Source organism: Myiozetetes cayanensis, unplaced genomic scaffold (genome assembly GCF_022539395.1).
Source record: "Myiozetetes cayanensis isolate MyiCay16 unplaced genomic scaffold, myiCay2020 scf35, whole genome shotgun sequence".
NCBI lineage: Eukaryota > Metazoa > Chordata > Aves > Passeriformes > Tyrannidae > Myiozetetes > Myiozetetes cayanensis.
This window is the reverse complement of record NW_026087577.1, coordinates 523,996-645,826: the sequence shown is the minus strand read 5'-3', so window position 1 is coordinate 645,826 and position 121,831 is coordinate 523,996. Positions and strand designations below refer to the sequence as shown.

At 58.2% G+C, this 121,831-nt stretch overlaps 9 protein-coding genes across 10 annotated transcripts; 4 read left to right on the top strand and 5 right to left on the bottom strand.

The window, feature by feature from the left end:
- The first annotated feature begins 21,681 nt into the window (after window positions 1-21,681).
- Window positions 21,682-34,312, top strand: MEX3A (mex-3 RNA binding family member A). Its single transcript, XM_050328025.1, has 2 exons — window positions 21,682-22,150; window positions 33,100-34,312. The coding sequence occupies exons 1-2, from the start codon at window positions 21,682-21,684 to the stop codon at window positions 34,203-34,205; spliced, it is 1,575 nt and encodes a 524-aa protein (XP_050183982.1). The 3' UTR covers window positions 34,206-34,312.
- Window positions 34,313-47,090: 12,778 nt separating this feature from the next.
- On the bottom strand, window positions 47,091-52,169 carry LOC126646461 (ras-related protein Rab-11A-like). Its single transcript, XM_050327826.1, has 5 exons — window positions 52,083-52,169; window positions 48,214-48,409; window positions 47,942-48,135; window positions 47,705-47,785; window positions 47,091-47,485 (listed from the first exon to the last, which is right to left on the bottom strand). Exons 1-5 carry the CDS (start codon window positions 52,120-52,122, stop codon window positions 47,346-47,348), a joined length of 651 nt encoding a protein of 216 aa, XP_050183783.1. The 5' UTR covers window positions 52,123-52,169; the 3' UTR covers window positions 47,091-47,345.
- Window positions 52,170-52,818: 649 nt separating this feature from the next.
- On the bottom strand, window positions 52,819-56,742 carry RAB25 (RAB25, member RAS oncogene family). The gene is made up of 5 exons (XM_050328018.1): window positions 56,057-56,742; window positions 54,897-55,092; window positions 54,603-54,796; window positions 54,360-54,440; window positions 52,819-53,595 (listed from the first exon to the last, which is right to left on the bottom strand). The coding sequence occupies exons 1-5, from the start codon at window positions 56,094-56,096 to the stop codon at window positions 53,465-53,467; spliced, it is 642 nt and encodes a 213-aa protein (XP_050183975.1). The 5' UTR covers window positions 56,097-56,742; the 3' UTR covers window positions 52,819-53,464.
- Window positions 56,743-56,872: 130 nt separating this feature from the next.
- Window positions 56,873-58,983, bottom strand: LAMTOR2 (late endosomal/lysosomal adaptor, MAPK and MTOR activator 2). Its single transcript, XM_050328019.1, has 4 exons — window positions 58,822-58,983; window positions 57,572-57,734; window positions 57,367-57,456; window positions 56,873-57,076 (listed from the first exon to the last, which is right to left on the bottom strand). The coding sequence occupies exons 1-4, from the start codon at window positions 58,887-58,889 to the stop codon at window positions 57,020-57,022; spliced, it is 378 nt and encodes a 125-aa protein (XP_050183976.1). The 5' UTR covers window positions 58,890-58,983; the 3' UTR covers window positions 56,873-57,019.
- Window positions 58,984-59,376: 393 nt separating this feature from the next.
- On the top strand, window positions 59,377-70,736 carry UBQLN4 (ubiquilin 4). 2 transcript variants are annotated; one of them, XM_050327892.1, is made up of 11 exons: window positions 59,377-59,561; window positions 61,499-61,650; window positions 63,638-63,843; window positions 64,168-64,430; window positions 65,649-65,807; window positions 66,477-66,702; window positions 67,043-67,182; window positions 67,627-67,710; window positions 68,280-68,395; window positions 68,948-69,125; window positions 69,525-70,736. In XM_050327892.1, exons 1-11 carry the CDS (start codon window positions 59,400-59,402, stop codon window positions 69,675-69,677), a joined length of 1,839 nt encoding a protein of 612 aa, XP_050183849.1. In that variant the 5' UTR covers window positions 59,377-59,399; the 3' UTR covers window positions 69,678-70,736. The 2 variants fall into 2 exon arrangements, with proteins under 2 accessions (XP_050183849.1, XP_050183851.1); XM_050327894.1 differs by lacking the exon at window positions 67,627-67,710.
- Window positions 70,737-75,404: 4,668 nt separating this feature from the next.
- On the top strand, window positions 75,405-78,217 carry GPATCH4 (G-patch domain containing 4). The gene is made up of 7 exons (XM_050328021.1): window positions 75,405-75,525; window positions 76,006-76,079; window positions 76,163-76,255; window positions 76,459-76,566; window positions 76,712-76,815; window positions 76,909-76,959; window positions 77,054-78,217. Exons 1-7 carry the CDS (start codon window positions 75,450-75,452, stop codon window positions 77,652-77,654), a joined length of 1,107 nt encoding a protein of 368 aa, XP_050183978.1. The 5' UTR covers window positions 75,405-75,449; the 3' UTR covers window positions 77,655-78,217.
- Window positions 77,963-80,234, bottom strand: NAXE (NAD(P)HX epimerase). Its single transcript, XM_050328023.1, has 6 exons — window positions 80,059-80,234; window positions 79,612-79,720; window positions 79,026-79,136; window positions 78,779-78,892; window positions 78,551-78,698; window positions 77,963-78,468 (listed from the first exon to the last, which is right to left on the bottom strand). Exons 1-6 carry the CDS (start codon window positions 80,232-80,234, stop codon window positions 78,266-78,268), a joined length of 861 nt encoding a protein of 286 aa, XP_050183980.1. The 3' UTR covers window positions 77,963-78,265.
- Window positions 80,235-80,850: 616 nt separating this feature from the next.
- On the bottom strand, window positions 80,851-86,487 carry TTC24 (tetratricopeptide repeat domain 24). Its single transcript, XM_050327798.1, has 10 exons — window positions 86,298-86,487; window positions 83,722-84,552; window positions 83,431-83,637; window positions 83,222-83,350; window positions 82,958-83,079; window positions 82,725-82,844; window positions 82,525-82,595; window positions 82,366-82,433; window positions 82,118-82,250; window positions 80,851-81,041 (listed from the first exon to the last, which is right to left on the bottom strand). Exons 1-10 carry the CDS (start codon window positions 86,485-86,487, stop codon window positions 80,942-80,944), a joined length of 1,971 nt encoding a protein of 656 aa, XP_050183755.1. The 3' UTR covers window positions 80,851-80,941.
- Window positions 86,488-87,580: 1,093 nt separating this feature from the next.
- IQGAP3 (IQ motif containing GTPase activating protein 3) lies at window positions 87,581-100,842 on the top strand. The gene is made up of 36 exons (XM_050327827.1): window positions 87,581-87,645; window positions 88,010-88,166; window positions 88,443-88,520; window positions 88,685-88,761; window positions 88,910-88,977; window positions 89,218-89,331; window positions 89,633-89,811; window positions 90,119-90,206; window positions 90,462-90,625; window positions 90,823-90,910; window positions 91,057-91,220; window positions 91,336-91,496; window positions 91,719-91,843; window positions 92,032-92,195; window positions 92,493-92,583; window positions 92,696-92,863; window positions 92,960-93,102; window positions 93,619-93,662; window positions 94,221-94,242; window positions 94,795-94,864; window positions 95,223-95,431; window positions 95,691-95,843; window positions 95,957-96,120; window positions 96,357-96,581; window positions 96,662-96,802; window positions 97,268-97,352; window positions 97,649-97,881; window positions 97,970-98,102; window positions 98,400-98,502; window positions 98,660-98,804; window positions 98,949-99,036; window positions 99,307-99,519; window positions 99,622-99,788; window positions 99,945-100,046; window positions 100,395-100,503; window positions 100,729-100,842. Exons 1-36 carry the CDS (start codon window positions 87,581-87,583, stop codon window positions 100,840-100,842), a joined length of 4,614 nt encoding a protein of 1,537 aa, XP_050183784.1.
- The last annotated feature ends 20,989 nt before the right edge of the window (window positions 100,843-121,831 follow it).

Sequence of the window (121,831 nt, the reverse complement as noted above, 5' to 3'; positions counted from 1 at the left end):
GCCGAAGGCGGGTCTGGCCTGCGCTGGGCTCGGCGGTGGCTGCCAAGCCGCGGGGCGCTGTGGGACACGCGCGGGCCGCCTGCCACTGCGCAGCTCTGTTTGGTTTTGAAAAGTAACCCCCGGCTGGGAGGGAAAGCGCTCGTGCCCTTTGCCCGACGGTGCTCCCTGAGCGGGAGGTGCCCGCCAGGGTCCAGAGCGTCTGCGGGGACGCGGATCAGAGCACCCCCAGGGACAGGGACAGCCAAAGCTTCCTTGCTTAGTGTGGGAAACAGCATCCAGGGCAAAGGCAGGGAGGGTCCAGCTTGGGCAATAGCTGAAAATCACAGCTAAGGGTCACTGGCACAGCCGGGCCCTGCTCTGGCACCCCCAGCACCTCCCGGCTCCCCGTGAAGCTCCTGCCGTGCACGGGACCCTGGCTCGCAGTCCCACTCCTCACTGCCCGGGGGGCTGAGCCTGAGGGCTCCTCCGGGCTGGGGGAGGACAAGACAGGGGACCTGAGGGAACGTGCTGGCTCCAGAGCCTGCCAGTGGTCGTTGGCAGCCTGGAGTGAAGAGCCCCTGGGGAGGGTCAGACTTTGGCTCCTTTGCCACATGCAGAGCTCCCCAGGATGGATGGCTGTTGATGCCCCCACACCACACCTCTGCAAACCCTCTTCTTCTGGGTACAGACTGCCCCACACTGCTCTGTTCCCCCCCACCACCAGGGAGCTGCAGGGCGATGTCCTCAGCCCCGCTGCAGAGCAAGGCAGGCAAGAGCATCCTGAGCCAGCACGGGCACAGGGGGATGGGGAACCCACCACCAGCACAGCCCCCAGCCAGTCACTGGCTCTGGCAAAGAGGCACTTGGCACTTGTGCGAGGCAGGAGGGTTTAACTCAAACCAGATGAGCCAGGAGGACAGTCTGTGCTCCACAGCTCCAGCACGGGCACGGCGCCACGCTCCAACCCACAAACATGGAGCTCTCCAGGTTCCATGGGCTCTGAAGGAACTCGGGGTGCAGGACCCTGCAGCAGAGCAACAGAAGGGTGAGGGGTGGATGGGAGCCTGGGGCTTGAGGAGAGGCTCTCAGCTCAGGCTGTGTCTTCCTCATGTGACTCACAAGGCAGAAAGCAGCCACATCCCTGGAGTTTCAACCCCATTCCAGCTCTTTAGCCTCCAAAATATTCCAGGAATATTGGGAGCCTGAAAATGTCGTGCTGCAAACACTTGTGCACGTGTGGGCAGTGATGGAGCTGGGGGTGGGGGCAGCAAGGGGAGCTGCAGCTCCAGGGACCCCCACACCAATGCAGCTGCTCTGGCACAGAGGGGCGAGGAAGGGGACGTGCCATGGGGCCAGGCAGTGCCCCTCGGGGGAGCCCTGTGGGCTGCTTTTCCAATGGCTTTTCAGCTCTTTTAGGCTCTTAGCAAGGATCCTGGGTTCACTGCACAGACTGCACAGCTTTGGCATCAGAGCAACCCAGGGCTGAGCCACCCTGGTTCCCCAGACACCTCCCAGGTGCTCTCCCCAGCCCATGCACTGCCCTCACTCTTGACCCCAACACAGGGCCATTTCTCCAGCTATTTCCTTTCCAGGGCAGATACACCCCATCTCCAAGTGGGGATTTTCCCTTTCCAACCCTCTCTTCTGGCCAAAAAGACGTAGCATCCTTAGCCCTTCACCCCCACCCACCCTACTACCAGAAGGAGGAGATCCCAGCCTCCAGGTTTTTTCCCATCTGACCCAAGAGAGCTGAAAATTGCTGGGTTGGGTGCATGCAGCAGTCCAGTAACCCTATAGCCCTGGCTAAGTGCCATGCCCGAGGATGAGGGGAGAAGTGGCGGCAGAGACAAGAGTGGGAGACCTGGAGAAAGGGGAATGACTTTAAACTGAAAAAGAGTAGGTTTAGATGAGCTGTTGGGAGGACATTCTTCCTACGAGGACAGTGAGGCCCTGACACAGGTTGCCCAGAGAAGCTGTGGCTGCCCCATCCCTGGGAACATCCAGGACCAGGCTGGACAGGGCTTGGAGCAACCTGGGCTAGTGGAAGGTGTCCCTGCCCCTGGCAGGAGGGTGGGACTGGGTGATCTTTAAGGTTCTTTCCAACCCAAATCAGTCTGTGATTCCATGATCTCCCCATCCAGCACCCTGACCCATCACATCACACCACGCTGACCTCAAAGCCCTGGCTGCAATGGGTTTCCAGTTCCACCCCCCCCAACAATCTGTGCACATAAGGAGTTTGGGGTGTGTGTATAAAGGAGTTTTAATTAGCTAATAATCTTTAATAGGGTTTAATTGCCTTGTTATAAAAGGTAATTACAGCAATAAATCAATTAGAGCTGTAAAATTAATAGATTTACCAGTTGTATTTATTGAGGAGCTGCGACTGGCAGCACACAGCAGCCAGGACAGCGCCACTGGTTCTGCTCTGATATCCAACAGTGGGAAGTAGAGCAGCCCCCAGGCTGCCCTGGCACAGATCCTGTCCAAGCCCCTCCACCCAGGACAGTCTGGGAACCACCAGCACCAGCAAACTGCCCCATGAGCAGCAGCCAGGCAGAGCAGATGGACAGACAAGAGGCCAAATGGGCTCTGTAGGTGCAGGCTCAGGCTCATGGGGCACCTTCCATGTCCCTTGGGGACACTGGAACAAGTCAAGTCTGCTCTGCTGGAGCTCCTGAGATGGGAACAGTTCTGTCTGCCTCTGCTGGGGCAGATGTCTGCCCACACCAACCACAAGGATGCCCATGTGCCCCCACATTCCCATGCTTCACTCTCAAGAAAAAAACATCCCTAAAATCCAGTGTCTGAACTCCTCTTTAGAAGAGAGCAGGGACCCGTTCGTGCAGGGACCCACGGGTTCAGCAGCAGAGACAGAAGCCAACCCACAGTGCCAGGTGTGCTCTGGGGTGTGCAGCTCCCCCAGACCCTCCCAAACCCTCAGCACGGGTACTATGGCTGGGCTGCCAAGTGGCAAGAGATGACCCAATGGAAAATGCGTCTCATGGCTTCCTGAGAGGGGAGAGCTTTAAAGGAAAAGCTGGTCTGGTGCTGGGTTGCTTTGTGGCTCTGTTACCCAGCCCCTGAGTGAAGTACTGAAGTGGGGAATCAGAGGTGGGATGCTGAGCCCTCCTGCCCCTTTTCCAGCTTTGCTGAGGGTTGCTTCTCTCGAGCAGGGTCAGCCTATTTTCCATAAAGTCATTAGACCATGCAAATATCTGCTCAAAATACTCCATTTCACTGAAAGGAAGGAGTGCAAGGTCCCAAACCAGCCAGTTTTCTGCTCCCCACAGCCTCCAGTGCTGTGGGGTTGGGGTCATGCTCACATCCTCGTGACCAGTTTTCCCAAAGCAGCAAGCTTGGCACGCACAGGAGAAGCCAAAAGACGATGGGCTGGCACCAGCCCAGGCTGGCGTGGGGCAGAGGATGGGGGCTCACACACACACCCCTACCACCCAGGGATGTGTTCCATTAAATGCCACCTTGGAACAGCCCCCACAGCCACAGTGAGCAGCAGGACTCTGGCTCACCCACATCGATTCTGAGGGGGGACCTGAAGGAGTTAAACGTCCTTTTACGCTTTGCCCGGACATCTGGGGCAAATCAGGGGAACCTCAGCACTGGTGGAAATCAATCCCTGCTTCCCACAGTGCAGCAGCATAGTCATCTCAGCTGTGAGAGAGCTGAGGCCCTCTGGCAGTGGGTGCTCTCAGTGGGCACTTGAGGCAGAGCAGGGACCAGGGACTTCACAAATAAACCAGCAGAGCTGCCTGTGGTGATTCCTGCCCACTCTCACTGTGCTATGAAAGGATCCAAAGCGGGGATGTCCCCTGCCAGGCAGGGATGGGATGCCCCTTAGGATACCCCAGGCAGGGATGGGCTGCCCTCTGGATAGGCTGGAAAGGGAAAATCCCCACTTGGAGGTGGGGTGTGTCTGCCCAAGGCTCACTGCCCTCTGGCCCAAATGCAGCGCTCTGGAGCTCCCTGGCCAGTCCCGTGGCACTGCCTCTGCCGCCTGTGGCACAGCCAGGGATGCCGGGGCAGGGATGTGGCTGGCAGGGCAGTGCAGGTTTTCCTCTCACACGATCTGTGCCAGCTCCCCGTGGCACGCAGAACGCCCCAGTCAGCAGCGTGGGCGGGATGGGGAAGTGCCGGCCCTCATCCCACCCAGAGGAATCCCCGGTGTGTCAGAGGGCAGCAGCTCTCCAGTTTCCTCACAGGGCAGTGGAGGTGCCGAAGGGATGTTTGTGCAGGATGGAGCTGTAGAGGATCCAAGGCTGTTGGCAGGGCTCAGCCCTCCCCAGTGCCACGCTGAAGGTGGATAAAAGGCATTCTGCCTCCAGGGCTCACCACAGCCCTGCTAAGCTTCCCCAGCATCCTCCACGACGCCAGCCCAGCCCCACACTTGCTCCTCAGGGCCCAAGTCCCGGGGTGGGCAGGGCTCCTGGCACCTTCCCTCTGTCCTGGGGAATCCCCAGGATGGGCATTTGCCAGTGCAAGAAACTGCAGCCCAGGGCTGCTGCAGCTCCTGCGGTAAAATGTGCTCAAGGGTCTTCATTGCTTGGGACTTGAAGGATCCCACCAGACAAATATCTCCAGGAATGGCTTCAGGATGAACTATTCCAACCTGTCGAGTGGCATCTCCCCCTTCTGCACTTTGCTCATGGACACAACGTCCAGCCCTGCCCCTCTGCCCCAGCTGCAGGGATTAAACCCCACCTTTGGCTGGGGGCTGTGGCAGAGAGCAGCCCCCAGACATCACTCCTGCAGTCCTGTAGCCCTGGGAAAGGGATGGGGACAGGGACAAGGCACATGAGCAGGGACAGTGTCAGGACAAACACCCTAGGAGCCCCACACTGGCTATACAGATATTCACATCCCTTTTCACTGCCTTTAGAAGGGAGAAGCAGGGAGAGGACAGGGATGGCCTGGGAATGGCATGGCCTCAGCACAGAGGGGACAGAGTGGATGCACCCCATGTTTCCAGACAGCATCCCACCTCCTTGGCAGTCCTCATGCTTTTCCAGTTCCTCGGGTGGTGCCACCATCTCACAGCTGGGGATGGCTCTGTCCCCACGATCTCACAGCTGGGGATGGCTCTGTCCCTCCTTGGCAGCTCCCCAGGGAAGGAGTCATGTCTCCAGATATCTGTGGCCACCTGGGAGCAGAGCAGATGGCCCATCCCACACTGGCAGAAGGAAATCAGGCCCCAGCACATCCAGCTGCTGGTAAGCAGCTTGAGGCCTTCTTATGCCGGAGATGTTTTATAAACTCACTGCTCCTCCAAACCCTCCATCTCATCCCTGTCTTGAACCTGTTTGTCCTTTTTGCCACCCTGGTTCTGACAGCAACAACCCCCTCAGTGACAGCACATCCTGCCAGAAACATCCCAGACATTTTCTCATATAAAATATCATGTTGGCTGCTTTCCACTCAGAATTGCAGGGACATGGAAATCTCCATTCTTCCATTCTTTCCTCCCAAATCTACAACCTTTTGCTGCTGCAGAGGCAACTCTGAGCAATGCTCACAATCTCAGAGAGCAGGATCTGACAGGAAAAACCATACAATCATAGAATCTCCTGAGTTGGAAGGAATCATGGAGTCCAACTCCTGGCCCTGCACAGGACACCCCAAAATCCCACCAAGTGCCTCACAGCGTTGTCCAAACACTCCTTGAGCTCTGTCAGCCTCGGTGCTGTGCCCACTGCCCTGGGGAGCCTGTTCAGTGCCCAACCACCCTCTGGGGGGAAGAACCTTTCTTCGAATATTCAGCCTAAATCCCCACTGCCACAGCTCCACACTGTTCCTACAGGGACTTCTCGCCCACTCCCGAGGCCTGACTCATGCTCCCCGTGCACTCGGCATGCTGAGCCTCCGCAGGCTCCTCCTGCCGTGGGGAGCTGCTGGGAGCAGCCAGCTCTGAGCGCCGGGGCTGCAACTCCAGGGAGGGAACCTGCACTGCTGGGTGCCAGCCCAGGGCCTGAGCCGTGGGGCTGCCGAGCACCTTCCCCGCTCCGTATTTCCCGGAGATCACCAGCGCTCCCCGTATCCGTCAGCAGGGGAAGCTGCCCCGGCCAAATCCCGCCAGCCCCGACGGGCGTGTCCGCAGCCGCTTCCATTCATTTCCCTCCACGGAGCTTTCTGCAGCGGGGCTGTTTTCCTGCTGTTTGCTACACCTCTCCCTCCCCGTCCCCTCAGCTTTCCCTCCAGGGCGCATGGGGAGCAGGATGGGTGAAGCCGGTTGGATTCACCACATTCAGTGCTGGGGGAAAAAAAAATTAAACAAACAAACAAACAAATAAAAACTTGCACTCAAAATAGTGCAAAACGGAAGCGCTGGGAAAGTCCCGCGGGTTAAAGGAGAAAACGAAACGGGTTCAGCTGCAGAAATGAGAGCGGGACGTCGCACGAAGCAGCGCTGACGGCACGGCACTGGCGGGGGGATGGGGGACTCACCCTCCGCCTGCTCCTGCCCCTGCACAGCTCGAACAGCCCCGAGGCCGCTCTCACCTGCCCTGGGGGGAAAAGTCTTTCCCCGAGGGAGGGTGGACAAATCTGCCCCGTGGGGGGAAGTTTGGATATTGGCTCTGGGGAAGCGCCCCAAAACGGCCGCGGGAAGACCCCGGGCTGTGGTTTGCAGGGGGAACCAGGGCCTGGCAAGGGTGAAACTGGAGCAGCCCCACAGCCCAGGCTCACCCACGCTGCTCACCGGAGCTGCTCCTGCAGCATCCCCAGGCGCGTGGGTGGAGGAGCAAGTGGGAGTTTTCTTAATGGAGTTTGGACGTAAAAGGAAAGGGAGGCTGGAGATGAACAGATTGACATCAAAGGAAAAATGTGAAGGAAAAACGCCTCACGCCGGCTTGTCCCAGGCAGGAGAGGCTGAACGGGCCCTCCCGGCCCCGACATGAATCACGCCAGTGACGAGGCAGTGACGGGCTGTTTGTTTGCCGGTTGCCAAGGGCCCCGCGGCTGCGGGCTGGGATCTGTGAGCGCTGTGGTTCAGCCACTGTTTCGAGGGGGTTTGGGATGGGGAAGCCAGGGAGATCCCCGCTGGGATCTGAGGGTAGAGCTGAAACCAGAGGGTTGGATGGGGCAGGATGGAGCCTGAAAGGGGGCTGTGCTGGCTGGAGACCCCAACTGCAGCAGAGAGCAGGAAAATGGAAGATGTGGGGGCCAACGGCAGCTGGAGCACAGGGTGCTGTACCACAAGCCCCAAGAGCCACTGCACAAGAGGAGCTGGAGAACAGACCCCACTGGGAATGACAGCCAGGAAACACCCTTGGCTCTGCTGACAGAGAGCACCAAACTGCCCTCCTGTTCCATGCTGGAGGTGAGTTCCTCCTTCCACTGCCTCTGCTTCTACCTTTGCGCTTCTCAGTGCAAAGCCTGGTCCCCCTCACTGGCCACTGAGATCTGCCTGGTCTGTAGTGCTCAGCCCACCCCCTAAAACATCCCCTCTACCCTCCAGTGGGGCATGGGGTGCTCGAAGCTCATCTGTCCATGATGCACAGGTCTGTGCCTCAGCTTCCCCATTTGCCAGGTTGGGTTCAGCACATTCTTCCAGCCTTTTTCCACCTTCACACCTGCGGGTTTCTCTGTATAGAGATGGTCTCTTTAAACACAGTCTCAGAATCACAGACTGCTTTGGGGTAGAAGGGACTTCAAAGCTCATCTCATTCCACCCTCCTGCCATGGGCAGGGACACCTCCCACTATCCCAGGTTGCTCCAAGCCCCATCCAACCTGGTCTTGGACACTTCCAGGGATGGGGCAGCCACAGCTTCTCTGGGCAACCTGTGCCAGGGCCTCACCATTATCCCAGGGAAGACTTTCTTCCTAATATCTAATCTAAACCTACTTCAGTTTAATCTAAACCTACTTCAGTTAAAAATCATTGCCCCTCCTCCTCTTTCCATGATCCCTGCTCCCACTTGCCTGTCCATTTCCTTCATGCCCTTTGATTTGACCAGCAGGTCTTGTCTCACCATGCCAGTCTATTGTCTTCTTTCCTGATTCCTTACTCACGTGGGTTGAGAGCTCTTTCACTCTGTGGAAAGTGCCCTTAAAGACCTGCCAATCCTATTCTTGCGCCCTTATCCCCAAGGGCAGTTTCCCAGTGGATCCCACTGACCAACTTACTGAGCAGCTCACAGTTTGCTTTCCTAAAATTCAGGGCCCTAACCTGACTCTGCCTGTCCCACATCCCTTGGGGCTGCAAACTCTACTGGTGTGTGGCCACTGCAGCCCAGGCTGCCTCCAATCTTGATGTCACCACTGAGTTCACTTGTTTTGGTGACCAGCAGGTCCAGTGACACATCCCCTCTGGTAAGACATCCACACATGGCCCCCCCCTGCAAATCCAAGCCCTGCTCTCCTACGAGGATGATGGAAACCACCCATAATGCAAATAAACCCACATATTATTTATGATTATACAGCATCATCCACAGTGCTACAGGCTCTGCACAGACCTTTGCTCTGTCAGGCATGAGGGTGGTGAGGCACAGGGTGCCCAGAGAAGGTGTGGTTGCCCCATCCCTGGGAGTGTCCAAGGCCAGGTTGGATGGGGCTTGGAGCAACCTGGGCTAGTGGAAGATGTCCCTGCCCATGGCAGAGGGGTGGAACAAGATGGGCTTTAAAATCCCTTCCAACCCAAATTCGTTGTGATTTTGTAACCCCATGGTTTTGCTGACACGTGGCCAGGTCCATCCTTGTTGCCTTCCCTGGGCAGTGAGGGACCAGCAGAGTGGTCCCCGTGGGGCTCTGCATCAGCAAAGACACGGCACCAAACCCCTCTCACCGCGCGGACCCGCACCCCCAGACTCTGCCCGCACCCTCAGACGCGTGGCCAGGGCGGGCCAGCAGCCCCCGGAGGCGATGGCCGAGCCCCGGGAGGGTCGCTCCGCCTGTGCTCAGCAGCGGGGTCGTCCGGCCGGGCAGAGGCCAAAGCTCAGCTCGGCACAGCCCGGCTCCCGGCAGGGCACAGGAGGGATCGGCAGCTCCATCTCGTGTCTGACGCCCGCAGTACAGAGCGGGAAGCCCAGACCCGGGACAAGGCTGTCCACGGCGGTTCCTCTCCCCACGTCCCGGCGCGGGGTCTCGGGTGGGCCAGCGCCACGGTCAGCCTCACCCCGTGGCTCCTACAGGAGGCTGGGACTCAGAGATGTCGGTCGTCTCTGAGAATTCCCACTCTGGAGACCCAGGATGGCGTGGGGATCGCCCGGCTGCCACCCAGAGCCCTCGGGCTCCCACCAGCCCGGCCGTGCTCGCCCCCGGGGCTGCCACCCTCTCGCTGCCCCGTGCCCACGGCTCCACGGAGCCCTGCTCTGGCCGCAGAGCACGTGGCACCGAAAGCACAGGCACGGCTTCGTTTTCACAGGCACGGGGCCAGAGCTGAGAGACTGCTTCTCATTAGGGCAGCAGAGCTGGGAATAAATGGTCCCGAGCTCCCATACCGGGCTGGCGTCTTCCCAAGGGGATGAGGAGGGAAAACATCCCTCTCTGGAGTCTGCACTGCCGGCAGCGCTTGTCCCCGAGCACCCAGTGCAGGGCTGGGTTGTGGGGAGCACCCTCTTGACTCCGGTGTGGGAAGGAACAACCACGTCCTGATCCCAGTGGTGGAAGAGCAGCGGCAGCACAGCGCTCGCCTCCCTCAATCACCCCACGCAGACCCGCATCTCCGTCCAGGCCGTTTGCCAGCAGCAAAGAGAGGGGAAAAAGGCTCCCGGACAGCAGATAGTCCCGGTGAGCCCGCCAGGAGACGGGACATGCTGCCAACAGCGCTGCTGGGTGGAAGCAGGAATCGGAAACCAGCCCGCAGCCCCCGCACGGAGCAAGAAAATGTGGTGCCACCGGGGAGCGGGTGGGACGGGGATGGAGATGAACACGGTGCCCTGAGCAGGAGACCACTGGAGCGGGATACACAGCCCCTTGGAGACATGGGGATGCATGTGATAGCTCCTGCACCCCGGCTTCTCCGCACGGAATGTGCCGGATCCCTGCTTCTGGGACGGACCTTCCTGCCTCCCGCTGTCCTTCCAGCCCAGCTGCACGGCACCAGCACCCTCCCCCGAGCACAAAACACTCCTCTGCTCTTGCTGGCACATCACTGGCGCCGGGATCTCGTTGCTCCCACGGCAGAGCGCCAAGCGATCCGGACGGGAACAGTCGCCGACAGCCGGGCTGAGCTGCAGGTGTCGGGCTGACGGCAGCACCTCCTGCTGCTCGGGGAGCTGCCGGGGCAGCGCCAAGGCTGCTCCGGTTTCCAGAAACAAGATCTCCAGGGAGGCTGCCTGGCCCAGGCACCAACTGGCAGGCGTGGCAAACAGGGCTGTGGGGATGGCCTGGCAGTGAGGTGCCGCTCTGCTGCTCCGTGAGCCTGCCTGACACAGGACCATCGCTTTTTCGGTACCACCAAGGACCATGTGGGACAGGGATGGAATGGGGATGGCAGCCTTTTTGGTGTTGCCTCAGCCAGCCTGGTCCCCAGTGTCGTCCCAAGCATCTGCTGCTGACACCGACTCTGTGTCTGCTTTAAGGGAACAGGTTGGGCATGGCTAAAAGGCACCTATTGCACCTCCTGACACTGGGACTGGGCCAGGGCCCCCTGTGTCCTGGGAGGGCAGGAAGGGGCTCAGCCAGCTGGAGGGCTCTTTGCTCAAATGCCAAATTTCTGCCATGTGCAAGAACACCACCCCTTTCACCCACCTACGCTCTCCAAAGCAAATGCAGGGTGGGATTTGAGGCAGGAGCAGGGTAAAACCTGAGATCAGCATCACTGCCCTAGGTGCTACCCCCTCTCCTGGGCACTGCCTCCTCCTTTGGCATGATGCAGGGGCCAGGGATGGGATGACACTGTCCTGAGTCACCTCCTTGCCTCCAAGACACTGAAACCAGGCAGTGGGAGGCTTCATCCACTGTGGGGTGCAGGGGGAGGGGTTTCCTGGGCTTTGCAAAGGCAGGGCCAAGGGCCATCCCATGCTCCACTCATCAGACACCCCATAAAGGGGTCTGAGCCCACTGAGCTGAGCTGTACTGAAGGTGACACAGTACAGCTGGGGCTGTGAGACCCCTCAGGCATTGCCTACCACTCCCTTTCCCCTTCTCCCTCCTGGGCACGTCCACATGATATACCCACAGCCCCTTTGGTTCAGCATGGCTCTGTGCCCCGTGGGTGGCCAGGACGGTCGGGACCCAGAGAGCTCCCGAGGAGCAGGAGATGTTCCCACAGCTGAGGCAATCCTGGCAGTCTGGGAAGCATGTGAGCAGTCTGCAGCTCATGCTTGGATTTACACCGGATGGCCCCTTGCTGCTTGCTGAGGATCTGGCCCCTTGGCAGGCTCCGAAATGATCCCAAGCCCCCCTGCTTTGTTATTAAATCAAATCCATCTGGCCTCGACCACGGATGGTTGTTATTCGAGATCCCTCTCTGAGTGGAGCTGGGATTAGCTCTGGGCATGGGGGATTCTCCCTCCCTCCCTCTCTCCCACCGCTCCCAACCCTCCTGCCTCTCTCTTTTGTGTTTCTCCACTTCTGGAGGAGCAGGGGGAGGAGCGGGTGCATTCAGCAGCTTTTGTGCAGCGCGGAGCTGGGCGGGTGTCCCTCTGGGACCGCGGTGCCTCCCTGCCCCCTCGGAGTCCTGTCTAGACATACCTGCCTGCACCCCACGTCCCCACGGCAGGGCAGCCAGAGCCCCCTGAACCCCGGGGACACCACGGCTGGCACGGGGGGTGACAGTGCCGCGGGGCTTTTGTCCCAGCCACCTGCCATCCCCATTTCTGATCCTGAAACACTGCCAGGATCTGGTCTCCCCAGGGACATGGAAGGCTGAGCAGGGTTATCCCCTCTCCCAGTCCAAGGCAACTCACCGTCCCAGGAGAGTGGAGGCCAGCACGGGGTGAACTGGAGAGATGTGGGATGTGCTGCTGTGGAACAAGCGCTTTTACCTCTATAGCAAGTGCCTTGAGCACTGCTGCTTGCCTGGGCATCACTGCTGGTGTGCCTTAAGGCTGCAGCTTCCAGACCCCCACTGAGGAGCTGCTGGATCGAGCCTCTGGCTGGAACCTTTAGGAAGGTGATGGATTTCCACTGCTCTCATAACACAGAAAGCGGTGGGGGAATGGAACTGATGATGACCTGCCAGCATGAGGCAGTGGCTGGGGACCCAGCCAGTGTGGGGACACGTGTCTGCTCCCAGTGCCACCCTTGGGGACACCTGGACCAGCAGGGATGAGGCGACAGCATGTCTGGCTCCAGCCCCACAGGGATCCCTCGAGCTTGGGCAGATGGAGCTGTGGTCCCCATGGGGTGCCCAGCGCTGGGCCCTGTGTTCAGGCTGCCAGCAATTAGTGCTCCAGCTTGTTTCAGAGTGATTGCTGGACTCTCACTGAGCAGTGCAGGACACACCCCCGCCCACTACTCCTGGCTGAGCTTTGCTTTGGCCCCTTGCATCTCCTCTGCTGCAAACTTTTCTCCCAAGGTCACAGCGCACAGCCTGATGTGCTGGTACTTGCACTACTGTTGGGGTACATGGTCCCCAACAAACTACATCCCCTCTCACTACATGGGTACCTGCACCAGAGCCTGCACACTGCCTGAGACTGGGGAGGTGACACCCGAGCATCCTGGATGGTCCTTTTACCCTGGAACCATTGTGGCACCTGCCAAGGCTCAGAGCAGCTCCCAGCTCACCTCAGACCTCTCCGGGATTTGGCATCCCACAGCCAGGGCATGCAAGATCTGCCAGACTTCAGCCTAACTTCCAAGTCCTGGTCCTTCTGCAGCTGACTGGAAAACATAAAAGGAGACAAAGCACCTTCTGAGGGAGCGCTGGGGGGCCAGGGAATCAGCAAAGCAGGAATTAACACTGGCACCTTCACTCCTGGGTCACACACAGGGTACAAACATTACTGCACCTGATCTACTCTCTTGGGGGTTCTGCAGCATTTAGGCCCAAAGTCTGCATCCCACAGGAACTTTTTAATGCACGAGGGACCCTCTAGTGACACAGACAGTGCTGACATCCTTCCCTGGATGGCCCTGCTGTTACAATCCCCACAGGCACTGAAGAACAGCCCCCTCCATCACCCGGCCCTGCAGTAGGCTGCCAGCCTGTTGGGGAGGAGGCAGGAACATGTCCACTTGATGTGCCTGAAAAGCAGCACACATCTCCCCGTTGCTATGGAAACACTGCTTTTAAAGCAAATTAATAATAATAATTAACATGATCTATTAAATAATAGTAATAAAGGCATTAGTAATGACTTGTAATTGGTAAAGCACTCGGAATAATACATGCTCGCTCCACGACCTGCTCCCAGCGCAGGAACTGGGGCCGGGGCAGCATCTCCCACCCGCAGGGGAGTCCCGGGTGAGGACGAGTGCCCTCTGCCTTCAGCACCGTACAGGCAGGAGCTTAGTGGGATTCAGCGAGGGATCAGACTTTTATCTGGATAATGAGGATGTCTAGACTGATAAGAAGAAGGGTTAAATTGGCTCAGGGCCTGATTCTGCCTCGCCATGCGCTTGGTGCGGTGGTGCCTGGGCAAAACCGAGGAGGGGCGAGGCCAGGTGTCCACTCCAGGCTGGGCACAGACCTTGTTCTTCCCTGGTTTTAAACCTAGGAATCGGAGGGTTGGCAGGATCCTTAATGCCTGGGAGGGAGAGGCAAAGAGAACTCTGAGAAACCTTCAACGAGCTCAAATTCAGCCTGGAGAAGAGAAGGTTCTGGGGAGACCTTAGAACCCCTTGCAGTGACTAAAGAAGCTCGAAGAGAGCTGGAGAGGGACTTTGGACCAGGGTCTGGTGTGATGGGACAAAGGGGAATGTCTTAACCCTGACAGAGGGCAGGGTTAGATGGGATATGGGATGAAATTCCTCCCTATGAGGGTGGGGAGGCCCTGGCACAGGTTGCCCAGAGAAGCTGTGGCTGCCCCATCCCTGGAAGTGTCCAAGGCCAGGTTGGACGGGGCTTGGAGCAACCTGGGCTAGTGGAAGATGCCCCTGCCCATGGCAAGTGGATGGCACAAGATGAGCTTAGACCTTGGTTGCTCCAAGCCTTGTCCAACCTGGCCTTGAACATTTCCAGGGACGGAGCAGCCACAGCTCCTCTAGGTCCCTTTGCTGTGCCAGGCCCTCATGTCCCACTCCTCAACCTTCACCACCAAAAGCAGCATCCAGAGTGGAACAGTGCAGGGCTGAGCCCAGAGCCATGATAAAACACCCTCTCTTCAAGATGTGAGATTCTTCCAAAAGGATATGGAATTGCAGAGAAAGGATAAAAGGATAAAAGCAAAGACCTGACAGTGTCACCTGCTTGTTTGTGCCCAGAGTCCCTTTGCTGACAAGGCCTTCTCTGCACAGCAGAGTGAGGACCTGCTGGCTCAGAATCACTCAGTATTCCCGCAGGAGCCTGCCCAGACAGGCAGATCCGGGAGGTGAATGCCCTGGGAAAACCTGGCCCTGGTTTAGGTGCCTGCATGAGAATGAACTGTTTGCAAAAGCAGGTCCCCACTGTCAATGCCGAGCCTCTGGAGAGGCATCTGTCACCCTTGGGCTGGCAGAAGCAACTGCAAATCCGCTAAAAAAGCCCCAAGATGTGTTCTTTGGACTTTTCCCATCCAGGTCTGACATGCAGACTGCTGGGCCGTGCAGGATACTGGAGCAGCATTAGGACTGCAACACACCTGCGTGGCTCAGCCTCCATCCCATCCAGAGCACCCGGCAGCAACTTCCACCACGAGACTAAAATTAGCAGTGACAGGAAGAGCTCTGGAGCACGATGGGATGATTAGAGCCTCCCTGGAAAGGAGGCACCACCTGCAACGTAATGACTTTCCTCGTCTCTGGAAGAACGTGCAATAACTGCTGTGGAATACGATGGGGAAAAGCGAGGGAGGGAGACAGGGAAAGGGGCTCCCACGCAAAACTGGAGTGATAGTGTTTGTGCAGAGGAGAAAAACCAAGATCCTGGCTCTGCTAGACTGTGCCACGGACCTGCTGCATGACTTTGGTAAAATTGCTTAGAAAGACACAAAAAACTTAAGGATTATGCACACCAACTCCACCTGGGATTTATGAACTGCAAGTGAACACCCAGATTAAAGGTAAAAAAATCTCTTTTATATGTGTTTAACTGTGTGTGTTGAGAGTGTTTTGTTTGTGAATAATCACTGTCACCATTCTCCACCACAGGCAGTGGGGACAAGGCATGAATCCTTCAATTCACATCCAAATCCACACTTCAGAGCTCTTTGTTGGTCTTCTTTGGCTAAAAATGTGGCTGCAGTCAGCCCACACCACCCACATCCATGCTCCTGAAAGAATACCATTTCTTTGGGCTTCACCCCTCCTATAAACCTGCCCTGTTTTCATGTAAAATGACCGATAACTGGATACAGCTAAAAGTGGGTGCAAAGAACCACCGAGTGGGAAGATGTGACTGTGCCAAGGGAGCTCCTCTGCAGCTCAGGGGAGTACAACTGGTCGCACCTAATGCAAGTTGGTTTGACTCCATGACTCACATCCTTGTTTCAAGACTGGAAATCCTAGAATCACAGAATCATGGAACAGTTTGGGTTGAACAGGACCCTAAAGCTCATCCAGCTCCACGTGCCTGCCATGGGTAGGGTCTCCTTCTACTAGACCAGATTGCTCCAAGCCCTGTCCAACCTGGACATGGACACCTCCAGGGATGAGGCAGCCACAGCTTCTCTGAGCATCATGTGCCAAGGCCTCATCACCCTCACAGGGAACGATTTCCTCCTAACACCTAATGCAAATCTCCCCTCTTTTTGTTTTATCCGGCACATCTCCCTCTCTCAGGTGGACCCACACAGACAGGGCTCTTTTGTCAGGCAACAGGAGACAGGTAAGTCCCTGGGATGGAGCTGCCACGTTTCCCTACAAGATTTCCTGGACAGAAATACGTGCACAGGCACTGCACAGCTTGACAACGAACGTGCAGCGAATCCAACACACCCTGGACGTGTTGGGTTTGCCGGGCACACGCAGACCATCTGACCCACACATGGGGCCTCGGGGCCAGACACGTCCAGGAAGCGTCTGAGTGACGGCGGATGCACCACGAGCACACGCAGGACACCAACCCCACTGGCACCGCAGCGGAGCTGGGTGCGATGCCCACGGAGCTGATCCGTGGCTGCACCAGGATTTGGGGGCTGATGGAAGTTCAGAGATACCAGACAAGTGGCCAAAACCCCGACGTGCCCCTGGACAAAATTTAGAAGAGGGCGTTACTCGAGGAAACATCACGATAAACCTGACCTTCTCGAAAGTGAAATTGGGAATTACCTGCTTGCAGGAGGTGGGATTCTAATGGGAGGAAAACATCCTCCTTGGAAAATGAACTGCATGTCTAAGCAGCAGAAATAAGGCAAGAGTGTGACCTTGAAACTCAACTCCTCTTTCGATTCCAGACCTAAAATCATCCAGATTTCAGGATGAAGGAATTTCTTCAGCAACCTTAGTCCAGTTTTCCCAGAAAACCCTCATGAAGTCCAAACCTCCACAGCTGTGATCACAACCAACACCGGTGAAGCACCCGTGGTCCCAGCACCAGATTGACCCCATAGCTTAGCACCCATCTGCAGCCAATATGCTGAGCTCTTAACAAAATTGAGGGGTTTGAAAATCTGGTCTCCTGGGCCTGATCCCATGGACCTGGGCTCACCAAAACCAATGGACTTCAAGGAGCTTTGGATCAGGCTTTGCGCTAATTTACTTATCTCATAGAAGAGCTTAATTAACAAATGTTTGCAAAGCACTTTAGGATGCCTGCACGGACAGCGAGACTCCTCTTGCTGCCGGTCCTGTCGACAGAGCAAAGAGGTTTAACATCAAGGGGCAGCAGATGAATTGTCCGGACAGTGGCAGCCACAGATGAGGGGACAGCCACATCCTGGGCAGATCGACCACCACGGAGGGCAGAGTCACCTTTGAACCACGTGCTTGCTACAGGGAATGACCAGCACGTGGGGCTGTGGGCTCAGAGCTCCATGGCCCCACAGGGTGGGAGGGAACTGTTCCAGCTTTCCAGCATTTGGGATACTCCTATTTTGCATGTAGCTGAGTGGTTCTCGAAATGAGCTGTCCAGGGATGGGGAGATGCGGCCTCGGAGTGCTCATGGTGATAGTACCCCAACTCCAGCCTTATAACTCAGAATACTCTGTGATTCTATGTGAGCTGAAAATGAAGAAAAGCCTAAAAATGGTGTCCTGGTTCCAAGCAGGTGTTTGCTCCCTCTACCCTCCCCACCACTGGCTCGTCACCTCAGTCTACGGGATATGGGATGCTTTACACCTTTCCTAGCAGCTGCCACCTTTACCCCAGACTTGGGCTGTGTCAGGGGGCAGAGGGATGCAGCACTGGGAAGTGCCAAATTTGGCTTCACACTGATGACACAAATTCATCCAGAAAGTTTCTCTCTGCGTTGGCTCTTGATGGTGACTGTAAGTTGCTGTTTTGCCTAAGGACAGGCTGCTGGCACCTCCTCAGTCAATGTCAGCTTTATTCCTGCCTCCCACAGGGCTTTCTGTCACCAGCCGTGGTGCCCGGCCACCCCTCCCCGGCTCTGGCACCGGCAGCAGCTGCAGTTTGCAGTTTCTCCCTTTTCTTTGATCATTCTGCAGCCTCCTGCCTCGGGAAGGGACGAGGAGCACGTGACGCTGCTGCACGATCCCGACCTCTCTGCTCAGAGGACTCTGCCGCCGTTCCTGGCTTTAATTAATACGTTTTTTTCTTCCCTGACAGTAATTCAGGGATGTGGATTTTAAATCATTTGGAAATGCCCACTTTTTAACTAGAAGCACTGCGTTTCTGCCAAAAACCTTGGCAGGGACGTTCACAGAGTGGATGTAGCTGCGCGGAGATTACACCCCGCAGCAAACTCCTCACTTGCAACCCAGCACTACCTGCACCCAAAAAATAACCTTTTACCCCAATATCTGTGGAGCTGTGAACAATGCAGCCTCCCACAGCCCCACGACACGAGCCCCCGTGACCTACTCCAGCTCATCGAGCCGGTTCAAGCCACCTGGCAGCGCTAACTTTAACCTGAATTACTCCTGAAATCCAGCTTCCCCAGAGGCAGCGGTGCCAGACGGGAGGTAAGATCATTCCCAAGCAGCTGCTATCACTGGGAAGAGGATCAAAGTCTTGGCTGGAGCCCAGCTACGCCCCCAAAATATTGTATGAACTGAGAGACGCTGCTATCGGGGACCCATCAGGGTTAGTCACTGCCCGAGTTGCCAATTCCTGCAATTTTTCTATGAGCATTCCCGGTTGCCTGAAATTCCCAGCTCTGTGAGTCATGTGAATCTGCACGAGTAGGAATTTTAATTTTTTAAAGTAAGTTGCTAGACCTTGTGGCTGTGCAGGAAAGCAAGGTGATGTAACCAGAGTGAAATCCGACAGCCCCGGGAGAAGGCGAATAAAAAGAAACCCCATTTTCGCTATTTTTTTGGAGTTATACAAACTTTTTAGTCAGTTTGGTGATTTCTGGGCCTGGCTCGTGCTGTTGGAACGCTCAGAGCTGGAGCTCGGCAGTTTGGGGCTTTTTGTTTTTCCCTTTTTTTTCCTTTCACTTTCTGATTTCCAGGGGCACTTTCTTCTCTTGAGAGCTCCGGGACAGAACATAAAATGGAGATGGGAAGCAAAACCGTGCCCCTGAAATAACAGGCTGCCTCCAGAGCAGGCACTGCTATTGGCCTCGTGTGTGAGATCCAACTTGGACAGGCGAAAACTCCACAATTTACAGGGCAGAACACGATGGGTCCCGACGGCACCACAACATGCTGTTGGCACATGTGCTCCTGCACATGGGTGCACACACAATACACACCCACACTGGGAACAGCCCTGCATGTGGACGTGTGTGCACACAAACACCTCGTATAGAAACACGTGTGCTTCACATCCGTATTTCAGTGTACACGACCATGTACCTGTGCTCGCTCGCACATGCATCCTGTGACACACGTGCTCACAGACACACACAGCGTGTTCACCTGGTTGTAAGCGTGGCCAGCAGGTGTATGTGAACATCCACGTGTGCTAAATGCACATTTTTGTCTGTAACCTCCATGTGGCACACAGGGCTGAGTGCCCGTGTTAAAATACGCCGTGTGACGTGTATGTGCCTGCGGAGCCATCATCCATCATATCCCAACACAAACAGAGGAAGGAAAATCCTGAACTGCCACTTTCATGACTCCCATCATCACATAAAGGTGAAAAAAAGAAATAAAAGAGTAATTCCAAGACACTATTCTACAACCACGACCAAAACGAGTTGAGTGAAATGCAGCAGTGGGGCGGGTTCTCCTGCCCTTAGCTTTACTTTTTTCCCCCCTTTCTTGTGCACATCCACAGTACAACCACCACAAGCTCTAACCCATAAGCTGCTCCACACCAGATCCTGCTGCAGGAGGGACCAGCCACCGCCAGTCCCTCTGACCGGCGTCCCAGCGTCTCCCCGAGTTTCTGCAACGCATCAGGAAACCTGGATGCCAAAACCAAACCGAAAGTAAAAATTCCCCTTCCCAAAGTGCCTGGGCAAACTCTCAGGGAGAGCTCCAGCAGCACCTTACCGGCTGAGTCAGTGGATGAGCCATCTCCTTGTGCTGGGTGCCCCATCTGCCGAGTTTAGCCGCAGCTGAGATCTTCTGCTGGTAGACCCAGAGAGGGGAGGGAGAGGGGGAAGAATAAACCTCCCTGCAAGCATCCCAGAGCCAGAGAGAGGAAATCATACAGGATACAATGGGGGGTAGAAAATTCCAGCCTCGGTGACAAGGCACCAGTGCCACCACCCCCCAGCCCTCGCCGCAGCCGTCGCCTCTGCCAGAGCTGCGGCGCGATGTGGCTCGGCGGGAGCCTCGCATCCCTCCGCATTGTCTCTCTCCAGTGTGAGCTCCGGCAATCTCATTTCATGGGAGACATCTGGTTTGATTCAAAGGGAAGAAAGGGGAGAGGGGAGAACCGCGCGCTCACACACACACCGCCCAGCCCGACTGGCTGGGAGCTGGGGAGCGATTGTCACTGCTTCCCTCCGCGCTGAACCCTCCTCATTTCAATGAGAAAGGCCAGCCCAGGGAGCAGGGCTGTCCCACGGCCCTCCCAGCATCCCCAGTCTGCAGAGGGGGCTTTGCTGGGGCACGGAGCCAAGGGCGGGGAGCTGAGCCCCAGCAGCCCCGCCAAGCCTCGCTGCGCCTGGAGCCATCACAAGGCCTTGGGGGGATGGGGGGCTACCCCTTCTCCTTGTTTTCCGTGATTCCCAGTCCTGGTGGATATGCAGTGTCGGCCTTCAAATGCTTGTGATTCTGGTTGGGGGTCTTACCCCCCTTCAGGAAGACAAAACAGTGTCCATGGTGGGGGGTCCACCCATTCAGGACCTGCCCCATCACGGCCAGACCCCTCAGCTCACCCTTCACCCCACCCTTCACCCCACCACCCCTTGCATCATTGCCAGCCTGTGCCCAAGCAGTACCACCCTGAGGTGTCCCTACTGAGCCACCACACCTCCCAGGGGTCCCTGCTATCCCAGTGGGTCTCTGGATGGATCCCAGCCCTGGGCAGCTCCACAGCAGGCTCCTGGGTGGGCAGTGGCACATCCCCACACAAAACCTCCTCAATGGGGTGCAGGTCCCCACGCAGCCCCCTCCTTTACCCATTACCCCTCTGTGCTGAGGAGCACATGGTGGGTTCTCACACAGATCCCTTCCTCCTGTGACCCCTCCATGCCTGGGGTGTGCACAGTGTGTATCCACACAGTCACTCACGGAACCCACAGTGGGTCCCCACGCAGCCCCTCCACCCATTTGCTGCACGGTGGGCCCCCAAGGAGCCCCCTACACCCGTGTTGCAATGGGTCCCACACATCTGGCCAGCAGGTCCCCCACACAGCCCCCTGCACCCGTTCATTGCATGGCTTGTCCCCCCGCACCCCCTTCAGCCATGTCATGGCATGTCCCTCCACTGGTGACACGGTGGGTCCCCCTGCAGCTCCTACACGCGGGACACGGCGTGTGCCCCTGCAACCCCTCCACCCACTGCACAGTGTGTCTCTCTGCAGTCCCCCACCCGCGTCCCAGCCGGTCCCCCCACATCCCACTCCACTCGTGTCACTGTGGGTTCCAAACATCCCCCCACCATGCCGGTCGCCCCGCCGCCCCCCCTCCCCGTGTCACCGTGGGTCCCCACATCCCCTCCCCATGTCACGGCGGGTGTCCCATCCCCCACATCCACTCCCCCGCCCGGTCCCCGCCGCCCCGTCCCAGCGCCCGGTCCCCGGCGCTGCCGCCGCGGGCGGGGGTGTGCCACGGCCGGACTACATCCCCCATCAGCCCGCGGGCCGGGCCGCTCCCGCAGCGCCCAGCCGCCTTCAAACAAAGAGTTTCCCTCGCGGGCCGCGCTCTGCTCCGCGCCTCGCACCCCCGCACCCCGGCGGCGGCGGCCGGGGGCGGGGCGGCGGCAGGGGACCCCGCGGTGGAGGCGGCGGGCGCGGGCTCAGGTTACACGGGAAAGGGGCTTGGCCAGGCGGGGGGCGGGGGGCGGAGGGTCCTTTTCTCTCTCTCGTTCTCTCCCTCTGCCTTTTTTTTTCCCTTCTCCTCCCGAGCTCTTTGTGTCCCCCTCCTCCTCCTCTGCCCCCCCAGCCCCCAGCCCCCTCCCAAGCCTTTGTTAGCCATGCCTAGCCTGGTAGTCCCAGGGATAATGGAAAGGAACGGGGGTTTCGGCGATTTAGGCTGTTTCGGTGGGAGCGGCAAAGACAGAGCGCTGCTGGAGGATGACCGGGCGCTGCAGCTCGCCCTGGACCAGCTCTGCCTGCTGGGGCTAGGCGAGCCTTCCTCCTCCTCCTCCTCCTCGGCCGTGGTGCTGGTGGAGGACAGCAACAACAACAACAATAACCCGCCGCCGCCGCCGCCGCAGCAGCCCCCGCCGCCGCCGCCGCCGCCGCAGCAGCCGCCGCCGCCGCCGCCGCCGCCGCCCCCGGCGGCCCCGAAGGGCTCGGCGGCGCCCAGCGCCGGGGCGGCGGAGCCCAAGTTGTGCGCGCTCTACAAGGAGGCCGAGCTGCGGCTCAAGAGCAGCTCCAACACCACCGAGTGCGTCCCGGTGCCCAGCTCCGAGCACGTGGCCGAGATCGTGGGACGGCAAGGTGAGCGCCGGGCCCCCGGTACCCCCGATCCCCACCGCGGTCCTGCCGCTCGCCGGTCCCGGGACACTCCCCCCCGCGGCCGGGGGGCCCCGCCGCCGCCCCCGCCGCTCCCTCCCGCCCATTGTTCGGGGCCGGGGCCGCTCGGCCCCGCCGGGGACAAAGCCCGGGAGCTCCTGAGCTGCGGGCGGGTGGCCGCGCTCCCGGCACGGGGGTTTTCGGGAAGGGTGGGACGGGAGGTCTGTGGGAATGCTGCGGGGGCTTGTCCGGCTGCCGGCACCGGAGCCCCGCGCGCCGCTCCCCCGTTCTGCCAAAGAGCCGATCCCGACTGCGCTCTCCTTAAAAAAAAAAAACAACAAACCAACAACTAAAAAAAAAAACAACCTGGGAATAAGGCGGGGGGAGGGCGGGGGGAGCGGGTTGAGCCCGGCCCCGCGCCCCGGAGCCCCCCTTTGTTGGCCGGGCGGAGGGGGTGTGGTGGTGCCGGGCTCGGTCCGAGCGGCCGGTAAGCGGGTGGGAGCCGAGCTCCTCCCGCCGCTCGTGGGAGCGGGAGGACCCTGGAGCGGGACTCGCCGTCCCGCGTGGGACCCCGCAGCCGCTGCCCGCGCGCCGCCACAGTGATGCTTTTGTTCTCCTCACGGCTCCGTTCGGAGCGAGGTGGAATGGAGGAGGGCTTTAAAAAAAAAAAAAATTATATATATATATATCTCCATACCACACCCACTCTTAAGTCACCCCTCGCCCACCCCCACCGCTCCCGGGTGTGCGGTGCGGGGCCCCGCGCTGCCCGTGGGCACTGCGGGAGCGGGGGCACGGCGCTGCCGAGAGAAGTTTTGTGTCGCTACAGAGGAAAAAAAATAATAATAGTGCGGCTAAGTGTTGGGGTTTTTTTTCTTTCTTTCTCTGCACAAGTAACTTGGCGCTCTTGAAGTGCGAAGGGCAGAGCCTGCGGCTCCATGGGCAGATGCTCCTCCGTGGGCTGGGATAGCAGGCATCCGAGCAGGGGGTTCGTGGTGGGACCCGGCGTGTGATGACCTCCCGCCGTGCCCCCAGAAGGGCAGAGGTGGGCGAGGGGAAGCCACATGGAGAGGGACACAAATGGCTCCGGGCTGGGCATCATGATGCTGGGGCGTGTGGTGGGAACAATGGGCCCTGCGGAGGCTCCGCTCGCTCTGACCCGCAGAGCAAGGGTCCGGTCCCCGTGCCGGGATGGAGAGTGGGCAGGAGTCCGGGGGGTGCTGACCTCCCCGAAACTCGGGGCGCCTGCAGCCGCGGGAACAGCTCTTGCTCTGGCATCCACCACGCTGGGATGGGGGCCCCTCGCCGGGGAGTTGGGGAGACGGCTGGAGCGGGGTGAAGGTCTGGCCAAGGAGATCCCGCTGGCCCTGATCCTGATCCTCCCCGTGATGCCTTTACACCACCAGGAGCGGAGCACGGGCAGACACAGCGGGCTCAGCACCGACTCCGCTCTGGCGGGTGTGAGGCCGTGGAGAATCAGGCCCCCTTTGTTTAATAAAGTTGGGAAAGAGAGAGGATTCAGCAGGCGGAACCGAGGGGAAACGTGCGGGGGCTGTTTTCTTGCAGGATCTCACTGCTGCCCCAGACTCCTGAGAAGGGGGTGTGTTCCGATGTGTTCAGAGCGCAGCGTGTGCCTGCTGTGGCCAGAGTGATGGAGAGGAACGTGCAGATCTGGATTTTTTCCACCATTTTTAGCATGTGTGAGGGTTTTCCCACATCTGGGAAACCGTGAAATGTCAGTGTGCTGGAGCCCTGGGGACGCGGCCGCGGCTGCGCTCCATGCGCCAGTGGGGCAGACGGTGCAGGCTGTGCCCCGTCATGGAAGCAGGTGGGATGGATCCTGTGCTGGGAGAAGCCAGGATTCCTTCGACACAGACCCTGAAGCCATGGCTCTTTACTCCATCAGAGATTGTGGCCCACACTTGTTTCTAAAGGCCTGTAGGAATGTCTCCAGTGTCTCCTGTGCCTTGTTTTTATGTGGAAGGCCAGATTACGAGGGTCTGGAGTTGGGTGCTGGGCTCCCAGGGGACTGAATCCTGCACTCTCATGGGTGCCTGACCGGGAATCCCAGAAACTGCAGATTGTCACCCTTTGGTAGTACTGCTCATGTGGTGGATGGTTTTCTAGGAAAATAAGTGGTTTATGAGTATCTGTGAACATCTTGCAAAAACTAATAATGAAATCAAAATGATTTCAGGGCTTTACTTGGTGACAGGGTTTTCTCTAACTTACTATTTTCTGATCTGAAGAAACACACTGTTCCTTTTGATTATTTTAAAATAATATTTGCCATATATGAAGGCGTTCCTCACGGGCAGGTGTGGATGTGAGAGGCTTGGATATGAGAGGCCTGGATCTGGCCGTGGGGGCCCAGGTGCCCACGTCTGACCATGGGAATTCCACCTGCCATCAGGCCACCCTTCGCTTCGCCGAAAGCGTGTAAAGGCACTTGAGCATAAATAAGGCTCAAGCCCCATATATTTTTATTGGACTGTCTGTAAGGGTGGTTTGTGAAGAGATTTAATTGTGGCAGAGGGGGTGGCTCCACCTGGAGTGAGAGATGCTGCAGGAGAGCTCAACCTGAGCTTGGCAGCTCCTGCTTTCCCCGGGAACTGCGAACGTGCCCTTGCGGAGCCAATCGCCTGCTGGAAGCCTCGCTCGGCTTTGCGCCGGGGCTGGTTTGTGCGCTGAATTTGAGCAGCACATCTCCAGCGGCACGGCCGCGAGCTGCCTGGCATGGGGTCTCACTGGCACGAGATGGTGGGCCCTGCAAAGGGGGGACTTGGTGGGAACTGGACGGGCAGGCAACAGGAGCTGCTCCTTCACCTGATGCCCCAGGGTCCGTGGCAGAGAGCTGGGTGGCTGGTGGGGTGTGCTACTGAACTGAAGGAGCAGAAACTGGGAAAGGAAGGATGAGGGGATGAAGTCATAAGAATCCTTTTGACTGGTGCCGATGACGACTTTGTCCCTGGCCATGGTTTCCAGTGACACCCCTTCCCTGGCTAGAGGTGGAGCCATGCCTGCCCTCCTGTTGCTCCAAGGGTGAGGGGTAGGGGTGTCTCTGCCTGGGTCGCGGCTCCTGCAGGTCATCCCTCCTTCCCTTGGTGTGTGAGAACTCCAGCTGTGCTGAGTTGGGTGACTGAACCTCCTGGCATATGCCATGGCAGGTACAGTGCTCCCTGGTTCTGGAGCCACTCAGGGCCTGTGTGGCACATTGGGAGTGCTTGGTGGCTCTTGCATTTCTCCTGCTGACCCTTGTTGTGGATGTCTTGTCTGCAAAAACCTGTCTGGGACTGCGTGGGTTCTCACGTGTGGATGAATTTGCCAGTGTGTAAAGACAAAGCACTGGAAGGGTTTACAGGTAGTTTTTGAGAAGATGATGGGATACTAAGGGAGTTGTGGAGGAGAAGTTTCTTGCAACCCAAGGGTGTGGGTTGAGATGGGAGAGACACTAAGGGAGCAGATAGTGTCTTAAGGGCATCGTGTCTTGGTCTTGTGTGCTGTGAACTTAGAAAGGGGCAGAAATCCTCAACCACTGTGATGATCTGGGTTCTTCCCTAGAAGTCACCTGAGATGGGTGTAGATCAGCCAGATCAGGATTCATATTCAACTTTTCTGCCCACTCCCACAGACAAACTGGGCTGCTCTTGGTGGAGTCAGGGAAGAGGCTGTGGGGCACATCCAAGGCCAGATGTTGTGGTTAGGGAGCCATGGTGCTGGTTCTTTGTGTGTCTGGTGTGTGCAGGTGTCGGGAGAAGGTGTGGGGTAGGTTTGGCTTCCTGCTGCGCCTGCTCCCAGCAAGGACCTTCCCTCTAAGGGTTTTTGGTCCCTCTAAGGATTTTTGGTCTCATCACAGTGGTAGCAGCCATTGTCACCTGTACCCAGAGACACCCTTGGATGCAGCATCTCCCAGCCTGCTTCAACCAGCCTGTTGTCACCAGGAATGGGATTATGTGAGAGAGGAGCTGAACATAAATTGCTCTTTCTTGGCAAGGTGAAGTCAAATAACAAGAGGCCCCACTAACCCCAGGTGATTGGGCTCTTTGTGTAGCTCCAAACATGCTTCAACGCTTTCAGCATTTAAAAATAGTCCAAGGAAGCCTTTTCCATTGAGGAAGTCTGATGATTGCAGCTCCCCCACCCACCCTGTGGAGGTGGATGGATGTACAGCATCCGAGGAGCAGCGAGTGGGGCAGATCCTCTTGTTCCTTGCTTCAAGGAAATCCTGGAGCTAAAGCCACCCGATCTGGTGGGGCCTGAAGCCAACCTGCACACGCTGCTCCGGCAGCTCGGGATGAGCCTTAAAGGGAGAGAGAGATTGCAGTCGGTGCTGGGTTGTTATAAAGTGTTAATGAGAATCGGTCTGAATTTACACCAGGGAAAAGTGCGGAACGGGATCGACTTTGTGCGGTTTGAACTGGAGGTGGGAGGAGAAAATGGGTCTAGGAGAGAGACAAAGGGAATTTTCTAGGGAGACACACACACACACGCACACACACACGCTCCTCCGCGCATCGGATCGGGCGGCTTGGATGCCGCGCTGACCGAGTGAACCGCGCTGCAGCGCAGCCGCCCGGAATCTAGGGCAGTGGGAAAAGCGTGCTGGCGTTGGGTGGGGGCCCCCGCCTTTGTCTGGCAACCCCCTCCCCGCATCCCCCCCATCCCCCGGCGCTCGCCTTGCCCCGCTTCCCCCCACACCGGCCGGCTCGGGCTCGGGCTCCGGCCCCGAGTGTGCCACGGGGCCGCGGTGGGATCGTGCCACGCGGGGGGCCACGGGCACACCCACTCCGTGCGATGCATCGCATCGCTGTCGGGGCCGAGGGCTTCCCGTTCCCAACTTTCCGCTGCCGCACAACAAGGCGGTGATTGTCTGTGGCATCAGGGCTGTTGCTTTGGGGTGTTGAGGAGAGGGGGGGGGGGATGATGTTTTTCCTTTTTTTTCTTTTTTTTGTGTGTGTGGTTTTGGGTTTTTTGTGTGTGTGTGTGTGGTTTTTTTTTCATAAACAACTTTCATCGCGACGTGAAAAAGCGTAAAATCTCCACACTGAGACGAGGCGGTCGCTGGTTTTCCTGGCATGGTGTATTGGGTGGGTTGGTTTTTTTTTTCCTTTCTTGTAAACACAACTTGCATCATCAGGACAATAAACCCTCGATGCAAAGGGATTTTAGCTGGTTGGTTGTGGTCCTTTTGTGTGCGTTTGTGTTTTTTGACACCACTTTCATCAGGTTTTCAATGCAGCAAAACCTTACCCCACAGGCCGTCAGGAGGGTTTATTTGTGAGGTTCTTTGTGTGCTTGTCTTTTAACATGGCTTTCATCTTAACGGGGAAAAGAATGCCCCACCTTACCCGAGGTAGCTGAGGGTTGTTTATTTTATGGTCCTCTTTAATTTTATGACTACGACAGAAAAAAAGACCCAAGTTCTAATTTACCCTTTTAGATTCTCTTACACCCCACTAGCACTGCCAGAATGACCTGAGTGGGGTATTTACAGGTGTAATTTGTACCCATGCAGTGTAACAGTGCCTTGGGATAAATAAGAAGAGGGCTTACAACCTTTTGTCTGTAGAGATTATTTTCTATCTGATGAAAACAAGAAATAACAGGGCCTGGAGTGATTAGGGGAGGGGGTGTTTTTCAAAATAAAACCACAAAAAAAAATCAATGAAACAAAAAGACCCCCCCTTCGGGGCTGGCTCCAGAGCTGTTTGCTGTAGCTGGTACAGCTTCTCTGATGCTTCCAGGTGGAGCTCGTGCTCCTGGGAGTCAACTGGCCTGTGCTGGAGGCACCAGTTGGTGCCAGGTGAGAGCCTCTAGGCTGCATCAGTAGCAGGCTGTACCTGCTCAGGATCTAGCCTTCTGGCAGCACCGAGGAGAAGGTTGTCAGCAGGTTTAACTCTGAATTTGCACCAAAGTGAAATACCCGGTGGATCTGCGCCGTGGGCACGGCTGCACGTGGCACTGCGCTGTCCTGCTGGTGCTGTCACTGCGTGTGGTGTGGTGTGGTGTGGTGTGTGGTATGGTGGGCACGTCCACCCCATACACTGTCCCGGTGTTCTCCTGCCACTGGGAGCATTGCTGTGAACCCCAGTGAGGTCCCGTTGGTTTTTGGGCTGCTCAGAGTGAGAACATTTGGGATGGGCTCGTGCCAGGGAAGCAGATCTGGTGCGTCCGGCGCCTTTGCTGCCCTCGAGAGCGGCTATCTTAGCTTGGAGAGGTGCACCAAGCTCCTGGAGCCTTCTCCAGTAGTTTTGATGGATTTGTTACCCTGATGCAGGGCTAAGCGGAGAGGAGGAGGTGGCTGTGCATCCAAATCTCCCCCTGATCCCCGCCCCCCATCTTGGCAATGTCTAGACTCAATTTATTTATATGTTTTCAGCCAGAGCTGGCCGCTCTGCGGATTAATTCCAGTTAGCTGACTGGTCTGGAAACCAGAGGCTCGCCAGTCCTCCAGGGTTTGGTCCTGTGTGGGAATGTTTGTGGTGTGCTCAGGTAATTTGCAAACACATTTACTTTGAGTCAATTGGCACTCAGTGAAATTAAAGAGAAAAAGGGGTGTGGGGAGGAACTGAGCTTACAACCTCCCTCGTAGAGCGCTTTGGAATCCTCATTATTGGCAAAAACCAGGATAATAGAAGGTAGGTCGTGGAAACACAATGAGAAAGGGCTTAATTCCCTGTTTAATATAAAAATCTAAGTGGCAGGAGTGTGCCAGGGATCGACGCGCTGGTGTCTGCGCACTGCTGTAATGAGGAGAGCATACACAAAGTTATGTATCAGTACAGCTTCGAGGGGTCCTTTACTCCCCTGAGTTTCCCATTTTGACATCACCTGCTAAACAATTCCCTCCCCTCAGCCTCTCCCTCTCCTTTGAATTACCCACCAAGTAAAGTGCTTTGTTGCGTGGTGTTTTCAAATTTCAGTTACACACAAAGAAAGTGTGAAAAACCACCCCCATAAAGGACAAATTTCGTTTGGAATGAGCACATTGGGCTGTGCTGCCCATCCAGCTGGGGTGTCAGGGGCCACATCCTGATCTGACTCCGTCAGAAACAGGGTGATCTCAAAGGAGCCTCAACCCCTGTTTAGTGTGCAAAGCAGGGTCAGAGGGTTGGGGCCGAGGTGGGCCGGGAGCCTTGGCACAAAGGGGGTAAATCAGGTTTAAGCACAGCCTGGTTTTAGCTGATGTAAACCAGCACAGCACTCCTGGAAGTTGTGGAGTTCTTTGGATTTGGGCTGCTGATGGCTTGGCCATTGTCTGCAGCAGTTTGGAGCTGCTGGAGGTCAGGGCTGCTGAACCCAGTGGGCTGCTGGGCTTGCCAGAGTTGGTCTAATTTCCTGCGGGGTGATTTTCTCCCGTTTTTAAGCACAGGATCCCCATCTGTCTGTCTCCACAAAGCTGGCTTTCCTGTCTGCAGGCCTGCACGGAGACCCTCCCTCCTCCCCCCCTTCTCACACCGCCGACTGCACCACGCGTCCTTTTGTCCGTTCCAGATCCTCCCTCCCCTCCCTCTTGCCGTGCTCTCTCCTTGCCCATCTCCCTTCTGCTGTTTTGGGGTGTCTCTGCTTTGCTTCCACAGCCCTCGTTCTCCTCCTCCCTTGGAGGGATCAGGGTGTGCCTCTCCCTCAATTTTCATCACCTTTCCTCCATCCCTAACTCCCTCCCACCCCTCCGGCTCATGTACCACGCTTACGTTTGCCCTCATTCATGTGTATTCCTCGCCACCGTTCCCTTCCATCTGTCCCCAGCATGAAGCCCCCGTCCTTTGTCACCGCTCTGCCTGCCTGACCCTCCGTGTCGCCTCTGTGATTGTTTCCTGTCGTGCCGGGCTCAGATCCCTCTCCCCCACACGCCGTCATTGTCCCGCAGCTCAGAACAACGCGGAGCCCGAGCCCAGCCCTGCCACACGCCTGCCTGAGGTCCTTCTGCTCAGGAGAGCCAGCCTTGCGTTCCAGAGGCAGGGCACGGGTCACCGCGGAATTCGGCAGAGCTGCTGCACCCCGGGGTGATGCATGGGAGGCATTTGCAGCTCGATGCTTGCTATGAACACCCCCCTGTCTTTCCATGTGACGCTTCGGTGATATCCCTGGGGAAATGGTGGCATCTCGGTTAATCTTCCTAAGATGGAATCTCCATCTTTGGAGTGAGCGGCATAGTAGTGGGGCAGGGAAATGTCTGGCAGGGGTGGGTCCGGGAGAGCCCACCCTGCCCAGGACCTGCTAGAGGGCATAGGTGACCCCTCAGGGTTTTATCCCACCCTCCTTGGGATGAACCTTTGTTCTGGATTTTGTCTGCATGGGTTTGTCCTACAGTCGAGTCGTGCCTGGCTCCATGAGGTCCTGTCCTTTGGCTTTCCTGGGGACTAATAACACACCATGGGGTGACCATCAGTCCACATGGACCATTTGGAAACTTTACTCAACAAAGCACCACAAACCTACCTCAGGGTGCAAACTGTGGGGAGTAACCCGTGAGCTGCGCTTGATTTGGCAGGGGGTGGATTTGGCTCGGATTTGGGGATTTGCCCAGCTCCTTCTCTGTGTCAGACCTGGCGTTTCCATTCCCCAGGAACGTGGAGCTCGTGGCTCAGAGCTGGGTTTAGCGCAGCAGCACTGCGATGTGGAGCGTTAGAGGAAGTTTTGCAGGAGCCCAGGGCAGGAGGCAGCTGTTCTCCCTGCCCCACAGACGGGGGGAGTGAGGCTGCGGGAGCTGAAACTGCTCCGAGGAGTTGAAAGTCGTGCCGGGAGTCGACAGCGGAGTCCGGATTCACCGGCACGTGCCCCGCGGCGCTGCCAAGACCCCCGGGTGGGCGATGGGGTGGCAGCTGCACGCGGGGAGGGCTCTGTGCACACCCGTGCCCGTGGTTTGCCGGGGCTGTGCCCGATGCCTGCGCGGTGCCGGCGTGGGCACAGCCAGCCGGGCTGAGCGCGCTCCGTGCCGGGGCACCGCTGGCTGCAGCGTCTGCCAGCGCGGGGAGTTCCCGTCAGCTGTGGTGGCACGAGGCTGTTTCCATCGCCGCAGGTGCCGAGCTCGATCCCTGCCAACCGCGCGGAGTGGTGGGATTGCTGCGTTCCGGTGAACGCCCCGGTGTCACCAGCCCGCGTCTCACGAGACGAGCCGGGGATAAGTGGCAGCGCTGAGTGGCAGCCCTGAACTCCCAGCCGGGGAGGTGCTGTTATTTATTAGGATCTGTATAAATAACGATGTTCCAGCCCGAGAGCTGAGAAATCTGCATCTGGTGGTTGCAGAGGCGTCATTTGCAGGTCATTGTGTGTTAAAGTGTGATGTCAGTGGAGTGAAGTTGGGGAAAACCTGCTGATGTCAGATGGTCAGAGAGGACAAGAGATGGGCTCTTCAGGGGAGAGAAGGTGGAGTGGGAGTAACTGGGGGATCTCACAGAGGTCCCAGTGCTGTATCCTCATCCTCTGGTTCCATGAGCCTCAGTCAGACACCCAAATCCTTGGGAAACCAGGACCAAGTGCTCACCCTGCTCCATCTGCACTGGTGAAGCTTCAGTGCCCTGGAGAATCACGGATTTTAATTTTTCTTGGAGATCTGAGCTTAGAGCAAACCTCCTGCAGAGGAACCCCAAATTTGCATGGGAATTTGGAGCCAAGCTTTGGAAATGCCTTGGGACACTGAGTGAGATTTTGCAGAGAGGGGTTGCAGGGGCAGGACAGCAGCAAGGAGAGATCCATGAGTAGTTTAGAGAACTGTGCCACATCTGTAAAAATATTTAGTTGCTTGATGGCATCCTGGTGTCATCTCGAAACCTGGAGTCACACAGCTGGTTTGAGACCCTCCAAAATACCATTTGGAAGCCAAAATACACTGGAAAGTCTTTTGCCCTTTTTGGGAAAGCAGAAGACTGTTTTCTGAACTGTGAGGAGCTGGAGAATGGGCTTGGTGAGCTCTTGGAGCTGGGAGAAGGGGCTCAGTGGGCCCTGGCAGCAAGGGAATGGACTCAGTGGGCTCTGGGAGATGGGGAATGAGCTTGCTGGTGTCCAGGAGGTGGATACTGGTACACGAAAACACAGGCTTGGCCAGTGATGTCAGGAGGGGGCCTGAGTGCCTAGAGCAGGGGTCTGTGCACAGCCTGCTATGGGGCTCATCGGAGGGCAGCCCTGCCCCATTTCCTGCTGTTTTCACCCCAAAGCAAATCCTGGTGTCCTGCTACTTGCAGCCATCCAGTACTGCCAGTGTTTGGGGTCCCGCCATATTTGGGGTGGGGAGGCCAAATTGCTGCATCTCTTGCAACTCCCCTCCAAACTTGGCCCCCTGAAATTCACTGGATTCACCACAAAACCTCAGTAGTACAGAAGTCCCCATGGTGGGCTCTGCTCTCTGGAGTCATGGCTGGTGACTCCCCTCATGAGCTGGCACAGGGTGGCCCAGGGGCACCACATCCACTGCCCAGGCTGTGGGATTGGTGTCCCCCTGCTCTCTCCTGTCACCTCTGGCTACCCTACATTCATCCCTGTCCCCAGAGCCCCAGGTGGCCATCTTCTCTGAGGGGACAGGCCTCTTCATGGGGACTGCTGGCCCTGGGGGTGACTTAGATCCCCCCGTGACTCACAGGTGTTGGGGTGTGTGGAAGGGGGATCTCAGGGGATGATCTCTGAGGAGAGGCAGTTGGGGTGGGATCGTGTGGTGTGGGGCAGCCCACAAAATGGTGACCCCCATTTCGGGGGATGAGGGAGCGTGGTGCTCCTGAGGGAAGGACTCTCTGGGAATGGTGAGGGTGGACCTCCCTCTGGCATTTCCCTATGGAAATGGGGTTAAGGGGAAAGGGCCTTTCCCTCGTTCCAGGTCCTGGGCAGTGGCTGCCACGTGGCACAGGAGATTGTGGCTGCTCAGCCCAGCGTCCTGCAGGGCGGGGAAGACGGTGGGATGACCTTGCTAACCACCGTGCCTTCTTCTCTCTCTTCCCAAGGCTGCAAGATCAAAGCCCTGCGGGCGAAGACCAACACCTACATCAAGACCCCGGTGCGGGGCGAGGAGCCGGTCTTCATGGTGACGGGGCGGCGGGAGGACGTGGCCATGGCCCGGCGGGAGATCATCTCCGCGGCCGAGCACTTCTCCATGATCAGGGCCTCCCGCAACAAGGCGGGCACCACCTTCGGCAGCGCGCCCACCCTGCCGGGGCAGGTCACCATCCGGGTGCGCGTGCCCTACCGCGTGGTGGGGCTGGTGGTGGGCCCCAAGGGAGCCACCATCAAGCGGATCCAGCAGCAGACCAACACCTACATCATCACGCCCAGCCGGGACCGGGATCCCGTCTTCGAGATCACCGGCGCGCCGGGCAATGTGGAGCGCGCCCGGGAGGAGATCGAGACCCACATCGCGGTGAGGACGGGCAAGATCCTGGAGTACAACAACGAGAACGACTTCCTCTCCAGCAGCCCAGACTCCGGCATGGAGAACCGCTACTCGGAGGCCTGGCGGGTCCACACGCCAGCGCCGGGCTGCAAGCCCCTCTCCACCTTCCGCCAGAACAGCCTGGGCTGCATCGGCGACTGCTCCGTCGACCCCGTCTACGAGACCCCCCGGCTGAACGACCAAAACGACTTCAATTACGGTTACCTCTTCCCCAACTATGGCGTGAACAAGCAGGATCTGTACTACGGGGTGCCGGAGTCGGGGGCCCCGATGTGGGCCGGCCAGGAGAACACCAACCCCGTCTCGGTGCTCTTCTCGAAGCAGCAGCGCTCCAGCAGCACCGGCACCATCCACCCCAACTCCCACCGCTCCCCGTCCTCCTCCATCCCCGAGCCCAGCCTCTCTGGGCTGCCCAGGCGGTCGCAGGGGGAGCCGCTCCAGGGGTTTTCCAAGCTGGGAACGCCGGCGGCTGCCCGGACGTCCGTCGCCAGCAGCCGCGAGTGCATGGTGTGCTTCGAGAGCGAGGTGACGGCTGCGCTGGTGCCCTGCGGCCACAACCTCTTCTGCATGGAGTGTGCCGTGAGGATCTGCGAGAGGACTGATCCGGAGTGCCCGGTTTGCCACGCAGCAGCCACTCAGGCCATTAGAATATTTTCCTAAAGAGACAGAGCAGGGCACTGGGGGGGTGGGGGGTAGGAAGGGAGCGTGGGAGGGGGTCCACGACAGAAAGATGCTGATGATAATAATAATAATAATAATGATAATAATAATAATAATGACATCTGAAGAACAAACAAATGAATGAAAGAATAAATTAATTTAAAGAAGAAGAAGAAGAAAAAGAAAGAAATTATTTTACAAGCAATGTATGTTATTTTTTAAAAAAGAATAAGTGAATAATAAAATTAAAATGAATAGCAAAGCCAGAAATTTTGAAGGGCGAACAACGCTCCAGCCTGCAATGTCTTTTGTAAACCAAGTACTCTGAACGCACACTCGGATCTCGCAAGCAAAGCGGTTTAGTTCAGTTTTTTTTTGGTGGTGAGATTGGGACTTCTCGGCGATGACCAAGCCAGGCCACCTGGATCGGCCGGGAAGGGAGCAGGGATGCGGGGAGGGCCCTGCCAGCCTTTCTCCAGCCGTGTTCAACCTTTGTCTTGGCCTGAAGCCCCCACTCTCCTCCCCCCCAGGGATGTCAGCCCAGCTGGGAACTCGGAAAGAAACAAACAGAAAGAAAGGAAAACGGATGACGAGAAGTTAGAAGAACAAGAAAGAAACCATCAACCTCTGGGAACCTGTTAGAATGAGGGCACAACTGTATTACCTCAAAGATTTAAACAAAAAAAAAAAATCCACAGCTAAAGAACTTTTATTGTTTTCCTTTTTTTCTAAAAAAAACCAAACAAAAAACCACAAAAAAAAAAATCAAAAAAAGAAGGGGAAGAAATAAAAATGACGCCGGTGAAACTGAAGAAGGTTTGGAAGAACCTACTGGGATCACACCGGGCGACGAGCGTTTATTTTGTTATTCTGAGCCACCGTGGAGTCTGGAACTTTGTTCTTTTTTCCTTATCCGAGCAGGGATTTGTTCATCAGCCGAATCAGGAGTCACTAACAGGGTATTTCCAAAGCAGTCCCGAGTTCCCAGCCATGGGGGGAGTGCATCGACTTCCATGTTTCCGTAGGTCACTCTTCATCCTTTTCTCCAAGTGATGCCAGCTGCAGCTACACACACCACGCACACACACAACACATTGTGCTTTTCTTTTCTTAAAAAAATGTACCTATTGCACCAAAACCTAAGAGAGACGATCATGCAATACAGGCAATGAGCCCACACGAAACCAACATGCATCCCAACAGAGAGCAAAAAAAACCCCGAGTTTATAGAGATAATTTTGTTGTCGTTGTTTTTAAACTGGACCAAAACTTTTGTTACCCAAAACCAAGTGGGGGAAAAAACACAAAAAAAAAAAAAAAAAAAAAAAAAGAAGAAAAAGTATTTCTTTATGGACCAAAACCTCTTCAGCTGTCCTTTTCCTGGATCTTCCTGAGGTTGGCCACTTTTATATATTATATTTTTTTCAGAACGAAACAAAACAGAAAAAAAATTGCCTTGCTGAACATCCTTTAATCATTTCAAGACTCCTGGTTTTGTTAAATGAGATACTTTAAACCATTGGGAAGTGGGAGAGGATGGGCTTCAGATCTGGCTCCTGTGCCAATGCATGCAAAGTGTTGGCCAGCACCTTCACTCCATCAGGTTTGTTCAGCCAGTCTGTGGATGCCAAAATGCTGTGATGGTAAAAGATGTGTTGGATTGACCTATCGAGTACCAGTACACCCAGCTATAAATATATGTGTATATATATATATAGGCACTTAACTAATCAAGCACCTATATATATATATATGTGTATATAAACCCATATATATATAATTTTTCTCCCACCACCACTTCTTCCCTGTTTCCTACCCCTCGACTTCTGCCCACAGATCCTGGACCTTGATTTAGAACTGAACCAACAAGTTTCACAACTTGGCAGAGACAGTTCTAACAGCAAAAAAAAAAAAAACAAAAAAAAAAAGGAAAAAAACCACAAAAAAATAATCATGAGATTTTTTTGTTTTTTTTTTTAAATCCCTTCAGTTACAGGAGACTTTATTTTCATCGTAATAACGTTCCTGGGAACATCCCCTTCTTCTACTTGGTTTGCTACTGCTTGCCCCCAGTTGCTGCCTGAGCCCCGGTAGGGTGGGCTCGGGCCGGCCTCGGTCACCGGCCGCGGTCACCGCAGGGGCTGAGCTCACCGCACTGGGGCAGGCGGCACCGGTGCTCTGCACTGATAAAAGATCCATTTTCGATCTTCAGATAACCAATTGGAGGGTGTGAAATGATGACAGGATGATGGGAAGCCTCCACCGTTTTGCGTCAGCGGTGAAATATTCCGTAGAGGCAAGAGGTGGATGGAGGTGTTGGACAATGTTCCCAGGCTATAGTGGATGCTGATGTTGTGGAAAAAGTAAAGGCAAAAGTAAAAATGCCGTGCGCTAACGGGACACCGTCGGGCAGAATCGGTACCCCTCTCCTCCCCCAAGCTTTAAGAAATCCCCAGCCGCGCGTTTGTCCCGGCCCTGTGGTGTGTACAGCTGTTTGCACCAGGACCGGGGTCGGGGTGCGAGCGCTTCCCGGGCGAAGGCGCCTTTTTTTGGACCCGCCAGTGTGGGGGCTGTGGGGCGACAGAGGGCTGGGGTGCTCCAGACGAACTCCCAGAGCCCCCGTGGCCTGGCACGGTCCCGGGGCGTGGCCGTGGCCGCCATCCATTCCCATGGCAAAGGCTTCGGAGCCCCGGCCAGCACTGGCCACGTCCTTCCTAAAACTGGCCCAGTTCTTGTTCAAAATCTGGCTTCGGTTTGGTCCCAATAAGAGAGAAGGGAAGGGAGAGGGGGACATTCCTGTTCTCCTGGTAACCTCTCCCCTCCCCGGTGCCGCCGCCTCCATCGTGTCCCATCCCCCCCACCCCAGGGTTGTATTTTATCTGTTCATTGCGCAAAATTCTCCCCCTGATGTCAAGAGAGTGGTTGGGGCATGAGCCTGGGGGGCAGGGGAGGACCAACCACCCTCCGGAGGGGCGTTCAGAAATGTTCGTGTTGGTGCTGGAGGGGGCTGAGCTGGCGGCGGCGGCGGCCGCTGTGTTAGTGAGTGAGTAGTCGTTCTTGGCTGAGTGGAGTCTGTTCGTGGTAATGTGAGCAAGTTCTTGATCAATGTCTTTATTTGATGCCAGGTTGTGAAGAGGTGGGTGGGAACGGGAGGGGGAAGGAGACCCCGCGTCGGGGACCTGGGGTGGGGGGAACCTGTTCTAGCACTGACCCTTGGGAGTGGGGAGGGGGGAAGGTATGGGGGGCTGTCTTGCTGCTCCTTGTACCTCCTCCCTCACCTTAACAAGCGAAAAACGATGTAAAAGCCTCCTGCATGCTGAAAAATGTTAGAGAAAAAAACTAAAAACCTTTCTTTTTTTTTAAAAAAAAAGAAAAGAAGGAAAAAAAAAAAGGAATCATGACCCAAACAAATGTCCAATGCTTGCTGATGGGAACCGGAGCGGGGCTGTCCGGGGGGCTACCCCTCTCTGCAGATGAGGTTCCTACTCAAGTCTCCAAGTTGGCCTTTAATAAAATCTTCAGTTCCAATAACCTTTATATATATATATATATATACACACATATATATATACATATACATATATATTAAAAGAAAGCTTGATGTAGCAGTTCTAGTTTAAAATTAATAGAAGTATTTCGGCCCCTGTTATATTTTGATTTCTCCCTGTCCCCTGCTTCCCCCCCGTGCCCCCCCACCAACTCCATATTTTGATGTAGCAACTTTGGAAGAAAGAAAAAACAGGCGCTGTAAACGCACCGAGAGCTACCTCTGCCCTGAGCAGGGGCTGTGGGGGGCTCGGGGGGCTCAGGCCACTCCCTGGCCCCACGGGACACCCAGAGAGGGGCAGCCCGGGCCCTGCCTGTTGGCATCCATGGGGAGCCCGGTTGCGGGGCCTAAACAACAAATTTGCGTAATTTTTTTTTTTTCTCTCTTTTTAAATATATGTATATATATAAAAATCTTAAAAAAAAAAAAATAAAAACAAAAAACAAGAAAAATGCCCATGACCTTAACTATTTGCTCTGACTTGTATCTTCCTTGATAGGTGACTAAAAAATGGCTTGTTGGTCTAATTCACCAGCAATAACCATAACTAAAGACAACCCCCTCCTCCTGCACCTGTCCCATCTCTGTGGTGCCCACCAAGCAGGGTCCCTGCGCTTCCCCCCTTCCCTCCCACCACTAGGATGCCTTTGGTGACCCCCTCAACATCCCTCTTAGGCCTCTGGGGTAACCCCCTTGGGGTGCTGAGGTGATGCAGAACACCCCACGTGCGCCTGGGGTGGAGGGAGGCAGATGGGGCTGGGGCCCAACACCCCGAGCTGCCCAGCTCTCCCTCCCCTCTGGTTTAGGAGCAGCAAGACCCTTGTGGGAAGCCTGGTCCTTGAGACCCGCCCCCATCCTGCAAAATCCCCTGAGGGGGGATTTTACGTCCCACCAAAGCAAGGCCAGCTCCTGGGAGCAGTGAAGTGAAGCACCCTTACCAGCAGGATGGTTCTCCCTCGGCCAGGCTGGGATGGGGGGTGTTCCCTGGGTTTTTCATAAACCTGTGGGGCCTGTGGAGCCAGGGAGAGGACCCGGGTGACCCCACTGTGCCCTGCTGTGCCGGGTGAATGCCGGTGGGGGTGTTTGGCAAGGCAGCAACACGGCCTCGAGGGCACAGGCGGTGGGACCGAGGGCAAGCCCCCGAAAGCCGGAGGGGCTGGGAGCAGAGCTGGGCTGGAAGGTGCTGAGCTGCTGGCAGGAGGTGTCCAGGTCCAGGCAGGATCAGCCCTGCAGGGGGGATGGAGTGACTCTGGCAGGGTTCCCCAGCTGAGCACTGCTGGGATTTACACACGTGCTTTGCCAAACTGCCAATGACTTTCGGCACTTGCTGGAACCAGGGGTGGGGGCTGGGGCTGTGCTGGATTTGGGGCTCATCGTGCGGCCTTTCCTTGTGGACGGGATTTCCTGGGCAGGGCAGAGCCGGTGCCAGGGCTGGGGGAGCGGGGGCTCCCCAGTCCCGGCGTGGTGGGGAGATGTGACCCAGGCCCGTGGGGTGCTCGGAGCGTCAGGGTGGTGCCACGGCCCCCAAAACTGCGTCCTCGGGCGGTGTTCGTGATCTGCCGCAGTGGGAACGGGGACTCCTGGAGAAGGGACGGTGCGGGGGAGTGGGTGACAAAACATGACAAAGGGAAACGGAGGGATAAAGTAATACCATGCTGTGATGTCATCCTCATCGACATAAATTATATAGAGAATAGTGTGTATTATAATACATAACAAAAGGAAAAAAAAAGAACCAAAATTGGATTTATATTTAATGAGGAGATACTATAAAAATATCTTGTCCTAGCTCCCATTTGCAAAAGTATTTTTCAGCTGGAGGGATATCTATTATTTTTTTCTCTTTTCTTTCTTTCTTAAAAAAATAATAATCTCCATACATACAAAGGCTCAGACTGTTAATATTGTGAACCTCTGAAATCAAAATGCTCCAACCTGTTTTGTTTGGTGTTTGAAGGGTTTATTTTGATGCATTTCCTGGTGTTTTTTAAAGAGAGAGAGAGGAGGGAAAAAAAGACTAAGATTTTAAAATTAGAACATTTCTTTATAATTTAATATTCTATTTTAATAAATGCATTTATTACATGTAAATGTAGCAAGGAACTGGGCTAATAAAAATACTTTTTATTAGGTAATTTATTATAAGAAAAAAGGATATTTTATTTTATGATAAAGTGATCCTTAAAAGTTTAGAAGGTTTAGAATATATGTAGGTTAAAAAATACATTTGTATCCAGAGTATTGCTTAAAAAGTGTTTTTAATATATGTTTCCTTTTTCGTGTGTGCGTGTGTGTATGTAAAGGTGATAGTTATGGTGCAGATAGCCCTTTCCAGAAATAAGAAATTAACACAGTTGGATGTATTTAAACAAAAAAAAAAAAAAAAAAAAGGAGAAAAAAAAAGTAATTAAAAACCAGAGAAGTAGAAGAGAAAAACCACTATGAACCCAAGCCTGTGCCCCCGTCCTGTGGCTGCTCCGTCTGGGAATCCCTTTGGAATGGGTCAAGGTCTGGGTGGGCTTTGGCTCCGGGCTGGGTCTGGGGGGTGTCTGGGCAGCGTTGCCCTGTGCTGGCCCAGGTCCTGCAGTGACCCAGCACTTCAAGGGCACCCATGGGTGTCCCAGGGTCCAACCCCACCCAACCACCCGCCTGGGCAGGCGCTGGGGGATGGAGTTTGCTCCCACTGTGGTTCCCCGGGACAGGGGCTCGGACAATGCCAAGTCCTCAGAAGGCAAAGCTGGTGTTACCCACCTCTCCACCCTCCTCCTACTCGTTCCCAGCGTTACCATCCCGATCCCATCCCAGGGAGCCAGGCGAGTTTTGCCCTGGGTCTGGTTCCAGAGAGCCCAGTGTAGTGAGAGGGTTTAAGGTCCTTTCCACAGCCTTGCTGGGAGGGACTGATGGCCAGTTCCAGCACGGCCCCCTGGCCAGAGGGCTTTCACAGGGGGCTCTGCAGACCAGGGCAGTGGATGCTTTGTGTTGCCTCCCTTTAGGCTTTGGCTCCGTCTCTTCCTGCCCTGGGCAGGATGCAGGGACGGGAGGATTTGGTCCCAGCATTCAGGCCAGGTGTGATCTTGGGAACATCCATGGTCTTCCCTTTGGAGCTTGAGGCAGATGGGAGCTGTGGGCTTGTCCTGGCGCTCTGAGCAGCCAGGGGCTGAGCTGACACAGAGCTCCCAGCCAGCTCCATCCCATCCCAGGTGGGGACATGTCACCCTGTCTGCTGCCTCGAGCCAGTGTGGGCACAGCTCCTGCAGGACACGGATCGTAGGCACGGCCAGAGCGAGGGGAGTGCCCCTGGCTGGGCTCCGGGATTGCTTTAATCCAGGATAGCACTTCAGCATGTGCTTGGCTCCAGCACATCCCAGAGCATTTCCTGGGATCTTGGCCCCGGGAGCTGCTTTAGAGATGGACGGAGCAGCCGTGACCTCCCATGGGCTGGGTCACTCAACCCCCCCAAATCCAGCCCATGCCCCTCTCCCCGTCCCAAAGCAGCAGGAAGACGGGGCGATGCTTCTGCTCTGTTGCCTTTCAAAGAAGCATTTTAAAATAAGAATTTTTTTTTTCTGTTTGTTTGTTTGTTTTTAACCAAAAAGGAGAAGAAGAAAAAAAGTTTGCGTTGATGGGTATTAAAAAAAGTTAATAATAATAAACACTCAAATTTATTTCATATAATCCTAGAGTAAAGATTAAAAAAAAAATTAACTAGTTCAAATAGTAGATGCTATCCATATTGTTTAATCTATAGTAGATCCAAGTGATCCCAGACAGAGCAGAATGTAAAATAAACTTGTGAACACGATCATTGTTAACTTCCCCAGGAATTCCATCTTTTTTTGGTCCTATTTTTCTGTAGCAAACAAATAAACGACCAAAAGCCTAACAAAATAACGGCCACCGACTGGTACCTTCTGTCAATCAAAGTCCTGAAGTTATTTTTATAGAGGGGAAAAAAAAAAAAAAAAAGGGATCTAATAATATGTATTTTTTTAAAAAGATACGTTTGGGGTTTTATGTTGCTTTTTTAATAAAAATAGACAGATTTGGCTAGTCATGGAACAAAATAAGGAAGTTTTAGGCCATTAATTTTTTGCCTTATTCTGACTTCCAGCCTTGGGCTTGAAGTGGGAAATTGCAGAAAAATGTTAAAGTTGCTGTTACTTTCCTTGGACTGTTCTTGGTTTTTGAACTTCTCCAAGCACCAAAGGTGTGGGAGGGTCCCGGGACGGGCAGGTGGGCCTGTCCCGGGTGGGAAGGCGAAGGAAAGGAAGATTGGGTGATCTCCCCTCTGTAAGGTGATGGACAGAGCTCGAGGGCAGCGAGGTGCCGTGTGGAGGCTCTGCCCTTGCGCCGGGCAGGGACAGGGCACTAGGGTTGGTTTGTTCCCTCTTTGTTTTCTTTGTTTTTCTGGTTCTCTCTCACCCTGGTTGCCTCGCACCAGGAGATGCCGTGAGCCTCGGGACGAGCTCCTGCTTGGCACCTGGCACCTCCCAGGAGGCCAGGTTTGGTTTGTCGGGCGTTTCCTTACTCAGCCTCAAACCATCAGGCTCTAGCATTGGAGCTGCGGGTGAGGTGTTTGCAAAACTCCTGCTGGCCCCAGAGGTCCTTTCCGCAGCTGTGCCAAGCCATGGCATCCCTGATCTCACAGCTTTGCTTCCTGACGGCCGCCCCGACACTGTCCTGCTCGTGGCCGGGGGACACTCGTGGCACACAACTGGTTTTTGGCTGCGAAAACAAGGAGGAGGCTGAAGGTCACTCTTGGCCGGCACGGCGTGTTGGGCTGTGGCTGTATCCTGAGTCCCTGCAGTGCCAAGAGTGGGAGTGACGGCTCCCTGAGCTGGTGGGGTGCTGGGCTGGCCGGCGGGACCGTGCACGCCGGTGAAGTGTTCCGGCGATGGCAGATCCACTCTGGGCACTGCAGGGCAAGGTAGTGTAGCCCTGGCACTGGCGGTGGGGCAGGATGTGCCCCACACCCCTGCCAGCTGCTCCATGTGTCAGAGAGCCAGGCCAGCACTTCTCTCTGGAGCAATGGTGATGCTTTTCACAGCACCTCTTTACAGGATAGAACTCAGAGAGAAGTGACCAAGCGCCAGTGCCGTTGTTGGCAAAGCTGAGCGCCGCAAAGAAAACACGCGTGGAAGGTCGTTCCCTCTGGGTTTAGCCTTTGCTCCTGTCCTCTGTGTCGTGGCTCAGCCACAGCAAATTAAGGGATGCCCTGCAGCTCGGGAGCATTCACACAGATCCCAAAGCCTTCAAGGAGCGTGGTGGCCACCCTTCGCTCCCTGACGGCACCTGCTTCGGGCGGCCGGGGCAGCCGTAACCAGCATTCATCACTCAGCAAAGCCATGCAATAGGTCAGGACAGGAATGAAGACAGTTCTCATTCGGTTTCTGCATAGAAATAGCACTGTGAATCCAGGATCCCTGCCTGGGACCCTCCCGGCACATGGAGGCATTTTGTGAAGCAGGGCATGATGTCTCCTGCGCTTCCAGAGGGGTTCGTGCTTGGTGGAATCAAGCGCCTGGTCCTTCCCTGCCGGGGTGGCGAGGTGGCCTGTTTGCTCTTTCAGTTTTGTTTTACCTCATTTTTTTGTTTTATACTTGAAGAAGCGTCAGTGATGGACATTGTGCAGTGGTGCCCTGGACTGGAAAGCGGATGCACTTTATCGTCGCTTGTGTGGGTCCCATCCTGCCTCTGCCCCAGCAAGGTTTCCTTGGTGGCAGCAGAGCCAGGGTGGGCTGGTTCTTCCAAAACCCTTTTGAGGATGTTAGGGAGCAATCTCTGTGTTTTAGTGTGGATTTTCACATACTGTAGAAACTCGAAGTCACGTTCTGTTGTCAGTTGACCCGGTGAAAAATTCAGCTGGAATTGTGCTGGGCAGACTTGCCTGTGCCATGCCAGCGGGAGATGGCGGAGGTTGGGCAGCTTCTGCTTCTCTCCCGTGTGACTCCCCTGTTCCAGTGGGATTACTCTGCTGGAATCTGGAGTTGCCTCAGCCCTGGCAGGCTGCACCGTTCCCGCTGGATCTGCTCCAGCGTCACTTCAGGGCTGCTAATGGAGCAAATTGAAAGTCACCCCCAGTAAAATGACACTAATGTAAAATCTGGAGTTGGTCCACTGGTGTCTTTGCAGGGATATGAAAATGAAGCTCCCCTCTGACAGTGGCACTGGGTTGCTGATGGCAGGATGTGCTTTTTTGGGTTTGTGATGATGCTTTGGAAACAACTTACAGAGAAACGGAGTGAGGAGACGGAGCAGTGTGGTGAGGCCACGGAGATCTGCTCTTGGCTCCCAAAAGCTGGGTTGAAAGGTGCAGTCTCAGGCTGCTTTGCTCATCTGTGAAACCATTGGCATTCTTTTTTCCTTTTTCTTTATGCCTTTTGTCCAAGATAATCATAAAAAAAGAGGAAAAATAAAAAGACCAGGGGCTGGATCCTGTTTTGCAGTATGGGAATCAGTGTTAAGCAAACATGAAAGGTCATGGGCATGAGGGCTGGTGGATCCCAGACTGGCAGGTCTGATCGAGCTCCAGTCACTGCAGAGCCAGCTCTGATCCCAGCCCCAGGCAAGCCAGGGAAATCCCCAGGGATGCCCAGAGCAGCCTCAGGGCACCTGGCTGCACAGTCGGGAGCCTGTGGGGCTGCAGAGGATTTCCTCTGGCTCTGCCCTGGTATCAAAGAGATCTGGACTCCAGCTTGCTGCCCTCAGGACTCTGTCAGAGCAGCTCCAGCGGGATTTCCCCTGTGAGACACGAGCCAAGCCACAGGGTCCCGCCGCAGCTGCTCTCGCAGATACCCAGCCCTTCATGGCTTTGCTTGCCCAGCACTGCTCCCCCTCATCCTCACTCCAGGTCGCTGCACGAGTCGGTGCATCCGCTTTCCCTGGGATCCGGGCACTGTCGCTCCACGGTACTCCCGCCTCGCGCTGAGCCAGCGGCCACGGGGGTGGCCCGGAGATTCCCGGCCGTCCCGACCGCGTGGCCCTTCCATTTAAACTCCGCTCCCTGTTACGTTTGTGTTCGCTATTTTTTTTTTTATCAACCCCCCCCTCTTTTCTTTGAACGTCATAGGAAACCTGTAGTCGGGATTGTTACTATTGGAAACCGATCACATGTTCCATCCAGGTATTTTCATCTCTCCGGCGTTACGCAAAAATAAAGGCCTGAGAGAGAGATATAACCGAACATAGAAGTAGAGTTAGGCTCGTTGTCTGAGTTTTGAGGCATATAGTATAATGGGAGAAGGAAAAAAATTAAAATAAAATAAAATTAAAATGATGATGTTGCACAACTTGTAGAAAACAAAGAAGGGAAAGGGTTAATGTATTAAATGTGCTAAATTACATTAAGAACTTAATTTTATTAAAGTATTATTACTTAAGAAACTTGGTATCCGCTCTCGGTTTCTGTGTGTCCGTGCTTTGGGAGGGGGCAGGAGCAGTGGTTGGGAACAGGGCCCTGGGGGGCCGAGTTCTGGGGTGGTGGGGCCAGGCCTCCCTCTGCTACCCCTCCTGGGTCTCTCATCAGTCCTGTGCCTTTGGCAGCACTTCTCAGGGTTTGTTGGAGCATTTTGAGAGGGTGAGCCCCCTGCACCAGCTGCTGCTCCCAGTCCTGGTGCCAGCAGGTCCATGAGCCACCCTGTGCCACGTTTCACCCTTCCCACTTCTTCATCCCTGCAGAAACCACCTGAAAGCTGGAAAGCCTGGAACAAAACTGAGGTGCTGAGCCCAAAAATATGTCCACGAGCCTAAATGAACTCATCATCCCACACATCCACGCCCGTGCCTGGTTGATGGCACGTCCGAGGGCAGGAAGCCCCAAGGGATGTTTGGCTCAGCCCTGTCCCTCTGAGGAGCCCTTTGGAGCAGCATCCACCTCTCCTGCTGGCAGGGCTGACATCACCTCTTGGCACCACATTTTGGTGTGGGCAGATGGTGTGGGAGGGGGTGGCGCTTGGCAGCTCCAGCTGGTCTGTGTGTTGCCGTAACTGCCAGCTGGGGTGGGCACGGGGCAGAGCCCGGCCCATGGGGCGATGGCCACTGCTCACTTGGGGACAGTCCCCAGGTGTGGTCAGACCCAGGATGCAGCCAAGGATGGGGACAGTCCCCAGCTGTGATCAGACCCAGGATGGGTGCAGCTGCTCCCATGCCCGGTTTGTGCCCCACCACACTGCCCCTGTGCTGGCAGCATGATCCAACCTGCCCTTCTAAGCCTGAATTTCAAGCTCTCCTCTCCAGCCTCCCTGGAGGGCACCCCCTTGCCCAGGTTACAATCACAGCTTCCTCCCTGCCCTCCTCCTCCTCACCCTTCATCGCCTGGGGATGCTGCCCAGCTGCCCTGTGTGGTGCTGGCACCGCTCCTGCCTCAAGGAACTGCCCTGGCAGACAGAGAAAGAGCCTCAACAGCAGCTTTATTTGGGGATTTTGCCTCAATTCCTGTTTCATCAACAAATTGCACCCCAAGGTGAGAGGCTGGCCCAGATCCTGCCAACACAGTCAAGTGAGATGGGGTGATGGGGGGCAGCCACGGAGAGACAGAGACCCCCAGCACTGGTTCAGTGAGGACAGACTCTCCCACTTGCACCAGTCCTGATTGACACCTGCCAATGACGCCTGACAGGTTGGGCTCTGCCCAGTCTGTCCCAGCACCTTGGGAGGTGCCAGCTTGGGGGGTGGCTGCTGCCCTCCAGAGTGGTGACAGGGCCACTTTCACCCTGCGGGTCCAGCAGATGCTCCATCTAATGGCACCGTGTCCCCAGGCTGGGCCACGAGGGCAGTGGCCACCAGTGGCCAAACACTGGAGTGGGGCAGGGTCAACCTGTGCCAGGGGCTCCTGAGAGCGAGAGCTAAGGGGTCCCCCGTGCTGGCACTGGCCCCCACACGGGGAGCTGTGTGGAGGGACCATGTGCTTGCCCTCAGCACCCCATCCATGCCCTCGCCCTCAGCCCCCCAAAGCCCTGGGCCCCCTTTGTCCTCTCCTCGGGGCTCCCCAAAAGCCATGCCCCCCACCCGGAGTCCCTGCTCCCATCTCTTTCCGTGGAAGAGTCACAGCTTTTCCCTTTGCTGTGACGGTGCCTCGAGGGGGTCACAGCATGAAAACAGTGTCACAGCCCACCCCCCTGTCCCCAGCAGCACCCCAGGGGCACTCCCAGCCCTGGGTGCCACAGGGGCAGGGTTGGGTGCAACTGGCTGTGTCGCTGCTGCTTTCACTGGGCGGGACAAAGGTGCACTCGGTGTCCCCCTCCCCACCCACCCCGCGGGGCTGCACCCAGGGCGTCACCAAACAGGGACTCACCAAGTTCAGGCTTGTTCAGTGCCACCCAGTCACTCGGTGACCGTGCCTGCAGGGCTAGAGGCAGCAGGGACACAGGGGATGGCATGTCCCCAGCTATGGGGAGAGAGGGGAGACACCCTGATGCTTTGCCTACCCTCCCCCCACCATTTTTGTAGGTCCTACATAAATACAGGGCAGCGTGAGGTTGTGCACATCAAAAGCAGCTGCCAGCCCGCCCTGCTCAGGGGGCTGCAGGGAGCAAAGGCAGAGGGTGGGACACATGATGCCACCACGTGCTGGGCGGTGGGGGCAGCCCAGGGGCTCAGATGTTCTGGCAGCAGGGGGTCTGCCGGCCCTCCTGCTGCGTGGGCAGCACCCGGATGGGCTCGATGGTGGTGCTGGGGCCGAACTCCGACTCCGGCTGCCCAGTGATCTGCCTCTGGGACACGATGCGGTAGATCTCTGCCAGCAGGGAGAGGAAGGGAAGGGAAAAAACAATGCTTTAAGTATGTATGTCAGTGGGGGACCTGCCCCCTCCCCACACACACAGCTTCAGGGGTACAAATGCCCTCATCTCCCCATCCAGGGAGCAGGATTCCACCCCAAATCCCACCCAGGAGGACACAATGTCGAAAGCCACCCCTATCCCTGCCCCCACTCCCTTTCCTGGTTGCCCCTTACCCGAGAGGATGTTGTGGAAAGCCGTCTCCACGTTGGTGGAGTCCAGAGCAGACGTCTCAAGGAAGGACAGCCCGTTCTTCTCTGCAAGGACAGGGCGAGCTCAGACGGGTCCCGTGAGCTCCAGCCAGATGGGATGGGATGGGATGGGATGGGATGGGATGGGATGGGATGGGATGGGATGGGATGGGATGGGATGGGATGGGATGGGATGGGATGGGATGGGATGGGGGAGGATACCTGCGAAGCTCCTGGCCTCGTCGGTGGGCACGGCCCGCAGGTGCCGCAGGTCGCTCTTGTTGCCCACCAGCATGATGACGATGTTGGCGTCAGCGTGGTCCTGCAGCTCCTTCAGCCAGCGCTCGGCGTTCTCGTACGTCAGGTACTTGGCGATGTCGTAGACGAGCAGAGCTCCCACGGCCCCCCGGTAGTACCTGGGGGACAGCGAGGGGATGGGGTCACAGCAGGGCCCAGGGGTGAGGGCCATGGGTGGGGGAGCAAAGGCAACTCACGCTGAGGTGATGGCTCGGTACCGCTCCTGCCCCGCCGTGTCCCAGATCTGAGCCTTCACCGTCTTGTTGTCCACCTGGATGCTCCTCGTGGCAAATTCCACCCCGATGGTGCTCTTGCTCTCCAGGTTGAACTCGTTGCGGGTGAAGCGTGACAAGAGGTTGCTCTTCCCCACCCCGGAGTCCCCGATGAGCACAACTTGGGGGGGGAGGGGGGACACAAGCACAGCGTCAGCTCCCCTGGACACCCAGCAAAGGCACCCGTCCCACAGCCTGGTAGGGACAGGGATCTCCCCACCTGTCCCACTCTGGACCCCACTTCTATCTCCCTCAGGAGAAGCTGCTGGGTGAGGGGCAAAGCAGAGCAGGATCAGACACCTCCACTCCTCCTGGTAGCATCACTACTGTCCATAAATACCCTTTAAGTAAATTCCTGCCATCAGTGGGAAGTTGCCAGGGGTTTCTGTCCCAGACCTGGGGACAGGAAGGTGTTGTATGCACTGATGTACCCAAAAGGGGTAGAAAACCAGGGTGAGGACCTGTGTAGGAACAGCCAGGCCAGAGGGCAGGCAGAGCTGGGGCTCCTCGTTCCCACCCTCTGTGGCCTCCCACCCTGAGGGCACACAGGAGGACTTAAAGGTCTGAAAGGAAGCATCCTCTTCCTCCTCCTCCTCCACTGCTGCTGGTCCAGCCCCTGAGCTGGTAATTCCCTGGGTGTGGGTTAAGTGCATTTTCTGCCTGTCCCAGATCTGGCCTGTTCTGGTAAAACCTGGTGCAACAGGCTCTGGGGAGCTTTATCACACACCTCCCCCATCAAGTTTGTTGAGTTTATGACTCAACAGGTTGTTGGTTTTTTTTTTTAATTTATTTTTAATTCCCTCGCTGCCAACCCTGTCCTTTCCCCAGGTTCACTCAGACACTTCACTCTGCCCACCCTGTGGGACACTTCTCCCCACCATGGTCAGACAACAGCTGAGGTCATGACCATGCAGTGACCACGATGGGGAGGACACCAGAGCAGTAGCACCAGCAAGGGACCACCAGGATGCTGTACCACTGCAGGAGCTACAGCAAGGCACAGCTACACTCAGCCAAGGCTCAGCAGACACCATCCCCCAAGCACGTTGCTCCATGTCCTGAATAATCCCTGCCCACCAGCTCCAGATCACAGATATGGATCCCTTGCATGAACTGGGGTGCAGCACCTTCAACAGTGCAGCCACTCCCTTGCCAAAACCCTTGGTGAAGAGCAGCCAGCAAACACTTTGGCTCCAGGAAGCCCAGCAGCACATGGAGCAGGTCCCTGGGGTCACCAAGGACAGCTGGAAAGCACCTGAGCCTCACTGGCAATCACTGTGTCAGGACAGCCAGTGACAGAGGGAAGGGCAGCTCCTCCACAGCAGCACGGAACAGTTTGGGTGGATGGGACTTTAAAGCCCATCTTGTCCCATCCCCCATCAGGGACAGGGACATCTTACCCTAGAGCAAGTTGCTTCAACCCTTATCCAACCCAGCCTTGGACACTTCCAGGGATGGGGCAGCTACAGCTTCTCTGGGCAACTTGTGCCAGGGCCTCCCCACCCTCACAGGGAAGGATTTCTTCCCAATATCCCATCTAATCCTGCCCTCTGGCAGTGGGAAGCCATTTCCCCCTTGTCCTGTCCCTCCAGGCCCTTGTCCCAAGTCCCTCTCCAGCTCTCTTGGAGCTCCTTTAGGCCCTGGAAGGGGCTCTCAGGTCTCCCTGGAGCTTTCTCTTCTCCAGATTTCACCCCCCCAGCTCTCCCAGGCTGTCTGCAGAGCAGAGGGGCTCCAGCACTTGGAGCAGCTCCATGGGCTTGCCTGGACTCACTCCAGCAGCTCCACATCCTTCCTGTGCTGGGGCCCCAGGGCTGGAGGCAGCTCTGCAGGGGAGCAGAGGGGCAGAATCCCTGCCTTGCCCTGCTGCCCATGCTGGGGGATGTGCCCAGGACAGCACTGGCTTCTCAGCTGCTGCCCACTGCATGCAGGTCTGGGAGGACCGTGACAGTCTGGAATACTCTGGACCAGCCGACAGGAAAATGCAGGCCAGTGATGAACCAGGCTCGTTAACGCTTCCTGAGCCTCGAAGCTTTGATCTGGGCTCAGTCCTTAACCAAAGGGAAGTTGCTGCTTCCCCAGCTAAACTCCCAACTGCAACTCCCCGGCTGCCACCCCCACCCTGGCAGTGCCGTGAGGCTCCAGAGGGCTTTGGACCACACAGGGGAAGGGGTGGGTGGGCAGGGTCCTGCAACCTCCAGGGGAAATGTGCTGAGCCCCATCCTCCTGAGCCTGAAGGGCACGAGGGGCTGGAGCAGCAAAAGCATTTGACACTATCCATCCTCGCCTCCGAACGCACATCCTGCGAGCACCGGTGAATGTCCTCAGCATGGCACGGCGGGTCCCACTGCAGGGGGGATGGAAACAGCCTGTACCTCCACACAGGGCCCCAGGGAAGGCTCCCAGAGGCAGCCATGCCCATCCTGAGCCCCTCCAGCAGCGTCAGGGCCTTCCCACAAGCACAGATGGAACGAGCATGGTGCTTCACAGCAGCTGATGCTCCCGTGTCAGTGAAACCTGGAGTAACGCTGCTTTCCAGCCGTGGTCACATCCCTTCTCTCAGGGGAGAAGTTGAGCTGCTGGAGCCCAGGAGCACTGGCCCAGCCGCATGTCCCTGGACACAGGGAATGGACAGGCACAGGAGGACCACGAGCCAGAGCCCCCTCAGAGCTGTGCAGCCTGGGGAGCTCCTGCCTGGGTGCCTCACTCAAAGCACCACCCAGCATCAGAGTTTCCCCCTTCACCAGGTCCTAGAATAACTCCAGGGAGGAGGATTTTCCTGGGCAGAGGCCAGGGGAGGTGTGTGAGGAGCCGGGGGGCACTGGCGTGTCGCTGGCTGGAATTACGTCGTGTCGGTGGCTGGAATTACTCGGGGCCGTTCGGGCAAGGCTGTGTGGGCAGGCTGAGTCACTCAGGGCCGCCCCACGGTGAGCTCACGCCCCGGATTTTACGGCTCGGGAGGTTGTGGCGTTGCTAAGATGTCCCCTGGCTTTGCCAAGCACCCGCTCTGGCCCAAAATGTCCCCTTGCTTCACCAGCATCTGCTCCGGCCACAGCAGGATGGTAGGGAAGCCTGGCATGCCCGGGGATGGGGATGCTCCACAGGGTTGCTGGGCTCCCACAGCCAGGAGTGCCAACACTGTGTCTCCAAGGGCCAGTCCCTGTCCCCCCTGTGCACATTGGAGGTGTCCCACCAGGACCAGCACCAGGAAGGACAATCCCAGATCCCAGGATCTTTCCCCTCCACCGATGCCGGGGGCAGCACAGCTTTCCCCCTCCTGGGGTTTCTCACTCAGCCCCTAGACATGCTCCCCACAACAGCCCCGCAGAGGAGAGCAGTCCCAGGCGCTCAGGGGCCAGCACAGCACCCACAGAGCCCCACAGACCAGCCTTGCCAACCGCCCCTAGGGACCAGCACCCTGCCACAGCCACGGCCACCCCTCCTATGACTGTGCTCTCAAGCCAGGGCTCCAGCCTCCTTCCACATCAGTAACGAGCTGCTGTAATTAGCACCAGGACCACAAACCACCAGCCCCGCTCTGAGCAAACCCTCAGACCGTGGCAGCGTTTCAAGCCCAGTCCCACCACTCCCCACCCCCTGCCCAGCACAGGGCAGCACCAAAACAAGCCCACACTGCTGGTCCCCAGCACTGGGAACTGGGTGTTATATCCCAGTACAAGCCCCAGCTTCCAGCCCCATCCCAAGGGTGCTGCACGGAGCCAGCCCTGCCGGCAGAAGGCTGAGACCGGCACAGCTCATTGCAGGCACGGCCGGCACAGCACGGGCAGGACACCCACCTTTGAAGAGGTAATCGTACTCATCGTCCTTGCCCCGCATCTCGCCCAGCACGGTAGTCCCACTCCCACTGGGCCAGCTGGGATTTCCGGGCCTTATCCAGCCCCGGCAGGACCTATCCCCTGCCCCTCATTGGTGGCCACAGCCCTTCCTGCTCCACACCCATTGGCGGCTGGGGCTGCCCGTCATAGCCCAGGTGTGCTCACCTGGGCCAGGTAAGGGGGGGGGGGCAGGTTCTGCGCGGCAGCAGGGACAGGCTACCACCTGTGTGTGCCCCTGATAGGGACAGTGATGGCCACGCACTCCACGCAGAACCGTGGCTGGGACAGGGACCTGGGCAGGGCACGTCTGGCACCGTGCAAAGGGAAAGTGAGTGAAGACACGGAGAATCCAGCAGGAATTTCCAAGGGGTTTTGGATAACTGGCGGAGGCTGCATCATCCTTTGGACTGATGAAGTCCAAACGGGGGATGTGGACTGGGAAAAGCTGCTTGGGGAGGGGCTGCAAGGGGAGCATGGCATCAGGGTGGGAGGAGGCACGGGGGGCCCATGGCATCAGGGTGGGAGGGGGCACGGGGGGCCATGGCATCAGGTGGGAGGGGGCACAGGGGGCCAGGGCATCCAGCTGTGCTGCTCTGGAGGCCACTGTGTCCAGCACATTATGAAGGCGGGGACCCAGGGAGTCGACCACAAACATGCAGGAATTCCAGCTCAGCAAACCTGCATTTCACAAGTCCTTTAATGATTGTGTCACCCCTGCCCTGGACACAGAGCTGTTCCTGGCCCTGCACTGGGTCCTGTCCCACCATGCAGACAAAAGGGACCTTCACGTGGTCCTGCTGTCACACTCGCCCCATGTTTGGGATGGGACAGAAGGGAGCCAAGGGCTGAGTGCTGCCACTCACTCCTTAGGGCTTGGCTCAACTCCAGGGCAGTCCCTGGCAGGATGGGCACCCGTGGGTCAGCCACATCCCCAGCGTGTGGCACAGGAGCAACTCCAGGGCCAGAGGCAATCTGAGAGGCTCCTGTTGCTGGCATGAGCCTGGCCAGGACCTGCTGGCTCCTTCCCCAGCAGTGCCTTGGAGGTATCCCGGTCCTCTGTCCCACAAGTCCAGAGGGACTGAGGCAGTGCATGATGGTGGTGATACTAATCAGGGCCCGGCAAAAACACAACAGAGAGAGAAGAGCTCCCAGCACTGGTGCTTCTCACCATTTATGGCAGAATTTGTCCCCTGTGTGGGCTGCTGGTCCCCACTGCACCAGGACAGGGGTGGCACTGCAGGCAGCACAGCCTGTGCTGGTAGCCAGAGGCAGACCCAGCTCTACGCCACTGGCACGTCCAAGGGCTGTGGGGTGCCCTGGGAGCTTCCCAGGGTGCCCAGGGCTCAGAGGGCCACACAGCATGGGCGCCTCTCCTCCTGTGCTGGGGCCGTGCTTGCAGGGCTCTCGCTGGCAAGTGACACCGTGTTGCTTTGGCTGCTCCTCTGCTTCTGTTTCTGCACTTTGTGGAAGATCTCTGTAAAAGAAGAGGTGCTGGGGGTTCTGAGTGTCAGCCCAGGCCCCTGGGGAAGCAGGGACAGCCTCAAGCCTGCAGCCCCTGCTGCTCACCCATGGCTCTCCTTCCCTCTCTGCAGCAGAGGGGTGAGTTGAAGGGTGACAAAGGAGCAGCTCTGCCAGGTTGCATCCCTGTGGCACCAGGGAAACACCCTGTGCTTGGGCAATTTCCTCTTACCCAATTTGGGATTAGTGATTCGCCCTGTGCCGGGGCTGGTAGCTCACTGGGCCAGGCTGTCTCAGCACAGCCCGGCACAGCATGGCACAGCACAGCGTGGCTTGGCATGGCACGGCACGCCTGGCTGCCCTGGTGCTGCTGGCTGCCCTTCCCAGAGAGCTGCTCCTGCACAAGCCAAGAATCACCCCCTCCATCCCTATCTCCCCAGGTCCCCGTGGCCAGTTCAGCAGGGTGCTGGAGACGTTGAGTCAGGAGCCAAGACAACAGGAAGGGGACTACAGATTATGGGGGAGAAGGAGCCCCTGGGGCTCCAGGAATGCCCAGGGGCCGTGAGAACAAAGCCCCGGGTGTGGGGAGCGAAACGCCCAGCACCAAAGGCTGGAAACCAAACCAGCCAGAAAGACAACACCGAAACCAGCCCCAAAGAGCTCAGGTAGGGCAGGGCAGAGGAGAGAAGCTCTGCACATCCTTTGCCCAGCACTGCATCCCTGAGAAAGGCCCCTGCAGTGGCCCAGGACCCTGCTGCACCATGGCACCGGTGCCCGTACCCCTCAGGATGGTCTCGAATGCCTGCTCGACGTTGGTGGAGTCCAGCGCTGAGGTCTCCACAAACAGTAGCCCTTTGTTTTCTGCAAGTAGAGGAGCCCCCTGAGACAATGCAGGCCTCAGAGAGGGCACGGCTCCACTCTAGAGCCCCTGTAGAGGTGTTCAGGTGCCTGCACTGGTGCAGGTCGCTACTGTCGGGGGGGTTCCCAAGCCCCCAGCCCCTGTGGCAGGGTGCCAGCCTGTACCTGCAAACATTTTTGCCTCCTCCATTGGCACCTCCCGAGCCTGCGCGAGGTCGGTCTTGTTCCCCACCAGCATGACAACAATGCTGGCCTCGGCGTGGTCGTAGAGCTCCTTCAGCCAGCGGTCCACCACGTCGTACGTCTGGTGCTTGGTGATGTCAAACACGACCAGGGCACCCACGGCCCCCCGGTAATACCTGTGGCAGAACCCCACCATCACCCCACGCTCCGGACATCCCCCTCAGCATCACCCCCCAGGCCCCAGAGGGGCCCGGATCCTGGGCATCCCGTCCTTACGCCGATGTGATGGCACGGTACCGCTCCAGCCCGGCGGTGTCCCAGATCTGAGCCTTCACCACAGCGTCTCCCACCAGGATTGTGCGGGTGGAGAACTCCACGCCGATGGTGGTGCGGCTGTCGTGGTTGAACTCGTTGCGGGTGAAGCGGGAGAGCAGGTTGGTTTTGCCCACTCCGGACTCCCCGATCAGGACGACTGTGGGAGGAAGGAGAAATCCCACTGGACTGCCTCCCTACTGGCCTTGGCTGCATGAGCATCACTCATTGCCCAGTGACCCCAGACTGGGCAGGTGTGTGGACTTAACACCCAGTGTGTTTGCTCCCTCAGCAAACTGGGGTCTGTCCCTGTGCCACGAGCTCTCAGCCTCTCGAGTGTGGCTGAGCCCCCTCAGCACAGCCCAGCCATGCTCCCCATCTGCTGGTGCAGTCCCAGAGCCATTCACAAGGGTCACCAGGCTCTGGGCAGCAGGAGCAGGGTGAGGATGCTGGTGGGCCCTGGGTCACCCTGTTGCAGTGGGCACCCAGGATGAGTGGCACACCAGAGCCTGTCCCATCTCTGCTTGCCCAAGGGGAGCTCTGAGCCCCTGTGGGGTCTGGCCAGTAGCACCCAGCAGAGACACAGGATGCCAGGGCCCTGTGCCTGAGGAGCTCAGGTTGGAAGGTGTGAGGCTGTGCCCCTGTTTCTGCAGCCTAGGCTTGATGCCCATGTCCTCTGCATGTGCCACTGCCCTGGTCACCACAGCAGAATGACTTTTCAATGCCTGCTACTCACGGGGGTTATGGCCCACACAACATTTATGTCTCACATGCTCAACCTCAGCTGTCACAGTCCCTTACACCTCACACCAGCAATCCACCCAGCACCCCACCTGAAGCCTTGGGGTGTGTGGATCTCCCCATGACTCCGTGGATCCCAACACCGCTTGTCAGCCCTGGCGTCGCTGCTGTCAGCTGGGGACATGGCCAAGGCCGGTGCCTGCTCCCCAATTCCCTGACCCTTTGCAGCTCCCCCATCACAGCTGCGGGGACAGTCAACAACGTCCCGGTTCAGGACACAGCAGCCCTGGGGAGAAGCCGCCCCAGTTCCCTCCCCGCAGTCCCGGCCTCCTGCTCCATCCCTTTGGGGGAAGAAGGGGGCTCGCACCGAGCGCAGGACTCACCCTTGAAGACAAAGTTATAATCCTCCTCGGCGCTGCCCATATCGCCCCGGCTGCCGCCCGCCCTCGCGGGGCCAGCGCTGGGTTTCCTCCTCGCCGCTGCCAAGCCTCGAGCAGACGGCGGGGCGGGCCGAGCTCCCGGAGGCGCCGAGGGAGGAGACGGAGCGGGCAAAGGTTCCTCTCCGTCGGGGAGCGGGTGGGAGAAGCGAGGGGGGTCCGGTGGGGCGCGAAGGGTGGCGGTGGCGGCGGCGGGGCCGGCCGGGGTTGGCAGCGCAGCGCGGCCCCTGGCTCGAGGGGTGGGACCGGGTGTCGCAGCGCAGGTTGGGCAGGTAGTGTCACCTCTGGGACCGTCACGGGGCGGCCGGAGGAGGAGCCGGGGCCTGATCCTGCCCGAGCGCGGGGCAGGCTGGGGCAGCGAGGGCAGCGGGAACAGGATGGTCAGCACGGGCAGTGAGGGGTGCGAGGGCAGCGTGGGCAGCGAGGGGGGCGAGGGCAGCCGTGCACGAACAGAGCCCCCTCCCTCCCCAGCCAAGCTCCTGCCGGCTCTGAACGTTCCCTCGCCTCTGCTGCCATCGTGTGAAAGTCGGGAAAACTGGGATGGAAAAGAGCCCCCGCTGCCCCCGCTGCCCCAGAGCAGCTGGGCAGGGCTGGGCGGGGGGATCTCTTGTACCTCTCCCCCTTGACACCAGCCCCATTTTTCCCTTGGGTATCGGCTCACTGCAGAGCAACAGGAACCCCAAATCACTGCCCATGCCCCCCCCAGCCCAGCCGGGATGCTTTCCTCCACCAGCTCCCCCTTTTATTCACAACAGACACAAGCATCAGACACATTTTTATTACCCCCAGCTTTTGTGCTTCCCCCACCTCATTTTTAAGGCCACACCAGAGCTCTGGGATGCCCACGGGGCCGCTCACCGTCCACCCATGACAGTGATGGCAGCACCTCCGAGCTCTCCTCTGCCCTGCTCAGGATGCGGCCACCTGTGTGAGTGGCTCCTCCAGGTACTGCACCAGCGCCTGCGCCTGCAAGCGGAGAGCAGAGTGAGCTGTGCCCAGGGGGGTTTTGCCACCTTTGTGCCCGCTGCCCACGTGCTTGTTGCAATTTATATTTCAGTTTAGAGCCTTAAAAAGGTGTGGTGTGGTGCCTGGGTGGGCATGGGGGACAGAGGAGCCTCTGCAAGGAGGAAAGAGGCATCCCAGGCACAGCAGCTTCCTCCATCCCTCCCATCCCCATCCTCAACAGCTCTTTCCCCCACCACAGCAGGGACTCAGCCCTGCGGCTCCCCCCCCAGCCCCCTCCCCACCAGCATTACCTTGGCCTTCAGCATCCCAAATCCCACTGTTTCCTTGGCATACATGCAGAGCAGCAGGTTTGCCACCCGTGTGATGGCCACTCGCCCCTCCTGCCCAGGGAGAAACAGCAATCTGTCACATCCCAGCTTGGCCCGGACCATGGGCAGGGTCCCGGGGGACCCCCAGCACCCCAGGGAGGGGAGGGTAACCCCCAGCCCCACGTACCATGCAGTCCATGAGGATGAATTTGAGGTTGTCCTCGTTGAACGCCTGGTGCCCGTTCTTGTCGTAGGCCACCCAGATGTTGCTGGCGATGGCTGCAGTGACCCTGGCATCGGTGTCCCCGTAGCCAGAGTAGGCCAGCAAGGACCCCTCATTGTTCAGGAGCCTGGAATGACATGGGGGGGTGAACTGGTGCCTCTAAACCCCGTGGGGCACCAGACCCCACTGCAGTGCCAGGGGCAGAGTGAAGCCCTGCCCAGTCCCGAGTGCTGCTCCCTGGACACCCCCCCTTTGCAGGGATTTGGGTGGGTGGGGGGGGGGGTTCAAAGCCAAGAAGCTCTTGGGTGGCCCCAGGCCCAAGCAGGGCTTGGGTGGCTGTGTCTGTTGAAGCACAAGCCTGGTGGGCAAACCCTGTGCACTGTGCATTGCCCTGGCACAGTGCACGGGGACCACAACACTGCACACCCCCGTGTCAGGCACAGCCCCAGCACTGCCCATAGCCCAGGACCATGCAGGGTGTGTGGCCCCAGCCCCAGGCATGCCCCTGGCAGGGCCCCTCACCCTCCTGAGCCAGGACAGGGAGCATCCCTGGGCAGGGGCAGGGATAGGCAGCACCCCAGGCAGGGACAGGAGCAGGGGTGGGGAGCATCCCTGGGAAGGGACTGGAGCAAGGGCTGGGGGCAGGAGCAAGGACAAGCAGCACCCCTGGGCAGGGCCTGAGAGTATCCCCAGGGCAGGAGCAGGGACAGAGGATGGGGCAAGAACAGGGGCAGGAGCAAGGGCAGGCAGCATCCCCAGGCTGGGGAGGCATCTCTGGGCAGGGGAAGCAGCATTCTCAGGGCAGGGCTGGGGCTAGGGCTGGGGCTGGGGCAGGAGCAAGGGAAGGCAGCAACCCTGGGCAGGAGCAAGGGCAGGGGTAGGGGCAGGAGCAAGGGCAAGCAGCATCCCTGGGCAGGGCCTGGGGGGAAGCAGGGACAGGGGATGCGACAGGAGCAAGGGCAGGCGGCATCCCCAGGCTGGGGAGGCATCTCCGGGCAGGGGAAGCAGCATTCCCAGGGCAAGGCGAGGGCAGGGGCCGGGTGCATCCCCCGGGGCAGAAGCAGGAACAGGAACAAGGGAAGGCAACACCCCCGGCCAGGGGCAGGGGCAGCATCCCCCCCTTTCGCACCGCCCGCCCGGCGGTCCCCGCCGCAGCCCCCGTGCGGGGGGCGGGGGGGAAGCCGCCCCGCTCCCGCAGCGCCCCCCGCACTCACAGCGTGCTCTGGACGCCGCCGGTGTTGGCCTGGCTGAGCACCTGCGTCAGGGCCTTGGGCCGCAGCATGGCCGCCCCGGCTGCGCGGGCGGGGCCGGCGCGGGGCGGGCGCGGGGCCGCGCCGCGCCCGGAGCATCCCGGGGGCTGTAGTTCCGGGCCGGGCCCGGACCCCCGGGGGGGCCTCGGCAGCGGGAGGGGACACGGCGCGGGTGTGGGAGCGCGGTGACACCGCGGGGTTGCGGGATGGAGACGAGTACTAATGGGGGGGTCATTGGGGGCACCGGGGGGCCACTGCGGGCAGCACCCCCTGCCCACTCTGCCCGTGCCTGCTCTGCCCCTGCCCGCTTTGCCCGTGCCCGCTCTGCCCGTGCCCGCTCTGCCCCTGCCCGCTCTGCCCGTGCCCGCTCTGCCCCCACTCCCCTTTCCTCCCCACTTTGTCCCCCGAGCGCCCCCCGAGCTGCCCGACCCTGGCCCTCCGGGCCGCCTGGGGGCGCTGTGTCGGGGCGCGGGGAAGGGGCCGGGGCGGCGCTCGCTGCTCTCTGTGGTGGCGGCGGCCCGGGCTGGCGGCGGGCGGCGAAGATGGCGGAGCCGAGCGGTGGCGGCGGCGGCGGCGGCGGCCCCGGGCCCGGGCCCGGCGGGGAGGGCCAGGCGGGGCCCGGCGGGGCGCTCATCCGCGTCACCGTGAAGACCCCCAAGGACAAGGAAGAGATCGTCATCGCGGACGGCGCCTCCGTGCGCGAGGTGAGGGCGGGGGCGGGCCGGAGGGGCGGAGGGGGCCTGGCAGGGGCGTGAGGGGCTGGGGGGCTGGTTCAGGGGGTTCACGGGGCCAGGAGCAGGGTGAGGGTTTTTGGGGAGGGAGCTGAGGTTGGTGACAGGGAGGACTTTGGGGGAGACGTGAGGAGCAGGGAAGGGGGCTCTGGCTGGCGGAGAGGTTGTCAGGGTGTCCGGTGTGGCTCTCGGGGACCGGGTCAGAGCTGGAGGGGCGGCCCAGGGGTCCTTAGGGCAACCCGGGCCTTTGAGGCCTTGTTGGAGCCGGGCTGGGAGGGAGCCGGGAGAGCGGGGAGGGCGGGTGCTGGGGGCTTCGGGAAGGACAGTCCCCGTTGGGGGGAGTTGGTCCGGGGTGCGGGTCACTCGTGGGAGGGGTCGTGGATGTCGAAACCGCGTTTGTTGCGGGCGCGTGAGGGGTGTGCGAGCGCTCGGAGCGCAGCTTCTTGGCGGAGGTGGCAGCTGTGGGAGGGGGTGTGAAGGACGGGGTGGGGTCTGGGGGCTCGGCCCGTGGGCCGGGCAGCGGGGGAGTGGGAAGGGAGGAGTTCCCTGAGCGGGGCGGGGTGGGAAGGGTTTTGGGATTGGGGGCAGAGCCGGCTGGGTGCGTGGGGAGCTGCAAGGGGGGGGAAAGGTCGGGGTCGTGGGGTGGGTCTGGACCCCCCTGGAGGCGGATCCCCGAGGCGAGGGGAGAGGAGCCGGGCGGGTGTTTGGGGCCAGGGTTGGGTGGGGAGGAAGAAGAGGAGCATCAGCCCTTCCAGGGGTGGGCTGGTGGGGTTCTGCTCCTGCCAGGGAGCAGGAGGGGGCTGGGATTGGCAAAGGCTGGGATTGGCAAAGGCCGCCTCCGGGGCTGGCCCCAGCGCCGTGGAAGTGACAGTGCCCACTGGGACAAGGTGTCATCGGCACAGCCGGGGCTGGCAGCGCGTGTTGGTCGGGCACAGGGCATGAGGTCGGCCTGTGAAGGACGTGGCAGGAAATCTCTGGGCAGCAGGGCACGGCATAGGTGTAGGCACGGGCTGTGCACGTGTGGCCCTCCTGCTCCTTCCTCCCCCCATGGGCTCCAGGGAGCCCGTGGGTACAGGGGGTGTGGAGTGAGGGCTCTGTGCAAGGGAGGGGCCTGGAGCTGTGTGGGGAGGGACATGGAGCTGTGCAGGGAAGGCACAGAGCTGTGGGGCCAGGGTGACCTTTGGCCAGGGCTGTGCTCTCCGCAGCCTTGTTTTTAGGGTTCTGGTGTGAAGGCTGGGAGCTCTGGGGCAGACATGTGCTTTGCACTCTGTGCTGGCCTTCCCCTCTGAATTCCCTGTAGTTTGTGGCTTCCAAGTGCAAGGCTTTGTTTCCTCCCAGTCAGTTTGGGAATGCCCTGGCGGGGCCAGCAGTGACAGTGGTGTTGGCAGGTGTTAATCCCAGCACACCACACAGTAAGGAAGAGATGCCCATGCTCCGTGGCGAGCTCACAGGGAATTCGGTTGCAGAAATAGGAATTGGAGAAGACCTAGTTTATTTCCATTGGCTGATAAAGGATTGTTCCCTTTTCCATAGAGCTCTGTCCTGTATTGAATCAGAGCTGGGCTTTCCTTAGGAAAAAAAGCTCAAATGAGCAGAGACAAAACCAGTTCAGTCATTCAGAATAAACGGTGTGTTTGAGTTAGGCCTGAGACACACTTGGTCTGGCTTTGGAAGCCTTCGGCTCTTCCCGAGGGAATGGCTCTGTTCTTTCCAAGATTTACTCCATGTTTTGTCAGTGCAGAGCTTGTTTTGGTTTTTCCTAAACACCTCAGACATCCTCAGCAACTGGTGCCTGAGTGGTAGATGGGCTCTGAGGGCTTGTGCTGTTCCCAGGGTGGATCTGATCCCTGGAGCTTTACATTTCTGGTCTCGGTCCTTCTGGTCTGAAAAATGCTCTGTTTGTTTTCCAGTTCAAAGAAGAGATTTCCAGGCGGTTCAAAGCCAAACAGGATCAGCTGGTTCTGATCTTTGCTGGGAAGATCCTGAAGGATGGAGACACATTGAATCAACACGGGATCAAAGATGGGCTGACTGTGCACTTGGTCATTAAGACCCCGCAGAAGTAAGAGTTTGGTCTGGGGGGCTGAGGGCAAAGGAGGGCTGGGAATAGCTGATGATAAAGTTCCTGATGAGCTTTCCCAGGCTCTCCCTGCCTGTAGTGGGGTTTGTCACCCACTTGTCTGCTCTGTGGGGGTGTGGCAGGTACTTGGTGGGGCTGGTCCTCTAACGTGAGCTCTGTGTGTGTGTGGCTTGGGGTATTTTGAGCCTTCAGAATTCACTGATCGTGGCAGGAGCCGTCGGAACTCGATACTGGTTCTAACAAAACCGAGTTGCTGATAACACAGATTACTTTCCCAGTGAATTTGTGTTGCTGGAGAAGCCAGCACCCAAGTTTTTCTGTCATCTCCTGCCATGTACTCTGCTCTAAGCACAGGGGGTGCTCCACCTCGAGAGTGAGTGGAGGTTCAGGCTGTGTGACCACGTGCACGGAGCAGTGTGGGAGTCTCCAGGGCTGCCTCTGCCTTGGGCTCCTGCCATGGTGTGTCTGGGCTCCTGGGAAGCTCCAGGGCAGCATCTCTGTGCAGTTCTGCTGTCTCCTGGGAGAGCTGCATTAATCAAAATGGCTTTTTTGCCCTGGTTTTCTTTTCCCCCACCTGTTTTTTACAAAGACAGGGATGTGTATTGTCAGGTCCTGCAGGAGCCTCTCCCTGGATTCTGCCTCTCCAGGTAGCTGAAAAGCCTGATGCTCTTCTTCCACTGTCTCCACAGCAAATGTGGTACTGGTGAACCATTTCAGAGGGTGAATCAGAGCTGTCCTGAGCTGCTCATTTTTCTCCTGCCAATAGTCCTGGATACATTACAGTCTCTCCCTGTCCTCATAGAAACCAAGTGCCCTTTCTTCAGCTTCCTTCTTCCTTTTTTGTTCAGCTTCCCTTTTACTTTGTTTCCCCACTCTCTGCCTCTCTCAGTGGCTGCTGGTTTTTAGCAGCAGTTGGGTGAGTCTGGGCAGTGGACAGGGACCTTTGGGGTTGATCTTTCAAGTGCTAGAATAAGAGTGAAAAAGGAAAGGGAGTTAAAGAAAAGGAATCATTCTTGGTTTGGAAAAGAAAAAGTCGTCAGAGAAATAATTTTTCTTATGTTCATAGGTATAATAGCATTATTGGAGGCAAGTAAAGTGAATTTTGTGGTCTAAATTCATGTGAAAGCTCTTCAGCACTAGTCCAGGACTCACTGTTGTGACTGCAGAGGCTTCAGAGAATCTTTAAGTGTTCTGTTTCAAATTCCTGTAACACATCCTGAGGAGGAACTGGGGTGACAAGGTCCTGGACTGGGTTGGTGTACTTAGCAAAGCTGATGTCCAGCACCTACTGCGTGGTGCCCTGTGGCACAGTGGCTGTGTGGGTGTGTTAAAATAAGCTCCAGACAACTTGTGTTGGATGCAGGAGTCTTGCATGAAGGTACAGCCACTGGCAGAGCTGAGAATTCGGAGCCAAACTGGCCATAGCTTCGTGGGACAGGGCCTGGCTGCCTCGTGCCTCAGTCTCCCTCTCTGTAGAGTAATGCTGGTACTTCTTTTTGCCCCAGGAGCACTGATAGGAATATTCAGAAGTGCAGAGTCTCGTTTACCCCTTGCACTAGCCCTGCTGTAACCTCCTGTGGTTTCTGTGGGAGCAGCAGGAGGATTTTCCTGTTTGGAGCAAACTCATTGCTCAAGGATATGGCTGAGGTAAATAGTTCAGTGGGATTCAAGGAAGAGCTGGATACAACTCAGGGTAAGACCTGCCCAACTGCTCTGTATGGGCCAGGACAACATGTCAGGGGCTGCAATGCATCAGGATGGGAGGCAGAATGCAGCAGATGGGAGGCATCTGGGAGCACAGCTGGGCTCCGTGCAGGCAGGGTTGGGAGGGGAGCTGGGGCTGCTCCTGCAGGGGTGACCGGTGTGCCGGGAGCTCGGTCAGCCTGGGCTGCGTGTCCCGTGTTCCCACAAAGGACCCTGCTCACCCTTCCCCAGCCCCAGGAGTGTAACACCCTCTGATCCTTTGCAGGGTCCAAGATTCAACATCTGCTGCTTCTGCCCCCAATGCTGCTTCTGCCCCCAGTGCAACCCCCTCTTCTCCTGCTGCCCCATCTCAGCCCTCCACATCCAGCAGTGCCGGTCCGGACGCAGGGAGTGGCAGCAGACGGAGCAGCGGGTCGGGGACCATGGGAGGTCCTGGAGATGGAGGCCCCAACAGTGCTCCATCCATCCTCTGTAAGTGGGGGCTGTGAGAAGGAAGGATTTCCTGGGATTAGACCAAGGAGTCAGGGTTCTTGACCCCCATTGTTGCCTCTGCTCGCTGTGAGCTTTGCATGAGTCACTCCCACGGCCGACCTCGGTGTCCCTGCTCAGGGTGATGCCACAGCCCTTAGTGAGGTGTCTTGTAGGGGAGTCCTCCCTCAGAGCTGGCTGCCATAGGAACGTGGGATACCCCTGGGTTTGTGGGGTGCAGTTCAGCTGATGCGCCTGTCCCTCTTTTTGCAGCTGCTGACAGTTACTGACTCACGCCTCTCTCCCCGTGTGTTGTTCCCTCTCCAGCTGGTTTTGGTGGCATCACTGGGCTGGGCAACCTTGGCATGGGCTCTGCCAACTTCATGGAGCTCCAGCAGCAAATGCAGCGGCAGCTGATGTCCAACCCAGAGATGCTTTCCCAGATCATGGAGAATCCCTTGGTGCAGAACATGATGTCCAACCCTGACCTCATGAGGCAGATGATCATGGCCAATCCCCAGATGCAGCAGCTCATGGAACGAAATCCAGAGATAAGCCACATGCTGAATAACCCGGAGCTCATGAGGCAGGTGAGTCACCCAGGGCCTCGGTAAAGAGCGTTCAGGAGAGTCTTTGTGGACCAGCTTTAGTGTCTCTTCTGTCGAGGGGGAACGGGAATGCCAGAGCAGTGGTTTTTTGGAGATCTCTTCCTTCCTGCTGTGAGCTCCCCACAAACAGATGGTGGTCTTGAGTTATGTGAATACTGATTGCACAACCCACGTCCTTGCAACTCTTATCTCCCTTTCAGAGCTATTGAATCCATGGTGTGTTGGGAAAAAAAGGATGCTGGGATTATCCTAGCGTGCTGCCTACAAGACTACTGTGTTCTGATTCAAGAATGGGAGTAAAAGCAGTGCTGGAAAAGTGAAGCTACTGCAAAAGCTCTTTGTTTCTCTCTAGTTCTCTTGATAGATAAAGTACAGAGCCCCGAGCTGCACAGTCAAGTGTTTCACTACTTGTATCAGTGGGGAGCACTAATGTAGCTGGGATCCCAGAGGGCTCTGATTTTTCCCAGAACAGAGAGGACCTGTTCCCTAGAGGAACTGGCTGTCTGGAAGACCAAAGTTTCATTGGAAGGGAAGCCTAAGGGTTGAGTGAGAGGTTGAGGGTGTTAATAGCCCTTGACAGGACTGCTGTTTCCTGGGAAGGCTTGTCAGGAGGGTTGTGCTGAATGGGCCTAGTTTCCATCTGTTTCTCAGTTATTCTACCTTCAACTGTGTCAGGCATACATGAAATTCCAGAGCTGCAGGACTAAATTGTGAATAATCCGTACTTAAGCAGATCTTCAAATGAGACCTGGATATTTCTCATGCAGGAGAAACCCATCAGAAGCCTGGAGGAGGTGGAAGGATTCAGCCTTTTCCACTTTCCCAGTTGTTGAATGTACTCTATCCAGTCTGAGTGGGAACATATGGCTGTTAGATGTTTGGATGTCCTGATACTGCTTAGAAACAAAACAGTCTCATCCAGCTGAACTGAGAGGCTGGAGAAGGAAGAGAGGCTGAGCAAGGCTGGGGAGGAGCTGGGATCCCTGGGCTCTCTTTGCTTGGATAAATGATCTCTCTGCTCTCTGCCTGTGAAACGGGTTTAATTATCCTCTTTCTCCTGGGAGCTGAGATTTAACTCTTTCAGGGCTTGGCTGGGGGATCAGTAGAAAACCACTGGGCTGCTGACCAGGTTCTTGATCCACCCTGGTCCTCCATGGTGCACATGGGCCTGAGCTTTCCACCTTCTCCTCCTTCTCCCAGACAATGGAATTGGCTCGTAACCCCGCCATGATGCAGGAGATGATGCGGAACCAGGACCGTGCTTTGAGTAATCTCGAGAGCATTCCAGGAGGATACAACGCCCTGCGCCGGATGTACACGGACATCCAGGAGCCCATGTTCAGCGCAGCCAGGGAGCAGGTACTGCCTGCCTTCCTCCAAGTGGGGTGTAGTGTGGGAAGGGGGTCTTTCCCTGGCCCCTGTGCTGGTGGGACAGCTTTCCAGCAGCGTGGCTGTTTGTGTCTGTCCAGTGCAGGCACTGGCCTGCAGCCCCTCTCATTACATGGATTGGGGTGTCGGAGCAGAGACCTGCCCTGGCTCCTGCAGTCCCCCAGCAGGCTGGATGCCAGCCATAGCCCATGGGCAGGCCCCTGTCGCCTCGTTAGCACAGCCCTCTGCTCCCTGGATTAGCTGGAGCCGACGCCTCTGGAGCGGAGCTGGCTCAGGTCCAGCTGGCTGGGAGCACAGGAGGAGGGAGCGCAGGTCTGGCTGCAGAGGGCTGTGCAGACACTCCAGCCCAGCATTACCTACTGGTATGTCCAGGCGCTGCTTTTACAGAGGCGTTTTGAAGCCTTGCATTTAGGAGCCAAATCTGGAGGCTGTGGCCACTCCTGAGCCTGCTCTTTTTCCGAGCGAGGTGTGTTGTGGATTGCAGATTTCTCAGGAGGCGAATCATGGCACGTGTTTAGCATATTCTGGACTTGGCTGAATGTGATCGGCTGTTCCCTGGCTCGCTCGGTGCTGGGGTTGGTCTGACCTTCTCTGCTGGGACTAACTGATTCCGGCTGTTTCTTTTTTCTTTCTCCCTAGTTTGGCAACAATCCTTTCTCTTCCTTGACGGGGAATTCTGACAGCTCGAGCTCTCAGCCTTTGAGGACGGAGAACAGAGAGCCGTTGCCAAACCCCTGGAGCCCCACACCCCCTGCTTCCCAGAGCCAGGCACCCAGCAGCGAAGGGAGCACGGGCTCGGCAACCACCCAGAGCACCCCGACTGTATCCAACCCCTTCGGGCTGAACGCTGCCAGCATTGGTGCCGGTACGTGAGGGACAAGCTGGAGGATGCTCCTGGCTGAGCAGGTCACCCAGGCTTCCTTGGGGGGCCAGTCCCTCTGGCACTAGAGCCGTGTCCAGAGCTGTTCTCCAGAGGATTGTTCTGGTGTGCCTGTTGGAGGGGCCCTTTGGGAACTCTGCTGTCCCTGCACCCTCAAGAGCAGGGGAGTGGCCAACAGAGCACTGCCATGGTGTCCACAGTGGTGTTTGCTGCTGGCTGGGGATGGAGTACAGGCAGTGCTGTTACCAGTCACATTTTTTTTCGGGCACTGCAGCGGTGCTCAGGCTCATCAGGGGTCTTTTTTTGTCTTCCCTTCCCCTTGCAGGCATGTTCAACAGCCCAGAGATGCAAGGACTCCTGCAGCAGATTTCTGAAAACCCTCAGCTGATGCAGAACATGATCTCTGCCCCTTACATGCGGAGCATGATGCAAACTCTTGCCCAGAACCCGGACTTCGCAGCACAGGTAAAAGTGTTGCAGCCATCTGCTGTTGCCAGGCAGGCTGTGAGCACAGTGAGACCAGTCTGCTGTGGGGTCAGACTGGTTCCTCCTGCAGACACTGGAGCAGAGTGAATACACACGGTTTGGCTGTATTTCTTGGTAGCCTGAAGGCAGCCCCAGCTCTGAGCCCTGTGTCTTAGCAGAGCCCCTGACACAAGAGGTGGCTTTCAGAGGGACATGGGAATGGCCCTTCTCTTTTCCCATGGTTAAGTGGCTCCTGTTCAACACTGCTGTCAGGAATTGAGCTGTCCCATTTTGGTCCCCCTTAGCAGGGGAGCCTTTTGAAAGCCCAGGGAGGGAGTCAGGGGCACGAATGACCTGTTCTTCATGGCTTAGTTGCGCAGGGTTTAACAGCCAGTCAGTGGCAGCAACCCTCTGACCCTACCTACGTGTGCTGTCTCTTGCTAGATCATGGTAAATGTCCCCCTCTTTGCTGGGAATCCACAGCTTCAAGAACAGCTCCGCCTTCAGCTCCCTGTCTTCTTGCAGCAGGTAAAGGCCTCTGGCTGGCCCTGTGCTGCCCTCAGCCCCTGGCTCCAGAGCTTCTCCCCACACTGTGTGACAGGCAGGATCTCAGCTGCTTGGTTGAGTGCAGTAGGAAGCATGTGGGCTTGGGGGGCTGGGCTGAGGAAGGAAAGAGGTTGCACAGGGGAGACAGAGAGGAAGAGCTTGGTTAGGCAAGGCAGCCTGAATTAACTCATCTGAATTATTGTAAGGTGGACTCCAAATTAGGCTCGTTAAGCTACTTGGAACCCCTCTGTGGACAGTTTCCCACTGTGTTGAGTTTACAGAAATTAACACAACTAATTGTGCTAGAGCAGCTGGTTCTCAGGTAAATTAGATTCCAAAGGCATGTGCCCCCAGCTCTAATGTGATTCACCCAGTTCATTTAGGAGACCTGATCTGAGCTCTGTGAGTGTCCCTGCAGATGAGCCCTGCGGTCTTGGAGCCTCGGAGGAGGGTCCAGACGCGCAGGTCGGCGCTGGCCGCGGGCGAGAGGCGCCTGCTGGGGTGTAGCAGCGCTGGTCGGTACCGTGGTGTCTTTCTACCTTGGTCCCCAGATGCAGAACCCGGACTCCCTGTCCATCCTCACCAACCCCCGCGCCATGCAGGCCCTGCTGCAGATCCAGCAGGGACTCCAGACGCTGCAGACGGAGGCCCCTGGACTAGTGCCAAGGTACGGAGCACTCCGGAGTGGGGTCCTGCAGGCAGAGCTGCCGTGCCCGGGACCAGCAGGCAGAACTGGCTGGCAGTTCACTGGGGAGATCTGCTGAGGGTGCTGTCATGGGGCAGGTGGGTGTGTGCCTGCAGGCTTCTCTGAGCCTGGCTAATTAGCACTTGCTCCTTGCTTGTGCTGCACTGGGAAGTCCTTGACCCTTTCTTTTTGGAGAAAAGGTTTGGAATGTTCTTGGTCCCTCCCCCATCCTTTGTTTGCTGTATTCGGTGTGGACTGAGCTCAAGAAGTTTTATCTGGAGGCTGGGTGGGTGTGCTGGGGCAGGCTGGGCTGCTGGCCCTCTGCTCGCTGTCACTGTGTGTCATGCCCCATCTCAGCAGTTCCCTGCAGGCTCAGTTAGCTCTGCTCACTCCCAGCGCCGCGTGTGACTGGGGCATGGACACAGCCGGTTCCAGAGCTGCCCCGTAGCCGGCCTGCTGGCTGCCCTGCTGCCCCTCTCAGGGGATGCCCAGAGCACCAGCGTGCCCCTGAGCTTACCCTGCCTTCCTCTACAGCCTCGGCTCCTTCGGCATGCCCCGAATGCCCCCGTCCTCCACAGGAGGAAGCACAATCCCGGAGAACCCCGTTCCCTCTGCTTCGACGCCGGCCAGTGCCTCTCCAGCTGGGGGTGGTAACCCCCAACAGCAGCTCATGCAGCAGATGATCCAGCTGCTGGCCGGAGGAAACTCTCAAGTACGTAATGCCTAGCGGCTCCTGGGACAGGCAGGGAGGTCTCCAGGGGGGTCCCCGTCCCACCCTGCTCAGGGGATGTGGTTCCGGAGTGTCTCTTCAGGTGGTGCTGTGGTGCTTCAGGCCAGGTTTGGTGTAGGGGTCTGGCTGGTTCTTTGGGGTGTGGAACCCTTGGCAGAGGTTTAGGCTCGTAGTTCTGGGGATCCTACTCCCCACACTGCTGCCACCGTCGGTACCAAGCCAGGACTGACTCTGGTGTGGCTGCTGTGCCACAGCCTGGGGGGACGTGGGGACTGTCCCCACACAAGCCTGAGGCTGAGCTCAGGGTCCCTGTGCAGCCCTGCCCGTGTTGGGTGCTGTCTCTGCTCTCTGACTCCGAGGTCTCCGTCCTTTCCCTCGCAGGCGCAGAGCCCCGAAGTGCGATTCCAACAGCAGCTGGAGCAGCTGAATGCCATGGGCTTCATCAACCGTGAGGCCAATCTCCAGGCACTCATTGCCACCGGCGGGGACATCAACGCAGCTATCGAGAGACTGCTGGGCTCCCAGCCTTCCTAAACTCTGTCCTGCTGCCCCACAGACGTCAGCACATGCATCCATACACATGCACAGGGGATCTTTCCGGAAAGCCCGCCATCATTTTCATATCTGACAGCTGTCCATGTATTTAAAACAAAAAGATACAGCTTAACCCCTGACCTTCCTACTAAGTTAAGATTTCATGTTGAAATGCTCTTTAACTGGCTTGTATGTGGATTCCAGTTCTCATCGTGGCCACAGAGACTTCAGATGTGTATTTTTTCCTAAATATGCCCTGTCTCAGACACTCTTCTCTCTCTCTCTAGATGGTAGAGGCGATACTTCTAGTTACTTACCTGAATGATTGTGTTTTGAGTAGCTTGATTTTAACTGTACATGATTCCCTCCCCTAGCCCTCCTTTCAGGCAAATATTTAAAAAATTGAGCCAAGTTTGGGGATTGGTTATTTCTCTCAGCATCTTATTGGGAATGGATCAAAAGAAAAATTGAAATTACCTGGAAATTTCTGATGTCATTTGTCTTAATGTTCCCGGGGATGAAACGAGCCCGTATCCCTCACTCACAGGTACCTCTGATCTCCTGGTAAAGGGTTAATGGGTGCGAAAACTGCATTTGAAGTGTGGTCTTTATGCTGTTGGGGTGGTGTAACAGAGCCCAGGGGTCTGCAGGGACCAGGTGTGCTGTTCTTGAGCTTGAGTTGAAGGTGCTGTGCAGAGGAAGGTGTTTGGAAGGTGTGTTTCTGCCCAAGCAATGTGGTTCCTGTGCAGAGGTGTTGGGGGCCATTGACTCCTGTGCTCAGTGGGCTCATTTCTCCAAGTGCAAAAACTGAAAAGGAAATGGAAAAGTAAGTTAATGATCTTTTTCGCTTCACTGGAAAATGTTGAAGTTCATGTTCTTCCCAGTTTAGATCCATCCTCCACTCCCCCCCCCTCCATTCTGGTGTGTTTGAATGTTCTGACTCTTTCCAAGAGACTCCCCAGGACCAGCAGGGTGGTATTTCCCAGGAGCCTCCATGGCTGTGTAATTTGCATACACCATTTTTATCAAAAGGAAAATAAATGCGCACAACCATCTGTCTCCCTGCATCCCTGTCTCGTCCTTGCCTGCCTGGGCTCAGCTGGGGCATTCCCAGTTCCCCAGGATTAATCCATGCTGTCCCCTGTGCTCACCTCGAGCAGGTAGCAGGGCTGTCGTGCTCCCTCCCCTCCTGGCCCCTTCTGCTGCCTTCCCCTGTGGCAGGAAACGTTTTGGACACTTCAGGAACGCTGCTGAAGCTTCCCAAACTCTGGCCCTAAATGTGCCTATTTGGAAGCTTCCTTTCAGTTAGAGCTGGCAATTAGCAGTTAGCAACCCTTGGAACTGCTGTGAGCTGGGAGTTAGTGTTATTTGATAGTTTTAGGTTTCTTTCAGTGTGGGAGGATTGGGCAGTGAGAGGGAACAGGAGGAGTCCCGGCGCTGCTTCCTGCAGACCTGTAAAACCTGCTGCACCCAGGGGCTCCTCGAGCTGGGGCTGGGCTTGATGGGTGCTGGTGTTGCTCAGAGTGTAGGTGGTGGTGGAGAAAACACGTGAGTGTGCAGGCTGGAAATGCTCCTGCCTGTGTGAGTGTGTGTATAATGAGACCGGGATCCCTTGGAGGAGGATTTGGGAAGCAGCTTTAACCTATTCTGGAGGCCGTGCACAGACCTGTGGATGGCTTTGTGCAAACCTCTCCTCAGACATGGGAACTTTGCACAGACCACAGTGCAGGGATGGGAGCTGGAGGGGTTGGAGCTCTTCCCAAATGCCGCTGATCAGCCCCTGGAATGGGCTCCTGAAAAGGCCTGTGATCCTTGTGATCTCTTGGATGTCCCTTGCTGGCATTAAGGTCTCTGTCCCCGCACCTGCCAGCGCTTGCATGGAATGTGCTCCGGGAGGATGGATGGGGCAAGCAGGGAAGGGAGGGAGCAAAGGGAGTGCAGGGAGTCACAGTGAGACGTACCCCACGGTGTGGGTGAACCTCTGAGGAGCAAAACTAGTCCCAACCCTGTTGTTGTGTCTGGCCAGGCAGAAACAGCCCTTCCACCCCCTCAGGGTCAGCAAGGTGGTGTCACACAGTGGCGTCAGTGTCACAGAGTGGTGTCAGTCACCCCAGTGCATGAGGGATCTGTGTGTGTGTGAGGGGATTTGTGTCAGAACAGGGACTTTGAGGGATGGAGGCATCCAGTCCAAAGCTGGCTGGAAATAAATCCCTGAGTGGTGGAGAGATCCGGCTGCAGTGTGGGCAGATGGCTGAGAACCACTGAGGAGAGTCCAGAGCAGCCTGAGAATCACGGAATGGTTTGGGTGGGAAGACACCTCACAACTCATCTCATTCCATCCCCTGCCATGGGCAGGGACACTGTCCACTAGACCAGGTTGCTCCAAGCCCTGCCTGGCCTGGCCTTGACTTCCAGGGATCCAGGGGCAGCCACAGCTTTTCTGGGCAACCTGGGCCAGTGCCTCGCCACCCTCACCCTCCTAATATCTCATCTCAGTCTCTCCCAGTTTAAAACCATTCCTCCTTGTCCCACCACCATCTGCCTGTGTAAAAAGTCTCTTGTCCATTGTTTTCATGAGTTCCCCTTAAGTCCTGAAAGGCCACGATGAGTCCTCACAGGCTGTTCGTTCAGTTCTTGGTGTCTCGCTTGTTTAAGCAGGAAAACACATTTCTCCCATCTCTCCATTCCTCACCTGCCCACGAGCCAAGATGTTAAATAGAGACACAAAGAAACCTGCAACCTCTGGTGTCCATGTGATGCCACCCCCCAGCTCTCCACCCTCCCCCAGCAGCCTGGCGCGGCCACCCACTCCTGGCTGCTCCCAGGGGCTTTGTTGTGCTGTTCACGGGGAAGGGAAGCTGGCAGGGAAGGGCCTGTGGCTTCTCTGGTGTTGCTGGCAGGAGAATGGGACCATGGGGATGAGATCAGAGAGCCTGGAGGTGCGATGGATGCAGCCACTCCAGCCAGGGGTGCCCCCAGAGGATGGGGGGTTTGGCCTTGATACCCCACAGGGTATCTTATTTTACTCTAATAAATAGAATTAATACTTTCAAAACATAATGGGAGGAGCAATTTCCACAGCAGGTGGTGGTGAATCCAGCTGATTGATTGGGAGAGATTTCTGCTGCCAAGGATGTGTTTTCACTTCATTCCTTCCCCCCTTCCCTGGAGGGGATCTGCAGCCTTTTCCCACGATATCCCATTGTAACACTTCCAACTTCAAAATCAAACCTCCGAAATGTGGAGGAGGGAGAGATTGCAGGAAACCAACATTTACATTGCTTCCAAGAGACCATTTTTTTTCTTACTAAGATCCACGAGAGGGGTGGTTTCCTGCAGCTACAGCCCTTATTATGGTGTGGCAAGTTCCAAGTGACCCAAGAGAGGGTCAGCAGGGAAATATCCTGGGGTTAGGAGGTCATGGAGTGGGATAGCTTGGAAAATATATATATGTGTGTGTGTGTGCATGTGGAGCTGCTGCAGCACCTTTGCTCAGCCACAGGAGCTGTAAGGAAAGACTGAACGATGCTCCTTGGCCTCTCTGCTCAATTCTGCAGCATTTTGGGGCAGAAAACAATGATTGAGAGCTTGGTTGGGCCATGGCCAGCCTGGGTGGCTCCCTGCAGCAGGACCCAACCATGGCACATTCAGGGCCATATTCATGTTGCTCTGACTTGGTGTATTTTTAATTCCTCCAGCAAGTTGACACCTGGTTCCCAGTCACTGCCCGCCTCGTGCTGGCTGCGTTTCACCCACTGGGGCTGGCTGGGGGTGTTCCCAGCTCACAGGGCCAGCTGTGCTGGAGCCAGCACTGCCCACCAAAGCAGGGAACCAGTGCCTGGGGCAGGACAGTGGCTGGGATTTGTTGTTTGATCCCTCTGAGATTGGAAACAACAACATCAAGTGTTCCACCCTGCCCCCGAGCTGACAGAGGAGGGGTGGCCCAGAGACTCTCACAAGAGCTATCCTAGGACAGAGGAAGGGAGAGGGGAGGCATTTGGGCACCTGCCCTTCCCTCCAGGTCTGCTGGGCCTCTGTGTTGGCCCCACATAGGGCCAGGCCTGGCTGGTGCCCCTGAGCTGGCACCCACAGGTGCAGCAGGAGCTGTGCCACCCCCAAAGCCCAGCGGGTTTACAATGTGCCCTGGGAAAGGGTCCAGGGTGCTGAGGGACTTTCCAGCCCTTGGCTGCTGCTGGCAGTGGTGACACAAGGCCAGTGGTTGTCCCTAGTGTGCCCCCAGTGTCAGTGATGGGGCTGAGCCTGAGCTTTGCTCCCGTCCTGCCCAGGAGCTGGTGGGCAGCTCCAGCCTGGCTCTGCTGAGGACAGATGAGAAGCCCCGCAGCTCCCCACGCTGCCCTGGGAAGGGGTTCTGCTTCTGGCAGATTTTGTGGTGCTGGGACTTTGCATCATGCCCTGCTGCTGTTCCTGTTTCCCTGGGTGTCCTGGTGGGAACATCCCCAGCCCTGCTGTCTCCGTTTCCTCGTGAGCCACATCTGGGGTGCAGCTGGGAGATGGTTCCTCTGCAAAAGTCATTGCTGCTCCTTCATCCCAGCAAAGAGAGCAGGGAGTGGTGAAACCAAAACTGGCTGAGGCTGCTGCCCTGTGGGCTCTGGGCTGCTGCAGGTTCCCACCTTGGTGCTGCCCTGGAGAGAAGCCCCGAGTACTCGAGGGGAGCTGAAGAGGAAGGGGGGAAACAAAGCATGAGGAAAAGCAGGAGGGATGCTGGCAGGGCTGGCACAGGGGAGGGGATGTGCCTCGATCCCTCAGTGCTGCTGCCACGTGCAAGGGCTCCAGCAGAGCCCAGTGTGGAGCTGGTGCCTTTGCTGCGTGTCTGAGGGGGCACACACCACACACCCCACCATGCAGCTCACACCCCATGTGCACCCCACTGCACACCTGGCACCGTGTTCCCATATCCCCATATCCCTGTACCCCCACGTTCTCATGTCCCCATATTCCTGTATCCCCATTCCCATATCCCCATATCCCTGTACCCCCACGTTCTCATGTCCCCATATTCCTGTATCCCCATTCCAATTTCCCGGTATCCATGCATTCTCCTGTCCCCATATCCCCCCGTTCTTGTATCCCTATATACAGATATTCCCCCGTTCCTGTATCCCCATATCTGTGTATCCCCACGTTACTGTATCCCTGTGTCCCCATATCCCTGTATCACCATCTTCTTGTGACCCATATCTGTGTATCCCCCACCCCTGTATCCCCATTCCCATGTCCCTGTGTCCATGTAACCCCACATTCCCACGTCCTCCTGTGTATCCCCATTCCCGTGTCCCCATATCCATCTATCCCCGTCCCCATATCTGTATATCCCTGTTCCCATATCTCCATATCCGTGTATCCCCTGTTCCCCTATCCCCATGTTCTTGTCCCCTGTATCCCCGTATTCCCATATCCCTTTACTCCCATGTTCCCATGTCCCCATATCGTGTATCCCCATCCCTGTATCCCCTGTTCCTGTGTCCAGGTATCCCCTCGTTCCCCTGTACCTGTGTATCCCGCTGTCCCTGTGTTCCCATATCCCCGTACTCCCATATTCCCACCTACCCCTATCCCAGTATTCCCCATTCCCGTCCCGTTCCCCGCCCCCTCTCGCGCACGCGCAGAGCCCCTTCCCGGCTGGCCCGCGCCCCGGCAGTGACCCCGCCCCCGGCCGCGTGCGCAGGCCGCGGTTCCCGCGAGCTCCCGGACCTGCAGGAACCCCGGGACCCTCCGAGACCCCCCGGGACCCCCCGGGACCCCTCCCCAGACATGAGCGCCGCGGGGCCGCCGGGCCGCGGGATGCGCTTCGCCGAGACCCAGCTGCGGCGGCACGGCTGGCGCCGAGGTGGGGCCGGGCGGGAGTCCCAGGGCAGGGGTCCCGGGGTCCAGGGCAGGGTGGGTCCCCGGTTGTCCCACCGTCCCTTGGCCCTCCCTGAGCGCCCTGGGCTCCACCCAACCCCGGAAACTCCCTGGACCCGGTTCCCCCTGCCAAGCCCCAGGACCCCCAGAATCGTCTCCCTTCAAGCCTCAGGACCCCCAGACCCGGCTCCCCCTGCCAAGCCCCTTCTGCCTCCGTGTCCCCCCCCAGCTCCCCCCCAACTCCCGGCTCCTTCCAGGCCCCAGCTACCCCCAGGCCCCGGGACCCTCCAGGACCCAGCTCCCCACCCCAGCCCCCGGTGGTCCCCAGCCCCGGTGATCCCCAGCCCCAGTGATCCCCAGCCCCGGTGGTCCCCAGCCCCCGGTGATCCCCAGCCCCCGGTGGTCCCCAGCCCCCGGTCCCCCCCAGCCCTCCCCGGCCGCGGGTGATGGGTGGCTGTGTCGGCAGGGCAGGGCCTGGGCAAGCGGCAGGACGGCATCGCCGAGGCCATCCGGGTGAAGGTGAAGTGTGACACGGCGGGGGTGAGTGCAGCCCCCCTGCCCAGCCCGGGCCCCGCGCCCCCCGCCGGCCGCAGCCATTCCCGCGGCTCCTCTGCACCCCGCAGGTGGGACACGACGCGGCGGAGCCCTTCACCTTCCACTGGTGGGACCACGTCTTCAACAAGGCGGCTGCCAACATCGCTGTGGAGGCCGGGCAGGTGAGGGAGGGCTGGTGGGGCACCCTGCTCGGACAGGGATGGGATGGAAGGCAGGGGAGGGGGTTGGTGGTCCTTGTGCTGGCTCTGTGTGTGTCCCCCCGCAGCCCCTCTCGGCACAGGGACCGTGGTGGCAGAGAGGTGCTGCTAGAGGGGTGAAGCCCCTTGGGCAGATCGTTCCCGAGCCCTTTGTCTCTCCCCTCCAGGATGGCATCTCCGTGAAGGCGCTTTCTGAGCAGGGAGGCGGGATCAGCAATAGGAAGCCACGCAAGGCCAGCAGCACCGGGGACCTGCTGTACGGCCGCTTCGTGAAGGTAACCGGCCCCGGGAGGGGGCTCAGAGAGCAGCTGGTGTCTCTGCAAAGGCTGTGGAGAGCTCTGCACCCTGCTCACAGCACAGCCCCCAGCCTATGGCTGCTGTGTCCCCCTTTCTCACGGCCCCTCCGTGTCCCTGGTGCAGTCGGCCACGCTCACAGCCTGTGGGGAGGAGTCTGTGTCGCTGCCCGCCGGCTCTGAGAGCAGCGAGGAGGAGGAGGAGAAGCTGGACCTCTCTTCAGCCAGGAGGCAAGGCTGAGCCCCACCCCCACTACGGGGAGGGACGAGGGCTGCGAGGGGCCACACTGCTGGGGGGTGACACGTCCTCTCTGTGTCCCGCAGGCTGACGGACGAGGAGCTGGTGCAGGCATGTGGGGGCCGCACGGCACACAAGTGAGTGGCTGGGGGGGCCACTGGGCTGGGCTGGGCTGGGGGGCACATTTCCTGCCAGGGAGACGCCAGATCCCACGGCCTGTGGTCGTTGCAGGGGTGCCCGTCACGGCCTGACCATGAGTGCCAAGCTGGCGCGCCTGGAGGAGCAGGAACGAGCCTTCCTGGCCACATACCGGCACAAGGGGCGGCAGCAGGAGCTCCCGGAGAGCAGCCCCCCGGAAGAAAGCCAGGGCAAAAAGAAGAAGAAAAGGAAAAAGTCCAGGGATGGAGCCGACCCTGAGGTGCCACAGAGCCAGGAGCCAAATGAAGAGGAGGAGGAGGTATCAGGAAAAGAAGAGAAGGTTGTGAAGAGGAAGAAAAAGATCTGGGAGCCAAGCAGAGAAGAGGAGCCGATGGCAGAGAAGGTCAAGAGGAAGAAGGTCACAGAGCCATGCGGAGAAGAGGAGGCATCAGGAGAGGAGGGGAGAGTCATGAAGAGGAGGAAGAAGCCAGAGACAAGCACAGAACAGGAGGTGGCAGAAGAGGAGGGCAAAGCTGCAAAGAGGAAAAAGAAGAAGAAACAGAAGAAGGAGGAGGAGGACAAAGAAGAGCCAGCTGAGACAGATGTACCTCTAGAAGGCACAGGTGAGCCAGACCTGGAACACAGCCCCAGGAAGAAGAGAAAAAAGAAGAAAAGGAAGAGGGAGCCAGAGTGAGCAAGTGCCACGGCTGCCGTGTTATGCAGCTGCCAGTCCCACCTTGCTGTGAAGGTCCCCATCCTGGTGCTGGTGGGTGCCCAAGGGTGCTCCAGGCTCGTCCCAGATGAAGCCCAGCGCTGTGGCTCAGCCTGGGGATGCTGGGCTGGGACAGGTTGGTCTGGAGCTGGATTGAGCTTTATTTCACCCCCTGAGCCTTCACTGGTCAGGGGTGACCCCAGTTCCCCCCAGGCCCTGGGGCAGGCACCCCTTTGCTGTGGGCTCATTGCAGAAGGACACAAGGGGACAGACCCTGCAGAGTACTGAAGTATTTTTTCAAGGGCACAAATAAATCTTTATTGCAGTGAGACCACCCTGAAGCGTGAGTGGTGTGGGAAGCGGCAAAACCCAGGATCCCAGATCATTTGGATCAGGCAGCAACCTCAAACAGAGTCCCCCCAGCAGCCCCCATCACTCTCACCTCCTGGGCCTTTGGTCTGCAGTGACCTCTGATCCTGCTGGGTTGGGCTGAAGCCCAGCAAGGTGCTGAGCACCCTCCCAGCAGAGGATTGGGCAGAATTCGGCCCCGGTGTGCGGTGCTGAAGCCGAGCCCACCCCCTGTGGCCGCAGCCCTATGTGAGCTGCAGGACACAGTCCGTGCCGGGGTACGCCGGCAGGTTCAGGGCGTATTTCTGCTGCAGCGCCGGGGGCACAAACCTGCCCCCCAGGAAGTGGTATCGCCCGGCAAAGTGTGCCGCCGCCTTCTTGGGCGCCGTTAGTGAGATGAGCATGTCGGGCTGGAGGCCGTCTGCCTTCCCCTTCTCCACGTCCCAGCCTGCAACGAGCCCCATGGCCGGGATGGAGCCGGGACCACCCCGGCCGGGCACCTTCCTGCGGGGGGTGCGGCCGTTACTCACCCGAGGGGATGTCGATGCTGGCGATGGGCACCGTGACGCGCTCCAGGGTGCTGAGGATGCTGCCGAAGGGCTCCCGCACCGCCCCCTTGAAGCTGAACCCGAAAATCGCGTCCACCACCAGGCCGTAGAGCTCATCAATGAACGCAGCCTTGCAGCAGGGAGGGCAGCGGGTGAAGGGCAGCCCTGGGCGCTGCTCCCCCTGCTCCCCAGCCGGCGGCTGCCCCTCACCTCAGTTGGGAACTCTGGGAGGAAGGGGATGTCCATCTTCTCACACTGGGTGGTCAAACCTTCGAAGAGGGCCTTGCTGGGGCGCTTGGGGTAATACACGGTGGGCAGGTAGCCCTACAAGAGCATGAGGGACCTGAACTAGTCCTGTTCTGGCACCAGCAGCAGCCAGAGGAACAGGACCCCAAAGCCTGTGGGTACAGGGGCACGTGGGCATTGGCAGCCTCACAGGGAGTGTGCAGAGACTCACAAACATCTTCAGGTGCCGGGCACAGACCAACCCATCGCCACCATTGTTCCCTGGCCCGCAGACCACCAGCACGGCGGGCTGGCTTGTAGTGAAGGAGCTGGGTGGGTAGGCCTGGTAGGAAATGTGGAGTTATGATGGGAAAGCAGGGCTACACCATGCAACCAGGACTCCCACCTGCCTCCCAACGATCCCAACCTTGGTGCTGCCACAGGTCTGCCTGTGGGACTGGGACCCCACCCTAGGACCCTTCCCAGGATCCCCACTTGCCTCCCTGGTGTCCACCTTGGCAGAGGCACAGCTCAGTACTCAGTGCTGGGACCCCCCAGAGCCCCTACCTTGGTAATGGCAGGGGTGCAGCTCAGCCCACAGTGCTGGGACTTCCTCCCCCAAACCCCCCCAGTACCTTCAGCTGCCTCCTGGGCACCCACCTTGGCAGTGGCACAGCTCTGCCCATGGGACTGGGACCCCCCTAGAACCCTTCCCAGGATCCCTCACCTGCCACCCTGGTGCCCACCTTTGTGGTGGCACAGCTCAGTACACAGTGCTGGCACCCCACAGGCCCCCCCCTGCCCCTCAGGACCCCCACCTTGGCGATGGCAGTGGCACAGCTCAGCCCTGCCAGCTCCATCAGCTGATCCACGCTGAACTTGTACTCAGTGAAGAGCTCCTGGTCGATGGCCTGGGCCTCCTCCTGCCTGGGGGGAGGAGGATGGCACCCCTGGGGACCCCCACACCCGGCCACACACCAGGTCTGCAGGGCTGGGGGCTGCTATGACCCCCCTCGACTTTGCACGAGCCATGGGGGTAACACAGACAGGGTCCTGCTCCCCATGCCGAACCCCCCCGTGTATATCTGCACCCCAACATCAGGTCCTGCCCGACCCCTTTGCACCTCTCAGCCCCCCCATGTCCCGTCCTCCTCGACCCCTTTTTCCCCCCCCACCGTGCGCCCTGCACCCTGCCCGCCCCCTAGAACCCCCGCCCGCTCTCCCACCCCCCTCACTCCCCGCCCCGCCTCCCCACCCAGCCCTACCCGAGGAAGCGGAGCCCCTTCGGGCCGGTCCCCGCGCTGGGGCCGTGCATGGCGCGACGGGGAGGGCACCGGCCCCACTCCCGGCCCTGACCCCAACCCCAGCCCCGGCACCGCCCGCCCGCCCGCGCCGCTGCCACGAGCAGCCCGAGCCCCAGCAGCGCCCTCGGGCCCGGCATGCGGCGGCCTCGGCCCCGACCGGCCCGGAACGGGGCGCGGAGCTCGGAAGGAGCAGGCGCGGGGCCGCCCCGGGGAGGAGCGATGGTCACGGAGCGATAGTCACTGAGAGACTATCACCGAGCCATCGTCACTGAGAGACCATCACCGAGCCATCGTCACCGAGCGACCGGGCCGTGCCGGGCAGCCCCGCTCCCTCCCCGCGCTCCATCCAGCCCCCTCCGCCTCTCCAGTTCCCTCGGGACCCCCGCAGTCCCTGTCCAGGACTCCGCGCTCCATCCAGCCCCCTCCAGCCCCTCCAGTCTCCTTGGGACCCCCCGCTCCATCCAGTTCCCTTCATCCCCTCCTGTCCCGGTACAGGACCTCGCCGTCCCTCCACTCCCTCTCTAGGCCGGGACCCCGTGGTCCATCCAGCCCCCTCCTCCTCCAGTCCCGTCAGGACCCCATGGTCCATCCAGCCCCCCCCTCCTCCTCCTCCAGTCCCGTCAGGACCCCGCGGTCCATCCAGCCCCCTCCTCCTCCTCCAGTCCCGTCAGGACCCCGCGGTCCCTCCAGTCCCTTCATCCCCCCCCAAACCCTGGCATGGAAAGGATGGTGGAAACAGAGCGGGGTCAAAACCGTGTTGGCTCAATGGGCACCCACACCCCACTCCAGCTTGGGGCTGTCCAGGCCCCTCCCGAGAAACAGCATCTCTGATGTGTCCTGCTGGTCACACGAGGCTGCAAACGAGGGACAGTGTCCTGGTCCTTCTGGGGGGTTCCCGGTGGGGCCAGCAGCTGGTGGCAGTGGCAGTGGGGTCATCGCCAGGGCTGCAAGACCACGGAGGCATCACAGGTTGTGAGGGTGTCCATAGGGATGCAAAATGGAGTTATGGAGTCACGGACTGCTTTGGGTGAGGAGGGACCTTAAATCCTATCTTGTCCCAAACCCTCCTATCATGAGCAGGGACACCTTCCACTAGACCAGGTTGTTCCAAGCCCTGTCCAACCTGGCCTGGAACACTTCCAAGGATCCAGGGCAGCCACAGCTTCTCTGTGGCACACGTTGCCACCCTCACAGCCAAGAATTTCTTCCCAAAATCCCATCTAACCCTGCTCTCTGGCAGTGGGAAGCCATTCCCCCTTGTCCTGTCACTCCAGGCCCTTGTCCAGAGTCCCTCTCCATTTGTCCTGAAGCCCCTTTAGGCACTGGAAGGCAGTAGTGGGCAGGAGGTTCATATGGGGGCTGGAAACCACCCTCAGACCTACTGCCCCATCCACAGGGCGGGGGTTGATGTTGGCTACAAGGTGTCAAAATCCCCAGGCCTTGTGATTTTTGGTTTGGGGACTTGTCCCTTGCAAGGATCAGGGGTGTCCCAAGCCCTGCTGGGGGTCTCCACCCCTGAACCCTCCTCTCAGAGGACACCCTGGAGCCCAAACCTCCTGTCTGCTCCCTTTTTCACTTCCCCAGGGCATCACCTACTGCTCCAGAGGCCTTGGCTGGAGGGTTTGGTGGTCAGGATGCCCTGTGGAACACACTGTGAGACCTGCAGCCCTGGGCTCTCCAGGGAAGTGACACTCCAGTGGTGTTCTGTACTTACAGGGCTGGAGGCCTCTGTGGGGTGGTGGGGCCAGGCACAGGGGGGTGGTCCCGTTACTGGCAGAGAAGTGAAGCTCATGTGGAGGTGACAGAGAGCATCTGCATGACAAACTTCCCCCATCACCTCATGACCGAGCCCTCCCCAGGTTCCAGCTGGAAGTACCCCAAACCCACTCCCCGGAATTACATATCTTTAAAAACCTCTCAATTTTCCTCATTAACCAGGAGCTTCTCTGGAGAGACACCACTCATTGTGCTACATCTGTTGCAGGGGCTGTACTGGGGTGACTCCCCCTCGCCCACCTACCTGTTAGCCTGGGGCTGACTCAGACACCCTGGAGCCACGCTGGGACCACCCTCATCCTCCCCAGAAGTGCCCAGGGTGCCGTGTGGGTTCTGGGGCTCCAGTGCAAGGGCATCAGTCAGGGCCACTCCTCTGCCTCCGGGGAGGAAGGACAAACAGGCAAGAGCAGAGTGTCAGACTGTGTTGAAGCCTCAGCTTCAGCAGGAATCTCCTGGATGGCTCAATCCTGCATTTAGGTCTAACCCTCTCACCTGAATGCCTGGGATGTGCTCCTGGCACACACACGTAAAGCTGGTCCTGGGTTTCCCCTCCAAAAGACCTGGAGTGAAGGAAGGAAGGTTTGTCTCCTGGGTGATGCTGGGAATTCATCCCAGAGGAAGGAGGGAGAGGACAGCAGCTTTGCTACTCACACCTCACTCCCCTGGAGCCGTGTCCTGCTGGCCTGGGGCAGCATGGAGCAAAACCGCAGCTGGCTGAGCTCCTGCTGGGATGGAGGGATGGTTGGGGCTCACATGTGTGTCCCTCTGCCCACCAAACCTGGGCACCTCTTGCCACCAACCCCTACTGGGGTCCCAGCCTGCCTGTGTCCCACGCCCCGGGTGATGCTCACCGGAGCTGGGGTGGGCACCCGGCCCCCACGGTGGGAGAGGCAGCCACCCAGGCAGAGCCGGTGCTGGATGGCATCCGTGAGCTTGTGCACAACCCTCTCTCGGGCAGCTCTGGGGGTATCCTGTGGTGGACAGAGCCTACATGGATGATGGGCCAAGTGGGTCTGTCCCCAGGGCTGGGGCACCCGTGATGCACAGCAGAGTCTGGCCCTGGAGGTTCCCCAGTGGGTCTTACCTGACAGTGGGAAAGCAAAGTCAGGGCCTCCTGGTAGTGCCCGATGGCTTTCTGGGGGTCTCCCAGGTGAAAGTAGGCTGTGCCCAGCCCCTCACATGCTTGCCACTGCCCCTGCATGTCCCCTGGGAAGCAAAGGGCAGCGTCAGTCCCAGCACGATGCAGTCGAGGTCCTGGGCAGGGAGCATCACCCAGCTTGGGTCCACTCAGCACCTGGATGCTGCAGACCCCCCCGGGGTGGGGGTGGTTGCCTGTGCCTCCCCTCACCTGAGTCCCGGAAGGCTTGCAGGGCATGCAGGTAGTTCTCCACGGCAGCCTCATGGTTCCCGAGCCGGCTGCAGGCGTAGGCCAGATTCCCAAAGCACTGCCCCTGCGCCCTCCGGTTCCCCAGGGCGCCTGGAATTGGGGACAAGGGGCTCCATCCCCAGCCGGCACACCCAGCAAAGCCAAGAGCCGGCGGCAGCGGTGTAACCTACCGTGCAGCGCGGCCGCGCGCCGGTGCCAGCCCAGCGCCGTGCCAAAACCGCGCAGCGCGTTGTGGGCAGCGCCCAGGTTCTGCAGCAGCGCAGCCTCCCGCTGCCGGTCCACCCCGCAGAGCCCGAGGGCCCGCTCGAAGCTCTCAGCAGCCAGGGAGAAGATGTGGAGCTGGGAGTAGCCCAGGCCGATGTCGTTGTAGAGTTTCCCTGGGGGCGCAGAGGAAAAGCGGGTGCGGGAGCTGCCCCCCCACCCCTGGACCCTCGAGAGCAAAGGGTGCAGCACAGCGTTACCTCGCAGGGCCGGGTCGGGGATGGCCTCACAGAGCGAGCGGCACTGGGCGAGGACCCCTGCGATCTCCGCTGCCCGGAACCGCCGGCTCTGCAGCATGGAGCCACTCGCCCTGCTCAGAGCCACCGCCGCCGCCTCGGGGCTCTCCGCCGCCCTGTAGGTCCGCGCCGCATCCAGGAAGCACCGCGCGGCTCGTGCCGGCTCCCGCATCCCCAGGTAGCAGCAGCCCATCTGCACGTGGGTCCCTGCTCGGCCGCCAGCCTGCGACACGCCGTTGTGGCCGCTGGCTTTGCCAAAACAAGCCTTGGGAAAGTCCTGAAGCCCTTCCCGAGCTGCCCCAGCGTTGAAATAAAGGTCCCCCGGGTGCTCCCCGTCCTCCCTCTCCGAGGGCTGGGACTGCAGGAGGAACTGAAGGGCCTTTCTGGGCTTCCCAGTCTCCACGTAGGCAGCCCCCAGGTTGAAGGCACAGGCCCTGCGGAGCTGAGGGCTCACCGTGTCCCTGGAGAGGAGCAGGGCCTTCCTGAAGCACCCCACTGCCTCCTGCCCAGCACCCAGTGCCAGCGCCCGGTGCCCGGCTTGTGTGAGCCCCTCAATTGCAGCCACCCGCCCCACTGCCTCGTCACCTCCCTCCTGGGCATCTCCCCTGGCCTCGGCCTTCTCCTTCTTTTTCTTCTGGCTCTTCTTGCAGCTGGGAGGGTTGGTGGGGGCTGTGGAGGCTGCAGGGGCTGCAGGGGTGGTGGTGGTGGAGGGGAGGACGGGGTTGTCAGGGGTGGTGGGTTGCAATCCCGGGTCAGCAGCCTCCTCTGAAGCCATGGGCAGGGGCAGTGACCTGCCTGCAAGAGAGGCAGAAGCTCTGGCAGCCGAGCTGGCACGATCCTGCCAGGGATTCAAATGAGCAGAGTTAAAAATTTCAGGGGGGAAAAAGGCCTTTCCACGGAGGACCCTGCAAACATTGGTGGCCACCTGAGGTGAGAGAGGTCGCTCTGGGGGAGCAGGGGAGATGCCGCAGCATGGGGTGGAAAGTTCCCGGGGCGCCTTTTTGGGAGGCAGGATAACCATTTGCACGCACTTACTGTTTGCTCTTCAGGCGAGAAGGGTGCTCAGAGCAGGGAGGGGAGGGCCCGGGCATCCCCGCCGGCGCTGCTGCAAGTCACAGCTCTCTGATGGGGGTGGATGGAGGGGGTCCAAGGGGTCTCTCCGCTTGGGCTTCCTGGAAAGCTGCCTCAGCAGGTCACAGCCCCCCAGTGATGGACGCTGGCGCCTGGCGCTGCAGCACAGCCGGGTTCTGAGCGGTAGGAGTGTGGCAGGAGCTGGCACAGGCTGGGACAAAGCTCCCGGGGAAGCACATCCTGCAATGGCCCCGCTGGCTCTGGTTTCACCCCTGTCACCAGCACGGTGTGCAGCGCCATGGCAACTCCGTGCAGCAGCACCGGTGTGGGACCTGTGATGGATGGGCTGCACAACCTGGGTGACAGTTGTGGTTTAAGCCCAGATGGAGATTAGGCACCACACAGCCACTCGCTCAATCCCCCTTTTTTGCCCTCCCAACCTCATGGAATGGGGCAGAGAATCAAAAGTGAAACTTGTAGGTTGAGATGAGAAAGGTTTAATAATTGAAAACAAAGTAAAATACAATAATAATGGTAAGTACTAATAATAATGATTTAAAAAAAGGGAAAGAAAAAGCCCCCAAGTGATGCAGAATACACCTGCTGACTGATGCCAGACTCCCTTCCCAAACCCAGATCAGCCCCTCCCAGATAATTCCCCCAGTTTATATACTGGGCATGATGGTCTATGGTGTGGAATATCCCTTTGGCCAGTTTGGGTCACCTGTCTGGGCTATGCCCCCTCCCAGTTTCTTTTGTGAACCTTCTCACTGGCAGAGCACGAGGCACAAAAAACCCAAAAGGCCCTTGACTTAGGAGAAACACAATTTACCAAAAACCAAAACATCGTCGTTATCAACATTATTCTCATTCTGAATCCAAAACACAGCACCGTGCCAGCTACTGAGAAGAGCATTTCAGCTCCATCCCAGCCAGAACCAGGACCGACGGATCCTACAACCGCACGATGGAGGGCACGGCTTTGTGCTGGGCGGCACCACCGCAGGACGGACAGGACACGGGCATAGCGGATGACACAGCCACGCCAGGCGTGGCACAACCGGCCCCTCACTGTCTCGGCAGCTCATGGCAGGCCTGGGGGTTGGGTTCGTGGCAGGGCAGGTCTGTGCTTTGGCGCAGGTTGACGGACAGCTGCAGAGCAGCGAGGGCACAGCGAACCGCAGGGCTGGCAGCCTGGGCCTGCCACAGCCTTAGCCCCTGGGCACAGCCCGGGCTGGGGTCCCCCAGCAGCCCCTGCTTGGACCTTCACCCACCGGTTCCCGCTGCATCCCGGTTCTTTCCTAACCCCTGAACCCACGGGGTCCTCCCGCCCCCCGGTGTGTGCCACCCCCCGGAACCCACAGGCGACCGCTGCATCCCGGTGTGTGCCACCCCCCCGCACCCACGGGCTCCCCCTCTCCCCTCGGGTGTCCCCACGCACGCTGTTTTGTGCCACTCCCCGCACCCACGGGCGCCCCCGTCCCGGTGCCGGTGCCGGAGCGCGGCCCGGCGGCCCCCGCGCGGGGCCACGTGGGCGGCGGGAGATTCAAACCGCGGGTGGAGCCTCCGCTGCCACCGCGGCCATGGAGGGGACTGGGACCGGGCGCTGTGAGTGACCAACACCGGCAAGGGGGGACTGCCGGGGGCAGGAGAGGCCATGGGGGGCGCGGGGGGACAGGCAGGTCTGGGGGTGCAGGGAGATGGCGGGCGGGTGAATCTGGGGGAGCCGGGGGGTGGACAGGGAGGGCCGGGGGTATGGGGGGATGAAGGGAGCAGGCAGGTCTTGCGTGCAGGGGGATCTTGGGGGACAGGTAACTCTGGGGGTGCAGGGGATCTGGAGGGACAGGTAGGTCTAGAGGTTCAGGGGGATCTGGGAGGACAGGTGGGTCTGGGGGTGCAGGGGATCTGGGAGGACAGGTGGGTCTGGGGGAGCCGGGAGTTGGACAGGGAGGACCGGGGATAGGGGTGGAGGAAGAAGGGAGCAGGCAGGTCTTGGCGTGCAGGGGGATCTGGGGGGACAGGTGGGTCAAGAGGTTTAGGGGGATCTGGGGGAACGAGTAAGTCTGGAGGAGCCGGGGAGTGGACAGGGAGGTCCGGGAGTATGGGGGGGATGAAGGGAGCAGGCAGGTCTTGGCGTGCAGGGGGATCTGGGGGGACAGGTAGGTGTGGGGCTGCAGGGGGATCTCAGGGCGCAGGGAGGTCTGCGGGTGTAAGCAGGTCTGGGGGGAGAAGGGGATGTTGGGTCTGGTAGGTCTGGGGATGCAGAGGGATGGGGGAATAGGCAGGTCTGAGGGTGTGGGTAGAGGAGGGGCAGTAGTGCGTAGGGTCCCAGGCACCTGGGGACAAACAGGAGGACGTGTTTTGAGGAGTGTTTTGGTGGTGGGCAGCCCTCCAGTCGTGGGTTCTTCCAGCACCAGCAGTGCCAAAGGATCCCAAACCTGCAGCTGTGTCCCCCTGAGTGCTGGCTCTGGGCCCCCACTCCCTGGTGCCAGCTCTGGGTGCCAGCTGTGGCCGTTATTTGGGAAAAAAGGAAGTTGGAAACTTCCTCCAACCGCCTGAAGGGCCTGGCTGGTGTCAGCGTCATGCTGGTGCCTCCCCCATGTGGCTCTGGGAGGCTGCTGTGCCAAAAGCCTGCCTCCCTTTCCCAGATTTAGTCTGGGTGGCCATGGGGGCTTCCAAAAGCCCCCCCCCGAGCAGAGGGCTCTGACGGGGCCCCCATCACTGCCCAGGTGAGCGCCTGACTGCGGCCGAGATGGACGAGCAGAGGAGGCAGAACGTTGCCTATCAGTACCTGTGTCACCTGGAGGAAGCCAAGCGGTGGGGCTGCACCTGGGGAGACCCTCGAGCTCAGATTTGTGGGGGAAAAGGGGTGCAGAGGGGAGGGAATGAGGGCAGGGGGGTCTGGGTTGCGGGGGGGTGGCGATAATGCTGCAGAATCCTGCCCAGACCCTGTGGCTTTGTGGCCCTCGAAGATGGTTTTGGGGGTGGTTTTTGGGGGGAGGCTCTCAGCTGAGCACCCAAACTGAGAACCACATGGTGGCAAAGGGCTTGGGGGCCGACATCCCCTGCCAGCACCCTGTGGGGGTTTATGGGGAGGGGGTCTTGGGGGGTCTCCTTTGGGTGACTTTCCTGCCTGGTGGGGTGCTGGGGTCTGTGACGCGCCCCATCTTTGCCCTGCCAGCTGGATGGAGGCCTGCCTGGGTGAGGGGCTGCCTCCCCCCACCGAGCTGGAGGAGACCCTGCGCAATGGGGTCCTCCTGGCCAAGCTGGGCCACTGCTTCGCCCCCACTGTGGTCCCGTTGAAGAAGATCTACGACCGTGAGCAGGCGCGGTACAAGGTAAGGCTGTGACACCAGGGATGTGTTCCTTAGGGTGTGCCTCCAAACCTCCCTGTCACTGGTGAGTGCAGAGCAAGGAGGGCCCAGCCAACAGCACTCACTGGGGGACAATTTCGTAGTGAATGGCTGCGGTGTGGTCCATGAACTGTGCTGCCCTGGGGGTTCACAGGCGTTGCCTCTGACTTCAACTGCTCGCCCTGGCTGGGTGGGTTTGGTGGGGGACCCCGGAGATGGGAGGAGGTGAAGTTCAGCCTGACTCTAGCTCCTCTTTTCCAGGCAGCTGGGCTTCACTTTCGGCACACGGATAACATCAACTACTGGCGTGATGCCATGAGCCATGTGGGGCTTCCCTCGGTAATGTCCCCCCTCTGCTCTCCCTGGCCACGGGACACACTGGCCTCTGCTATGTGGGGAGCACTGGTGTGGCAGGGGGTCTTTATCTCTGCCCCCCACCCTTTGACACCAAGGGACTGTCTTGATGCCATCCCCACCTGAGCTATCTCTTGTTCTTCTGGCAGATCTTCCACCCGGAGACCACCGACATCTATGACAAGAAGAACATGCCCCGGGTGGTCTACTGCATCCATGCACTCAGGTGGGTGGCCTGGCCTGGCTGTCACCGCTCAGGAGCCACTCATGTTTGTGCTCATGAGCCCTTTGGTGGCGTCACCCACCAGCCTCGTCTGCCACAGGAGCTCAGGAGGGAGAAGCAGGTGATGTTACAGTCATAGTCTGTCTTTCAGCTTGTATCTCTTCAAGCTGGGGCTGGCTCCTCAGATCCAGGACCTGTATGGCAAAGTGAACTTCACAGGTATGCTGCTGTGTGGGGAGACCTGGGCTCGGGGCCGGCGAGGAGGGGTTTGCCATTGATGTTTTGGGATCCTGTGGCAGGAGGGATGTGAGGAGTGAAGATTTTGGGCGAGCTTTGCCAAAGCTGCCGCAAGGATGCTCACCCCAGTGTGGGGATTTTCTGATCCCCTCTGGTTTGGGAGGGGAATGGGGGCTCTGCTGGCTGCCCCCGCTCCAGTGCTGTCTCTGTGCTCTACTCCAGAGGAGGAGATCAACAACATGAAGCGGGAGCTGGAGAAGTACGGGCTGCAGCTGCCTGCCTTCAGCAAGATCGGCGGCATTTTGGCCAACGAGCTCTCCGTGGATGAAGCAGCAGGTGATGGGTGCCTGGTGGGGAGCAGGGCTGGGCAATCAGCCCCTGGATACCAGGTCTGGGGCCAGCAGACTCAGGAGGTGGTGCTCTGGGAGGTGACGGTGGTCTAGGATGCAGCGAAGGCAGCTGTTTGCTCTCCTTCAGCCCCACACGTGGCTGCAAGGGATGGCACGGCCCCTTCCCCACTGGGGGTCCTGCATTCCCCGCTCTTGCTGCGAGACTCTGAGACTTGCCGGGTTCTGGAGACTGCAGCTCACTCTTTGGTGGTTCTCACCCCTCCATGTCCCATCTGACCCCCCTGCAGTCCACGCCGCGGTGCTGGCGATCAACGAGGCGGTGGATCGGGGGGTGGTGGCCCAGACGATGGAGACCCTCCGCAACCCCAGCGCGATGCTGCGGGACCTGCGCCAGGGGCTGGCCGGCGCCTACCAGGAGCTGCTGCACCAGGCTAAGCTGGAGAAGGGCAGCAATGCCAGGAACAGGGTGAGGAGGGCATGGGAGGCTCCAGGGGAGCAGCTGGGAGAGGAGCAGCCCCTTTGCTGATGGGCTGGTGAGTGCTTCCAGCTGGAGGGGTCCCTCAGCCACAGACTGTCCAGTGATTGCTGGGTGAAACAGCCTGGGAGCCCTTGTGCCGAGCAGGAGATGGGGGAGATGATTCTTCTTTGGGGGCCTGGTTGATCACCAGGGCTCGGGATTGGGAAACCCAGAGCCCAGGCATCTGCAAGGGACCCTACTGTGTGCTGCGGGGTGAGCTTGGGAGGAAAGCTCAGGGCGAGGAGTCCCTCTCCAGTATCTGCAGGTGATCCCCGAGGGAGAAGATGTCTACGACCGGTGTCTGACCCAGGCTGAAATCCAAGGGAACATCAACAAAGTGAATGGTGAGGGAAGCTGGGGCTTTCCTCTGGGGGGGGGGCTCTAGGGCTTATCCTGGGACCATGAAAACCCAGGGCATGAGGAGAGTGATGGGCACAGCAGGAAGGAGTGATGCAGACCCATCAGGGGTCAGGGCTGGATGTGCATTTCCAAGGAGAAATTAAAATGATAGGTATTCAGGCTTCAGCCATAGCTGCCTTTGCTCCCTGGAGCTGTGGGATGATTTACCTGCTCACTTCTGGGATGAACTGGTCTTGTAGTGCACGGGGCTCTGGAGGAGGTGGACGATGCCCTGCAGAGACAGGATGTGCCAGCACTGCACCAGGCGCTGCAGGACCCCGTCCTGGCCCTGCGCTGCCTCCAGCGCGACAACCTCCAGCTCTACTTGGAGCAGCTCAGCGTGGACCGGGAGCAGAAGGCACTGGTAGGTGCTGGCAGGAGCCTGTGGTGTGGGGTACCTGTGCTGGGGGTGCACCCCTGTGGTCCCGAGGAGGAGGGGGAGTCCCCTGGACGGGGGTTGCTCTGTGGGTTGGCAGATCCCTACAGGGTCTGAGCACAGCTCCTCCATCGGTGTGAGCAGGACGAGGTGTGAGACCCAACACCCATCTCTGCCCACTGCAGGACCTGGGCTACCTGGAGCTGCTGGACCAGGAGGAGGTGCAGGCAGGGATCCTCACGGCCAACAGGAGGGGCGAGGAGGAGCGAGCCAGTGAGTGCCTATGGGGACACGGTGCTGGCGGTGCTGCCCTGTGAATGCCCTGCAGCTGGTGCCCCTGCCAGCAGCCTGGCCAAAGGGACACCAGGCACAGCCCCCTCCTGCAGCCCCCCTGTGCCATCTCCCCTGCTCTCCCTCAGTGCTGCTGGCTGTCAGCCGGATCAACGCCGCCATCCGCCGAGGGATGCCGGCTGAAACCGTGGAAGCACTCAGGGACCCTGCGGCGCAGCTGCCCGATGTGCACCCCTTGGCTGCCCCCCTGTACCAGCACCAGCTGGCCCTGCTGCAGCGCCAGCACCCACAGGTGAGAGACCCCCAGGGACGGGAGATGAGGAGGATTGGTGCTTGCCCTGCGCCTGGGGGTGCTGGGCTGGAGGAGGGGGTTGTGAGGGATCAGTGCCTCCGTCTGCCCCGAGCAGGGTGAGCTGGCGCAGGAGGAGCTGTTCGTGGCTGTGGAGATGCTCTCGGCCGTGGCGCTGGTCAACCAAGCCCTGGATGCCAGGGATCCTGACGGGCTCTGGAGCAGCCTGGTCAGCCCTGCCCTGGGCCTCTCGGGAGTTGAGGATGCAAATGCACAGAGGTGAGGAGACAGGCTCTGTGTTTGGGGTCAGTGTGGAGGAATCCAGTGGGAGGGGACGGTCAGGCGGCCTGTGCTTTTTGTGGGTTTGTTCCAGCAGCCTCCTGCCCTGTGCCTTGCCTTTCCCCTCTGAAGAGCCAGGCAGCTGGCAGGCGCCATCCTGCTCGGAATGCACTGAACCCTGCTTGGAATGCACCAAGCCATTGCCCTGCGTCTCTCCTTCAGGTACTTTGAGGACTTGCAGCAGCTGAAAGGCCAATCTAGGGAAGCGGGAGCTGAATTCCTGAGCTGGAATGACATTCAGGACAGTGTGAACAGCACCAATTCATCGGTGCAGGATGAAAATGACAGTGAGTCCTGCACACATGGAGTTTGGGCGTGCAGGGGGTTCTGCAGACATCCCGGGAGGGAGGTTGCACTGGGACTCCAGCCCCAATGAGACACCAGAGAACCTCTCACCAGCCTGGGCTGTGACTCCCTTGGGTGCCTGGAACACAGTGGTGGGGGTTGAGCAGCACGTCCCTTCCCTCCCACACAGGAGTGCAGGCGGTCCGGCTGGTCAACGAGGCGCTGCTACAGGCGGACCCCGAGAAGACGCTGGCGGCGCTGCTGCTGCTGGAGGCCAACCTGCCCGACATGGCCCTCCCAAGCGCCCAGCGCTACCACCACGTCCTGTCCCGGGCTCGGAGGCAGAAAGCCCAGGTGGGGTGGGGGTCATCAGCAGCGCAGTGCCTCCATGGAAGCATGGCATCCCCCCTGGCTGTGGGGTACCCCACTGACTGCAAGGAATCCCCCTGGCTGTGGGGTACCCCACTGACTGCATGGCATTCCCCCCTGGATGCAGGGTACCCCAACTTGGTAGCATGGCATCCCCCAAGGCTGTGAAGTACCCCCCACCCCAGCAGTGCAGCACCCTGCAAAGCAGAAGGTGCTCAAGATAGGGCTGCCCAGCTTGTTAAGACTCCATTTCCCCCTGTGCCCAACTCTTCCATCCCACAGGCCACAGGGGATGATGGAGCTGTGCTTTGGTGGGAAGAGATCCAGGAAGGGGTCTACCAGGCTAACCAGGACACAGTGGCAGCCAGAAGGAGTGAGTGCTCTGCCCTCACAGGCTCTGTGTGCTGTGCCCCTGTGGGCTGGGGTGCTGCTGTGGGGGTCAGAGGATGACAAGGGGCTGACGTGAGTCCCCCCTGTTCCCTCAGTGGCTCTGGGCATTGCTGCCATCAACCAGGCCATCAAGGAAGGGAAGGCGACACAGACACTGCGGGTGCTGCGCAACCCCGACGTGGCCCTGTGTGGTGTGGTGAGCGCCTGTGCCGGTGCCTACCAGGAGCAACTGGCGGCTCTGATGGCCACCAAGAGACCAGCAGGTAAAACCTTGGGAGCTGCAGAACTGCCCCCCCACCACCCGAGGTGTTCCAGGGGAGCAGCACCACCCAGCAGTTCCTGTGTGTCCCGGCGTGCAGGGAGTGAGAAGCTGTGCTGGGTCCGGCACAGGCTGCCAGACGGTGCTGAGTTCTACCTGAGCCTGAAGACCTTCGAGGGCAGCTGGCAGCGCCCACGCGACGGCGGCCTCAACACCACACACCTGAGCCGGGAGGAGATCCAGGTACAGGCGGGACGGGGCTGGGTGGGCACTGGCGGCGTGGCTGGGGCTGAGCAGGTGCCTCGTGTCCTCACAGTCGGTCATCACCCGAGTGACGGCAGCGCACGACCGGCAGCGCCTGTGGGCGGCCAACACCTCCCTCGTGGTGAGGCTGCAGGCTCGGCTCCGGGGCTTCCTTGTCCGCCGGGAGTTCGCGGCACGGCGGCGCATCCTGCGGGAGCAGCAGCCGGCTGCCGTCAGGATCCAGGTGATGCAGCCAGAACCCGTCCCACCCCTGTGCTCGGGGACACAAACACGGGCAGCTGCTCACAGCGTCCTCTGGCGCGTCCAGCGACCTCTGCCATTTCACTGCTGGGGCCCCCTGAGGCGCTGCAGGGGTTGGTGTGGGGCTTGTTTCTCTCTGGCTGCTGGTTTCTTCTTTTCCTGTGCTGTGTTGTCATCATGCCTTGTGTGCTGCCAGCTGGGAGTCACGGTGACCTCATGCAGGTCTCTCTAGCTGGTGTCTTCTCTTGTGCCCAGGCTTGTTGGAGGGGGTACAAGCAGCGCAGAGCTTACCTGGAGAGGCTGCGCTACCTGCGAGCCAACACAGAGGCTGCAATCAAGGTTGGGAAGACTCTTCCTTCAGCTTTTGCTCCCTCACTGGGCGTTGCCGCCCTCTTGCTCGGCTGCAAGTGTGGCATTGACCCCCTGCCCAGTGCAGATGAGCTGGGGGGGATATGGCAGCTGGGCCAGGGCAGAGTGAGAGGGATAAGGGAGAACATCTTGCAAAAATCATTGCATAGAATTATGGACTCGTTGAGCTTGGAAAAGCTCTTGAAGATCACTGAGTCCAACTGTTCACCCAGCACTGCCAAGGCCACCACTAACCCATGTCCCCATGTGCCACACGTCTGTTAAATTCCTACAGAGATGGTGACTTCACCATTGCCCCGGGCAGCCTGTGCCATGAAGAAATTTTCCCTAGTATCCAATCTGAACCTCTGGAAATCCTCACAGCTTCCCCCCTCTCCACCCACTCGCTTTGGCCAAGTGAGTCCTTGCAGAATCTGATTATTTGAACATCTCTTCCAGATCCAGGCGGGTGTGAGGATGTGGCAGGCTCGGAGGAAGTACCAGGAGAGGCTGCGCTACTTCAGGCAGAACGTGAGTGAGGGGATGGGAGTGAAACAGCTCCTGGGAATGTGTTGGTGGGGATGGAGGGGAATGATCAGGAGCCCATGGCTGGATCTCCTTCCCCTGAGTGCTTGTGGCACAGCTAAAGGGAGAACTGCTGCACCCTGGCCAAGGGGGACAGATGGGAAGGAAAATGTGCCTGGGGGATCTGGAAGCCAAACTATCAGGCTCTGGGAGGAGAGACAGAAAGCACTCTAGTTCCACCAAAAAACAGGGAATTCAAGATGCCCATTAGAGGGGGAGGAAATTTTGGGGGGAAATGGAGGTATTGGCTGCAGGAAGTGAAGCTGCACCTCTGGGGTTGCTGCAGCTTCTGAAAGACAGTGAGCACAGGGGAACAAGTGCTGAAGGGGGTGGGATCCCAAAATCCCTCCCTGGTTGTGGAGACCCTCATCCCAGGCCTTGGCACAGTGCCAGCAGTGGGAGCAGGTAACCAAATGCCTGTCCAGCTCTCCTCCACTCCCCACGTGTGCCAGGGATGCCGTGGGGAAACATCCCCCACCCCCTTGTTTGTCTTGGCAGATTAAAGCTGTAATTAAAATCCAGGCTTTTGTGCGAGCGAACAGGGCCCGTGGGGATTACAGGATGCTGGGTAAGTGTCTGCTCATCGCTGCTCTGAAGTGCGAGGGCTAATTGGGAAGGGGGCTCTGCCTCCTCCCTTGCATGGTGGGGAGGTGGTGGCAGGCTGGCCACCAGTGTCCCTGTGGCAAGGACAGGAGCGGCAGATCCTTGGTGGTTCCTGGGCATCAACCTTGGAGCTGCCCCTCTGCCCCCAAAAGCTTCCTGGAGGCTGTTGTGCAGTGCAGTCATGTCCTGTCCCATGTCCTAGTACTGAAAGATGCTTTTTCCAGGAGGAGGGTGGGGTGTCTGGGCGAGATCCAAGGGTCTGTGGTGGGGGAGGCTGCTCTGCCCTCCACTGGCATTCACGGTGTTGCTGTGCCTTGCCACAGTCCATGCCAGGAGCCCACCGCTGAGCATCGTCCGGCGCTTCATCCACTTGCTGGAGCAGAGCCAGCACGACTTCTGGGAGGAGTCGGAGGTGCTGCGGCTGCAGGAGGAGGTGGTGAAGAGGATCCGCGCCAGTCAGCAGCTGGAGAGCGACCTGGACCTCATGGACATCAAGATTGGGCTGCTGGTCAAGAACAGGATCACGCTGCAGGTGGGGAGCAGGGCAGGAGCGAGGGGAGGATCTCGAACACCTCATGTGGTCCTACCAAAGTACCCGAGCCCGCTGGTCCTGCTCTCCGTGGCATCGCAGCTTGCACTTGTCTCTGCTGCACTTTTCAAGTGGTTGGAGGGGTTGGGAAGGGGTGGAGGAGCACTGGGATGCCTCAGGCTCTTCCCAGAGGCTGGTCTGAATGCTGGAGCCTGTCAGCAGGCAGTCCCCAGCACTTCTCTCCCTGCCCACGTGGCTGCAGGAGGTGGTCTCCCACTGCAAGAAGCTGACCAAGAAGAACAAGGAGCAGCTCTCAGAGATGATGTCCCTAGACAAGCAGAAGGGGCTCAAATCACTCAGCAAGGAGAAGCGGCAGAAGCTGGAGGCCTACCAGCACCTCTTCTACCTGCTGCAGGTGGGGCTGGTGGGGATCTGCTGCATCCCCCACAGCAGGGAGGCAGTGCAGGGACCTGGTCCCCCAACCCTGCACAACGTTTGGGTTAGCTTGGTGTCCCCTTGTGCCCGCAGACACAGCCGGTCTACTTGGCCAGGCTGATCTTCCAGATGCCCCAGAACAAGTCCACCAAATTCATGGAGTCAGTAATCTTCACGCTTTACAACTACGCATCCAACCCACGGGAGGCTTACCTGCTGCTCCAGCTCTTCAAAGTGGCGCTGCAGGAGGAGGTCAGGTGGGTGTCCATGGGGGAGGACAGGTGGGTGTCCATGGGGGAGGACAGGTGGGTGTCCTGCAGGAGGAGGTCAAGTGGGTGTCCATGGTTGTCCTGGCTGGAGGACAGGCCTGGGCAAAGGCTGAACCAAGGGCATCATCTTGGATGCAGTTATCTCCTCTGGCTACTCCCTCCTGCTCGGAGAACACACACACTGGTCCATCCTCTCATCCCATCCACCCTGTCTCTCTCCCCAGGTCCAAGGTAGACCATGTGCACGACATCCTGACCGGGAACGCCACGGTGATCCGGCTGGTGGTCAGCTTCTACCGCAACACGCGCGGGCAGAACGCCCTGCGGCAGATTCTGGGTGGCCCAGTGCGGGAGGTCCTGCAGGACAAGGCCCTCGGCATCCGTACCGACCCCGTGGACATCTACAAGGCGTGGATCAACCAGACTGAGTCGCAGAGCGGGCAGAGGAGGTCAGGCCTGGGCGAGGAGGCTCAGCCCGACCGCGGGGTGAGGAGCGTTGGGATGGTGATGGGGGATCTTCCCTTCACAGCGAGCTCCCGTACGAGGTCAGCCCTGAGCAGGCTCTCAGCCACCCCGAGGTCCAAAGGCGGTTGGATATTTCCATCCGAAACCTCCTGGCAATGACGGACAAGTTTGTCTCTGCCATCACCTCTTCCGTCGACAAGATCCCGTACGTATCCCTGTGGTTTCTGTGCCCACCCCGGGGAGCACTGCTGGCTCAAAGGTGCCTCCAGCAAGGCCTTAGAAAGGAGGTTGGGTGACTGGGGTCCTCTTGGCCCCTTCAGTGCTGCAGGGCTGTTTTACTGCACTGCCATCAAGAGCTGAAACCAAATGTCAGCAGCACCCCATGGGCTGGCTCTTTGTGACACTCTGAGCAATTTAATGCTGGTGTTGAGGAGTTGCCAGGGAGAATCTGAGCTGTGGTCATCTCAGAGGATGAAGGCTTCCTTCAGGGATGCCTGGGCTGGCAGCAGGGTAGAGGAGGGAGCTGAGGGATACTGCAGCTGCTGGCCCCTCCTGTGGGCTCCTGCATTGTCCCCAGGGCTGGGGGTTTCCTGCATCTTGAGTTGTGGGTGGTAGAGCTGGGGCAGGGTGGTCCTGCATGCTGATGGACCTCTCCCTGCCCTCGCCTCAGCTATGGGATGCGCTACATGGCCAAAATCCTGAGGGCATCCTTGACTGAGAAATTCCCCAAGGCCCCGGCAGAGGAAATCGATAAGGTATCTGGGGCTGGGGGGGTCTGTACCCTTTGGTGGGGTTCATCTGTGTCTGCATGTGAAGAGCCAGTATTTCTTCACAGAAAGTCAAGTCCTCTGGACTTAAAAATGCCTCCAAGCCAACATTTTCCATGAGCCACTAGGGAAATGCCAAGGGTGGGCTCTTCTCAAGGGTGCCATCCCCTCCGGGAGGCTCCCACCAGGCAGTGCAAGGATGCAACGCCCCTCCCTGCTGAGCCATCCCTCCTCAGGCCTCAGCCCGCCTGCCCCCCCAACCCCCAGCCTGTCTCATGCCCTAGATTGTGGGCAACCTGCTCTACTACCGCTTCATGAACCCGGCTGTGGTGGCCCCTGACGGCTTTGACGTGGTGGACATCTCGGCCGGGGCGACCCTGCCCCCCGAGCAGCGCCGCAGCCTGGGCTCCATCGCCAAAGTGCTGCAGCACGCGGCCGCCCGCAAGGCCTTCGACAGGGACAACGCCCACCTCTGCGGGGTGAACCAGTACCTGGAGGACACCCACAGCAAGTTCAGGTGGGCACCAGCGCAGCATCGGGGTGAGGAGGCAGCTCTGAGCCGGTGGCAGGGGTTTGGGGTTGACCGGAGGGGTCCTTCTCTGCAGGAGGTTCATCTCTGCCGCCTGCTGCGTCCCTGAACCAGAGGAGAGGTTTAATGTGGACGAGTACTCAGAGATGGTGGCGGTGGCCAAACCAGTCATCTACATCACTGTGGGGGAGCTCATCAACACACACAAGGTAAGGGCATAAAGCTCACAGCAAGCGAGCTCTGTTTCCTCTGCTCCCACCTCCTGGGCTTTCTGCCACATTTCCTCACACTCTTTCCCACCCCCAGCACAACTCCTCTCCTCCTGACCCTTTTTTCTTTTTTAAGCAAGGAAATAACCCAGATTCTGCAGGTTTGTTGCTGCTTGTCCTTCCCCGAACATCATATCGTCTCCATCCCCTTTCGGGTGCAAAGGCTGTAAAGGGGGCCCTCACTCCCTGTTCCTTTGCATCCCCCTTTGCCACTGACTCATCCCTTGCCCCATCCAGCTCCTGCTCGAGCACCAGGACTCCATCGCGCCGCACCATGGAGACCCCCTGCACGAGCTCCTGGAGGATCTTGATGAGATTCCTACAGTCCAGTCCCTGGTTGGTAGGTGAAACTCTGGGACCCACCATCCACACTGTCAGGAAGAGGGTGGACATGGGGACAATTTGCCTTGCACGGAGCTCGAGCTGGATTCCTTCTGCCTGGGAAAGTGGCCCTTTGGAGCCCAGCACAGCTAGCAGGGCTCTCTCTGCCCTCGCAGGGGAAAGTGTTGCCAGCCTGGCAGACAGTGGTGCTGAGCAGGCGCTCTCTCAGCTCAGCAGAACAGAGATCTCCCTTACCCTCACTGGCAAGCTGGTGCCAGCGGCCAGCAGTGATGAGAGTGACACAAGGAGCTTGCTGCTGAGGTGAGGATGGGCTCCATGGGCACTGGGATTGTGCTGGGGGCTGGGATACTCTAGAGGGGCAAAGAAACCCTTGGGAGGCAAGTAAATATTGTGAGCAGAGTGGTGGTCTGGAATGGATACCTGACATCTCACTCTGGTCTCTAGCACCAAGCAGATGCTGGTGGATGTGATCCAGTCCCAGCCAGGAGATTCCCTCCCAGAAATCCTGTGGACACCTGCCTCGGAACACGAGGTGGGTTGAGTGAGGCTGCTGCTGGGCATGAGCTAAAAAAGTGTGCAGGGAAATGGCAAAAAAAGCCCCTCAGCAAAAAGCTGCCCTGCTCCTCTCGGAGCCTTGGCCAGTGCTCCTGTGCTCCAGCAAGAGCTCTGGTTTTTGGAGAAAACACATGCCCTGGGCCAGGAGAGATCTACACCAAACTGTGCGAGAGAGGGGGTTTGGTGGCTCCATCTCCTCACGCCCCACTTCAGCTGCATTCCAGGCTCAGCGCCTTCTCCTCCCCAGGAAGCCGCCCACGACCGCCTCGTGCACCGGCGGGCGCTGCAGGATGCCCAGACCCCCGCCCAGCTGAGGCGGCACCGCTCCCTGGCTGCCAACAGGCAACTCTCCGTGGAGGAGAAGAAGCGCAAGATCATCCGCAACCTGCGGCGCTTGGAGAGCCTGGGGCTGGTGGACTCTGCCCACCAGTACCAGGAGCTCGTCGATGAGCTGGCCAAGGTATGCTGGGGGGGACACCGAGTCGGGGGTCACCTCTAAGCCCCCCTGAGAAAGCTCCAAATGAGGTATATTGGCTTTCCCGCCTGGCTTTGTTCACTCCAGGACATCCGGAACCAGCGGCGTCACCGGCAACACCGCCGCGCGGAGCTGCTGAAGCTGCGGCAGACCCTGCACGGCCTCGATGCCAAGACCTTGTTTTACGAGGAGCAAATCGATTATTACAACCAGTACATCAAGACCTGCCTCGACAACCTGGCAGCCAGCAATAAGTATGGTTTCTCACCAAAAATCAGTGCTTTTTTAAAAGAACCCGTTATTTGTTTTCATTGCTCTCTGGTTGTCGTGACTCCCTGGAGACGTTGGGGGTCCAAAGGGACACAGGTGGCTGGAGATGAGCTTTCAGCACGTGGTTCCTCCTCTTCCAGGGTCAGTGGGAAGAGTAAGAAGCTGCCATCGCTGCACTACACGGCGGCCCGGCTGCAGGAGAAGGGGGTGCTGCTGGAGATCCAGGACCTGCCACCCAGCCAGTACGTAGGCCTGGCTCTGTGGGAGGAGCTGTTGCTTGGGGTTGTCCTGTGCCAGGGCCAGGAGTTGGACTCGATGATCCTTGTGGGTCCCTTCTGACTCTGGATATTCCATGAAAGCTTGGGCAGGTAGAGGAAAATAACCCATGAGGAGAGTGCACATGGGCCAGCATTGTCCTTCTGGGATGGGGCAAGTAATTTTGTGTAGGAGAACACGGGGCAGGTGGGATTTGGAGAGGGGGTTTGGGCTGTGGGTCTGCCTGCTGTGCTGAGAGGTTGTGCTGGGTGTGCTCCTTGGTTGTGTTAAAGCCACGAAGCTCCTTTTGGCAGCGAGTGGCTCTGCCCCCTCAGGTTCAAGAACGTGATTTTCGACATCATCCCCTGCGAGGAATCGGGCAAGTTCCAGGTGAAAGCCAAATTCATGGGGATCGACATGGAGCGCTTCCAGCTGCACTACCAGGTGGGATGCCTGTCCTGGGGCTGCTGGTGCTCAGCAAGGCCAGGGGGTGCAGGGGGCAGGTGGTGTCCCCCCTCCCGCAGTTTTTGGGGGGCTCAGAGCCCACGGGGAGCCCTGCCCGGAGCTGGGGTCAGCCTTGTCGTGAATCTCCCACTGCAAGCCCGGCTCTGAGCTGATCCTCCTTCCCGGGCACGGGGCTGGTGGCAGTGACAGTCACCTCTCCCACAGGACCTGCTGCAGCTGCAGTACGAGGGCGTAGCAGTCATGAAGATGTTTGATAAGGCCAAGGTCAACGTTAACCTGCTCATTTTCCTCCTCAACAAGAAGTTCTTCAAGAAGTAACAGGGTGGGGAGGGGTAGGGCGGGATGGGGGGACCGACAAAAACCTGCCAAAGACACCTTGGGGTCGGTGATCCCGGGGTAGGGAAGTTGCTGCTGGCCATGGATCTTTCCTGCCCTAACACAGAGTGCTTGAGCATCTGCAGCTGGCTCAGCCCCAGCCCTGGGCACCCCGAGCTCGGTACTGAGCTGACCTCCCCACAGGAGGAGGCAGCTGCCAAAGCTTTTGCAGCATGTGTTTCTTTTAAAATCTGTTTTTTATTTGTGGGTATTTCGGCTGTTTAGTTCCTGTGCTGCCAACAGCCAGCTGCTCAAGGACACGATGGATTTTTGGACACTACACAGGTTTTTAGTGATGTAATAAAGGTATTTTTATATATATATATATATATATTTCTTCCTCACAGTAAGGCTGGAGAAATGTCAGAATCAGTCTTTATATGGGGGGAGGTAGGAGAGGGGCAGAACACAGAGGCAATAATTGCTTGTGAAGACACCTGTGGCTGTTCCCTACTAAACTGAGGTGCAATAGGAGAATGTTGGTTTCCAAAGATGAATTTCATTGCTCTCCAGGCAGGCTGGGAACAGGTACACAGGAGGGTGGCTCAGAGCCACTGCTCTCCCATGGATGCCTCAGGGCACCAGAGCAGGGACCTCCCCTTTCTGGACCCCATTGATGCCTGGAATTGGATGTGGAGCAATCCCATGGCACTGTCTCAGCTGGGATGGTGATGTCTCTCTTGAGGGAAGTTTTCAAATGTGGATAATGACTGAGTTTGTCCATGGATGCATTTAAAGCACTTTCTCTCCATGTGAGCCCCTTCCCTGGGATGGGAAGGGAGCTGGTGGCAGTGCCAACCTCCTCCCAGCCCTGTCTCCATCAGACATAGGAGCAGTAAGTCCCAAACCTCCCCCATAAAGGAACATTTTGGGGGGATTGGATTTGGAATCTCCCTCACTGCTCAAGTAACTGCCTGGGGTTAGGGTTAACCTTGAGCTGGCTCGACGGTACCTCATCCATTGCCATCTCGGGCTCTGTCTTGTCTTTGAAAAGTGATGTTTGTTTGTGAGGTTTTTATGTGCTTTTTCTTTCCCTCCTATCACATAAAAGCTGCAAACGGAGCTTACCCTCATCCCTGCCCCTCCTGGATTCCTGCTGTGCTGCCTCTGCTTGTTTACTCTAAATAAAGTTGTGTTAGAAAATGCAGAATTGCTCTGGATCATTGTTACCCCGTGGTCCTCACAAGCCTCTCCCCTGGCTTATCAGGGTCTTTCAGGCTCATGACATTCTCTACAGTCTCCCATGTCCAAAGAAGGTGCTTCTGGCCATGGGCACCAGCCATTCACCACCTTTAGCTGGGGACCAGCTCCCTCACAGGGGTGCTGAGTCAAGCACTAAGGCACCAACTCAGCTCTTGTACGGGGAATTTAGGCCACTTTCAGACCCACTTAATTCTTAAATAAATACTATGATTACCTCTCCTAAAGACTATGATTATGTCTCTACAGGAACAGAGTGGGATCAAGCTGCAGCACTCTTCTAGGTTTAAAACAGGACCTGTTGGCTGCTGGGGGTGCTGCAATATCTGCAGGGAGATGATCTGGAGGAGTTGCTGCTGCATGTTCCCATGACCACGCTGGTTTCTTTTTATTCTAGTCAGGATATTTGTTTATTTTTTTTTACCTTCCTTGCCTTCAGAGGAGAATCCAGCGTTGTCTCCGGCTGTGGCTCGGTGTGGTCTGTTGCCACCAGCCGCCTCCCACAGCAGCTGTTGGATTTGCAGCAGCAGCATTTGGCACCCCAAAACCATTTATTTGGGATGTTTTGGGGATGGAGGAGAACCTGAGGTAAAGACTCCACATGATGATAATAATCCCCAGCTCTTCATTAGGCACAGTTGCAGCACGGCTGGAGGGGACACAGTGTTGCTGTGGAAAAGGTGATTTTTTTTTGGCTCCCAGGAAGCTGTGCCGTGGCCAACCGTGACTCAGAAATGGGGTGTTGGCTCTTGCCTCGTGCCCACACGTTTTGGAGAGGAGGTTGGAGGGGAGAATTCAGCCCTGGGAGCGCCGGGGGAGGCCTGTAGCTGGCTGGCTGAGCTCCTCCCGAGGTGGCTCCACTAGATGTCATTGCAAGCTGGGGATAAACTCGTGGCTGTGGCCAACCGGGCAGCAGCCGCGGGTGTTTGGAGCACCCGACAGCACTGCGGGTACCGGCACCCCCTGCAGGCTCCTGAGGGACCGTGCTGCAAACACACACGGTGTGGCCCCGGCTGGAGGGATGGATCCATCCCAGCACATCCCAACTGCCCCAGGTGACAGGGACTCATCCTCACAGCATGGCCCCTGGCCTCTCCTCTGCCCTGGCAGCTTCCCCCAGGGCACTGGGCTCACTGGGGGCTGTATGGTGACTGCCCAGGCTGGGACTGTGAGGAAAGCCCATCCTGAGAGGTGTTATTTGGCAAAGGGGAGAAAGGAAGAGATTTGGGCTGCCCCTGAAGCTCATATTTCATATCAGAGGATCCTTGAGAGGCACCTTAGAGCTCCTCAGGTTCCAGTGCCTTTGCCATGGGCAGGGACACCTTCCACTAGACCAGGTTGCTCCAACCTGGCCTTGGACACTTCCAGGAATGGGGCAGCCACAGCTTCTCTGGGCAACCTGTGCCAGGGCTTCCCCACCCTCATAGGGAAGAATTTCCTCTCAATATCCCATCTAACCCTGCCCTCTGTTACTGTGAAGCCATTCCCCCTTGTCCTATCACTCTTTAGCTACAGGAAGGTGCTGTTTCACCTTTTACAGCTCCTGCAGGTCCTGTCCAGTGCCTGGCCCATGAGTATTCCCTGCATGGACAGGGAATCATTGTGCTTGCAGTGAGTCCCCTCGCTGACCTCCCCACTCTGCACCCTATACCATGTGTATGTGTACAGATGTGTGTGTGAGAGGCAGAGAAAAATGGCACTGGATATGTGTTACATATTTCACATCTCACCCAGCTGGACTGGGTATAAATCCTGCAGCCTGTGGCCCCGCATGTGTAGGAATTAAGGAGATTGGAGGCAGCTGCCAAGTGTAATCCATGGGGAAATGTGCCACCAAACCCACACTGGGACTGCTGCCCTGGTCTGGGGTGGGAAAGGGGCTGCTGGGCTTTCCCAGGTTTTGGGAGGCAGAGGTGACGTGAGATAGGATGGAGGAGTGTTGGGAAGTTCACGGCTGGGAGCTCGCTGTCCTGGGAGCATCCTCTGCCCACTCCAGCCTGCTCATGGGAACCCACACCCAACAGGGATGAAAAGTTGTTAAAATGGGCTCAGAAAGCTGCTGCCAGGAGCCCTGATCCTGCCAGTTTGGCCTGGTGCAGCAGATGCTGGGAGCTGGTGCTGGGAGCTGGGGCTGGGTGATAGGTGCTGGTTCTGGGTGTTGGGTGCTGGGTGCTGATGCTGGGAGCTGGTGGTGGGTGATGGTGCTGAGTGTTGGGTGCTGGATGATGGTGCTAGGCAGGTCGGCTCGCAGGCAGAGCTCCCGCAGAGCCGCTGTCCCCACTGTCACGTGCTGCAGCGATGCTAATCCCGTTTTGAAAGCCCGCGCCCCGCACTGCCCCCGCTAATCCCCCTCAGTGCCACGGCCGCGGGGCTCGGCGCTGCCTCGGTGAGCCCCGGGGTGTCCCTGCCCCTGGGTCCCCTCCACGGGCGCCCCTGCCTTGTGCCCACATCCTCTGCCCGCTCCCGCTCCTGCTCCAAGCCCCGAGGATGCTCAGGTGCTCCCTGCCCTGTGCGAACGGGTGCTGAGCGCTGAACACCCGCAAAACACACCTTGGATAGAGGTTGGGCCCTACCGGGTCAGGACACCGCAGCGTTCCCTGGAAGCGCCGCGCTGCCCGGGAGGAGGGAGGGATTCACCTGCTTGGCCAACCTGGCTTCGGCACAGCCGCGGTCACTCAGCACGACGACCTTGGCGGCAGCACCGAGGAGGCAGGTGAGCGGCTCGAACCTGCCCGTGTCGGGGCCGGGGCTCCTCCCCGGGAGCAGCCGCCTCACCCGGCAGCGCCGGGGGCTCCGCACCGCGGCTCCCGCTGGGGCGGCTCAGGCTTCGTGCGCCGAGGAGCGATGTTGTTGTTCCCTTCCGATGGCAGCAGCTTCCTCGTGGGAGAGGGGGAAAAAGCACAAACCGAACCGGGGAGAAAATAAGAGGGGAATGTTTGCCGACTGTCTGCTGTGTGTTGTTGCTGTTTGTTGTGTTTCCGCGGTTGCTTTGGCAACCCCGGGAAGATATGCCAGGCTGTAGCATGGCGGGTACCAGCGCGGCGTGGCGAGGAGCCGGGGCTCCACTCCCACAGGGGCCAAGCTGCCGGCCCGCTGGCAGCCCCTGGGGGGCTGGAGAGCTTCAGGCAGGGGACTGATGGGGTCACGTTTGTGCCCAGCTCAGCTGTTGCCCTCCTGAGTGAGCCCGGGGTGGGCACTTGCTTCGCTCCGCATGGACCTTCCGAGAGGCACCTCTGTCTATCCAGGGCTGGAGCCACTCCTATGGGACTGGAGCACCAAACCGTGGCCCAACATGGGCAGGGTCGTGCTGCTTTCTGTCTCCTGTAGCTCTGCCTCCTGCTTTGCCAGGCAGAGAGGGCTGCTGCCTGCGTGGCAGTGGGGGATGGAGCCAGGATCCTGAGGAGCAGCGTGGGACTAGGTGGACCAGGGCAGAGGAGCCTGGCCGAGAAGGGGACGGGGCCAAGAGCAGCTCGGGGAGGACGGGGATACTCCCAGAGCCTCTCTCTCCCTCCCGCAGTGCCGGGAGCTGTGCGAGCTGACATCTGTCAGAGCAGGAGTCGGTGTGCCCCGCGGCATCCCCAGGGCAGAGCAGTCAGGGGGTGGGTGAAGGCTTTGCCCCTGGGAGCCAGGAACATTCTGTGCAGCTCCAGAGATGTGTGTTAACTCTTTGGGGGCTGCAGCAGGAGAACTGAGCTCTTTGGGGATGTGGGCACCGTCTGCCCAGAGCCTGCAGATCCCAGGGCTTGGATGTTTAGATATTCCTGCAAACCAATGGTTTGGGGGCTCTGCTGCTTCCTGTCCTGCTTTGCACGAGAAGTGCCCTCATGGAAAGGTTTCAACCTGTCACCAGTCAGAAGTGCCAATTTAATGGAATTATTTAATTGCCGCATCTCCAAATGGCGCTTTTTTAACTGAAAGGAGAGGCCTGATGAGGAATCCTGCCCTGAGCTGGAAGCTGACTCATTCTCCTCCCAGTCCTGGGGTCAGCGCTGGATTGCAAATAAACACACCAAATTCCCACTGCTGGGTTCTGGGAACGTGCTCCCGGCTCGGTGCGGAGGGCAGGGACCCAGGAAGAGGCTGGGTGTGCGCCTGCCTCCCACTGCATCCTCCCACCCTTGGAGCAGGGGGGGCTTTGGTGGCACCTGGAGTGGGGGGAAACACCACTGTGCTCTGATGAGGGTCTTAAAAATCCCAAAGTGCAGACATTTGCTGCCCTGTTCCCTCTTCCAGAAGGAGAGAGCAAGGATTAGGCCCCAGCTCTGTGACATCCTTGCTGTGGCCACCAGGCAAGACCCAATTCCCACCTCTGGTATCTCCATCCCCTCCTTGGCACATGGTTTCCATCACAGGATCTCTGGGTGCAGCTTCAGCCCAAGCCCAGGTCTTGGGAGCAAAGGAAAACTGAAGCAATAAGAGGTTGCAGCTGGGACTTGAATCCACATCCCAGGATGGGAGGGCAGCACTTTCCAACCCAAAAACTTCCCCACGCAGGGCTAAGCAGAAGCTGGAGCCAGCCTGAGTCACCCTGTGTGGCTGCTGCTGAGGCAGGAGTGACCTTGTGGTGCTGAGCCAGCGTGGGCTGGGGGCCGTGGCCCTGTCAGCCACAGAAGGGGAAGCTTTTGCTCAGCATGGATGCTCCAGGGGAAAGAATGAGCTCTGGGGCTGAAATTGCTGTCTGGAGGGGACTAGAGCAACGGGCACAAGGTCAGGGAGGGTCTGGGGTGTGCCCTGTCTCTAAGGGGAGAGCATCAGGGCCTGCTGGAGTAGGGAGCAGGATTGGGGCATTGCTGACCTGCTGGCAGTGTGCTCTGAGACTTGATGAGCAGCATCAGCGAGCCACGCTGTGACAGGACTCACTTTCCTGTGAAACTTCAGGGAAAAACAGACAAAACTCCCCTCTGCTCCTGCCATCCTGTCCTCAGCCTTGGGATCCTTCCAGGCTGGCGCTTGTGAATGTTTTCCCCCCATCAACTTCTTTTGCTTGAATCAGCGGACGTGACTCACCGGGAGGAAAGAAAGGGCTGGGATGAGCTGCTCCATCTGAGGCACCAGGGCCCTTCGGAGCGCGGGATGCCACAGGAGCAGCGTCCAAATCCCCCTGGCTGTGAGGAGCCAAACTGGGCTGACATTCCCCTTGTCCTGTCGCTGTTCCCTCCCCGTGCCCAGCCCAGTGGGTGCAGCAGAGGGGGAACTGGTTGAGCCGGTGCACCTCGTCCTGGTAGAGAGGGGAGATTCCTCTGGTGGGGGTTGACACTTGGGGGGCTGTGCCTTTGTCACCGGGGTGGCCACCACACCCCAAGGGGACCAGGGACATGCATTGCCTTTCCCAAGAGACCTTTAGAGGGGGGAGCAGCAGGCAAAGCCCCTCTGTGGCAGGTCTGCACTTTGGGGAGGGGGTGGAAGATGGGGAAAATGGCTCGGGGGGGGCATTACTCCTCCTGGCACTGGGTTAGGGGAGCAGCCAGCAAGGGTGCCGAATCTTGGCTGGATTAGTTAAAGAGATCAAGCAGCTGAGGGATTAGGGAGTCAAGAGAGCCGAGCCACCTGCAGAGGGGGGGAAACCTATGGAGGAGAAGGGATATGCCAGAGCTCTGGAGAGAGGTGTGCAAGGCCTGGGCTTTGGAGTGATTAGATAAGTGAATCAGGGCCTCGGAGCGATTAGAGAAAGAAATCAGGTTTTACACCAATTAGGTAAAGTCCCTGAGTGATTAGACACAGTGGTGGCTGCAAGCAGAGGTCTCCTGGCGGCCCATGGAACTGATAGGGTCGAGCATTGATTAAAGGAGCATCAGAGGCTGAGAGTAATTTGATAAGAAAACAAAACAGTGGATCAATTAGCCTGGGAAAGAGGAGGAGGCTGGGTGATAATGGGAATGGGGGCCAGTCAAAGCAACCCCTACAGCTCTGAGCGTGGGACTGGTGGAGCAGGAGGGAAGGGATGGAAACAGGGAAAATGGTCCTGACTGGAGTCTCCAAGGGCTGTGGGCATGTGCGGCACTGGACTGAGTCTGGTGGGCTATTTCAATTTGGCCTTGGCACAGGTGAGTTTACACCTGGCCTACAGGTGCATTTATTGTTGGTTGTGCCTGGTGTGAACCCCACACAGCTCACTGTGGGCTGCAGCAGAGCCTTTCCACGTGGCTGCTCCTCCAGCCAAGAGAAGCAAAAAGTTCTGCTTTTCACAGAGTCATGGACTCATGGAATGGTTTGGGCTGTAATGGACCTTAGAGCTCATCAGGTTCCAACCCCTCTGCCACGGTTCAGGGACACCTTCCATTATCCCAGGTTGCTCCAAGCCCTGGCCTTGAACACTTGCAGGGATGGGGCAGCCACAGCTTCTTTGGGCAACCAGTGGCAGTGAACTGCAGAGAATTTCTCTTTTTTTGAGCAGGTTTTGCTCTGGGCTCACACTGTCGCACACCTGGAGCAAGTTTTTCCACTGGGAAGGCAGTTATACCTGGATAACTCAGCCCTGTGCCCCATCCCAGATACTCCAGGAGCTTCCAGATATGGGTGCCAGACGAGCAAGCAATTAAGTAACTCAACAGAGCCTTGAAATGAGACCAAGGAATGCAGTTCCGGCAGATGAGTTTAGTGAAGAAATGGGAGTGCTGGAGAGATGGAGATGAGAAGGGTGATCAGGTCTCAGCACAATTATCTAGAGAAAGTCTGCTCCAGGCTGATTAGAGGAAGGGAAAAGAGCTTTCCGGGCAATTAGGTGAGGGAAATCAACTCTGGGCAGGAAGAAAATAGACTATGGAAGAGATTGGGGTGGGAGATAGCGAGTTATCTCTGCCCCCTGAGTTAGACAGGGGAGCTCGACAAGGGCTTTCCGAGGCAGAGGCAGAAATGAGGATTAGAGGGATTAGGGAGCAGAGGTGGGTGTGCAGTGTGTGCCCAGTGCTGGGGTACAGGGAGTGGGGACTGAGGTGGCAGGAGAGACTGAGCCCCACACCTGGGGAATGGGAGGACTGAAATCCTGGGATTAGAGCTAACAGGGTAAAACAGAGGTGCTGGCAGTCAGGATGGCCGTGGGGTCGGAGTGGGGAAGGGAGCCAGGCACTAATTCCAACCCATCACGAGGCAGGATGCTTCCTTAATCTGTAAAACGGGATTAGTCCCTCGTGCCAGGCGATGTTGAGAGCTGTCAGGGTCTTTCTGCATGAGTGCCTTTGACTTTAGGACAGAGGAACCTGCAGGGTGGGGGGAGCGTGTTTGGGGATGGCAGATCCCGAGATGCACCCCAGGATGTGCCCTGTGGCACCTGGCAGTCCCTGGCTGACCCACTGGGAATGGGCAGGCAGTGGGGCAAACTGGGGTGTGCACAGCAGAGAGCTTTACCCCGGGTTTTGGGGCGCTGAGCCACCGTAAGAGAGGTGACAACCGCTGGCTGCAGCCCAAGGCCGTGCCGCAGGTCCAGCAGCAGCTGCAGCTGGAGAGTGCCGAGTCCTTTGGGAACGGCTGCATTTGCTCTTTAATTAGCCTTGACGGCTGCTGGAGCAGATTTTGCTGGTCCTTTCCTCTCCGAGGCTGGCCCTGGCTTGAAGTGGCAGGGTTCGGTGAGGTCAGGCTCCTCTCTCCCTCCTCGCCTGTTTGTTTCCTTCAATCCATGCGCACGCGAAAGGCAGCGGAGGGAGGGAGCAGCATCACCCAGGCACATGATGCTGACTCCGGTGCTGCGGGAAGGGGAAGCTGTGGTTTGGCTGTGGGGTCATAGTTTGGCCTCTGGAAATGACCCTTTTGGAAAGGGAAGTGGTGCCTTGCCAAGCTCTGGGCAGGAACTCGGGCAGGGGCTTGGCAGTACCCCCTGGGAGAGGTGGTAGGGAACAAACCCCGAGTGGGGAAACAAACCCTGAGTTAACCCAAGCACCTATGCAGGTCATGGAGAGTTTTTAGATTTTAATTTTTTTTTTTAAATTATCTTTTCTCATTTTTAATTTACTGCTTTGTCCTCCCAGTTTGCACATGTGAGATTCGACCACAGCTCCCAGGGGCTGCTGGAGAGTGACAGAGAGCAGTGCCGGGGTCAGCCAGGGAAGGTCTCATGGACACTCGTCCCTCCTGGGCATCACAGTCCTGCTTTTCCCAGCAGGAGGGCAGCTCTGACATATCTCCTTCACCCCTTGGCCTCTGCTGAGCTTGCTGGGACGAGCCTGGTTTCTGTGGGGTGACAGCGTTATCTGGGACACAAGCAGAGCCAGGCTCCACTCTGGTCCCTGTTGCTTGGCTGGTGTGGATATCCTCAGCAGATAGCACAGTAAATTGTCCCCCTGGGACTCCACGTGGTTCACCTCCCTCTGACAGGATGGAAACGGGGCTTTATGGATGCTCTAGCCCAGCAAAGCCCCAGAGGCATGTGGAGCATCCCTTGAGGCCCCGTGGGTGTGTCCTCCTCCTAATGCTTAAACACGGCTTTAGTTTGAGCCCTAATGTGGATTTCAGTGGGTTTTTTAATTATTATTTTTCCCCCCCTTTTGAATTCTGATGAAAAACGTATTTGGGGAAAGAGAAATATTTAGACATTTCCCTGACAGGTGGCAGGGCTGGAAGAGCTGTGGTGCAGCACCGTTCACGTGTGCTGACCAAAGCTCAGCACAATGAGCCAGGCTGGGGCACACAGTGTCCTCAGTGCCACGAGCCCTACAGGGTGGAATGTCAGTGCTCACCCCACAGGTCATTCCTCCTGCCAGCAGCCCAGCACCGAGTTGCCTTCAAAAGAAAATGGGTTTGAGCTGGATTTGGGGATGTTTTTTGGGGGAGAGGTGTGTGTGTATATATATGTATGTGCATATATATATAAATAAAATCTTGTGTATATAAAAACATTCATAGTATATTAAAATATACTATATAGCATATTAAAAAACACTGCAGTAGGAGTTTTGTATTAAATAAGTAGTAGTATATGTATTTAAATATAAATTTTGCATTACATTGTGCATCTGTCAGGGCTGGAAAGGAGTTTGGTGTTTGTGGTCCATACCAGCCCCCAGTTTTCCTGTCAGTGGGTGTCTTGGCCAGATGTACCTTGAAAAGGCCAGTGAAAAGCCCACCTGCAGCCCCAGGATGCTGCAGGGGGCTCAGGAGTGTCAGTGAGGGACAGAGCTACCCTCCTCCATGCTGATGGCTCTGGGATGAGCCCAGACCTCCCTTCCCAGGAGGCAGAGAAATCCCCAGCCCCGAAACTTGCCTTCCCCACCCCATTTTTCCCCTGCTCACACCCACAGGTTTTGGTCTCGGGGACAAGTCAGCCCTGAGCAGAGAGCGGCCACCGCGCCCTGCGCTGGGGAGGGACAGTTCCCAGCCTGTGCCCCACTCCCTTCGTCCCAGCCCCTCAGGCTTCACCCCATCGCTCTGCCTCATTCCAAGGGGGTACAGAGCCTGCTTTCACACCCAGCAGGGCTGTGCCTTCCCAGGGCTGACCTCTGACCCAACACTCTCCCCACTGGGTCCCCACTGAGTGAGCTCCCTGAATGTGGCATCTCTGCAGCACTGTGTGCTTGGGGCTGCTGACCTGCTTCCTGGGGACAGAGAGGGGCTGGAGGTCATAGAATCATGGAATCGTGGAATGCTTTGGTGCTGGCAGGAAGGCCCTTAAAGCTCATCTCATTCCAAGCCTCTGCCGTGGGCACAGACACTGCCCACTATCCCAGGTCGCTCCAAGCCCTGTCCAACCCGGCCTTGGGCACTTCCAGGGATGGGGCAGCCACAGCTTCTCTGGACCACTTGTGCCAGGGCCTCACCAACCTCACTGTAAAAGACTTCTTCCTTCTATCAAATCTAAATCAACTTCTTTTAGTTTAAAAACACTCCCCCCCTTGTGCTATCTGTCCTTTGACTTGGATTTCATGAGAGAAGCTCGAGGCCGCAGTGCCCATAGACCTTCCAGAGACCTTTTCCTGCTCAAATTTCAGGGAGTTTCTCTGCAGAGCTGTTCTGTTGCCCTCTCCCTCCCCTCCCTCCCTCCCTTTTCTAACGTGTTGCTGGGGTGGGGGAAATAAATGCATTTAAAGAGTTTGTGGCTGCAAAACCTCTGTATTACACACAGCCTTGGAACCGCCAGGGTGTGGAGATGCCCGGGCAGGGCTGTGGCAGTGTCTCTGGCCTCAGCCCCTGCCCGGTGGGAAGAACGAGGTAGCTGCTCCTAAACCACCTGACAACCACCTTGGCATCCTCGTGTCCCTTTGGGAGTCGACTCAGAGATGTGGTTTTGCCCCACAGCCATGTCTGTTCCGCCTCAGCCACCCTCGGTCTCGATGGACCCTGCGGTGGTGTGAGAGCTGGACGGACCCAGAGGGGACAGGAAGACTGGAGGGGGGAGGTGGTGAGACCATGGGATGGGGTGTGTGGGTTGTCTCTCCTCCCCGTGACTGGGTCAGGCCTGCATGGAGCAGGCACATCCTTGGGCCGTGCGGACATCAAGGTGTTGGGGCAGCGCCGGTCCCTGGGCCGGGGTGGCCGTAGCAGGGGAGCACTGCAGTGGTGATTTTCTCACCTTCTGGTGCTGGTTTGGGGGTTGTGGGCTGGTAGAGCACGGGGGCTGGCCAACCCTTCCCGCAGCCCCCGCTCATCCCGGCTCCACCATCAGCCTGACCCCTGATTCCACTCCGCAGGCTCTGCATCGCTGCCGTTGCCCCAGCAACGTGTCGTCGCCACGGCAACCGTGACAACCTTATGTTCATTAATTTAAAAAGGTTCACAGTGTAACAAATGAAATAGTTATAAGCTTGTCAGGGTGTTAAGGAGCAGGGGCTGACAACTCGCCCCCCCTCCCAGCCCATGCTGCTGGAGCAGCCCTGCTCTGCCACGAGGTGCCCACCCCAGACCCGGCTTCATCCCGTCCTTGAGTGCAGCAACTCCTTCAGGCCAGTCCTTGGAGTATCCTGGCAGCGTGGCATCACTCGCTGACCTCCCCAGGGGATGACAGACACAGGCAGGGGGGCTGATGCAGAGGTGGCTGTGGGGGGTTCAGATCAAAGATGCTTCCCTTGGGGCATTCCCACTGCAGCCTGGCTGACGTCTGGGATGGAGTCAGGGTTATCCCACCATCCTTCCCCGAGGTCAGCATGGGATCTCACACACAGAGGATAATTACTCTCATGCCACCTGTGGCACCTCAGATTCTGCACCATTAAAAATGACATCTTCATCAATTTGTTGTTAATATGGTTGAGAGGGGGAGCATGAACAGATCAAATGCATCACTATATGCACCTATATTCCTTAGGAAACCTGGGCACACCACAGATATCCTGGATATCTGGTGGAAGTCAATTCTGGCTGGCTGAGCCCAGCACCCTGGTCAAATCAGTGTTTCCCTTGAAGTCCTGGGCCAGGCTGCAGACAGGTAGGAAAAGGTGTGGGAAAGATGAAGCTGCTGAAGCCTGGGCAGCGGATGCCAGTTGAGGATTTAGCTTGTACTTTATTATGTACCATTTTGCTGAAATCTCAGTGGACTTCAAGTTGACCAAACCCCTTTAATCTCAAATAAAGGCCATTCTCTGCCTTTTTGTAAGTGGAAACATGAAAGGGACAGTTTAAAAAAAAAAAAATCTCCTGCCATTGCGATTCTGCTTGGTGAGATGAGAATAAGGTCACTTTTCAGCAAGGAAGTGGTCCTTTTAGCTAAAACTAAAACTGGTCAATTCTGGGCCACATCTGTTCCTGGTGGAAGCCAGCACTTGGATTGCACTTTTTGCTGGCTGGGACCCAGCATTCCCCAGCTCCAACGCAGTCCCTTTTGCCAGCCAGGTGTTGTTCTGGGGATGGGGTTTGTCCCTCATTTTGGCCCCTGAGCCGCTCACCCCATGTTCAAGAGGTGGTTACAGCTCACCCACCAGCTCCAAAGCCCAGCCCTGCTCCCTCTATCCCTGTGGCCAATTCTGTAGACAAATGCAGTGCAGGCTGGAGCTGATGTTGGAGGATTCATGTGGTGATGGGGAGGTGGCAGCTGCCATGGACCCGCTCTCTGCCCTGGGCTCTGGGAAGGGAAATCTAGGCAGGACCCTGGGTGCTCATCTCCCTGCCCTCAAGAGATCCTTCAAAATCTTTCTCAATAATTAAACAAGCAAGGCCTAAAAATAGTACCAAGATCTACTATATGTGGCAGGATAATTTAAGGGGAGAGCAGGGAACAAAATGTCCTGAGCGTCCCAACCTTCCCCCCGACGCCTTGGTGGGCTCCAGCTGGGCACAGGGAGGCTGCTGGGTGTCAGGAGCAAGGGTCTGGTGGCAAGTGGCTGGGATGCCTTTCAAAGCTGCCTGGTTTGGGGACGTTTCATTCCCTAGAAGAGGCTCTTTAGCAGCTTCTTGTGCTCTGGTGGGTTTTGGAAGGGCATGGCAGCCCCAGCTGGCGTCCCCAGGCTGCAGCGAGGAAGGTACATGTTTGGGCACCCCAAACTTTGACAGTGGGCATCCCAGATCTACCCCAAAACAAGCTGGTGGCACAGTGGACTCCCAGCCCACGGTGCAGATCCTGCCATGTACGTCAGCCCAGGAACAGCATCCCCAGGTGTAGCAGCTGGAGCCTCAAATCCCTGCTCTGCCAAGTCCTCGCCTATCTCCAAAGCTCCCAGCATGGGAGCAGATCTGCTCCGTGTGGTGGAGCAGATAAACCCATGGTCTGGAAGGGAATGTTGGCGCCTCTGCTCGCAGGAGAGGGGAGGCCCTGGGCTGGGGGGGCTCAGCCCTGGGGGCTCAGTGGGGATTTGGGGCTGTGCCCCCTGGTCTTTGGACGGTTCTTGTGCTGCTCTGACCTGTGTGCAAAGCCAAACAGGACTTGGTGTCAGCAGTGCCAGGGCACCATAGCGTGTGAGACAGGGCTGCCACCACCACCCCGAGAGTCAGTGAGGATCCCTCAGGGATGGCCAGGATGTCACAGCAGGATTTGCTGGGATGTTGTGCCAGGGTTAGCCAGGATGCCATGGCAGGATTAGTTGGGATGCCATAGCAGGGGTAGCTGGGAGATTGTGCCAGGGTCAGCCAGGCTTCTGCACCAGGGTTAGCTGGGATGTTGTGGCAAGGTTAGTTCAGATCACAGGGCAGGGTTAGCCAGGATGCTGTACCAGGGTTAGTTAAGATGCCATGGCTTAAGATGCAAGGGTTTCTTGGGGTGCTGTTTTAAGGTTTGTTGGGGTGCCATGGTATGGTTATTTGGGATGCCATGGTAGGGTTAGCCAGGATGCTGTGGCAGGGTTCTCTGGGATGCTGCACCAGGCATGCTGTGAGCTCTTCCTGCAGCATAGAGTCCACATGGAAAGGGAGCAGGGCTGAACCCTGGGAGACACCTGGAAAGAGGAGAAGGGGAATGGATTAGGATCAGATAGAAGCCTCAGGGACAGAGCAGGAAGGGGAACCACTGTGCTGCCTCTGGGGTGCCTTTTGGGGCACCCTTTTGGGGCACCCCAGGACCTGCCCGCTCCCCAGAACAGGGTCCCTGGCCCAGCCTCCCCAAACTCCTCGCAGCAAAAGGCAAACAGCTCAGCCGTGCGTTGCATAACCAGGAAAAAAGGCGTCCTCGGAGCCGAGTGGCTGCCGGCCAAGGTTTGGCATTAAAGTGGAGCAGAGGATACCGGGAGGGGAGCGCGGATTAGGCGGGGAGGAGACGGGATCAAGTGAGCAGCGAGGGCAGCCTGGCCACAGCCTCACAGAGGGTCACGCTCGCCAGGGCCGTGGCCAGGAGGGCTCCAGCCCCCCTCTGTGGGCAGAGCAGGGCGGGCACGCAGCCGGATCTGCGGTGCAGAGCCCCGGGCACCTCCCAGCCCAGCCAAGGCTGGGTCGGGCACACTGCAGCAAGGCTGCCTTGACTCACGGGTGATAAGGACCTCACCCAGGAGAGGCTTTTTGTGTGCACTGGGCTCAGTTCGTGCAGGTTTAACTGGCTGGGCGATGGGGAGGCGCTGGGCCCTTTCATTAGGGCCAGGCATGCGTGCAGGAATCACAGACAGCATCTCGAGGAGGAGGGGATGGAGATGTTCATACTCAGCACTGAGGTTCTGGCTGCAGAAACCCAGGTCTTTGCTTTCTGCAGGCTGCAGAGCGTGGAGCTGCTCTGGATCTCGCACTGATTCAGCAAGGCTTGTAACTTTTGGGAGTTCCTGGAAATTGTGCTGCTCCCAGTCAGCAGTTACTCCTACACAAGGAGGAGATGCACTTTCCTGGGGAGCTGCTGGAGCTCTACCCGCCGGCTGCCGCAGCCACCGCCTGCACCGGAACGGGGAGAGCGGAGCTGCAGCTTTCTGACTGGGAGGAAAAAGGAGAGATCAGGTTAATTTGAAATTGCAAGGTGCTCCAAAGTGTTCCCAGTCTCCATTAGCTGATAAGCTTCATGCTGGGCTTAACCCTCTGAGGCGCTAAAAGATGCCTCCCTGGCTGATAAACCCCCAGAAGCGGGAGATGGGGGGAGGTCTGCTGTGCCTGATCTGCCCCAGGTGCTGCTGCTGTCCCAGCTGGAAAACTCCAACACACACCAGCAAAACTGCCACCACCTTGGGCTAAGCTAAACCCCAGCTGGGTTCGCTGCCTGAAGAATCACAGAATTACAGGCTGGTTTGGGTTGGAAGAGGCCTTAAAGCTCATCTCGTTCCACCCCCTGCCCAAGCTGCTCCAAACCTTGTCCAACCTGGCCTTGAACATTTCCAGGGATGGAGCAGCCACAGCTTCTCTGGGTAATCTGTGCCAGGGCCTCATCACCCTTACAGGGAAGAATTTCTTCCCAATAGCTCAACCTCTGGACTTGCTCCTTCCTATGCAGGGGGCCCCAAAGCTGGAGGCAGCACTGCAGGTGGGGTCTCACCAGAGCTGAGCAGAGGGGCAGAATTTCCCCCTCACCTGCTGTCCAAGGTGTGGGGATGAGCACAGGAGAGCATTGGCTTCCTGGGCTGCCAGCTTGTGTTGCCAGGTCACATCGAGCTTCTCATCCCCCAACAGTTCCAATTCCTTCTCTTTTGGACATTTCCCACCAGGGCTTGGCCACAGTGGTTACCCCATGGAGCATAAGCCATGATGAGCAGGTCCCACACTGTCTGTGCTACCGAGGGGTGGAGGCAGCAGTTTGCTGGGAGTGATGGCAAACAGTCCTTGACCAGCAGCCAGGTCAAGGCTGCACTGATGATTTGCAACAGCAGTGGGGTCCTCCCACAATTTATCAGCTGATCTCCGGGCCTAGCAGCCCTGGTAGCCCAGCTCAGGACAGGATCACCCTCCCACTGCCTCAGTTCTACAAATGCGGTGTCAGGGAGGATGAGACTGATCTATCCCCACAACGAGTGAGGTGCTGGCCTCGGGGACACTTGTGCAGGGCTGCCCCTGCCTGTCCCGTGCGAGGAGTGGCCCCCACTGAAGTGGCTGCCTTCTGCAACCTGAGTTTTTTAATTTTTTTCCCCCTCTCTTTTGGTGGCTCCTGTTTGAGGGCTCACCACGATGGTTCCCACTCACCCATCTGTCTGCCTTTGGAAGCTGAGCATTCCACAGGCTGGGTGCAAACGCAGCAGTGCCGGCAGCGCTGCCGGTGGCACCGGCAGGGGCTGGGGATGCTCCAGGGGAGGAGGTTCAGGGCTGCATTTTGTGCCCTGGGGAGCTGAAGGGCATCATGTTTGTGCTCAGATTTGCATCAGAATCAGGGTCAGAGCCAGGAATCTCTGCCCCCCAAGAGCCTTGTGCTGCCAGCGCTCGTGGCACGCTGCCCAGGCTTCCCGGCCTTGGGTCCAGGATCAGGGCGAATCCCGTTTTAAGGCAAAAGGTTATGGGCGGGAAGGAAGTAATCACAAAGCAAACACCACAGCCTTCTCCAGCCACACATGGCTCTGGTACAATAAATAGAAGAGAAGGGACAAAAATAGCCCCCCGGGTTGCAGCGTGGTCACAGCGAGGAAGCAGGGTTGTACTTTGGGATGGGGGGGGTGCTGTCCTGCCCACCCCGACACCCTGAGTCGGGGGGAAGGGGATGTCCTGCAGAGTTGGAGCTGTCAGATGATGTCCCAGAGCAGAAATGACAAGTGGGCTTCAGGGAAGGTGCCTGAGGCCTTGCAAAACTCACTGCACCCCACACCTGAGCCCTTGCAAAACTCGCTGCCTCCCATGCCCTGGTAGAGCTCTGGTGCTTCCCCCTGCGTGCAAACCCTGTTCCCAGCCCCAGCACCCAGCCAAGCTGCACCGTAATTCGGGCAAAGGCAAAGCCCAGATGTAAAGGCACAAGGACTGGCTGGGGGCCCGGCAGCCGGGAAAAAACCCCGGGAGTCTGGCTCCGGCTTTGGGAGCAGGCTCGGGGAGCTCACACATCTAATGCAAGCTGCCTTCCCTGGCCGCCAGAGCTGCTGATCCCCATTTGGGGTGGGTTTGGAGCGCGGCAGGGAGGAAAGGACGATGTGGGCATGGACCTGGAAGCAAAATGCGTTCACGCTCCCATGCAAGCCTTGCGACGACGGGAGAGAAAAAAAACCAAACCTCATCTCCCCCCAACCTGAGCTGCTTCCCCCCGGGGGTGAGGCAAGAAACACCTCCCGGCAGCACCAGCACCCCGGTGCCGTTTGGGTGGGGGGAGTTCACCGGGGCAGGCCCCCCCCCCACCTCCACCCGCGCCCCCTCCCCACGCAGCCCCGCTTGTTGGGGTGCGCAGCTGGAGCCCTCCCAGGGCCCTGCCGCTTTAACCTGCCTCTCCCACGTGCTGTCTGGTTGTGCTGGAGACGGTGACGCAGGCAGGACGTCAATGGACGCTGTGGGAGAATTTAGACTTGGAGAGGAAGGGGAGGGGGGGGGACAGGGAGGAAAGGGAGCGTTTGCAGGAGCGGGGGGCCGGCGGGGGCGCACGGCCGGGGCAAGAAGGGACCCCACGCCCAGCCTGGCAGGGTCACCCAGGAACAGCGCTCCGTGCAGTTTGTCCTCCCCTCCTCCCCGCCCCGGGCATATGCTGGGGCCTCCGCCAGCTGCGAGGGCAAATAATCCTCCTCCCGCGCCCGAGCCGGGGTGGGCGGCGGGGGGGATGCTGGGGGGGCCACGTGAAGGCGATGCTTCCTCCCCGCCCGCACGGCCCCCCCGGTCTCATCACCACACGTGTGCCACCCTTGTCCTCCTGCGGGTCGGGCGTGCAGCGAGTGTGCTGCGCTGTGCCCTGGGCATGTCACCCCGGCACGGGCACAGGGGTCACGGGAGCGGCAGCGACAGGGCTGGCAGGGACCCTGAGGGTCATCGGGGCTGTCCCTCGGCTCGGGGCTGGAGAGTTGGGATTGACCCTGTGCCTCTCACAGGATTGACCCTCCTCTCCCCGCCCCCAACGACGGGCTGTGTGACCACTGAGGGTATCGCCCCCACCCCACGCCAGGGTCCAGCTGATGTGGGGCTGACAGGACCCCCATCCCCTCTCTCATTTTCAGCTCTGCATCCCAAGGGCATCAGCACTGACGGGGACGAGCTGGCAGTGGCACTTCCACACCAGCAAGTGATGAGATGAGCCACGAACTTTGGTTCCTCCAGCTCCGATCTTTAAGAGCCAAACTGGTCTCCCCAAAACTGGCATGGGAGCTCTGCTCCTGCTTGGCTCAGAAGGAGGAACGGCAGCAGGGAGAGACAGAAAGTCGCGGCAAGGAGGGTGGAGGTGCCGCTCCATGCACAGGACGCTGCTCTCAGCCTCTTGGCTTTGCCCCCAGCCCTCACCCCGCTCCCGTCCCTGGGCTCAGTACGGGAGAGGAACAAATATTTTTCCCACTTCATGTTTTTGGGTGTCTTTTATGGTTTTATTTTAATAGCCTGAGCGTGTAGGTGGCTGCATATCTCAGAAGACCCAGGAGTCCTGCCTTCTTCACGCTGGCATAAGGGCAAGGGAAAGCAGTTTCCACTGTCAAGAGGCTGCGCACCAGCTGTACGGAGCAGCAGCCTGGTGTGGGAAGGGAGTTACTCAGCATTCAGTTCCCAAGAGACCAAAAAAAAAAAAACAACCAGCTCAAACTGACTTTCCAAAATACTTTGAGGTTCATAGTAATGTTCTTGTCTTTGTCTCATAAATATCCTGGGTTGGATCCTTCCCCTCATTTCCATCCCGTAACTCATGGAGAGGCACCAGAGTGTGGCTGCTGCGCGTTATTCTGACTATTTTTATTTTTTATTTCTTTGGATACATGATCTCAGTTGATTGGAAAACAAACCCCAGAGAATCCTTGAGGAGAGACTGCAAACAGCTCTTGGTGAGATGACTAATCCCATCTCTATCTAAACCAACAGCGTGCTAAAAATAACCCTATTTCTAACAATAAATATAATAAAATAACTAACTGACAACAAACAGCCCCAAAAAGCCAAACACACTGAAAAGTCCACTAGAAATATGCATCGGGATGGGGGAAGGAGCCAGCAGGAAACTGTGTCAGTGAGTCAGAGGGGTGGTGGACACTGAGGTGCCCGTGCCACCGGTGATGCTCGGTTGGATCCAGCCTCTCCATCAGGACCATCTTTACCTCTTTCCCTAATGGAGATATTTGTGCCTTTGTTTTGTTTGCCCCAGATCATTGTGGGGAAGGTGCAGAGGCACCAGGTCATGAGGAAGCTCATCCCAGAGTCACCATCCTGGCCCTCAGCACCTGCTGTCCCGCTGAGAGTTCTGGAGCAGGACCCTCTCCCCAGCTTCGGGCTGCAGGTCCATCACCTCCCGACCTGCTCCCTGCCCACACACCTCGAATAATTCGGATAATTTTCCGCCTACTTTCCACGCACCAGGAGCCTCCCACACCCAGCGTGTTGCAAAACAACCCCCTCAGCTGAGTCACCGGCATCAGGGAACCTCTTCCTGCCCTCCCGGCCTGGGATGGGGCTCAGGGCAGAGCCAGTGTGACGAAAAGTCCCTATGGGAGTACACCCCAACCCCATCCTGTGTCACCCCAGGCCTTTGGGGAGGGAATTGGGTGTTTTGGGCTTGTGCAGTGCCCTGTGCCGTGGGGGCTGGCGCGGGAAGACCATGTGGTGCTGTGTTAATGGCTATGGGCATCGTCTGGGTGAAAATGCAGTGACTCGGCCCCCATCCCCAGCAGCTCCCCTGCATCTGGTTTTGTGCTCCAAGGACACTGGGAGTGCCTGTATTCCCCCGTGCTCCAGCTGAATGTGACCCAAAAGGACTTAGACATCCTTGTCACTGGTCCCCAGTCCCCCACTGTGCTGGGACAGTGGCCTTGTATGTGATAGAGTCATCACTTGGTATCCCTGACTTATGGGAGGGGCACTGGAGTCCCACTGGACTCGTGCTGGCTCCTTGATGCTGGGATGGGAAGGTGGGCTGCATTCCACCGGTCAGGGGGATCCATGAAACATCTCCCGTGGAGGCTCTGACCCCTGGCACAAGCTTTTTTCCACTGGGAGCAGTCCCACGCCAGCCTCATTTTTATTTTTACTGCTCTGTGCAGCACGTGGGAGCCCGCCCAGGCCTGCCATGCCACGTGTGGCCCTGGGAAAGGAAAGCCTGTGCCCCATGCTGAGCCCCAGCTGTGCCATACGGCACTCCTCTGGCATTCCCGGTGGTGGGAGAGCTCATCCGGTGGGAACACCAGCTCCTGCTGTGCCCCTCTTGCAGACATGGGGTGCAGGCGGGAGGTCTGCAGCCCACCAGCCATCAGATCCATCCACACCCCCAGCCCCGAGGGTGCTGGTGCCCACTGCCAGCACTGTCCTGAGGCTGTGGATGCACAGCACCAGACATGGCAGCAAGACAGGGACAGCACACCCTAAAACCCAGAGTCCTGCCCCAATC

Bases quoted from the DNA above. Each gene is read 5' to 3' on its own strand.
- LAMTOR2 (XM_050328019.1), bottom strand. From the start codon at position 58,889: ATGCTGCGGCCCAAGGCCCTGACGCAGGTGCTCAGCCAGGCCAACACC. The intron at 57,735-58,821 runs GTGAGTGCGGGG...ATGTCATTCCAG, and splicing joins GGCGGCGTCCAGAGCACGCT to GCTCCTGAACAATGAGGGGT. The intron at 57,077-57,366 runs GTAATGCTGGTG...CTCCGCTTGCAG, and splicing joins TTGGGATGCTGAAGGCCAAG to GCGCAGGCGCTGGTGCAGTA.
- MEX3A (XM_050328025.1), top strand. From the start codon at position 21,682: ATGCCTAGCCTGGTAGTCCCAGGGATAATGGAAAGGAACGGGGGTTTC. The intron at 22,151-33,099 runs GTGAGCGCCGGG...TCTCTTCCCAAG, and splicing joins CGAGATCGTGGGACGGCAAG to GCTGCAAGATCAAAGCCCTG.
- TTC24 (XM_050327798.1), bottom strand. From the start codon at position 86,487: ATGGCCTCTCCTGCCCCCGGCAGTCCCCCCTTGCCGGTGTTGGTCACT. The intron at 83,351-83,430 runs GTAGGTTACACC...CCCCAATTCCAG, and splicing joins GCGCGCGGCCGCGCTGCACG to GCGCCCTGGGGAACCGGAGG. The intron at 81,042-82,117 runs GTAGGTGGGCGA...GTGGTCTTGCAG, and splicing joins AGTCAGCCCCAGGCTAACAG to CCCTGGCGATGACCCCACTG.
- NAXE (XM_050328023.1), bottom strand. From the start codon at position 80,234: ATGCCGGGCCCGAGGGCGCTGCTGGGGCTCGGGCTGCTCGTGGCAGCG. The intron at 79,137-79,611 runs GTGGGGGTCCTG...ATTTCCTACCAG, and splicing joins GTGCCACTGCCATCGCCAAG to GCCTACCCACCCAGCTCCTT. The intron at 78,469-78,550 runs GTGAGTAACGGC...GGCTCGTTGCAG, and splicing joins CAGCATCGACATCCCCTCGG to GCTGGGACGTGGAGAAGGGG.
- UBQLN4 (XM_050327892.1), top strand. From the start codon at position 59,400: ATGGCGGAGCCGAGCGGTGGCGGCGGCGGCGGCGGCGGCCCCGGGCCC. The intron at 67,711-68,279 runs GTAAAGGCCTCT...CTTGGTCCCCAG, and splicing joins TCCCTGTCTTCTTGCAGCAG to ATGCAGAACCCGGACTCCCT. The intron at 69,126-69,524 runs GTACGTAATGCC...TTTCCCTCGCAG, and splicing joins TGGCCGGAGGAAACTCTCAA to GCGCAGAGCCCCGAAGTGCG.
- RAB25 (XM_050328018.1), bottom strand. From the start codon at position 56,096: ATGGGCAGCGCCGAGGAGGATTATAACTTTGTCTTCAAGG. The intron at 54,441-54,602 runs GTACAGGCTGGC...CTCTACTTGCAG, and splicing joins GGAGGCAAAAATGTTTGCAG to AAAACAAAGGGCTACTGTTT. The intron at 53,596-54,359 runs GTACGGGCACCG...CTTCTTTTACAG, and splicing joins ATTCGAGACCATCCTGAGGG to AGATCTTCCACAAAGTGCAG.
- GPATCH4 (XM_050328021.1), top strand. From the start codon at position 75,450: ATGAGCGCCGCGGGGCCGCCGGGCCGCGGGATGCGCTTCGCCGAGACC. The intron at 76,080-76,162 runs GTGAGTGCAGCC...TGCACCCCGCAG, and splicing joins TGAAGTGTGACACGGCGGGG to GTGGGACACGACGCGGCGGA. The intron at 76,960-77,053 runs GTGAGTGGCTGG...TGGTCGTTGCAG, and splicing joins GGGGGCCGCACGGCACACAA to GGGTGCCCGTCACGGCCTGA.
- IQGAP3 (XM_050327827.1), top strand. From the start codon at position 87,581: ATGGACGAGCAGAGGAGGCAGAACGTTGCCTATCAGTACCTGTGTCAC. The intron at 95,844-95,956 runs GTGGGGCTGGTG...TTGTGCCCGCAG, and splicing joins ACCTCTTCTACCTGCTGCAG to ACACAGCCGGTCTACTTGGC. The intron at 99,037-99,306 runs GTGGGTTGAGTG...TCTCCTCCCCAG, and splicing joins CACCTGCCTCGGAACACGAG to GAAGCCGCCCACGACCGCCT.
- LOC126646461 (XM_050327826.1), bottom strand. From the start codon at position 52,122: ATGCGGGGCAAGGACGATGAGTACGATTACCTCTTCAAAG. The intron at 48,136-48,213 runs GTGAGTTGCCTT...GCTGTCCCCCAG, and splicing joins TACCGAGCCATCACCTCAGC to GTACTACCGGGGGGCCGTGG. The intron at 47,786-47,941 runs GTATCCTCCCCC...CTGTCCTTGCAG, and splicing joins CGAGGCCAGGAGCTTCGCAG to AGAAGAACGGGCTGTCCTTC.